This window comes from Vanellus vanellus (assembly GCF_965231255.1).
Source record: "Vanellus vanellus genome assembly, chromosome: 3".
NCBI classification, from domain to species: Eukaryota; Metazoa; Chordata; class Aves; order Charadriiformes; family Charadriidae; genus Vanellus; species Vanellus vanellus.
Genome location: NC_138907.1, coordinates 84,773,309 through 84,917,487, shown reverse-complemented (window position 1 = coordinate 84,917,487; position 144,179 = coordinate 84,773,309). Strand labels below are relative to the sequence as shown.

The following is a 144,179-nucleotide window of genomic DNA, read 5'->3' as shown; positions in this document are numbered from 1 at the left end:
CAGAGAAGAAGGAGGGCAGTTCCTGTGTTAACAGGCAGAAGAGCCAAATATTCTGAGCTCCTGGAACTTTAACCGAGAAGGGAAAAAAGGTCAGTTTGACTTTTTTTGTTTTTAACTGAAACCCCTCTTTTAAAGGAATACAAAAGAAAGTCAAATTTTCAGATGACTATCAATTCTGGGGAAAACCCATGAACTCTGATATTGATAACAAGGGTGTCTTAGCACAGAGTTCTCAACATATTTTCAACCAATGATTTTAAAGTTGTTTCTTCCCAGAAAGAAGAAATTCACTCAGAAATTCAAAGCAATTTAAAAATATGCAAAATAGTAAAAAAATACAATGATATGCAAACATGAGAAGAGATTATTTTAAAAATAATGAGTAAGAAAAAAACTATGTAAAATACCTTGATGGGTTTATTTTAAATATTCAGTGAATTATGCAGCCTGTTTTCTTGTTTTGTTAATGAAGCATCAGGACCTAAAATATATTTAGTGTTTCATGAATATGCAATGAAATGCTAAATATTTGCAATGATGTTTAGCAGCGTGAACTTTCCTGAAAACTTCCCAACCTGAACACTTAAAAATACTTTGAATCCACCAAGAAGTCAAACATAGGTGCTGATCAGCTGCTCTCTCAGCCTCGAGGCAGGATTTTTAGTGGCCTTTGTTCTTTTGGTCAGGCAAGGCAGAAAAGCAGCCACTATGGATAAAAGAGTTCATAACCTCAGTCAAATAATGTCTTGACCAAATAGCAGATAAAGGCGTTCAAAGGTTCCCCAAATAGGCTGATAGGCTGGTAGAACCAAATTGGAGTAATTATTATTATAAAACACAATTGCTTGTGTTGCAGCTGTCACCCAAAACAGAGCCTTTAGTGCGCTCAGTGAGTTTGAAAAAAATTTTCAGCTCTGTTAAACACCAATTTATTTATAAAAGATCAGCCGTAAGTAGAATTAGACTAACTGTGAAACACTGTAAAATGGAAGCAGTTTTGCTAGACAGAAAAAAAAAGGAAAAAAAAAAAAGCAAACTGCTTCATCTTTCTTTACCTGGAAATACGGCCAACCCAAAAAATGTACACAGGAGCTGCTTTTTGCCCCGGTGATCTGGGTCAGCTCAATGCAGCAGTGGCTCCCTCCCACACTGGCTTTCAAGAATGGTCAGAAAATGATCTGGCCTCACCCTCTCTCGCTAGTAAAACCGTAATCAAATCCTCTAGGCAGTAAGTATTTTTAAGTTGTAGCAACTATATTTCAAACTGCTGCTGATGATAGCAGTGTTTTAATTAGGGCTCCGAGTCACATTAGGGCTCTGTGGGGCCCCGCTCCTGGGCCGATGCAGGCATAGCTTCCGCTGCTGCTCAAGTGTGCAGACGCCTCGTTATTCCACACTCCTGTCAATCGCTGGTCACACCAAAATCATAGGCTGCAAATTGCAAGAGCTAAGAGGCAGATATTCCTCCTACTTAGTTACGCTGCTGGAAGGGAGGCACAGCTTTTTAAGGAGAGCCGGAGTGGGGAGACAGTAATCCTGTTATCCGTCCCATCCGAATTCCTCTGGGCACATACATCAGGGCTGGAGATGTGATGCTGTGCAAGACACTGCAATTACTTATGTGACTTGGTTGCAGGTAGAAAGCTGCCGGAAGAAGCTGCTCAAATGGCTTCAGACCATGCACTGCAGCTCCAAGTCCTATGTCCACCAGTAGACAAGCAGTAGTATGCCCTGTTTTTCTTCTTGGTGATGCCAAGCGTTTCATCCGGCTTGGGAAGATCTCAGGGGTTTTCCTCTAGTGGCCAAGTCAAAAAGAGAAAATTTCATAGGTTTTGGCAAATTTCTAATTTTTTTTTTCTCCCTTTCATATTTTTAGATTCTCCAGGTCCTGCTTCGAGGTAAAACAGAATTGATTTTGTGTTCAGTAATTTTACTTTTCAGCTAAGCCTCTTTTAACTAACTGAACTCTGAAATTAACAGAGTATTTTTAAGACTAGTCAGCTCCCAGACCCGATTGTTTATAATTTATGCCCAGGCATGGTACGCGGAGAGGTTCTTGCTTATTCTTATTGCTATAACAGCCAAGGGCGGCTGAATTTGCTGTTTGCCCCATTGGAGGGCCGGAAGCGGAAAAGCGTAGAGGGGTGGCACCTTCGGGGAGAAGCAGACAGAACAGGTGACCCAGAAGTGACCAACGGGGTATTCCATCCCATCTGCCTCATGCTCAGCGTAAAAGCTGAGGGATCAAAGGGCCGCACTGGCCACTGAAATGAACGACATCAGCAAAAATGAAGATATTAAGAGTAAACAAAAAAGATGGAGGCAGTATGTCTAAGCCCCGGTCTGTGAAAGCATACACTTGTAATTGTCACTGCCTTCGTTCAAAATAAAAAAGGACTTACAATGTAAAAAAATAAACCAGCCTGAAGCCACAGTTACCCACTCTGTCACAAACCTAATGTTGCAAACCGAGCACATATTAGAAGTATGGAGACTGCAGCCTGAGATGAATATCAAGCATATCCAAGGGATTAATGCAAAACCTGCTGAGTGTCACAGCTGACGCCTGAACCTGATCTTTGGTAGCCCACCGAGGTTGGTACTGCTAAATTAGGCCAGTTGTTATAGCAAATGGCAAACGGATGCAGAAATGTGACTAGCATTCAGCAAAGATCATTACTAAAATTCAGCATACGGCATCACTGGTAATTATTTAAAACACCAAAAGTTTAGCTTTTTTTATTCTTAAGTGTGCTATGGTAGCTCTAGAGCTCTCAGCCAGGTATTAGGGTACCCTTGTACAAGCAGCCACACAGCCTATAATCAAAGGGTGTACTTTGTGTGTGGAGAAAATCCGCACAACAAGCTGACTGGGTAACAGTGAGAAAATGATGATGGCATTGTAAGACGTGGCTGCAGCTTTTCGCAAATCGTATTACGTTTTATCAGACAAGCATAATTTCTAATAGAGAAAAATGTATAATCTCATCTAAATCTTATTAAAAGAAGATAGTTGAAAAATAGTTAGCTGGTTTCTCTTGCATTCAAGGAGAATTTCAGGTTGTTCCTGTTTGCGTTACTGAAAGTTAGGTTTCTTGACAAATACAAAATCCTGGCAGAAGTCAATATTGAAGGTATTCGAGTGAAACCTTCAGTGCTTTCTCTTTTTGAACAGCCAGGGCAAATGATCCTCTTTGCATTTCTTGAAACCATTTTAATTGAATACAGTGCCAACTCGGGTCTCCCAAATTCAGACTCTGAAGATCCACTGGAGGAGAAAATACCAAACAGCACTTGTAGACTGAATGAGTTATCAGCGAAGAGCCTGATCCCATAAAACGTTCAGTGACTTTGATTCCCGTTTAAATCACAGTAAGCTATGATTGTTCAGTGTAATTGGCCCCAGGTGTCTAAGGCACAAGATTGCGCTTTAGTATGAAATATTCCCATCCTTGTTAGCACTAGTGCAATGCTAGAAAACTGTGCAATTCCATAACATCTTGATTTTATGTACAACGGCAGGAAGAGAATGCTAAATCTTAGAAATGTATAGATTCAAGAATTGTGGAAGTGGCTTTGGAAAGAGTACATTTCAGATTGAAAATAGATGCTTGAAAACATTACCAATCTTCTTTCTTTAGGCCAGTCTACCAGCATAAATGGCCATGTCACTAGATTCACCCAGTTTATAAGCTAGTCACCAAGAGGAAAGTAGGGAAGATTGTGCTTGCTGTCCCCAAAGCTATGAGCAAACAGGAAATAGTAGACCTCTGTTTTTAATAGCATGCTAAAGATTCTTCTTCAAATTCTGAAATGCCTTATTTAACTTTAAAATAATCTCATGTATGAACCCATAAACACTGGAAATATTTCATTTAGCATTCCAAGTGTGAAAACACCATTATTTCCTCTGGTTAAGTGATATTTATTTGCAAGTCTGAGAGTCACTGGTTGATGGACAGAGTATGAAAGGATTTACTTGAAAAATGGCATGCGATTATAACAGATTTCCCTGAATAATAGGAATAAGTACAGCAACTTAACCAAATCACAGAAACAATCCCTTTGCCTTTTCAGATATATCATAAATCTTTCTATGGTACAGAAGCTCATTAATAATAAAAATAATAAAAAAAAAAAAAGCCTCTATAAGCCACTCCACCTTGAATATCTGAGTTCAGATGTGATCAACAGTAAAATGAATAGTCTTTCCTTAGGAAGAATGTTATACTAAAATAAGCAAGAGAACAGCAGGGTGGTATGACGATGCCATGCTTGCAAGATGCTGTTTGTACCAATCACACCTGAGATTTAATTGCTTCCATTTAAAGATATGAGGAATCTCACTGTCACTGAGAATGAAAAACATAGTAATCACTAGCTGACGGCAGATCCTCAGAAGATGTCTGCTGTCATAGAACTGCAGTGCTCATTGGGGCATGCATTCGACTGGAAAATCTTCCCTTTGTTGTTCTATTTCACTATTTCTGATTATGCTCTCCCTTAAACCATGTTTTGGGGTAAAGCTGGTACTAAAAGCAATACAGCTGGGCTAGAATGTGTTCTGCCAGGGGCTCAACAGACCTGAGTCTTGCTCATGCGGACATACAAGTTGGGCCCCATGAGGCAGCTTGTTTTGTGACCAGTTCCCCCATGCACCGGGCTCCACCATGCCATACTGGCAGAGCTTCCCATTACAGCTGAGACGCAATGACTAGGACTGGAGATATGGGACAACAGTTTTGGAAACTACTTCATGCCAAACTCTGATGTGACTTCAGACTCTTTGAACAGCATGATGAATCGCTGCAGTTTTTCCCAGGTTCCTGGTGTATCCTGCTGCTATTTGTCAACTTTCCCTTTGTCCTTTGACAATGGAGTCTATATTTTTCCACTGTAAAGTAAGTTAGCACTTCCACAGTACGCCATCCACACAAAAATGATTTGTCCTTATAGTGTGGTATATCATAGTACTTAATTATATTGTAACATTCAGGGACTATTAGGAAAGACATATGTCCCTCTCATGTCTAATTCAATGCCTTGCTTTCCAAAAGGTGCCAAAAGCTGCTTCGTATAGGGAAATTATAAGAACTATGACCTGCAGGGAAAAAAAAAAAAAAAAAAAAAAAAAAAACACACCAAACAAAAAAAACATGAGTAGAGAAAAAAATGAAGAAATTTAGGGGAAAACAGAAAACTAAGCGAAACATGAAAAGAAAATTATACATTAGCTTTTCCACACAGTCTAAGCAGGGAAAATATACATAATGGATTATTGTGGTTCATTAAAAGCATCTTATAAGAATGGCATGTACCAAAGAAAGCAAGAAAAATGCATACAAACATGCCTAAAAATAAAACTGCTGGTTTGAGTGAATCAGTGAGGAAGAAAAATTCAAAATAATGGGCAAACATGACATTTGGATCTGAAGATGATATACTGTATTTTATCAAGCATAAAGAATACAGCTGAAAGAATGTAAGCTTTCTGTCCAATCAGGAAAAATTGTCTGAGCATGAGCAGGACAGAACTGCATGACATACTTGTAACTATTTAACATTATCAGTCAGCAAAACCAGAGCAATAAAAATGACTGCTTCCCAGCAGGTGGCAGTGAAGCTAATGTACTCTAATTCACCTCGGCATCTTTCTGTAATCTTCATAAAGATTGGTAGATTTTCATATTGGAGGGCTTCCTCCTTCTCCTTCTAGAAGGTCCTTATCCAAGATGTCAAGAAATGATAGAACAAAATAGGAGTCAACAGAAAAATGTCAAGTATCGCAAAATGCTGCCACCTGACGCTGGCTGCCTAAAAAGAAGGAGCTTTTCTCATAAACACAAGGGTAGGAAATCATGCAGCGTTGTAGAAACTTGGCTGTCTCATCATTGCTTCAGGAGTCATACTTCATGTTTTGCTGCCTAAAACTGCTGAGAACTTGAGGGTTTTTTCCCTAGTTAGTCCGTTTAATCTACTTTTCTTGAAAAGCTTTGCAACTCAGACTAATATCCACCTTTTATATTTTCAAAATCATAGGCAAAGTATTTTTAATATGACTGCTGACAAAGCCTCTTTAATATGGTTAGTGTGAGATATATGGTGCAGCCCTGAGAAAGCACAGGGTGATAGATGGATGCTGTGCAGGCTTACCAGTCATCCTGATTTGTATGCAACGATTCTGTCCTCATTCTGAAACTCCTGCATTATGCCAGGGATTATGATTGTTCTGAGACTCCTGATCCCTAGGAGAGGCATGCAGGAAAATATCTAAAAGTGCTACAGTGAGGCAAAGTTGTAAAGGAACAGCTGGAGGGACCAGACATCAACAACAAAACAGAGAAAAAAAACAATCCCACGGGTCTTAGATGGATAATTGAATGACATCCTCTGTCCCTAGTATTCCTGATATTCTTCCATTCTTTCTTTCTTGTCTATTACTGTGTCACAGCAAATAATAACTCTCTCTTTAATAATACAGAAGAGATGTGTACTTGACTGTTATAATGTTTTCTAAATCACTCTACCTTCAGCGTTCGTCTGCTGCATCCTTGAAATTATGCTGGATACTGAAAAATCCTGTTAGCTGACACGATCTCTTGTAAAGAAACCTTGTTTTTTTCCTTTTTATTTCTTTACATTTTAAATTATTTATTTTAAAATGTGATCTGTATGGCTGTCCCATAAAAGAAATTGTTTAAATTTTAAAAGCAATTTACAAATTACTGTTCTGTACTGTATGTATTAGTTCATTAATAAAGGATTTCCATGTGATGCCTCCTTATTGCCTTTTTAATGGAAGAAATTTAGCCAGTTGCTTTTCTAATTGTGACTTGATTACATTCCAGTTTTTACAATAGACTTTCTTATGCTGAAATTAAACACAATTATCGCTTTTCAGTGTCAGATCAGTGTATCTAAGTGGTACAGCAGGACTGCTGCTTGTGCATTCACACAAGAAGCTGAAAGCAGCCCAGCAGAGAAATTATGAATTTGGGAGACTATGTTTATTAGAACGGAATACTGTGGAAAGTAACCAGGCATACTGGCAAAGAATAATATTTCAATCACAAAATAAGTCAGTGAAAAACATCTTTTTTCAAGGTACTTCACTGGGTAAAAAAAATAAATTTAAAAGCACACAGAATTAGTTTAATTCACAGAACAGTCTAAAATTCAGCTGTTTGGAAAAAATAGCTAAGGCTAGCTTCAAAGAGAATGCATATATTCCAACTGAAATCCTCAGCTAAAAAATATTAAAATTGCAAATCAGTGTTTCTCAAAAGCTCGCAAATGACAGAAATAAGGTTTCCTGTGGAAGCCTGTGTATATATTATTATTCAAAGGGTTTTCCTGAAGGACCCTGCCTCATGGGCCTCCGCTTCCTAGGATCAAGCAGGGATTCAGATATGCAGCACGGTGCGCTCTGATGCTCAAATGAAAAGATTAGGCAGTCGCTGCAGAAGGTTTTTCTCTTCTGTATGGGTCACCATGCAGAGAGGGACAGAAACATGCAGTTGGCAGTGTGGCAGCAATTTGTTACATGGCGAAGAAATATCCAGTGGTGTGATCCAAGAACTGCTCAGCACCTGAAGGAGAATAGTTTTGAGCTATTCGCAACTCGTCTTCTCCTTAGCCTATCCTTATCCCCCTCCCCTGTTTCTTCTGTCTCTTCTTTTCTTGCTCTTTTTCTAATCTCCTCCTTTCCCTTTTTATTAATCTCTCCTATTCTTTCCCGTCTTCCCTGTGTCCATTCAGTTAAACCTCTTTTCTACGTTTTTTCCTCATTACTCAGAGCCAATCCTAACATGGGAACTCGGTTACAGAGACTGGAGCCACAGTGCTGCTGAAAAACAGGAGCAAAAGCAGGCACAGGAATATTCTCCTAAACAGCAATATGTTCCTAAACATCTATATCTCCAGGCTTGGACGTTTTGGGTGGCAGGGACAGGGACATAGCTCAGGAGATTATTAAGGAGCAAAGTAAAGCAAGAGCATCTTCAGAAGACAGAAACAATGAGTTCTACCAAGTCACACAATATTAACTTCATAACATGTCAAAAGCTTATTCAAATTTGGATAATTTTTCACAAAATCAGCAGAAAACCCATACAGTTATTACCTCAGAAATCACCCTGCCAAATGTCAAGTCCTTTCTCCGCAGCACAGAGACCTAACTTAATGAGCTACTTTTAAGGACCCACTTAAAATGTGCAAAATAATGTTAGTTGTGTCTTCTGAAATTTTCCAAGCTATTTCAGCTGAAAGTACCCTAAATAAGCGTACAAACCCGCCCACCTGAACACAGATGTTTAAAGTTTGGTGATATTTTCAGCAAGTAGGAGGAATCCTAGCCCAGACATTACTGGGAAGCTTTATTCATTAGCAGGTGTATAAACCTGTCAATAATGCTGAAGGGGGAAACGATCCATTACTAAAATTGACAAATGCAAAAATAATGGCATCTGTAATATCTGCCTGTCTTGCAGGACAATGCCTAACCTACACCTTTACAAGTACAAAATAGCATCTTTTGTTACCTAAGCTGGTTTTGAATATTGATTGAAAAAGACCTTTCTGCTGTTGTAGGTAAATTGTCGATTACAGTCTGATGATTCTCAAGCTTTAAGACAAAAATTTGTGGTAGGGCTTTGTATGTTCAAAATGACTAAAAAAAAGAGTAGAAATGATAAGCTATCAACGTATCTTTAAATTGTGTACAACATTTGCAGACGGCACTCATTTTTTGATAAGTATCAAACGGATGATAGTTTTTTTCTGCAGATTTGCCTCATAACCAGAAAGATATGAATATTACTCAGTATAAGAAAAATACCCTTTGGTTCACCCAAACCACTAGAATACTGCAGCAGAGACTGGTAACACATATGTTATGGTTTTGATTGGCTGTGGTCTCATAGTTCTGATCAATAAACTAATTGAGCTGTGTCAAATTGGTCTTCTGGGCTTTTACTCCTATTAGATACAATTCATACTCAAATTTGGAATAAACACGTAGAGGAAACAGTCAGGGTGATGTCTCCTCTGTGAATAGCCTAGACGTAATATACAGCTTCTCTCTCATCTCCCCTCACAACTCATTCTGGAAGGATAAAGGCAATTTCTTTTCACGGTTTCCACTACCCTGATGTTGTTTAAACTCTTACCTGACAGTAGAGCAACTCTCTTTTTACCCTGCAACAGTTTTACACGTGCTGTCCTGCTCTCCTCACCCATTTTTCTGTGCTGAATCTTTCCTTGCATTCCTGAGGTTTTTCTCTTCAGTGCCACGTTTTTCACTTTCATTTATGAGGCCTTGCAAAACCTCAGTCCTGTGTTGCTTTCACTGCACATTATTGGAGCTATACTGTGCATGCCAAATTCAAATGTGAGGATGAATAGTCCTTGCATTTTTATAAAAAGGACTAGGGGAGATAATCATGTACATGGCTTTTTTTATTTTTATTATTTTCTTTTTCTGGTGTCTTTCAATGGCATTAAGGTATCTCTGAACTGCATTTAGAAGATTTTACAGGAGTCTCTGCTCCAGGACTAATGGGACCTTTTCCTTTCAGCTTCACTGTTGATTTAACTGTGTCTCCAGAGCTTTGTTTCAAAACAAATTCCAGCAGGCATGCACAGATTGTCAGCTTCCAGTAACATTAAAAGTAAATGCAACAATTTTAAATGCGGGTTTCAAGGAAGAAATTCCTACCTACAAGGTCGTACCTTCAGTTAGTTCAGCATCTGTCTAGGTCTTTTTTTCTTCCTCTGTACAGGTCCTGCTCACATTATCACTTCTTATAACCATGCAGAGTAAGTTTCTCTGGAGATATGAAGTCCTGCATGTACCGCTGAGGAGCTCCCTTGAGATTTCTGTTAAGATGCAAGTGTCAGGATCTGGGTTTGTACTTCTCTTTCCTCTGGTCTCCACCTAGTAGTTTCTTGTTTGGGGAGTCTTCTGCTGGTTTGCTTCAGATGCACACAGAGATTTTCATTTCAAAGAACCTATTGCAGTAGTGCAACAAAAGGATACGGGTAGATTCTTCTTAAGTAATCAAAATAATATCAAGATGAAACTAAAGATACGCTGGAGAGAGTCCAGCGTAGGGCAACTAAGATGATTAAGGGAGTGGAGCATCTCCCTTATGAGGAAAGACTGAGGGAGCTGGGTCTCTTTAGTTTGGAGAAGAGGAGACTGAGGGGTGATCTTATTAGCGTTTATAAATATATAAAGGGGGAATGTCATGAGGATGGAGCCAGGCTCTTCTCAGTGGCGACCAGTGATAGGACAAGGGGTAATGGATTCAAGCTGGAACACAAGAGGTTCCACTTAAATTTGAGAAGAAACTTCTTCTCAGTGAGGGTGACAGAGCACTGGAACAGGCTGCCCAGGGAGGTTGTGGAGTCTCCTTCTCTGGAGACATTCAAAACTCGCCTGGACACCTTCCTGTGCAACCTCGTCTAGGTGTTCCTGCTCCGACAGGGGGATTGGACTAGATGATCTTTTGAGGTCCCTTCCAATCCCTACCATACTGTGATACTGTGATACTGTGATAAAGTTTATGAAGTGCTCTATTAGCATTTTTTCTATTAACATCAAGAGGTTTTGTCCTTATCCTTAACTAAAGCTTTAAAAGATGTTAATTTTAATAATTATTCGCAACACTAAATTTTTTATGCTGTCATAATGAAAGGAGATATATATTGTACTGCTGCAAGTTGTGCAAACCTTTGAGTACAATAAGATCATTAACAATTCAGTTGTTAAAGATAGAGGTTTTAAGGAAAGCAACTTTATTTGTTTGCAAGGGTTCCTAGGATTTGCTGGTGGAAAAACGTCTGAAATGCTGTGACTTACCTGGTAGCAAGGACAGTTCTTCAAATTCTAAACTTTCTTTAGAGATGGGACAGCATTTTTCACACTTTGCACACTTAGGTTACAAACTTATTAGAAGTTCCTTTTAAAGTCCTTTTAATGACCACTTTTTTTTTTTTTTTTTTTTCTCAGCTGCGCTTTTCAGGTGAGATAAATACGCCATTTAGCAAATGCCTCATGGCATGTACTACCCTGCCCATGCTTAGTGATTCCTTCACTAAAGGGTTAACTGGGGCTTTTGCCAGTCAGTACTACTACATTTCCTACCAACAAATAATAACCTTAAATCTGCTTTTAGAAGTGATTTAAACCTGCGCTAACTGAAACTCTGACTAGCTAGAAAGACCGTGATGAGAAGGCCCCTGAGTTATGCTCTGACAGAAGCACATTTACCATGAACTGAGGACATGGAAAAAATCAATCAGCTGCCATTACTTCTTGAGAAACATCCCATAATTCTTGCAAAGAACAGATGAGTTGTCCTGTAATTGACCTAATTGATGGGAAAGGGTTCATAGGACATTTAACACAAAAAAACATTGGAATTGACCATTGAGGCATGTAAGCAGAAACAATGAGAACGTGGAAAGAATTTGTGGAGGAAATGTTTAAACTGGTGGTAAACTAAACCAGGTGGGTGCCACTCACCCAGTTTGCTCTGCACAGGAGACAGTCTCGCGGAATGGCTGCCTGAGCTGCACCTTTTAGTATGTAAGCATTTTAGTAAGTGTTTGTGAACACTTATCAGACTTTTCTCTTTGAGCCTCTGGCAGCAGCTGATTAAAATGACTGAAGACCAGCATCTTAAAGTCAAAGTAGCATGTAATTGCCAAATAGGACACAAGATTTAGGAGTATATTAACAGAACAAAGAGGCCCAATGCATCTTTTTCTATATGAGCTCAGAGTGTCTGTCTGTTTCTCTAGTATGGTCCAGCCTGTTTCTTTCCCTGGGTTGGGAGAACTACAGTGCTTGCTGGAGACAGCAGCCGGGTAGGATTCAGTTGTGAATGTTCTGTTATATATTAAACGCTGACATCACTGATAACTAATACATCAAAGAATTTTTTAGTAGTAAAATGTACGTAGACTAATTCTTGAGGGGCAAATAGTTGTGGAAGAATTGAATGACGACATGGCAAAAACATTTAGATTTTTAAATATTTTGTATCCAAAAAATCATGCTATATTTTCCTCAAGAACATGGTGTTTCAACACCGATATAGGTGGTAACTTCTCCCATAAGTTTAGGATTAGGACCGGTCTCCATTCTTGTGCTCAGTAAGTCTGTAATCAAAAGCAGTGTAATGCCCGACATATTAGTCAAGCCATACTTCTATCCCTTCTACACGTGTTCTTTATTAATGCATCAAAACTTTTCCCCGCAAACTGTTAAAAAACCAATAATGAATAAACCTTTCAAACACACCATGCAGCAGACCTCTATGTTAACAATAATAATCAATACCTGAATTTCCCTCAGGAAGAAATTCAGTCTATAAAGTTATTTGCTTTGGGAAGGCTTTGGGCTACAGGCATTCTTGCTGCTTCAAACCGTCGGCAGGGAGCCTGAGGCATACTGTTAACACCCTTTTGAGTAGAAGCGACTACGGTTTCAATCTATTGAAATTCCTGCTGCGTTGCTTTGTATTTAATCACAATCTTTATTGGCATTTATTCATTGTAACTGTACTTTATTCATTTATTCACTTAAATGTTTATACAAAAATGAATATATAAAACTGTGGCAACATCTTTTATGAGCAACAAATAAAAATTAAGCCTGCTTGCATTGCATGTGCATATCTATTCAACAGATGCCCTGTTATTGTTTGATGGATGCCTGTGCCAGAAAAAGAGCTAGAAGCATATTCTGTTTAGTTTAGAAATAATTGGTCCTTAAAAGATTTTCAGTTTTCTATTCATCAGATGCACACACACATGTATATGCATACACCCATTTTATAGTAAACGTGTCATTTGTATTTGCCACTGTCAGAATTCTGATTAAAAGGAAACACGACGGGTCAGAGTCTCCATTGCTAAAAGTCAGTCTATTTTCACTGCTGCCAGTCATAGCAACAGAGCATTGCCAGTATGGGCTGACTGATAATGTGGCCAGTGTTTCTCATAATTCTGTAAAAAAAAAAAAAAAAAAGAATATGTTCTTAACTTTAACTTTTTTTTTGTTTCCTTGTAATATTTTCCGTGTCAGCCTAGGATATAGACTTCCATTTTCTGCCAGGGAATAGAAACAGAAAAGTTTTCAAGTTCACACTCTTCATTATTGTGTTGTACTAAATTCTGCAGTAAAACTCCCAGGATTGGTGTCAGTGAGATGGGAATAAACCACCAAATTCTACTTGATGAGCCAGTGTCTAGTTTCCCATGTGTGTTCTCAAAGAATCAGAGGTCACAGATGTATCTTCCCATTTTGAAAATACGTATATATAAACAGTCAGAATGATATTTATTCTCAAGTCAGAGGGACTCGGCCCACTACTAGCATCACTAAACATTCCCAAAAGGCATGGCTGGCTGCACCAACAGCAGGATACCTTTTGTTCTGCCAGCCAATGTTTTAACGTGGCCACTGGAGAGAGAGAGAGAGAGAGAGAGAGCGCATGTTATATCTCCAATGAAGAGACCCATGAATTGTTTCTCTGAATGGAACTCCAGAGTCTTTTTTCTTACTTCTGTCCTCTGCAAGGGTATGTTTGGGAACTGTTTCTAGCACAATGCCTCTTTGTACATGCAGCACTCTGGCCCCTCATTAGAACAGAGATGGTACAGGTACAGTGTTTATCTCAGGTTTTAAATGCTGAGTTTAAAAGAGAATTTCTGGGGAAAAAGTAATTCAGGAATCAAGAACAGGAGGTTTGGTCAAACAGTGTTTCTTCGGGCATTTAATTTGGAAATTGCCTCATGGGAGTCACTTAAAGACCCTCCCTTTCCCCCCCACCCCAGAAAATCCCCTATGGCACTTAATTACATGATTCTTGGCCACGATGAACAGTTCCATGTCTTTTTTTTGTGCCTAAAACACAGTGGAACACACAAGTACCTTTACTGTTCCTCAGCTGGGGGGTTCTGATCTAGGGCATACACTCTAACCACGCGGAATACACCCACAGGAGGAGATGTCTCTGACTCCTCAAGTAGTCCAAGTGACTAGTCAACACCTGACCTTGCACTGACCTTGAACCAGGGACACTATGCATGAATTAGCAGACCATAAATTTAAGCATTGGCTTGGAGTGATATTTGAAGTATTTATATAAATGACATTATCACCAGACACTAATATTACTATGTCACATCATCCTATAGCTTGATAGCAAAGTTGGAATGGCAAATGGGGGACTGAAACTTCCACCTGCTCTATCAGCGGTTCAGCCCTTGACAAAAAGGTACCTACTTCAGTACCTAAACCCAGGAAAGAGTTAATGAGTGCACAAATGTGTGTCTGTCCAGCTTGGATTTAGGCATCTCTGTCTCACAAAGAAGGGGGCTTTAAGCCAAGTTCTTCACTTCAGCAACTCCTCCGAATTGCCTTAGAAGTTCTGTACACTGGGTTTTGTAATTCGTGTTCTGAGGTATCTTCCCAGTCATTAAAGTATTTCTCCAATTATTGTGTGGAAAAAGTACTTACCTAACTTGTGGCTGGGGATGATGCTAAGTAGAAATGAAGAGGTAGTTTGGCTCACTGCTGCACTGAGCCAAAATTCCCAGTGTGAGTCCAGGCCTCTGAGATTATCATTAAGTGGGGAAAAAAAAATCCTCTTCAAAGTAGTATTTCATGTGGTAATTTCATACTGATGGAACTAATTCTGAGAATTATAAATTACTCAAAGTGGTGGTGATAAGGACTTAAGTGGCAACCAGAAACAAGTTACAGACTCGTATTTTAGAGCCACTAGGGACCACTAAGCTCATCTAGTCTGACCTGCTGCCTAGCGCAGGCCAAAAAATTTCATCTAATAGTTCCTGCAATGAACAGAAATATTCTTCCCTACAGTGCAAGTTAGCATTACTCAGTCCCTTAGCTTGTAGCTGAGCAAGAATGTAGCCCTTAAGAGGACATCCAGTTTTTATTTAAATACCTTAAGTTTGAATAAACCCTTTTCCAAATATACAGAAAAAAAAAAAAAAAAAACGAAGAAAATACAAAGAACACCAGGTCTCTACATTGTTTCTTGTTGGAAGGTAAAGAAACTGTAAGGACAGTGATTCTCTGAATTGCAAAACTGAGTTGCACAAGCAGCTGTATGAGTCCCATGTCAGCCAAAGATATATTTCTTTGTTTATTTTCTTTATTCTTCTATACATCACTGAGGTTGTAAAGTAGGTTAATTCTGGAGACTGAAAGGGTTTTCCTAATGATTCCAGTCAATATAGGTCTGGACACATTCCAAAACCACTGCAACTAATAGAAATCTTTCATTGTCTTAGATGTGTTTTGGAGCCGACTCAATGTCTAAAACATGCTCTAAAATATTGACCCACACAATGGGCTGTAAGAAGAACCCTTTATGACTAATTTTGCACTTACCAATCACTAAGTATTAAAGCTAAGCGGCATCTTGAAACTCAATTTATATCCTACAAAACACAAAGGAGAAACCCATAGTACATAGTACATAGTATCTAACTTTGCAAAAAAGAAGCTTCCTTCTGCTGCCACTTATACTGAAAGAAAGAAGTAAAGAAAAGAAAATACTAAGATAATCAGAGACTGATCATAAAATGGATCATCATATTGCAAATACATATATATGTAATACATATAGTAGCTGAATCAACTAATAATGTAGTGCACTTTATATTAGCACTCCAGTGTCTCTCAGATGATACAGTGGATAGGCCTTTGTCACAAAGAGACATTCCTGAGACTGTTTCAGAGGAGAATTTGATCTACTGAACTGATGTGGTGTGAGGGTACACGTCCAAAGGATCAAAAATAACTGCCAGAGAAAATTGCGGAGGTCATTTGACTCTCTCCTGAAGTTCATTCCAATGAGCTGAGAATAAGTGGAGTATCAAATGCTTGAAGATAGCCTAACAAAATCTAAGTGCATTCAAGAAACTGTTGACCTCTTTTTTACCACCGCTTAAGGCTCAATTCTCAACTGCCATATTGCACCCTTGTGCAACCTCCCTCGTCAATGGTCTGTGGTAGCATAGAGGGAAACTTCTATCGAGTGACTCTATCACTCTAGTTTCAATCTGCATAAATAATCCAATATAGACGTAAAAACAATTAGTATTAGGCACAGGGCCATCTACCCCTGATTACATCCTCCATGGAGTGGTTTAGGAACTAAATTTAAAATGTTTGAGTCTCAAAATAATCTCTGGTCTCCCTGATGAGAAAAAATGCTACCCTCCCCCATCACTGTCCCTGGCTGTTGATATGTCATAATTAGTAATGGTAGCTCAGAAGCTGTCATGGAGTATATTTATGTGTCGTGGTTTAGGCCCTCAAACCAGGACATTATGGTAATTTCAAACCAAGCAAAAAGTCATTTGCACGGCTATATCCTGAGTTGGGAGCCACCCAACCAGCTCGTAGGAAATGCTAAAAAAATGCTTGAAAAAATTTAAGCCTGATGATATTTTGTATCAGAAATGCCTGATGGTTTGACTGTTAAGCAAAGCAGAGCAGACCTAAATTGTTTCAGTGCGGAGCAATGTAGTATTGAGTAAAGCGAACCTTCATTTAGTGCACCATTGTTCTGTGGTAAAATGATGGTCTTCTGTTGAGTAAAGGGATTTGATTGGTAACAGAAAACAGTACAATGAGCAGAAGATCCAGAGGAGAGCTCACAAAGAACAGATAATGTTAGATGAATGTAGATAACAGCCTTCTTTCTTTGACAAAAACACCAGTTTGCATTTTTTAAATGTGCCAGAAAGCATTCTTTCACTATTGTCAGCCAGGAACCTAGGTTATTTTCATTTAGGCTTCATTTGCAGTATGAATATTTTTTTTGTTAAAATATGTTAAATGAAGAGAAGAAAATGTTATTTTTCCATCCTTAAAAAACCCCAAGAAATTCTAAAGATGTGCCTTCAGCCCCTCCTATGAACAGTTTTAAGAGACGTGCGTTGAACGATTGTCTCAGAATTTCAAATATTTTGTACCTGGTTTTGCAACCCATTCCTAAGGAATTAAAATAAAATAATTTCTTAATAATCACTGATTACTTTAAATCATGTTTTATTACTATAATGTATACCAAAATATTATTTTACAGTTGCATGTCTTTAAAGATGGCCTTCTGTTATCCATGTGGAAAGTGTAAATAATAAGTACCTTTTAACATTCCTGTGTGTTCTTTACAATGTCTGTTCATTACTCAGAGCAGCACACGTTACATGAATTGTATGCTGTTACAGCATAAGATGGTTTACAGTCAATGCCATCAGCTTGGAAAGTGTTTGATCCCAGCTCAATGGTTTGCTAGGGATTGTGTGATCCTCAGGGGTTTTGCAGGCTTGCAAGATTTGAAATACATAGACATTTTACAGAGTGCTTTGTGGTGCCTGCTGAGTGGTTTCCCGCAGGTTGCATCAATTCACCACACTAATCAACGGATGGCAATAAACAAGAGTCATTTAATTACTATTAAAGACCACTTTCTGCCTCTGGATATAGATAGGTAACTGCCAGTGACTTTAAAAGGAGGTGCTGACGCTAGCCTGAGCCTAGAATCTAATTCTATGCAGTCTGGTTTTACTCTCTTGCTTAATGGTTTGGCTGGAAGTCCAAAGATCTAGATCAGGTTTTCACGTGTCTTTCTCTGGCTGCAGCAAAAAACTTTATCAAAATGCTCCACCAGCAGCCTCATGGACTTATCTCTCAAATGAAGACATTTTCCAGCACTGGAGTACACTCAGCATACTGGAGGAGAACATCAAAAAAGAAAATGACCCCACTCCACATGCAGCCTGGACAAGACTACACCTGGAAACTTTGGTGATGCAGATCCACCAAATCATGGCTGCAAAGTAGAAACAACACCTCAGAGCACGTGTTGCTTGGTTTCCTTCTTCTAATATTTCACAGTGCTGACAGAGGTCACTATTTCTATTATAAACTGTTACTATTGTCCACATGCAAACATGGAGCCAGCCTACCCACACCACGCCAAACAGGGAACCACCCAGATGTACTGACATGACTTACACTCCCCCCTACAAATCGCCTAGCAAAGACCCTCCTCCTCTCGGCCTCATGGTCCAACCTGCATTTATCTATTAATTTATAGCAGAGCTTAGGCCATCATTTGCCAATCAACTGAGTTATTCCTTTGAGTAGTGAATTGAGATTAAGACTGAAAAAAAAAAAAAAAAATCAGTCTAGTTGGTGAGATATCAATTCCACCTTACAAATTCTACAGTAAGAATTTAAGTCTTGGAAATTCATAGGAAATTATTCAACACTAAAAATGAAAATGTTGGAAAGCACAATATTCCAAACCATATTGAATTTGATGACTGCTACAACCCAAAGAGCTCTGAATCTCTATCTTTACCATGATCAGTACGGCAGGCTGAGGAACACAGTTTTTGCTCCTCACTGCCGGTAGTAGCCTGGTTGTAGCTTGGTCTCCAAAGCCTAGATTCACATCATCTAATTTTAGATTCCCAAATGAGGAAACTAGAGTGTCCCTGTAGCCAAGTAAATGCAGTATCACCATGGCTAATAACACTCTACAAGCTTTTTAATAACTGCAAGGACTCAGGATGGGGTTGTTCAGATTCTCCTTGCCTGGTCTTGCCTTTGTCACTCACCAGGCTTGTTTCAGCCTGCTTAGTTGAAACTGCAATTGTCTAATGACCAGGTGGGCATTACCTAATTTATTTTAGCCTTGCTTAGCTTTGTTTAATTTTGTGCTGCAGCACCTATTGCTGTTGTAATGGTGATGTATTTCCTGTAAGTAATTACAGCTAATCTTTGCAGAAGGAATTATCTATGACTCCAGAATTACAGCATGGTGTAGTGCAATACAAGTGCAGGATGTTAACAGAGGCCACAGAGGCGTAGGCCCAAGCCCAGAGACTTCAGGGCTGTACACAACTTGCCCGTTATCAACTACCGAGCACAAAAGTAACACGGCTTGTGGAGCTGAGTGAAACTGATTTTAGGAGTCACCAAGAAAACCAGGAAACAAGTATCTGACACATGTAATACACACCACATAGAAAAAAAATCAGAAGTAATTTGAAATTGCAGGTCAATGAAGAAAGAGCTAGGTGTAGGTTCTGTTAGAAAGCCAAAATGGCCCCAAATTTACACTCGGTTGAGAAGGAAGAAACCATCAACATCACTCTCCTCCTGGCAAAGGACTTGAGATGCTGAGTATTGAAGTAACCAGACTATTGAAGTAAAGGGGAAAAGTAAAGACTTGTATGCAATGACTGGAGAATAAATGAGTTAATGTGTGAAAGATAAGTAAGAAGAAAGAAATGTTGTAAATATTCAACCCAAGACATATGGGGACTGATTTATAAAAGTGCTGAGTGCTCACATCTGCAAGTGAAGCATACTTAAGCTGTGTTCTGAATATACAAACTGCTATAGCAATCCCAAGTATTCTGAAAATAAAGCTGCCAAGGGCCAAATTTTAAATATATTTTGGCACCAAAAATTGGAAAAAAATCATGCCTAGGAGGATTTTCAAAAGGACCTGAGAAGTTAGGTGCCTAACACCCATGAAAAGGGGTTAGTATCTCCTTAGGCTAATGATCCCCTTGGACTAATTTGCCTACATGTCTGTTTAAGGTTTCCAAAAATCTGCCTCCAAGCATCTGAAAGTTGGCAGCCAGAAAGAATTGATATTTTTGACAGCGTTTGTCTAAGTCACTCTGTGCCTCAGTTCCTTTTTTTTAAAAAGGATAATAACACTATCTTGTGTCACAGGGCTGTCAGGAAGATACACTGAACTAAAGGCTTTGAAGCCTTCAGAAACAAGGGTGAGAAAACTATTGAAACATCTTAGCATTGATCATGTGCAGATTTACCCCACAGTGCAGTGTTTGGATAACATAGGCAAAATAAGGCTTGAGCTACAGCTAGTCAGCAGAATCAGGTCCGTGAAGAGAATTTTGAGGATGGGATCAGTGCTTTTCTCTTTTTCTGTTTGGTTTATTTTTTTTTTCTTTTTTAACGAATGTGTGATTACAATTAAAACAAATTATTAAAAAAAAATATACAGCCATCCTTAAGAAAGTCTTCCAAATGTCACACCGTTGTTTGAGCCAGAGAGACTTCAGCACCTCGAGAGGCTCATCGTGAGGTCTGCTATCCTGATTCACAACCTACTAAGTGTATCAAACAGAAGTTTAAAAGGCAACTTGATCATGGTTCATAAGGAGCTGGAGGAGAAAACTTGTGATACTTGGGGCACTTTAATCTGACAGACAACAGCATAACAAGATTCAGTTTCTGGATAAGCTAGAGACAGAAAAGTAAAAATTAGGAAGAATAAATAAATTTTAGCAAGAAGGGCAATTAATCGTTGGTGCAGCTTACTGAGGAAGTGGCAAACTTACCATAACTAACTCTTTAATTCAACGTTGAATGACTTTCCAAAGGATGGGATGCAAACAATAAATTTTGGTGCTATATAGGAAAAGGGAAGAATAATTCCTACCTGCAGAGGAACATTATCTTTCCTGTGATATGCAGGTATCAAGACTAAGTCAGTGTCATCTCCTCTGGGCTTAAAATGAATGTATCTACTATACTTGGCTGCCTTTTAGGATGAACCAAAGGTGGGCACATACTATAAGATGTACAGCACACAATCACCGAACTAAAAATGCAGCACCTATCTTTGGGGCATGGAGTGTGCCTTTTTTTTTTTTTTCAGGAAAATTAATTACAGGTAATTATTATGTATCATTTTTTTAACATCATCTGCCTGCACTGGTCCTTAATGAATATAAATTAAAACACTGTTCTGGACATCTACTCTATCAGAAATTAAATCATAAACAGATCAAAGAAGAAGGAAAGAGTAAATTGTATTATAGTATGAAAATTGTTTACATTCAGGCATATGCAATGGCATTTCTGGGGCTTTTTTTGCTTTTGTTGTCATTTGCTTTCAATGTCATTATTTCAAAATAAGTGAAGGTTTAGATGTTCCAGAGATTATATTCCTTATCAAGGGTAATACAGATGACAAGAATAGATTTTGTAACTGGTGTTTTTTTTTCAGTATTAAGCATAACTAAATATAAAATAAGTGTATGCCATTAGTTTTGAAGGGGTTGTATCCCTTTTTATCAACCCTGAATTTACATCCTAATTTGTATGTTCCTAAAATTCAATGCACCTTAAAAGATAGTTGGGAAACCTTGAAAGAGGACAAGCTACTTTATATTGGACACTCCATCTGGACCATTTTAGTCAATTAAGAGTGATCATAATTGAGATGGTAGCAACTGAAAAGAGGGGAAGGGAAATTTCTTGTGCTAGCAACTTTGAAACCCTTGCATTTCAAAAATTCACATATCCATTGGTTTTCCCCTGAAAAAACAATCCAGAGGGGAATTTAGAGTTCATATAAATTCAGGCAGTGGCATCTAGACTCTGATTTGTAATAGGTTGTTCAGTTAGGCATTTAGAAAGAACATGATAGGACCTAATCTTGTTGCTTGCTTGTTATTCATACTGCAAATAGTCCTGTTGCAGTCACATGACTCAGATTCATCAGACAAAGTATTTATATATTCAATATTATTCAAATAAAGGGGAGGTAATAAATTGGAGGTAGGATGGCAGTACTGCTTTTCCAAATCCGTCAGCTGGTTTTGCAAGAGAGATTTCCTCTCTCCGCAGACCTTGCCTCTTTTATGTCTCCAGACCATCACAAAATGAGTACGTTTTTATTTTAATATTCTGATTAATCTTCTGGTTTTGAGTTTAGTAATAGCTGCTAGGTTTCTGGAAAGTGTTTCCCCAGAAGAGGGAATTGAAGTGGACTTTGAGAATATTGACATGCAGTGTGATCGATCATGTTCAGAATGCACCAATGGAGTTCTGGAGTTTGTCTGTACTCAAGATATATGAATTACTGTATGGATTTTACTCAAGTGGAACTTTGTGGCAAAAATTGTAACTGCTGTCCAACTAGTTCTTCAATCTTGTGTGCTCACCAAAAATCTGAAACTTTTCTAAATGTACTTTCTTAGAAGTTTCAATCTGTTAGATACAAGTGGATTTTTTGATTATTATTTCTCTAATGATTGATTAAGCATATGAATGATCTTATGTGTTTAGCTTGAACCAGCATAAACAATTCAAAATGTTCTCCTACTTGCTCTGCAAATTTGTAAAGAAGATTTGAGCATTAACTGGAATGAAAACCTTTGACTGTATACATACTTGAGGTGGAAGTTTCCAAAGCACCAAGTGTTTTTTTTTTCACCAGATCATGCAGTTAGCATGAAGGCAGCTTCTCAAATCCCTCTGTGGACTACTAACTTTGGATTGTCTGCATACACAAACTTTTCACGGCTGCTTCCCACTCCGTTGCATATTTTTCTAACATCAAAGGAGATTGAGGCTTTTCACATCTCCCAGCTGTCTAGCCTATGTGAATACAGGATTTGGAGCTGATACATTATCAGTATTACTAGCTGTTATTTGGAACCATACTGGTGGACCATGACTCTGTTGTCCTACATACTGTAAAATGTGAGAACAAAAAGATGGTTTGCGACTCCAAACAGCTTGTGGTCCTTCCAGACAAATGAATGAAGCCAGGAATGCTAGAGAAGACCTCAAAACAAAGAGACAGATCTATAATTAATCATTAACAGTTGTAATGGATGCTGAAGAAAAACACTCAGAGAGAACAGAACTCCCACATGAGTGAAAAGGCTTTTAAAGCTTAATATGTCCCCGCAAAGATACTGTAAAAAGGGTTACTACGGAGTTTATTGCTTTGCTTGTCTCCATTAGCTCAATCTCACATATAAAGAACCATGTTTCAAAGAGAAAACATGTTCATTTTTCTAACTGTATGCTCTGCCCAACCAGACTGAGCCTAACACGAAATGGGTGTATTTCTATTCCCCTCAGTGTCAGCAGTAGAAATTGCCAGATGAGCTGGGACCTTGGATATTTTCTTCCAGTAACGCATTCAACAACATTTCCAATATTCTGCCGCCTGTATCAATGTGAAATTAAGCTATGCCTACATTGTAGATTTCTACTGGCATAGCTTTGTGAGCCACTGACATGAAAACGTCTTCCAGAAGCTCCTGTTATAAGTCCACTTGCATTAAAAAACAAACACAAACCAAAACCAACAACAACAACAACAAAAAAAAACACAACAAAAAACCTCAAGCACAAAAAGGCCAGAGCTTTTAGTTGTTTAACACATTTAGCCGTTTAGCTTGTTTAACTCAGAGGTAATCAGACAAAGTATGCCATATATGGCTTTCACGAGATAAGAAGCATCTGTTGCAGGACAGAGTTGCTGCTATGGTACACTACTGTAGGAATACCTTTAAATCATTGCGAGTGAAGACATGGCCCTCAGTGAACAATTCGGTTGATGATACAGAGCACAGACTAGAGTTGGCGGTGTAGCTGTATCGACTTGGTAGCAGTAGCTAACATTCAAAGAAATTGGTACATTCTTTGTTTTCAAAATTACCAGATTTAATATTGAGTTATTAAAGAAACAGATCTTTTGATGTGTTTATGCTCCTTTTTTCCCGCGTTAAGCTTCATTTTACTACACCACTGCTGGAATATATATATGAAGTATCAATGATATAATACTGGCACACAAGATAGGAGTCAAGGCAGGAGAAATCCATAATTAGATTTTTCTCAGTACATCCATCTTCATTTATCCAAGAGGCCAAAGTCATTATTATTTACTCAAGAATCTCCTTGGAGAGTAGAACTGTAAAGATTTACTGCATATTATGAGAATCTTCAAGTATATTGAAGTTCCCTAGTTCAATTATTTGTCCCTTTTTACATTTGATTAAAATTGGAAGAAAGTTATACCAGTTCCTATATGTTTGGTTTCTGATGATATCTTCCCTCTCCTAAATTGTTCTTGTAATCGAAAAGGGGTAACTGTATTTCATTTCTTCTCTCACACTTTGTTTCTTTTTTCACCAGCTGATATAAGCTTACCTGTAAAGTTCTTCATGTTTGGTATGAGAAGATGATCAAATTTGCTAAGAAATTCATGACAGAAACTCTTACCTAGAGAAGCTGTAGTTTTCACAGCCGTCTGTTTTACTCAGTTTGAGGCTTGGGTGTAGCAAACCACGTCTCTTTAGCGATAGCGGTACCCCAGACTGGTTTGGATTCATGAATGAAGTTCTTACTTTATCTTGGCCTGTTAGAGCAAAACACTTTTTCATATTCAGTCTTATGAACTATAATGCAAAGGCATTTAATTTAAAATTTTAAATCTGATTGTCCTGTATAACGTGAAACTGCTGTTTAGCAAAGAGCCCTACTCAATAAAAATGGTACTACACACACACAAAAACCAAAAGCAAAACCCAAACCACCCTAGTTTCCTATAGGTTACTTAATCTCACTTAATCTTTTTTTTTTCTTGATAAAATGTAAGGAGCAAACAAAATATTCTGTGAATAAATGAAAGCTATAATAAAGCCCACTAGCTACATTTGGACATAGAAGACATTTTAATAAGTGATTTATTTTATTTTCTGTAAAATACAGGCATTAGCAGATGCTATAAATGTGCCTAAGAACGGAGAATTAAACCACTCAGATATCGGAATTAAAAGCGTCTAACCTGACGTTAAGTAAAAACTGAGAACGTGCAGTTCTTTCTCATATTCAAATATTAGCAATATTTTGTGTTATTTTTTATCTTGATCATATCCAAAGTCTCAGCCTGAGCTGAGGTCTCACTGTACAACACAATTCCTGTCCGGATCTAGGATACTACTCCCCATCCCACAAACCAGCAAACTGCAATGGGCCACTGCACTCATCAAGGTCATTAAGGCTGATTGCACAGCACCAGGTACTGGCATTAGTGAATCCAGCTGTAGAATCAGGGCCAAGTTTAAGGCAAGCCATAACTAATGAACGTCAAGAACAGTAAGCCAAAGCATGATAGATTTTTAAATGATGCAGTTAACCCCCAAGCCAACAATCAATTACAAAGAGGAAAATGCACACGGGACTCCCATGAGCATGGGTCCTGGGTCCTCTAAAACGAACGCGGACGAAAAGCAAAGCCCTGGCCCTGACAACACTGGTGGGACTAACTTTATGGAAACAAGGTCAGTGGAAGAGAGCACTTTTCACTATGGCATGTAAGTTTTCAGTAAATGCTTAGATGTTCTTACTTTAAAAACATGCCTCACATAAATGTTGAGACCGTGTTAGGTAAAAAAATAAACCCTCAATTTTTTTACATTATTTTGATAAATATGTGCTTTTGGGGTTGGGGAGCTGTTTGGGGAAGGGATTGTTTCATTTCGGTTTATTTTTGTAATTTTGTTCTGTTTCTTTTGACCTTTACAATACCCTGCTTTAAAAAAAAACAGCCTCTATCTACATTTTTTTACTTTTAAAACATCTATTAATATCCACACGTTTTCCATTATGTGAATGAAACCTTTTATCAAACTGTGCTCTCAGAAAATATTTTGGGACCTTCAGAAAACAACATAAGCATATTTCCAGTCTAAGGTGGAAAGCTCAGCAGCCAGCTTTTGCAAAGGCAATTTATGTGGCAATGGTATAATCACAAAAGCCTTACATTTTCTCTCCAATCAGAAAAAAATGTTTACTGCTCTCACACAAAGGTTTTATAGAAGAGATGCAACCTCATACCTAAGAATAAACCAGTTCACTATGACTCTGAAATGTAAGGGTTAATGTTTGTATTCTTCATAAACAAAATGCTGCTACAATTTAAAAACAGAAAATCTTGGTAGATCCTCGTATATAAACAAATCCTTGTACATATACATAAAGAACATGCAAGAATCTGAAGCGAGTCCTGTCATTTCCTGAGGAACCGACAAATCTTCAACAAAATAATTTTGGTGAAAAAACAAATTCTGTGGGCACATACGTGCTTGCCTTGATGCAGACTAAATTCGTAGTCAAAGCTTGGAGAGAGCTAAAGTCATTCATCTGAGAACAGACAGGACCTCAGCGGTTCATTTCCTATTCTGAATCTCAGAGAAAAAAAAAGTGTTTACACTCCCAGTCTCCCATTTCTCAGGAATCCCTCTAACTACCGGGCTACTATTACACTGGGCTCAGTTGTCCCTGCTGGAGCCGTTCGCTAGCCACTACGGAGCAAGAGAGGAACAAAAAAAACTGACTACATTAACAACTGCTTTAAATACACTAAGCCCCTATGTTTAAAAATATAAGCCAATTTCTGTGCCACTCACGCAAGGTAAATTCTTGCTCAGAGATGTCATTATCTATGCAGAGACCAAATCCTTCCCACTGCCCACTTTCCTTTCCCTTCCCTGACTACTTCCATCCCTCTGAATAGCCTAGAGCCCTCACTGGAGAAGGCAGAAGAGGGCTGCGGGGGGACAACAAGTACAGGGAAAATAACAGAAATCTTCAAGTTAAAGGGGTGCTCAGATGTAATCCCAGGACTGAGACCAGGGAAGAGAAAAACACTGAAAAATTAATTGGTTGAGAATTTCCTTATGAGCAGCAATGGCTCAAAATGAAACACTGAGTCCTGCTCTTACTGGCTTTACAGATGCCCAAAATTGGACCTGATAGTTTTACAATGTCTACTCTTTCCCTCCCCTTGCCCACTGTATTTGGTGGCCTTTCAGAGGCCAGAGGACATCCTCTAGCCAGGCGCTGTGACCTGACTTCTAGTACATATTTTTGCCAACTGCTGCAGGGGAGCAGAAGCAGGTCCCTGACCTTCTCTCAACAATATTATGAAAAAGATGCACATCTTAGTAATGTTTCTGTTTCCCAGTGAGTTCTTACTAGTTCTTACTAGCTCTGATTAGAATGGTGGTACTCAGAAATACCTTCACGCCAACAGTGAGCCCACAGTGGTTTGAACCAATTCCTGCCATGGTTATAGAAATATTCGTATTGTCTTTAGTGAACTTTGGGTCAGGCCTCTCTTTTGGAATAAACCTGTTAGAAGACCAGACCGATTCTCTAAGCAGCTGTAGCCCTTACAGCAAATCAGCAGTTTGAAATGTGGAGCTACGTGGAAATCTACCCAATCTCTCTCTTCCCTGGCTTCACAAGTGGGAGCTGTTGATACCTGCACAGCTCTTGTACAAGGCAGAGCAGAAGAGCATAGTAAGTTAATAATCCACAAACCATTCAGGAACGTCTAGGGCAGAGACACCGACACCAGGGAATCATATGTCTGCGTTGGGCATCTAGTAAATTGTTTCCTTGGAGGGCTGATGAGAAAAGCGCAGATGAGCCTCTGAAACAACCACTTGGCAGGTAAGGCTACTAACCTACTCTAATAAATAGCGCTACCTTCTCATCATCGCTATATCTTTTCCCCAAACGTACTCCCAGCAGTTTATCAACATTATATAATGCGGGGAGTTCAGAGCAAGGATAAAGAGTTGATCGCCAGCTTTTGGTGTGCTTGTTTATTTGACATACTTGATTTACAGGTCTCCTGTTCACACAATGCACTTTGAGCTGTTGTTTCTTTTATTTTTAATGTGAAAATAATTACTCTTCATCCTAAATAAACATCCAGGAACTCCTTTAGCTTTCGGGAGCGGGCTTGAAAGATTGCTTTCAATAACTACTCCAGTGTACGGTTTATTTCTCGGACAGTCAACGATTATCGTACTCTCTCTGTTTTCCTCTTGTTTACCGCCTTTTTACCCTGCCACAGCACGGTTTTGTTTCCTCCTGCCGGGTGGGGGGAAAAAAAAAAAAAAAGGAAGAAAAAAGGAAGACCAGGACGGGCAAGCGCTACCAGAGCTTTTCCCCTCGGGGCTGGAGGGGGAAGCGAGGAAGGGGGCCTGGGGACCTCCTGCCCTTCAGAGGAGCAGGTCGCCCTTCCCGGGGGGAGAGTGGGAGAGTTGCCGCGGGGACGCGCCGGCGGGGCAGCAGCGCGCCCGCGCCCCCCGGCCCTGCCTGCGCGCCCCCCGCGCCCCCGGGAGGGGGCTCCGGGGCCACCCTGCGGCGGAGGACGTGGGGGGGACCGTGGGGAGGACGGCGGCTCCGCGAGGCCGGGGGAGCGGAGGGACGGCGGGATGGATGGATGGATGAGGGGTGGAGGGATAATGGATGGAGGGGTTGAGGGATGGAAAGATGGAGGGGTGAAGGATGGAGGGACGGGAGGACGTGGGATGGAGGGATGAGCAAATGAGGGCTGAAGGGCCGAGGGACGGAGGGCTGCAGGAACGAGCGAGCGCCCGCGCTTCCCAGCTGCTCCCCCTCCGCTGCGCGCCCCCGCTCCGCTCCCCGCCCCCCTCCGCCGCCGCGCGTGCCCGCGCTCGGGGCTGACTCTCCCTCGCATCCTCCTCCGGCGGCGGCGGCGGCAGCGGCAGCGCCGGGGATGGGCAGCGAGAGCGCGCCCAAGGAGCAGCCCGGGCCCCGCCGTTCCCCCCTGCTCCCGCGCCCGCTGCTGCTCCTGCCCCGCCGCCCCCCGCGCCCCGGGGGCAGCGCCGCCGCGCTACCCGCAGCCCCCGCCTCGGACGGGTGAGTCACCGGGCCCTGTCGTGTCCCCCCCCCCCCATCCCAATAAGCACCTGCCGTGCATCCCCCCCTCCCCCGCCTCCTTTCTCCCCCTCCCCCCGCATCCCATCCCGGAGCGGCCCCGGGGATGAGCGCCGGGGGAAGGGGGGGGGGGGGGGGGTCGCGGGGGGAGGCACCGCGCTCACGCCTGCCCCCGTCCCCGGGAGAACCGGGAGTCCCGGCCCGGGCTTGCGCCCTCCCCGCAGGGGCGGGAGGTCCGCGGGGCAGCAGGGGTGTCCCCGGGGCTCCGCGGGGGCGGTGGGGGAAGGGGCTCCCGCCCCGCTGCCCCTCCCGGGCACCGCTGCCCATTCCCACGGGGGTCTCGCACACGCACAGACGCGTACACAGACACCCGGACAGCCCCGTTCCCCAACCGGGGCCAGGAGCCCCTTGACACCCCCCAACAACACCACCCCCCGCAGCCCCCTCCCACCCGGGGCGGCTCGGAGGAGTGGGCAGCGCGTTTAACTTTTTGCAAGGGACCATTCGAAGGTGAGAAAGCGGAGTTGGCTGCTTCCCCGGAGTCGCCCCCCGGGAGGCGGGGGGAGGGTCCCGGTTGCCGGTCCCCCCTCCCGGACCCGCCACCGGACTCGCCGGGTGCAGCCGAGCTCGGTCCTTCCCGCAGGTCCGCGGGGAACGGGGGGCGGTTTCGGGCAGAACTCAGCGCTCAAATGGACTTTCCTGACACCTTCCACCCCCCCGCTACTCCCCAATAATTAATTAAATAAAGCTCGGGGTGGGGGGGTGGTGGAGGAGAAGTCTGTGCTTGTTTTGCATTCGCTGCCCAGAGCCGGGAGTGCGAAAGATGGGATGCTGTGGCTGAAAAGCGTTTTCTGGTTTTTATGTGTCATGATGCACACGGTTGGTTGTAGGTAGTGTAGTAGCTATCCGTATCCCAATAGTTCCCTGTCGAAGGGTTGTTATGGCAGCAGTGCTTCCCCCCTTCTTTTATTTAGCATCTGTGGCTCAGAGTAATGTTGAAGACCTGGAAACTGCCTTTAAAAAAAAAAAGAGCAACCTCTTGCCTCTTTGCCAAATAGCCAACAAGTACGAATATAAGATTCACACTAAATCTTCACTCCCTTCTCCAGAAGCTGGTGCTGTGATAACACTTAAGAGTGAAAGAGGCTGGGGGGAAATGTCTCTTTTTTTTTTTTTTTTTTTTTTTTCTTTTTTCCACAATTCCTGCTTTTTGTTAAATTTTGTTGGAGTTTTTGCTTGGTTTGGCATTGTTTTTTTCATGTGTTTCACTTACACTTTTTTCCTAGCATTCTTTCTCCCTTTCAGTGGACTGCTTAGTCCTGCATTACACTGGGTAAAGGAATTCAAGCGATTCTACGTGCAAGTAACACACCAGATTTGTGGGAAGGGAAAGCTTGCAATTCTGTAAATTTAGCGTTTCTGTACAATTTACAGGATGATGAGTTTTCTTCTTGCAATACAGAGAGGAATCTGTGTGAGGCTCGTCAGAAAGGTTTCATCACATCTTAACTGCCATGGCTGGTGGCAGTCTGAAACAATAAGATGTAAAGGTTATTAAGGAAATAAGTTTCTCTGTCACCTGTAATGGTCAGCCTGTTCTCAGTCAATCCAAAAAGAGTTGTAAGGGAAATGGTCTGATTCTGATTTCAGTTTAGTCAATAGTGTCTTTTGGAAACAGTGGTTAAACCATGGAGCCCTTGATGAGGACGGATGTTAAAACCACATGAAATTGGTAGAGGGCTATATTATTTTGCAGTTTTTACTTTGCACTTGTAAAGGTACCATTTGTTGTTGCCGTCAACTGGAGTTTGCCTGAGTGAGTAGAGGTTGAGCAGTAAACGATAAGGACAGAAGGATTTTGTCCTGGAAGCCCCTGCATTTTTATTTCCGGCAGAATATTTGCAGACTGACATTGATCTCGCAGGATGAAATGTTACTGAATGGTGATATGTTGTTTCCAATTGTACATTTTGAAGTAAGTTTGGCTTATCAGTAGGAAAGCAACACTAGTGTGTAACTGTTCATTTAAGAACGAAAAAATGCTGTCCCAGAATGATCCCTGTGTTGAAACAGACTAGATTCATGTTAAATAGGTGAACTAAAATAATGTAGTGTAAGTGATCCATAACTAATTTTTTGTTGCTTATAGTGAGAACAGGCACTCTTGTCATCTTCGAATTGTAATAGAGATATGTTAGAAGAGAGATGAAGAACAGCGAAATATATATTTTTAATGACAAACTAAACTCTTGAATAAACCTCAGATATCTCTGAGGGAATACGAGTGCGCTTCTTGGTATAACTGTGGTCATGATTCTGATCCCAGCTAAATCAGTATGAGATGCTCCCCAGGCACTGCTGTGAGCAGAATCAAAGGCATCTCTGCTAACCGTTTTTGAGGAACCAGGATGTGAAAAGATCATTTGTATTTTTCCCCATTGCCATAGCTAGAAGGATTTATTTTGTGTCTCGTATGGAATATTCCACGCTTTACCCTTCGGAGCTGTACTCAAGCCTGTAGTTCTTACCTGCCCAGACAGCTCAGCTGAAATAATTCTTGTGAGCAAGAATAATGTATGTATAGCTATGGGCAGTTTTATTGGGCCCAACTAGTTAAATAATAGTCGTGTTTACTGGAAAAAGCGTTTGACTTTGAATGATGTTTTCATATCTGATACCACTAAAATTTCATTTTGGGTGGTGGGATTAGAATGTTTCTTAAAATGGCATTATTTGTTTTATGGTTCTGCTATGAAAGGACTAGCTCGATTTAATCAAGCTGGAGAGCAGATGTTTCCAACTTTAGTGTTTTTAAAAATATCCTGGTGATTTAAAAATAACCTTGAATTGTAATGAAGAAAAGACAAATTTGGTCAATCTGAAAAGGGTTACAGCTGAAGTTCTTTGATATAAATGAATTTGATTTTGATACAAAATTATTTGATACAAATGACTGCGCTTATTTAACATTAGATAGAGGTAAAACGGAACACAAGAAGCTGGCAGAACCCAGTCATCATAGGAAAATACACAGTATAAACCCTGAAAGACTATTCCAAAATTTACCTAAGAGGTTCCAACTTTAAGGGTCTGACTCCATCATGGGAATCAAATGGAAAAAGCCCCACTGACTTCAGTAAGCATCATTAGCTGGAGCTATTAAGAGCTAAGAGAAGGGATGGGTAAAGAAAATTTACTTAAACACCACAAGAATTCTGACATTTAGCTACTAAAACCAGATTGGAAACGTAGGGGTTTTCTTCATTTAGGAGGAAGTCCTGGCTCCACCAAAACGGAATTGGAGTCTTGCCATCGATTTCACTGGGGCCAAAAGGTCATCCAGAGAATTACGTTTCCAGTGACTTTTGAAATACGTTGCGTGTTATTTTTAATCTGGTTTTAATTTGCGTGATATTCTATTAAAATGAGGTTACCTTTGCCAAGCGTGAGTTATTAGTTAGTTATTAGCAATCATTTTCCCTTTCCTTTTACATTTTTTTAAATGTCAGTTTTTCAGAAATGGCAAGAAATACAAAATAGTCTTCCTGTAAGAGCGTACTCATAAGCTGAATAATTCAAAGCCCATCCTGTCACTGTGCAATCAAATTTTTAATATGATGCTGTCAAAGTCATAAAAAAAGAAAATCAAATGTGACATCATAGAAGACAATGTATATAGCTGACATGACATCCGAATGTTTTAATTTCTCCACTTTATATTTAGTGGTTAATGAGGACAGACTGTTATTTCTTTCCTGTGAGGGAGCTCCTAATAAAACATATTAAATGTTCAGAAAAAATGATGTGTATATTTTCTTGAAAAGAGAGGTACCTTTTGTGAAGAATGGTCCCCAACGTAAAGGAAACGAAATCATAAAGAAGACAATTTAAAGCCTTCACTGCAAAACAGAGAACTGAGATAATTTGTAGCTAATGATGAAAACTATTGCTAGATACATTTTCTAGAATACGATATGGTGGGTATGATCTTGACGAAAGACAATTTATTAACTGTTCCTAACTGGGTATGTACCTCTGTGTAAAAAAAAAAAAAAAAAAAAAAAAAAAAAAAAAGACTAATGCACTCTCGCCCTCAAAGAACATAGTCATTTCTGTGGTGTCTTTCTGCTGTTCTTCCTCTTAAATTAAATATCTTTAATGCTAATGAAAAGTACCAGATTGGCAGAAATAGAAAATTAAACTCTGTTTACACCCAGCGTCTGCAGAGCATAGAAAGCAGCAGTGCAATGCGGTGACCCCACACTGAGCTGCCATTTCAGCCCAGGTTGGCCGGGTACTCGACATGGAGAAAATGTTTGCCCACCGAGATCTTCCAGGTGGCTAAGGACATCTTTGCTCCAAGTGGTCAACGTACTGAGGAAATTTGCCTGGAATGGGATTTTATTTGTTAGCCTTGGCCTCTGCCAACCTCAAAGAAACCAGTCACGGTTGTGGCTCTGTGGGGACCTGGCCAGATCCTGCGAGGAGCTCGGTATTCTCAGTGCCGGCGCTTTCAAAAGTGCCGAGTGTGTTTCCAAGATCCTCTAAGAAATGGGGTGAAATAACCAGTTCATTTCACACAAGCCACAAACCAGCTTTCAAATCGTAATGATTTTCCATCACTACTGCATGTTGGCTGGATTTGAATCGGTGAACTAGAGGTGAAAGGCTCCAAAAATGTGATTACGAGTCCCCCAAGACATTTAGTCCTTCAAGGATGTCGTACTGGAAATGCGTGTTTGTATTTCACAAACTGGAGCAGAGAGAAATAAATTAAAAACACACAAATATTTTTCTTTTGTTTCGAAAAAAGCTTTCACACTTTTTTTTTTTTTTTTTTAACTTTGTAGAGAGACTGTTAATTCCATGTTGTCAGATATTTGGTTCTGGAACACATGTATAATCCATGAGCAAACCGCCTTGTACTTGTTCATATTTCATTACTGTATAATGCTCCATTTTTGATGTGACATTAGACAGTGATTTAACCATGTACTCCCATACCTGGCTAAACTAAACCACCCCAATACTAATGTTTGGGGTGTTGCTTTTTCCCCCTAATGTCTGCCACTCAGCAGCAGAAAATGTCAGAAAAAAAATAACAAAAATCTATTATTTATAATGGATTTTTATGTATAATAGCTTGTTTTGTGTAAATTAAGCCTACTACTCTTTTTGGAGAAAAAAAAAAAAAAACTATTTTAAACTATTGCAGTTGTTTTATACTACAGCCTTAATCTACTACATAGCGAAAGCTACCGAACTAAGGGAAGCCACCAACTGAACACTGAAAATGAATATTTAAGTGGTAATCCAGCTGTTCTCTTGTCTTTTCTGCAGATGTCTTCTTCCTTTTAGTTTATCCAGGACCGCAACTACAGCAGTTTCAAACTGAGGAAGTGTGTTAGAACTGAAACTGCAGGAAAGTCTGTTTTCCCATTTCGGTGTCAGAATGGAAGGGAGAAACAGAGATCTATAAGGTCTAAACTTTGAAGGACACAATGACATAAAACAGATACTTCCTTCAAAGTTATTTTTTCATTTAGGAAATGAGTGTGAGTTTTTTAAGTTTGGAAAGTATTCTTAAAATTTTATATTTATCTAGAACCTTTATTATTGTTTCATTTACCTAATAAACCAGTCCTAGAAAATATTTTCTGCACTTTAATTGTATATCAGCTTCCATCCTAAAACATCTAGCTAAGATCAAAATATAAATCATAATTTTTCATATTAAAATGCACAACTTAAAAATATGAACAAGTAACAGATGCAGACTTCTTTGTGATTAACAAAAAGTGGTATCAAATTTTGTATAATGCTTATATTTGACTGTTCATTAGTATGCTTTAATGATTAAAAGTTAGTGATGCTCAAATATTTTCTAAGAAAATAATGAAAAAGCATAAATATAGTCCACGATTAAATAGGATCATTTAATATATGATGACTTACTGATTTGAACTACGAGTCCAATTGCTGATTTAAACTACTTTGATTGAAAACTGCCCGTACTTACGATAAATTAATCACTAAGCATCTTGTTTACATTTTTGTCTTCACATTTCCTCACAGTTGCTCCTGAGGCTTTTTTTCACCTATATTTTCAACCCAGATGGAGACACTGGGTGGGACTTCAAAATATTTTTAAACAGCTTCTAAATAATTAAGCAGCATTAATTCCCCATATATTCAAAGACGTTCTTCAGATGAGTCACCACATCTTAGGAAGTCAGGTACCAACAGCAGTACCCGGAGCAGATTGCTAATCAAGGACAGATGGATGCAGGTGGCAAGTAGACCATGCCAGACACCACGGGGTGAAGCAGGCTCATAAAGCAACGAAACTGGTTTTCTCTACTTATCAGGGTGACATTTCGGAGATTTTTGAGATTACAAATGTCTCCTTTTGAAACGAAAGACAAATTTGGAAGTCCTCCAAAAACCCAAAGTTTCTTCCCCAAATTGTTTTGGATAGACTGAAATGTAAAATGTTGTAATACACGTCCCAACATGTCAGAAACAATTTGAATATTTATTTTTTTGAGGTTTTTCTTTCAAACCAAAACTTCTGCAAAATTAGTTCAATTTTGTGGGCCATTGTGATTTCAGTGGAACTGCATATTCCGAAAGAATAGGATTTCAGTTAAGTTTCTTCAGGGACTTAAACTACAGAAGAAGAAAGACCTTCCTTAAAATTGAGGTTAAGCTGAACGAAGTCACCAATCCTGAAATCATTTATGTAGATGCAGAGCTTTAGGAATGTGTGTATTCCAGTAGATTGGCTGATTGTGTACATTAAGTTAGTCATGTGACAAGTAGTTAAAGACAATAGTAGTTAAAGTAGTTAAAGACAATAAGTAGTAAAAGACACTGCAGTTAAAGACAATAAGAAAAGGTTCTTTGAATATATCAATAGAAAAAGGAAGACTAGGGAAAATGTAGGCCCACTGGTGAATGAGACAGGTGCCCTAGTGGTGGAGGACGCAGAGAAGGCAGAGTTACTGAATGCCTTCTTTTCTTCGGTCTTCACTGCTAAAGCTGTCCCTCATGAATCCCACCCTCTGAAGGCAAAGGGGGAGGTCTGGAGAGTGGAAGATTTTCCCTCAGTTGAGGAGGACCGGGTCAGAGACCACTTGGCCAAGCTGGACATTCACAAGTCCATGGGCCCTGATGGCATGCATCCGCGAGTGCTGAGAGAGCTGGCGGATGTTATTGCTAGACCACTCTCCATCGTCTTTGAACAGTCATGGAGAACAGGAGAGGTGCCTGAGGACTGGAGGAAGGCCGACATCACTCCAATCTTCAAAAAAGGCAAGAAGGAGGACCCAGGGAACTACAGACCGGTTAGTCTAACCTCTGTCCCTGGGAAGGTATTGGAGCGACTCATTCTGGATGTCATCTCCAAACACGTTGAGGAACAGGAAGTTATTGGAAGTGGTCAACATGGATTTACCAAGGGTAAATCGTGCTTGACCAATCTGATAGCTTTCTATGATGTTATAACTGGTTGGCTGGATGAGGGGAAAGTCGTGGATGTCATCTACCTTGACTTTAGCAAGGCTTTTGACACTGTCTCCCATGACATCCTCATTAGGAAGCTGAGGAAGTATAGGCTAGATGAGGTGTCAGTGAGGTAGATTGAGAGTTGGCTGCGGGACAGAACTCAGAGGGTTGTGATCAGCGGCACAGAGTCTAGTTGGAGGCCTGTAACCAGTGGGGTCCCCCAGGGGTCAATACTTGGTCCTATTTTGTTTAATATATTCATTAATGACCTGGATGAGGGGACAGAGTGTATCCTCAGCAAGTTTGCTGATGATACCAAACTGGGTGGGGTGGCTGACACCCCAGAGGGCTGTGCTGCCATCCAGCGTGACCTGGACAGGCTGGAGAGCTGGGCAGAGAAGAACCTAATGAGGTTCAACAAAACCAAGTGCAAGGTCCTGCACCTGGGGAGGAAGAACGCTAGGCACCAGTACAGGTTAGGGGCTGACCTGCTGGGAAGTAGCTTGGAGGAGAAGGATCTGGGGGTTGTGGTAGACAGTAAATTATCCATGGCCCAGCAATGTGCCCTTGTCGCCAAAAAGGCCAATGGAATCCTGGGCTGCATAGGGAAGAGTGTGGCCAGTAGGTCGAGGGAGGTCATTCTCCCCCTCTACTCGGCACTGGTGAGGCCACAACTGGAATACTGTGTCCAGTTTTGGGCTCCCCAGTTCAAGAGGGACAGGGAACTGCTGGAGCGAGTCCAGCGAAGGGCAACTAAGATGATTAAGGGCTTGGAGCATCTCCCTTATGAGGAAAGGCTGCGAGAGCTGGGACTCTTTAGCCTGGAGAAGAGAAGGCTGAGGGGAGACCTTATTATGGCATACAAGTATCTAAAGGGTGGGTTGAAGGAGGATGGAGCCAGGCTCTTTTCATTGGTTCCAAGTGACAGGACGAGGGGCAATGGGCACAAGTTAGAACACAGGAAGTTCCGTTCAAATACACGGAAACAGTTCTTTACGGTGAGGGTGACAGAGCACTGGAACAGGCTGCCCAGGGAGGTTGTGGAGTCCCCTTCCCTGGAGATTTTCAAGACCCGCCTGGATGCAGTCCTGAGTAATGTGCTCTGGGCAATCCTGCTTTAGCAGGGGAGTTGGACTAGATGATCTCTAGAGGTCCCTTCCAACTCTGATAATTCTGTGATTCTGTGATTCTGTGAAGTACTCTGACTTTAGCAGAATTGAGTCCTCGTTATTCTTTGGTAAAGCAGTGAAAGTCTTGGCTTAGAAGGAGAGGGTAGAACTGATGGTAGAACTTGATTTGTAATTCTTCATCAAAAATATTTTTCAAAAGAAATAATTCATGTTTTGAAATTAGAAGTGGCATTATTAGAGGACCAGAAAGATGATCAGAGGGCTGGAGCACCTATCCTAGGAAGACAGGCTGAGAGAGTTGGGGTTGTTCAGCCTGGAGAAGGCTCCAGGGAGACCTTATAGAAGCCTTCCAGTACCTAAAAGGGGCCTACAGGAAAGATGGGGAGGGACTCTTTATCAGGGAATGTAGTTATAGGATGAGGGGTAATGGTTTAAGGCTGAAAGAGAGTAGATTTAGCCTAGATATTGGGAAGAAATTCTTTACTGTGAGAGTGGTGAGACACTGGAACATGTTGCCCAGGGAAGCTGTGGGTGACCTATCCCTGGAGGTGTTCAAGGCCAGGCTGGATGGGGCTTTGAGCAATGTGGTCTGGTGGAAGGTGTCTCTGCCCATGGCGGGGGGGTTGGAACTAGATGATCTTTAAGGTCTGTTCCAATCCAACCCAACCCAACCCATTCTATGATTAATATGGGTCAGTAGTGGAAGATCCCTAATTTAATTTGAAAAATGAAAAATCATGAACTTTTGAAATTAAGAATTTGAAATGGGAAATAGTTGATGGTCACTACTGCTGAATATTGCATTTAAATGGAATGGGAGGACATCCAACTACACTAAGAAAGCAATCAAGTTATTATTATTGCCTATATTGTTATGTTTGGAATAAAATTTCTCAGCTAAACAGCCAAGGCTATCAACCCAGGCTATACCAATTTTACATTTTATTTAAGCTGGCAATACAAGATTTTTCACAAACCAACTGCTTAAGACTATTATTCAGCATTTCTAAATACCCATAGTTTAAAGGCCAATGTTTAAGTAAAATGAAGTAAGCTTGGTCTGACACAAATGCTAATCAGTTTCTTGCAACTACCAGACTTAAAAAAAGAGTTTTTAAGCAACACTATTTAGCTGAATGGAGAAAGAAAATGCAATATCCAACCAATGCCATTTTGGAGCATAACAAACTTGCTAATTCTAGAATTGGAAAAATTAGAAGCATTTTAAGTGAGAATGCTTGCCCCAAACAACATTCGCCTCAAACACCTACACTAAGAGACAACGGATCTCCTATATTAAATACTAGCACTGATACTAAAGGTGAAGGTGAGGAGCTCAGGGAAGGAATCAAAGTCCACTTCCCAGTTGGTCTCCGTGCCTCCCCTACAGCGGCTTGCCCGCCATCCGTGCTGCACAACACATGGGGAGCAAAGGAATGACCAGCTCCTCCCCAGCAAAGCTTCTTGGGGGACACAGCCAAAATCCCCCGTTACTTGACCTCGCTGAGCCGGGATGCTCTGTACCTGCCTTCCTGCACTTTCTTCCCTCCACACCTACTGGGCCTCCAGCACTGGCCCGCGTGCCCCCTCGCAGCAAGCTGATAGTATTTGAGATTCTAACTAAAGAATATTTAAGGGGAAAGCAATACGAAGATTTCAAAATAACATCTAAAATATTCTGGTGGTTAGAACACACGCAGCTAGGTAAAGTGTGTTTCCTTAAGGCCCCCCTGAGATGCAGAGCCTTCTTTCCACAGGTATGTTAGGGCAGGCAAACGCAAGCAGCTGAGAGCATTTGCGTTGTTAAAGTGATCATAACTAACAAAAACGTTAATAACAATAATTACTTCTGGTTTTTAGATCTTTCCAGACAAGAGAAGTTTAAGCCTTGCATGAAAAGTGATACCAATAGCCAATGGGAAGGAATTCCAAACTAATTGCACCTTGGGGAGAAACACAGCAGCAATGCTATGAAACTCGGCACTGGGAATTTTTACCCAGTTGATAATATCCAGCATAAGCCTGGGAGTAACTTAATTTCAGGCAAATCAATGAAATAAATAGGAAAATGGCTGGTATGTGTGTGTACGTATAAAATACAGTATGAATGCGTCAACTTAATTGAGTAAAATCAAATAAGTAGTTGACCCAAACCTGCAAACTACAGCAGTGGGTAACCAAAGAAAGTACCAGCAGTCACCATATTTTCACATTTATAAGATGTGATTACGAAATGTGGAGACAAATGTCAGTCTTAGAAGTACAACTTGAAACTGGGAGGCTACCTGTTATTAAAATAGGTTGCTTCATCCCACATCATCTTGGCACTTTCAAATAGGCCCAAATTTAATTAGCTTTCACATCACGGCGTTCCTCTCAATCTTATTATGAGGCAAAACAGACTAGCTGTGGAGACAACTCACTTTCTCAGATAATGATTTTGTGACCATATTATGCAGTGTTCATCACTGAGGAACAAATTCTGTTTTCCTTAACACCTAAGATACATAGAAAAAAAAATGTTATGAATCTGTTGCATAGTTAGTAATGAAGCACTCAGCCATATGAAAATACCATTTTGTTTATGGGAAATTTTACAGTTTCGCCAGTTTTCTATTCTGAAAAGAACAAAAACATAAGGTTGAACATTTCTACGGATAAAGATATTTTTTTTAGTCAGTAATTCTGCTTGTAGGACCATCTAGTTGTAGATAAATTTAGAAGACTGATTATGATAAAACTAAAATAATTTGTTACCTTGTATGATGAAAAAACCACTGCAATGGAAAGCTATTTCAGAGTAGAAACTGAAAAATATGCCTTTTTTACTTTTTCAAACAATTTTTTTCTTGAAATTTGCACAATTCCAAGAGATATTTTGATGTAAAAACATCAAATTGTCTTTCATTCTCCTCTGAAAAAATGTCAGGCAGCTCTAGATCTACAGGAAAGAATATGATATCTTATTGGGTGTTACCAGGAAAACCTGCAGCTTTCTGTGTTAAGGTATATAAAGACAATAGTCTAATCTGCTGAACAGAAACACTGGGTCTTAAGCACATAATTGTTTAAGTTTGTATATATATACATTTATGTAGGAATATATGTATATAAATACACACACATACATACATATATACTCCTATTCCCCCTGCTCCGCAAGAGCAGCTGAGCTCCTCAGGCACCCTACCTGATTCCCTGATTCAAATCCTGCTCCCTGAGAGTCAGGTTTTTGGTTGGTTTTTTTTTTGTTTTTTCCTCCCTAATAGGGCAATTTCCTGTGGTGGATTTATGAATTTATCTCTTTTCTTGAACTTTGTTGGATTAGCCTAATTTGTAATTCTTTTTGCTCGCGTTACTATGCAGATAATATTTGTTCCTTTCACGGGGTTGTTATAGAGTAAGTCATTTTGATGGTTTTGCCCCATTTTTGTAAGTGCTTAATGCTGTGTAATGGGTATGGATTATCAGTAGTTTTCAGGTAAGTAGAAAAAATGACTCCAGAATTACGCCTCTCTGAAGGTCAGAGATGCAAAGCTAGAAATGGAAGCTGAGGCACTAGGTTCCCAGTCCCCAGCTCCAGCCATGCCTCTTCCTACAGTACAAAATTGTTTTAGCACAGATCTTCCCCAAAACACGGAGAACATTTTTGATGCTATGAAGGGAAGGTGATATGTGTTAATCACAGGCTATTTCAACAGCAGTGAGAAAAGGCTGCTATAGAACTGGGAGAATAATCACTGATCAGTCTAGATAGTAAACTACGCTATCTGCTGATATGTATATTTTTTCAGCTTTCTACAAACTATTACTTCAAAATTGTATTTCCTCCTGCTTCATTACCATCTGTTTACCTGTTTTCCTCTCTAATCTGTTCCCTCTTAGTCATTACTGATCTATCCTTGTGTGACACTTTCTTCCTGCCTTTGTTTCTTCTATTCCTCAGATTAGTTTTATTTCAGTTCTTAATTTCCATCTTTTCCTTTGCATCGTTTCCTAAATTGTCACTTCTTGCTTAATTATTGAAAAGATATTTTATTTGCCCTGGGAAAAAAAAAAAAAAGAAAAAAAAAAGAGAGAATTTGAAGTTTTCACTAACAATTAACTGTGATGATTGAGGGCAAAATCCACACAGAGACATACAGCTAAATACATTAATGGTTTTAGGCAGCAGAAATGTGACTTGGATGTATTTGTCTGTATTAGCAAGTAATTCAGCACAATGGGAGCAGACCGGTAGATCAAAGCAGCTGGTGCCAAGGTCCTTATATTTAAGGTATGTGATCGATGTGTTTTACCATAGGCTAGATTTAGTCTGGTGTCTTGGACCAAATGCTAATACCCTGCATGCAGTCTGAGGCTATTCAAAGGACTAAGTAGTTCCGATCCTTTTGTCCCCACTGCAGGTTATAGTACATTTGGTACATACTGTAAGCAGAGCTTCCAATTTGCTTTGCTTCAAAAGAAGTCTGATTCATGCACACTTTGCAAACCAAACCAATGTATGGTAATTGGGATTCACTGCAAACCCACATTACTTCTCCCAGTCAGGTGGCAGTCTCCTCGGCTCTGAACAGCAAACTCCACCGCCACCTTGCCCTGGAGTTGCCCATTCCTAACTCATTTTGTCGTCTTAAAATTTTTATTTGTGTATGTCCCCAAAAGAAGTTGGGGTTATTCAGGCTGGAGAAGAGAGGGCACCAGGGAGACCCTACTGAGGCCTTTCAGTACTTAAAGGGGGCTTACAAAAAAGATGGGGACAGACTTTTTAGCAGAGCCTGTTGCAATAGGACAAGGGGTAATGGTTTAAAACTAAAATAGGGTAGATTTAGACTAGACAGAAGGAAGAAATTTTTTATGTTTAGGGTGGTGAAACACTGGGACAGGTTGCCCAGAGAGGTGGTAGATGTCCCATCCCTGGAAACATTCAAGGTCAGGTAAGACGGGGCTCTGAACAACCTGATCTGGTTGAAGATGTCCCTGCTCATTGCAGGGAAGTTGGGCTAGATGAGCTTTAAAGGTCCCTTCCAACCCAAACTATTCTATGATGAGAACCTTAAGTTTTCTGAAGACTGAACAAGTTCAAGGAGTGTGTAAATCTTTCATCGTGCCAGCCCATGGACTAAGTTCTGCAACCAGGTACCCATTCCTTGGGCAGGTCCATCAGGCACTAGGCTAAAGAGTCGTTCACCTCTTCTGTGTGGGCAAAGAAATTTTCAAGGTTTCCTACAGCTGTGGCCAGTGTTTTATCTCAGAACGGTCTCTGGGAGTAGCAGGTTGCAGTGCCACAGCTAGAGCAGGGAATCAGCAGAATTGAACTCAGGCTGGCAACGTTTTAGACAGCAAATCTAATCACAGTGTTATTAGGGGAGCACCAGCACATCTCTTTTATTTTTATTTTAAAAGAAAAGCTTTATTTCATTTCTTTTTGTCTTCCTTCAAGTTTCTAAAAAGAAAAAAAAAAAATACATCTACTTTGCTGACAAAATCTGAAGCCTGGACAGACAGACGCACGTCCTTCAAATCCTAAGTAGGGTGCTTAATTTCTGTCTGGGTGAAATTTAAATCAGACTTCGTGATTAGCATTCCCCTCTGTGTCAAACTGCCTGTTCAGTGTCGTGACTTTACATAGCTCTCTGCTCTATGTGCACGTTGCCCTCTACCCAGTCTGTACCACTTAACTTTTTGGGGAATGGTGTCCAGATCACAAACACTTAAATGTGTATGCTTCATCTAATGTGGGGAAAAGACACCAAAAGTGAAGTAATGAATTGTTCTACCTTTGTACCCAAACTTCTTTTTGGATGCAACTGTCAAGCGTTGCAATGTCTAACTGACGGGTAATTTGTTTAGAAAGACTTGTTCTCTACCCTGAGTTAGGTTTCCCCTGCAAAGCACAGATAATCAACGAGTTAGAGTGGGAATCAGAGAAATCAGCAAGCAGAAGGAGGGATAGCTTCAGGGAAATATGGTGGGACAGTAATACATGTACAACGTCCACCTTAAAGACACCTACTTTCAGCACTAGGGGAGTGCCTACTCTCCCCTGAAAGTAAGCGTATAAGCTAGACCTGCCTTTTCTCCAAAATAATTAGAACATGCTGCTAATTGATGCCCAAATATCCAGTAATTAGAGCACTTACCATTTAGGTGGATGACCTTTTCAAAACATACCCACACTTCTAAGTTGGAAAAAAAATTTCACTCACAGGCACTTTCAGGTTAGAAATGTGACCTAACTACTGAATGAATGGTTATTTTGGGATGAAGTAAGTGACTTTCTCCTCTTGAAACTTTGCCAATTTGGATAATTGATTAAATAGCTAATGGAGGAGGAATTTAAACCTGACCCTCTTCCTTCACAGAAGAGTGGACTGACATTGGTCCGCGGAGTCAATTGCTTGCTATTTGGCTGAATAAATATTTAAAAGCAAACTGAACAGTTCCAAGAGGGGAAGATGAAAAAGTTGTCTTGCCGAATAACAAGGACTTTCTGGTTAACGGGAACCTCCTGGGAGGCAGACTGTCTCAAATCTAATACTCTCTATAGATCAGATGCAGTGGGGTTGTCTGTCTCCCAAGACAGAATTTCATTTACTCCAGTTTCAAAAAGTCTTGGGTTTCCTGTGATTTTTATTTTTATTTTTTGCCGCCTTCTTCCCTCCCCCACCCCCCTCCTGCATTAGACATCTGCTCTGGTAAGCACGTTCTCAGAAAAAGTATTGGTGCTCTCTGCGGGGTGAGACTGCTGCGTCTTGCAAGTCACTTTGTGCCCTGAGAACCTTGGCAGGGTCAGGGCTTGAAGGACCGACCAGGCACGTGAGCACCACGAGCTTGGGCATACGGGGCTGCAGTTGCTTGAGGGCTGATATGCGTTACTGGTGTCTGAACGCTCAACTTAGCATTACCCAAAGTGGCAACTGAGTCCCTTGATAGGCTTTATCTTTATACTTCACTTTAAGGCATTAAAAAGCAACACTTAGGAGCCTTTAGAAATACAGAGAGGTACTAATAATAGAAACCTTGAGCGAATTTAATGTTTTTATAAAAAGTGCTTAGCGGGCAGTTTGGGAAACTGAAGATCTCTCTACTTTCACATAATAGATATAGTGCAGTGAACAATAGTATACTTTTCCCACACTGCTTCGCCACTTTGTCTCCATTTGTTTTTTAGAAGGTGTTCAAGTCTGTGGCAAAGGCATAAAATAAGTTAATGGCCAAGGGAGTAAAAGAATGTTTTAGTTCAGGGAATTATGCTTCAGATTAAAGTAGATAGCTGTCACTTTCCCATAGATACTAATTTTCCCATAGATATTCATTTTTGACAGACTGTTTACTCAAAAAGATCTTTATTTTACCAGTTCTTTGTTGCTCTTCCTATTTAAGATTTTTAAGTCTTTGTGGCAGAGACTTTTATCATGTTTGCTCCTGGATCCTTGAAAGCAACAACGTACTAACATGATAACTCAACTTAATCTAATCTAGCTTTTCACACTTTATTTTACAAAGCAAACCCTTACGTAGGTTTCTGTAGCACTAGAAAAGCCTTGCTCAAGTCCTTAAAAATCTGATTTATTCAAGTTGAATTAGGAATTCATACTTCTTAATGCTCCTTGAGCCATTACCAAATCGTATATATGATTTCAGTGAAAGCCCTAATGTTTGTGGTAAGTCTTCTCTGGTATGGATAATGGAAGAGAACAAACCGTTGAAATTTGTGACTCCTTGTTTAGACTGGAACGTCTCTGAAGCAGGAGCAAGTCAACAAGAACATTAATATTTCCCAGATAATTATTTTGTCAATGGCTGCAAATAACTTGGTGGTAGGCAGGAAGTAGGCGTCTTTCCCTGTTAACATTTCACGACCTCCTCCAACCCAAAGAAAAGTGTTTTCATGCAAAAATTTTGTCAAAATTGTAACAAGCTGGAAAAGATACATTTTCTAATTGTAATATGTAGTTTCATAGTTGCACATATAATTCCTTTCGAATTATTAGCCTGCAGTTCTTTGATAGACCAATTTTGACTTGGATGCTTCCTAGACTTGCAGTCCAGTGACTAGAATATATCAATTCCACAATATCTTAATTTTACAAATTATTCTTGGGTTTATGTCTCTCTCTGAGTTCTGGAAAGGCTAGTTTTAATTTCTGAAGCATAGATATGCCTGAATGGTCATTGTTTCTTGTTAGAGGCAAATCCTCAGCTACTGGTCAGTTGCACATTAATACGTCTGGGAAAGCCAACTTTAAATACTTGCATTTTGAAACCCCTGAGTTTTCTTGAAAGGCAGTGCGTGAAGCTAGAGATGTGCCTCTGACTGTGAAGTATTTAACTCATTTAAAAGGTAACCTACCCTTCCATGTGAAGCCACCTAAAGTGTTAGGTTTAAGTACTGATATGGCAATGTATTTTAATTTCTGTATTTTTTATCTTTTTTTTTTTTTTCACTAATTATCTGTACCTTTGCCTCTCACCTTCTGAAAGGCTGAGGGACTTGGGTCTTTTTAGTCTAGAGAAAAGAAGATTGAGGGGGGGGGTCTTATTAATGCTTACAAATACTTAAAGGGAGGGTGTCAGGAAGACAGGAACAGTCTTTTTTTGGTGGTGCCCAGTGGCAGGACAAGAGGTAACAGGCACAAACTTGAACATAGGAAGTTCCATCTTAACGTGAGGAGGAACTTCTTTACTCTGAGGGTGGCAGAGCACTGGAACAGGCCGCCCAGAGAGGTTGTGGAGTCTCCCACTCCAGAGACATTCATAATCCACCTGGACACCTTCCTGTGCAACCTGCTGTAGGTGACCCTGCTCTGGCAGGGGGGTTGGACTAAATGATCTCCAGAGGTCCCTTCCAACCCTGACCATTCTGTGATTCTGTATTTTCTTTAGCCATATTTCATCCCTCAGGGTCATGATCCTACTATAATCGACCCAAAGTTTTGAGCCTGGAGAGGTTCAAAAGGTACTCATGGGTGGCTTTCCTCTCACTGAACTTTAGCCACCAAAATCTATGCTAACCTTCAAGGCTTCCTCTGTAGTTAGGACAGTGAAAGACATCTCCAGAGAACAATTAATTATGCTTTCTGGACATCTCTCTTAGAATGGGATGAATTACACTGTGAAAATACTTGTCCCTCCCTCTATAGAGGAGAGAGCCTACAAAAGAGCTTCAGTGAGTACCATGGAGAGTATGTCTAACCTTTTAAAAAAATGGTATTATTGAAATATTAAATATTTTAAAATATTATTATTTAAGACTATAAATTATTTTTCTATAGAGCTTTCAGTTTCCAATATCATCACCTGTGTTTGACTTGGGTGATGTGTAGAGAGCAGGAAAGGAGCCAGATGAGCTTGCTGAGCCACCACTGCAGCTGGGAAAGCGGAGGAGTACAGTACAGGGCCACCTGAGCCGGCAGCACTGAAGCCATTGTGGGACTAGGAGCAGCACAGCTGTGTTCATCCAACACTACACACTAACTTAAGAAGCCAGCTTAATTCACTGGTATAATACGTGAATTGATACGAAATTTGTTTACAGCAAATGGACCAGTAGAGTAGTCTATATATTTAGCAAGTTTCTTCCAGTTTACCACTTTCTTCCAGTTTCTTACTTGGTTTTGAACAAATCATCACAAAAATTCAGCAAGCTCAGGCACATCTTGTACAAGCCATTTTCTGTTACAGAACGTATGCTCTCCTGAGCAGCAGTACAATCGTTTATTTTGTCCTGCCATTTCTATATGTATGTACATCTATATTAAGGAATATGCCAATCAGGGAAAAGGTGAGAACATCCTGACACTCATTTCTGGAGTAGCAGTAGTAATGCAACTTAATTTAATTACAGAAAAGTCCTTTCATTAATTTCTGTGAATGGATACAAGCTGGATGCTAATAGATGAGTGCATGCATACCATTAATTACTGCTAAAATGAAAGGACGCACAACCTAAATTTGGCAATAAATGCTCACAGCACTATTCCAAAGAAGATTTTCTGAAGCTGTTCATGACATATCAATACTTCTTTTTAGAACTGCAAGGCTATGGAGGATAAAAGTGCAATCTTCTCTGAAAACCTGCAAAGCAAGCCTGACTTTCTGCGCAGTTATTATCATTTTGCCAGCTGAATGGATGTCATTTAAATTAGACCCTGTAATATTAGTGCTACATACTGTTTTGTAGAGAAAGTATTTTGATCGAGTAGAATCAAATTTGTCTTTGCCAAAGGAAATGTCTTTTACATGGGGATGCAGACTGCTCCTTATTTTGGTTTACTACTCCTTTTCATGAGGGGTGCTGTATGTTGTTTCACCTAAAAGTCCTTCCAGTTTGGGAAATTAAAATTTATGTGTAAGGAAATGCTAAACCAACTAAATGTAGGGCTCAATAACTTTATCACTGTTATTCTCAGCAGAGCTGAGTTGGGAGTTGATGTGGCAGGTGGGAATCCCGAGTGCCCCTTCCTGCGAACTGTCAGAACAGCACGAGCATTTGAACTTTTTCGACTTCCCTCACTTGCCTTTGCTCCACGAGAAGAGCATGGAGACAGCAGGTCTGAGATCCAGCTCTGTCTTCTTGGACTAGAAAGTTGACTTCAGTTCTTTCATATATACACAAGTGCCTTACTGGACTTCTGAGTTAAGTGTAACGAGGCACACAAAAAAGGGAACTAATATAGGTTTTATAGCAGCAATATCTTTGCATTCACTTTACTCTTCCAAATTCAGTGTTTAATTTCCCTATGGCTTATGGGCACATGAAAGGGCTGGTGATACCCAATCACATCATTTTATATGTGTTGTGAATTTTTTTCTTTTAATGCTCCAACTTAGAAAATTAGACCATTCCATGAAAATCTCAAATGCCACTAGGCAGAAAAAAAAAAAAAAAAAAGAAAGCTAGGAACATACACAGCACACTTTCTATGCAAAAGGCTTTCCAGCTTCTAAGCCTACGAAATACTATTGTCTTCTCAGTTCTATTAGCAGATACTATTTAAAGTAGTTAGTTTAGACTTGATGTTTTGGCCTGAAAAAAATTATGAGCAAGTTATATGAGTATGTACTAATGTTGAACTTCTGGATCGCAGACATTTCAGCTGCCAGGGTGATGAAGGTAGGAGGAAGTTAATCAAGTTAATCAGATTTGTAACCTGATCTGTAGGTTGTTGTGTTTCCAAATCTCAAGTTTCTAGATTTCATGAGTGTAGATCATAGCTTCAAAATACTTCTCATAACAAAACAAAAGGAAAGTATATTTTAAAAGCATCCATATATCTTTCTTTTTTAATCACACAATTTTTAAGCCCACCTCAAAGTCTCACATGGCTAGAGTTACCATTTTTGAACTCTTTTGGTAGTTCCACAAAACAATCTGTACCACTGGGTCAGTTAAGATGGGGCCTGGAGAGTGACAATGATTCTGAGTGAACCCACTGAAGTCAGATAAATTTGTGCTTCAGAAATGGTTCGGGAGAAAAACTCAACACATACTCTTTATATAATTTGACAAATCTCCAAGTAATTTTTTTTTTTCTCACCCCTTTTGAGAACTATGAAGCTGTGCAGAAATATAGGCATCTTTTCTGGCTTACTGAAGTTTTGGTTCTTGTGATAAAAAAATCCAAGGGCAGTAGAAATAGAACCACTCTACTTCTACATGAAATAATTGTCTTGGGCTAGCTGCTAAAAAATTATCTTTTTTAGATATAACTTGAACTATTTTAACCTTGGTGAATCTTGATCCCAACCTACCTCCCATACTTTGATGATCATATACTTTAGGCAGGTAGTACTATTGACATCAGTGTGACTACTCACCAGAAGGAATATAAATCAGGGTGAGTAATCAGCATGGAAACCTCTAATGCTGTAATTATAATCTTTTGCAAAGCAGTACTCCCCTTGACTCCTCATCTTCTTGTTTCATACCTACAGTTAATCGTTACACTTGAATCTTTGATTAGTCTGCGTGGCTTTCTGTTATGGGATAGAGTATGGGGAGTTGGTGATGCTGACTCATTATGTTTTGATGCCGTGAGCTGCAGCTTTCCCAGAACAGCTGCTTTTTCTGACAAACATAATGGTCTACACTAGGCTTTTGATTTTCTGCATATTTTACTTGCTCATTAGGTCTTGCTCTTTGTATATTACTGCTTCATTCAGTGTACGTGTTCTATTGTATGTTCCCAGATGGTCAAGTATTTTCATCTGTGTTTTCTATTTTGCCTTTGCAGAAGTTGCTGAAAGTTTTGATGAGCATGAGTGGATGCATGTTTAAACTATAATTTAAGAAAATAATGGGGGAAAGGGGCCTGACTCACTGGATGCTCAACTGTAAAAAAAATAACGGCGCAGGGGACAGAATAGTAGAGATACACACTTTTCTGCTGCAGTTTTGAGAGGTAAATCAGTATTATGAAGAGCTAAAGATCTGCACATGAGCACATGCCACTTACTGGAAATTGTTCCTCTGACTATCACTTTCACTTGGAAAATACTCAAGTCCTTGGCAGCGTGATGCCAACATTCATTCTGAGCCCTCCATATGGACAGAGAAGGTATTGTTTAATACCTTGTGTATCTGATGATTTCCCACTTTCACAGGAGAGGTTCTTGTTTGAGTTTTGCCTCAGAAAAAAAGGTAGTACTATTTCTGTCACGCTTCATGTTTACTAAGTAATTTCTTTTATCATCAATCACAGTGGATTGTATCTGAGTTCTAGCTTTATGTGTTTTTTTACTGTTTTCGGAACTTGTCACTCCATAAACATCTGTATATTCTTAATTTATTACCAACAGTGTCCTGTAATGAATTAAATATATTAACTACTTGATATTTTTAGAAATCAATGACATTTTCATATTTTTCCTGTAAAGATACTCACAAACTGTAATCATTTCCATTTTGAATTTTATTGCCATACTACATTCTAGACCATGGTATTCTAAAGACTTATAAAATCAGTGATTTCATGGCAACATGAAATACAGGAATTTTTTTCTTTCTAAAATTTTCAGGAAAACGTTTTTTGTTGTTGTATTTTATCCAGATTATTGGATTTTAGGTTGAACTGTGTTTGATTTTTTTATGGCTTTTGTTACAATCTCAGTATATTGGGCTCTGGTTCACAAGCTCTTTTTTTTTTGGCAAATGGATTTTCAAAGTAGAAAACCTCAATTTGTTTAACGTGGTACCTGACTAGTTTGTTGCCTAAGTCCTCTACATGACTCAAGGATCACTGTGCTCTTGTCCTATTATATCTATTGAAGGATCATCAACTGATTTTATGAAGATAAATATAGATTTTTTTAGATAGATTCACCCTTTTACTTCTGGTACAAGACTGAGAAAGTCCTTGAAGAATCTTGAGCATTGAGTTACCATCCTTTCGTGAGCCGATTCTTCTAAGATGCCACTGGATGAGATTCAGAAGACATATGATGGAGAAGAGACTTCAGAGTAACTGAAGGAATATTCGGTTTCAAAATCTATTTTGAAAGATTTTATCTTCTTGAATCCTAGCTGTAGTTTGCAGTTAACATAATTTTGCTCCAGACATTGGCAAATAGTATCAAAGGAAGCATATTTTGCTTCGTACTCTCCCTGTTATTTCAGTTTAGTACTTTTCCATTTAGGGAGCCTCGCAAACATGTAGAATAAGTGCCGGGCCTCCAAGAAATACCTTCACAGCATCATTCCCATGGCTCTATGTAACCCAATTGCCTTGTGGAATGTTGGACCATCCAGCAAAAGAAACATTTCTTGATGTCCTGAAGATTTGTTACTCCCTGCTGCTTTGAAGCCGGTAATGCAGGGTCACAGCAGCCAGCACAGCTCCTCCAGGGCTTGTCTGCAAACACCCGTCATCTGGGGAACTGTCATGAAGAACTCACCACAGAGATGAAGGGAGAAGTTTTAACCTCACAGTCCTTCACTAACACCGTGCCAGGCTCCCAAAATAGTCTTGGAAGGTCTGGGGTAATAGATCTGCTTCTTCGCAGGGACTGCAGAACCGACCCTGGTGTATATGCCTGTTTTCAAAGGGAGTGAAAAGGCCCCTTTGACACCTGGTCTCCAAGAAATCCTGATCATCTACTGTTCACAACTGTTGAAAAAATTGCTTTCTAAACTATTTTCTAATTAAGGAAACACATTTTTATCTCCAAAACAAAAGAAACCCCATCCCTAAATTCCAAGCCAAAGTATTCCACAATTGGCATTTGTCATCTTTGTTATACACTGTTTTAAGAGGACTTAACTGTTGCATTCAATGTCATTTGGTTTCAGTATATTACAGTTATCAGTTCATCCTCCAGAACTTGCCAAGTCTTGGTAAAAGAGAGAAATTTCAGTCCTTGGAAATTAACATTATTTTTATGACTGTGTCAAGATATGTTCGTTGGATAAAAAAAGTATTTTTTCTTCATATAGATGCGTAGTGAGTGCTAAATGAAACTGAACTATGCTGAATATACATATATTTACTTTAAATAATGTGAAATTCTGCACGCATATAATTAGATCTTTAACATTAATTTTAGAAAATTGCTTGGGTATGGTCAGCATAATCTATTTTTTATCAACAGTTCGGATTTGTTCTGGCTTTGATTCTTACTATCTCTTTACAGCAACAATCATTTTTATTTATTTAAGTAATTAAACTCAGTTCAGCATATATTTTTGGAGGCAGTATAAAAGGCCCTTGCTGTGATACAAGAGACGACTCTTTTCTGGGTGAAATTATTGCACTAGTGATTAAGAATCCATTTTTTAACTCTAACTGTAGAACTCCCTTATTTACACAAATAGCATCATTAAAAAAACCCAACTGTTTCTTACAGAGTTCCTTTTGAATGGAGATACTTTATGCTGCTGTTCACACAGGCTGTTTTCCAAGACCTTTAAACTCCACTGACTGATATAGAAGAAAAGCAAATACAGCTTCAATGATTAAAAGAACAGAAGTTTTCTTACTCTTCATCTGTCCTCAATAGACTGGGGGGGGAGGGGGGACTTTTGCTTATGGGTTTTTTGTTTTGTTTTTGTGTTGTTTGGGTTTTTTTCAAGGAACAGAATTTATAGTGAATAAAGACAGGTTTAATACATGACTTTTCATTTTTCAGATCTCTGTAGTTTAACTTGGACTCCTACAATTTTACTGTAGTTGAATGATTATGAACATGCCTACTCTGCCATTTTCTCAGGGGGGTAGCATTTCCCTGTGAACCCAGCCTGATGAAGGTTTGGTTTGGTTTGGTTTGGTTGTCATCTTTTTAAGAAGATTAAGTGAAACTTGGTTAGTGAATGACAGCTTTGTGTCCAAGAGGATTTGTCTCTTTATGATTAAAGATTTTTATCAGTACAAAATTACAGTGAACTTATCATTCAAAGTGGGTGATTTAATGATGTTTCAATGTTGTGCTAAGATGTGGGGATAAAAAGATTTTTTTACTGACTAGAAATAATGTCAGCAGAGTGAGAATGCTCATCCAGAGAAGGGTCTTAAACAAAAAAATTAAAGATAGAAAAAATTAAATAAAGCAGTTTTATACTTAGCAAAAAGGAATAAGAAATACTGAAGACCGCAACAGCTACTGCAGATAAATTGTTGGAAACACAATGGCTAAGTTATCAAAATAATTTCTAAATGTTTCCAGTTAGAGAAATAGAAATTGCCTTTAAAGTTAGTAAGAATGGAAAGTAGATCTATAAAAAAACTCAGTCTGTTGGAATAAATTCCAAAGGACAAATGATTTATGAAGAGATAGATGCCACATACCTAGCTTATACAGCCTGGTTTCTGAAGTATATGGGTGCAAATGTCCCCCAGATTCCACCTAAAATCTCCTTCTAAGGGTAGACACATATTAAGTACTCAAAAAGACTAAGCTGGACTCTGCTTATTAAAAAAAAAAAAAAAAAAAAAAAAAAAAAAAACAAAAAAAAACACTTATTTCAAATCTTAAACAACAAATGGATGCTGGTTACTTCACTGTATATGCATTGCTCATTTCTCTTTTTCAATGGGAAAAAATGAAATCTGTTTTATGCTTAAAGTAGGGTGTTCTTCTTTAGGACAAGATGAAAGTGGGCACTGTCAGGGGATGGGACCAGATATAATTTCCAGTTAGATGCCTATCTTCCATGTCTGTAGATACGGACCAGCACCAGCTTAAAGTGAAGGCTATTCTCTATGCACGTACAGAGTTTGATGAGCTAAAATTTCCACACCAAACTTCTGTGGGGATCTGCGGTGTATGAAGCCTAGTCATAGGACTAGAAAGACCTCAAAATTCAGGGATCCCATCACAGGACTCAACATATTTCTCTTTCTCTGTTCCAGTAAGTCTAAGAAATCCTGTCTATTCAAATATATTTAAAGAAATCATACATAATAAATCCAAAATTAATTTGGTAAACTTCTGAAAGTAGATAGAGACATCACTTTCTCGAGTAAGGTAATTAGCCAAGTTTTCAGATTCTATGCTAAACTGTTGCTGAAGTATTACATTACATAAAAAACTATAATTTTTGCTTGTTTGTTTCATTTTGATGACATTAACAGCGAGTGGAACTTAAATACCACAGATAAATCTAAGAGGAAGAGACAGTCCTGCCTCTAGAGAATCTACATGATCTGTTAGAATCTGTTTCTGCTCCGATTTAGGGATCATCGTTGTCAGACAGGAGGTAGCTGATACTGAGAGTTGTAATTCTTGTGTCCTGGTCATGAGCACTAGGAAAATGTTAGACTGGCTGAAGAAAGGGGCATGGGAGGAAAATCTCCAAACAAAAATTGTGTTTGACCCTGTGAGATTTTGTTGTTTAGCTCCTTGCAACAGCATCTAACTCTATAGGGCTAAAGGCAGCCAAACAGTTTAATGAATAATAAAAATAATTTCCACTAGTTCTATTTAGAGCCAAGTATAGCAGGTGGAGAATTGATTCTTTTTAATCCTAAATTAGCTTGAGGCAGGGGCTGTGTTTGGATACCGAATCAGGCAAAATGATAATTTCTAAGTCTTGACTTATTAGCAAAGACACATACATCTTTTCATCCCAATTTGAGTCTTGCTGATGTTCTTACTAGCAGGGAACAATCTGTTTAATGTCTCTTCTGCAGTTATGACATTTTCAGTCTTCCTTTTTCTGTGCCTTTTTTAATGATCATAGCATTAAAAGCTAAGAAGAGGAAATATCACATCATCTAGCCTGACCCACCTTCCTTTATTGTTTGATATTCAGCTTCATTAGCTCCTACCTTTAAAGAGTGAATGCTGGAGCCTGTAACCGATCACTCTTGCTTTCAGATTGGGAAATCTGAGACGCTGTTACTGCATTCAGTTTTGTTCTGTTGTGCTGCCCTTAGTTGTCACTAGGTAAAGCTTCTCACATTCCCAAGAAACGAAGTTCCTCCTGTGAATAGTTCCCTTATACAAGCTCCCTTTGTCTGAGGTCTTCTCACTCAGCGGAATCAGCAGTATAATAAAAATGCCAGTTTAATTTTTAGTAGGAAACGCTTGACTTTTTTAACAAGAGAGGAGCACTCAATGTTGAAGCGGTCACGAAAGAAAAACTCTTTTCATGACCACTGGAATTAGCGGATGGGGACAGTGAGGGAGAGAGCAAAGGGTGGGAAACTGGCTTTCTTCCAAAACAAGAAAAAGCTACGTTTAAGGATATAATTGAATGCTTTGGCATTACTTTGAAGAATTAATGCAGCATAACCTTTTTAAATGAATAAAACCTAAGTGTATAATAATCCCATGTGAAAATACATGTGAATGTTTGAAGTATTAATGGATGAATTTACAAATATTTTAAGCTGGGAAAACAAGCGACAACACAATTGCCATCTGGGTTGAAAACTACAAACACATGCATAAAAGGCCAATTATCTACAGTGAAGTAGCATTAGAAAAAAGGAATGAGAAAACTTTAAAAAAAATTAACATCTTGTCAGCACACTGTCTTCACTGCCTGCTTAATAGAAAAGGGTGTTATCAGTTTCATTTCCTTTGAGGACAGGGAAGAAGCTATTATAGTGCAGAATCCCTTGTGCCTATGAGAAAAGAGCTGAAAATAGATTGAAAAATGTGTGGGAAAAGCAGGCATAATCAAAACTAGTTACTCTACAGAAACATTTCATTTTTTTTATATCCCAGCTAATGATACATTTTACACATTTTTCTGTTTACCTAAAGAAGCTGCTAATAGTATTTTATGTAAGCACAGAAAGGAGAGAAACTGAATTATGGCTAGTTGGCAGAGAACTAAAATTCAGTAATTGCTACATAAAGCATGCTTAAGCAAAGATATTCAAACCAAATAAAAAGGGGCATTCCTATAAATACTAACAGTGTCTAATTAACAGGGAGTCATAGCTGAATCTATGACATACCCCGAAGGTTAAATATTTTTTTGTGTGCCTAGAAACAGGCATGGGCGGCAAAAAATATGAGCTATTCATCATCGAGGCATGGTGCAACTTGTCAATAACAACCTTGCAAAGGCCACAACTTTCATCATCTTTATAACAGATGACTGCGTAACATAAGATGATTAATGTAAAGCATGTCTCCTGGGAACGGAGGTTTTTAGTTAGGATAGGCAGAAGTGACTATCAAGTGACTGGCAATATTTGTCTCATTCTAAGACACGATTTTTCCCTTTTCACGGGCAGTCCTGGCATAGCTGTGTGCTCCCAAATATTGAAAGCCTGTGCGTTGCTCAGACTGCAGAAGGACAAGGTCAAAACACATTTCAAGAGGTGGTCAGCACCAAAAGGGGCATTTGAGAATATATCACCAGGGAGACAGAGATTTCACTGCTTGTGATTAGGGATTTTTACAGCAAGAATAAGACTGGAGTGTTGAAGTGGTATTTAGCAGGGAATGATATGGGGAAGGATTTGGGACGTTACGGAAAGGCACACGTACCGACGATGCCGAACTCACCGTTCCCAGCTAGGCCTTCTCACTTCTTATTCCTCCATAGCTTTCTACATGAGGAAGTCAAACAGAACAGCTGGCGTTATCTTGATTTGTTGTGTTATTGCCTGGGCTGCTTCCTTTGGGTGCTTTCTCCTTTTCTTTGATTGTAATGTATTTTCACTGCAAATTTCCTGATACAACAGGAAACACAGCACAGAAGAATGTATGACATGGAAAAGTGGTTGAAGAGCTGTTGGCAATGAAGAAGGGAACAAGTCAAACTAGCACTGGGAAGAAAATAAGCAGGGAAAATGATCCAGACAGCTGATATCTGTCTTATTTACTGCTACCGAATAAATATCTTGTTTTGGTTGGAAGTGGGCAGGAAACCGACACAATCCCTCAGAGAAGTCCCACTTTGGTTGCTCTTTTCCAAAGAACAAAGACAAACTATGAAAATACCACAAATTATTTCTACTTCTTAGCTTTTATTATTGCTTTTCAAGTGCTCATAATATGTTGTATTTGTTTTTCAAGTTAATGTAGTGGCTTTTTGCTTTAGCCTGTTGTAGTAGTATTGCAGTACGCTCCCCTTGCTACCAAGTACAATATAAGCTGAATACAGCATCTTTGACCCAAATTACAATTGCTCTGATTATCTGAACAGATGGAAACACAGTTGCATATCATCTTTTTGTGAAGAGAAGCTCTTCAAATAAACCAGTATAATTGCAAAGTTAATCTAATAAACGTAAAAAGACCAGATAAACTGTTTTCTTTAACAAACTTCCATCCTCTCCAAAATGCCCTGAATTTTTCCTTTTCCATACTTCATAGAAGTCATCCCAAATTCACTGGAAATGGACGCAATCACATGTTATACCAAATGTTATAAGATATATTCCCATTCATAAATATCTCTGTGCTATATTGCCAAACCTTTTGGTGATTAGCATCTATTTTTAAGTTTATAAATGATAGTCCTGTTTGATTATATATATAAAGATCAACAAAAGCTAACACAAAAAAATGACATCTTCATTCCTCAGTTTTCGGTGTCTTCTCCAACAGAATGTTGCCAAAGGTTCTGCTTTGCTGCTGAAGAGACAGGGAGCGAGTGGTGTAGCTCCCATGGATTTCAATGAATTAAGATTTTATTTTTAGAAGAACCTGAATTCCATGGCAGATACGTGACGTAGGAGAGGATATGTACTCTTCAAAACCTGCAGAGCCGATTGTCTGATATTGAACGTAAAAAGCCTACCACTCCCCAACAATCTTTTTCTCCTTCTAAGTTTTGCAAGATGAATTTTCTGACAGATACATCTGTACGGCTTGCCTAATAATAGCAATTGTCTGTGTAATTGGGAGCATGAAAAGAGGTGGGTAAGCCTTTGAGGAAAGCCACCTAAGCATGCAAACACTGCTTGTAATTGGTACATAAATTTAGGTGATCTAGTTGCATATGTATTTCCTGCTTAATGGTGATATTTAGAAGCTCGATACTTGCTCTGCTTCCCAACTTTCCGGGGTCTAAGCAGTGATCCTTCAATGCATTTGACTTTACATAGCTTTTGCGAGGCCCTACACACAAAAATGACTGTTTTAAATGAAATGTTGCTTCATCCATCTGCCTTTTTCCAAAAAAAAATAATAATAAAAAAGCAGGACAATATGGAACAGTAATTTGTAGATAATTCACAGTTTTCTCTTATGTTGTTTCAAATTTAGGTTTAAGCTCCACAGATCAAGCTTTGTCTGGGCTGTCTTCTGCATAAATTGGTTTTGAGGACAGACTTCAGTTGATTGCTCATATAGAACAGATTTCTTCACTTCTTCAAAATTCAAGGTCATTTCCTCCCATAATTTTCCTTCGTCCCCAACACAAAGCAAGCTTAAGTGGTTCGTATTCTCTGATTTCATTTTTTTTCAGGATTCTGTTTTCATCAATTAAATATATTTCATCAGTCCCTGCTGAATGAATCAACAACTTCTTTCAACTACAGCTCATTTTTATTCTAATGCTAACTTTACTTAGTTCTAATTTTTCTGGAATTCTTCTTCTCCTTCCATCCCATTTTTCCATTAAATTAAATAATTAATTCTGCTCTGTCCTTCTTATCTGTCAGTTCTTCCTCTCTCTGCTTCACATCATGTAGCTTCCACGCTCTTTCACATTTCTTCCAATCCCTTAAATCATGGTCGTATAGACTACCTACTTCAGTCCTTACTGTTTCCAGCTTATCTATGTCATCGAATTCCGGTAAATCCCCAAAATAGAAATTATACTGTCTCCTGGTCCACTGATGACTGGTCACATCCTCACAAAGGTTAATAATGGTAACATGATTTCTGAGGCAGTGACCGCAGGTCTGGTTCCATTTCTGGGCTGCAGGGGGAAATCACTTGCTGTAGCACTTTGAAGCACATGCAAGGAACAGCAATGCTTTGATGAAGCTGAACCCAAAAAAGACATGGCTGGTTGTTAGCCAGCAATCTAAAATTGTGTTCACACCCTTTCTTATTGAAACTGAAGCCCATACACACCGAAGGAAATTTGCAGAGCAAATACTAAATTAGGATGCAGTTAACATATACGGTGACAGTGCTGATAACCGCTTTTTATTACTATTTTTTTACAGGTAGCAGCAGTTACGGATTTAGTCCCCATCCTTATAACTCTTGACAGTAATTGTCCCATTTAGTTTGTGTGCAAGTTTTAAATTGAGACATTATCGGTTGATGAATAAATGTTCCACTAACATCTCAATTATATCAATTGTCACTGCATGCAATTATGAATATCATCGTATGTATGAATAGTTGCATTGTCATTAAAATGTATGAAAACTGTATAACTTAGAAAAATAACTGAATGCCTATTTTTTTATTTTACTACTTTTCACACCTAACGTCATTCTAGGAGTTTGCCCAGTGCAAGGGTTCGCAGGAGTTTGTTGTTTGTAGAGTATCATGGCTGTACCATTCTATATGGTTTCCATTTGATTTGAAAAATACCTTCATAATACTTGATTGTGGCATACATTTTAACTTTCTGATTGAATAACTTATATCCATAGCCTCTTTCAGAAAGATAGAATCTCATTTGAATGTTGAAAAATGTGTAGGAGAAAGGAAAAAGGCACATATGCAGGAATAACAATACAACTTTTTATTCATAAGCTTAATAACAAAATAAAACACAGAATATGTTATAGTTAATAGTATTTGACTGAGTCCTTGCAAGACCTTTTTACAGCAAGAGGTCATGACTCAGGTCCAAAGTTACAGCCCAATTCCCAGCTGAACTGAGAAGCTTGGAACATCAGTTAAGAGAAAAGTAGAAGTTTTCCTGTTTGGACCAAGGATATGATAGGTACTTAGTGGAATTCCTTAAATAAATTATCAATATTTCTATCATCCATCAGTTTAAGTATTTCTTTCATCTCCCATTTTTAATCTGATATATTTATAAAAAGTACCCACAAGCCCTCTCACTCTCATCTTTGTTAGGCCACTTAACTTTTCCTAAAGAACAACCAGCCCTCTTCAGATCATCACAGGAATGCTTTTCGCATCCTTTTCCTGACTGAATAAATTTTGCCGAAATGAGAGAGATCAAAATGTCTACCAGATTTCAAAATGTATGTGGGGGGAACTTTACCAGGGAGACTTTCATTTACTGAGATACAAATATCGCCTGACGTAAACAGGAAAAAAAATACCATTAATATGCATGAAGGGAATGCATTTTTTTCTGTAATAGAGTATGGTAGACAAAAGGTTTAGTTTTATATTCTTTCAGAAGAACAAGTATTTCAGATACAGCTTTGACAAACTATAGTTAATAACCATTAAAACCAGTTTTTCAAACTGGGAGAAATATGATGGCAGGTTTCCCCTGCAAAGGATCAAACCCAAAGACGACTGATAGACAAATAAACACAGGAGGTTTAGGCGATCTTCAATTCCAGTTCTTCTAGTCCCTAGAAAGGGAAAATAAAGCGGTGTCAGATGCTATGGAGATGTTACAAAAGCTGCTATTAGAAGGAAGCTTCTGAAGATGCATGTTATAAAACGGACCCCAGTACAGACAGATTTTTTCCTCTGAGACTGATGTTGCTATGACTGATAAGAATCAGCTAAGAAATAGCAGAAAACCGAAAGAAACTTATTTTCATTCATCCAGCTAGGAAAGCAGTTAAGTATAAGGGAATTCAGTGAAGAGGATAGTCAGGTAAGGAAAAGAACAGCAGTAGATTTCCAGATTTCCAGTAGATTTCTTTTTTAAAGACAGAGTACAAAATAATTTTGACTTTTTCTCCTAAAGTTTTTCCAAAGTACTCATCTTTGCAATTTGCAAATTCTGTAGCACTGAAGTTGCAATGAACTCTTTTTGACACTTCCATTCAATCTTACAGCCCCCAGCAACATTATTTAAACCACGGACCCCTCTGCACTCATGTAGTTAATGACAGGTCACTGTCACCAATGGAATCAGGGTCTGATTTCTTATCCTTGTTTGATTTATTTATAACTAGTGAGATCACAAAAAACCAATTTCTTAGAGAGATAGCTACATTTTCCAACATCAAATTCTCTTGCACGGTGTAAGAGAATGTGAAAAAGAATCTTAATCTGCCTACATATATCCCATTGATGTTATGTTTTTAAACACAGGACGTAAAAAGGGAATGCATTTTTTTCTGTAATAGAGTATGGTAGACAAAAGGTTTATTTTTATATTCTTTCAGAAGAGCAGGTATTTCAGATACAGTTTTGACAAACTATAATTAATAACCATTAAAACATAAAGGGAGTACAGAGAAGAAAAAAAAATGTTAATCTCTTAGAGCAGTCATCACTTTTTTCCCCTGGAAAATACTTGTAAAAATAGGTTTGATCCATTACTCTCTTTTGCATTTTAAAGATTATTGGAAATTGCAAAGAAAAAAAAAAGAGAAGCTGTTTGCCATATGAAAAGGAAGACAAATAAGTGACACGTATTAACAAAGAAACACTGATGCACTTATTGCTACAAGCAGGTAGCTTTTTTTTTCTGAATTTTCTAACATCTCCTCAAACCCTTTTGTATTCACTTTCACCAATATGTAAATTCTGAGCCTCGTGGCTGTTCCAGATGTTGTAGTCTGGGCACACGGTCTTGATTGCTGCAAAGCTGGTCTCCAGAAGTTATGCCACACCTTCAGGGGTCTTTATGATACTGCCTGTTACAAGGAAAAACATTACTAATGCTCTCAGAAATACTGTATTCTCTGAAATATAAAATATACAGTAATGACAGTAATACAACTAAAGTATAAAAATATCATAAAGCATGAAGTAAGAATTTTATGACAAAATTCTACTGTTTATAGAGTATGTGCAAAATAAAGATAAAACTGAAATCAGTATCTTTTTTATACTTTTTTTTTTTTTACAAAATTGTCTGCAGCTCACTACAGAATTAGCAGAGCAAAGGTTTAAAATCAGAATCTGGTGGCTTATGGTTTATTACATTAATCATCAATTATTAAATAATTCTACATTGTATTGAAAAATTAGCGAAAAAGATCATTTAGGAAACATATACTGTCTTTCAAAGATTTTCTACTCTAACAATACATCAAAACAAACAGGACCACAAATCCTTTCTTTCCTTCCCAGCTATTATTTTCTCCGGGAATCTGTTTTCCTATGGGGGTTTAGATTTTGCCAATCCTTATATTTTTCATATTCAGAAGCTTCTTGCACAAATAAGCATTACTCCCAAGGCATATGCCATCAGAAACCCACTTTTGATAAAAATCATTCCTTGTTGCAGTGCTTTTGCAGGTCACGGCAACATTGTGTGGCAAGGGGAACAGGCTTTCTGGCAGGAAAACGGTGAGCTGGGGGGAATTTTGAACTCTTCCAGCTGCCAAGCAGCTACTGTGGTTTACAGAGTGTTATTTCCAGTCTCATCAGCTGCTCAATTGGACTCAAAGTTACACTGTTTTTCTGAGTCTTTTTGTGGCCGGGGCCCAGGGTATCTAAACTGAAGTCCCAGAATGAAAAGAGTGATTGACGATTTCGTTCTACTGGCAAAGGGAAACCTTTGCAAAGATGGTAAATCTTATTAAATAGCAAGCAGTGCTTTTGCTGGGGCCATTCGGAGACCGAGAAATTGACTTCTCCAGGAGGCAAGGAGCAGCACAAGTTTGAGTGCCATCTTCCTTTCCAAGTGCAAATTGGATTTTCTTAACCTTTCCTTCTGTAACGTAAACATTGAGACAAACAGTCAGACAAGCATTATATGTTGTAAAACAAAACATTGCACAGTAGACACATCTTCCCCTGGGGAGAGGAATGAAAGAATAAACATGTAACAAGCATTAGTCACATTGCTTAATGCGCTACTGGAAGACACTCAGATATTCATTGCGAGTATGCTATAAAGAGATATATAAAGTATAATAAATGTACTATATAACTTGTCAGATAATCTACTGCATTCTGAATCAGCCTGAGTTAGAGTGAATTGTAAAAGTAATTCCATGTACAGTTGAGGAAGGCAGCAAAAATCTTGTCAGAAAGACAATTTTGCATTTGTCTTACTAAGTGCAGGTGCAAAAAGCATTGCTGACCTTTTTTTTAATAGAATTCCTTAGCAGCACCTGGAATTGGCACATCGTCAAAGGCAATCTTGATTGACAAACAGTAGAGAAACATGCTGAAGAAGAGAGGCCAGGGTACTGTCCTCCTCACCACCATCATCTGGCTGTTTCCTAGCAACCTTTTAGTACCAGCTCAGTTTTATTTCCATTTCCATAGGGACTGAGGCAAGAGCAGTTAACAACTGCAGCGCGTAGACACAGTCTGCCTAGGAACGGAGAGCAGGCAGTGGAAGCTGAACTGAAGGAAGTCAGAAGTTACTTCTGCGCTCGGCAGAAAGTTCTGGGAAATATTTGCCGCTACACAGGTGAAGCTTCCACCTCTGGTTGAAAGTTCATATCTACAGTCAATCACTTGAAGTCTGTAGTTTGTAAGTACTGCTTGCTCATGATACTTAGTTATTCTTTAGATGCAGCCACAAATAAAACATCTACTCTTTTCAGCTGGCCTAGGGAGTACCCTCCCAACCTTGTACACAGTGGGTGCCAGCCCATTACACAAGTGTTTCATGCCTCATTTTAATTAGACAGTGCAATAGGTATGGTGAGCATCAGTCTTTCAGAAACAGAGATTAGTTCTTCAGCCATATGAACTGGGAGAGTAAATAAACCCCTCACCTTCCTGAGTTCCTATGTCACACCAAGGCAAATTGATGGGCATAGTAGTCAAAATTAGGATACACAGTAGTCAAAAAAACTAGGATGCCTAATAGTCAAAACTTGGATATTGAAAAGTCAGCAGTGGTTACAGGTAGACACTGCGGTCTGTGACTGTGCTCTGCTATCAGAATTAAATTTTCTGACATAATGGTGAAGTTTATTTGTGCTGAAAACAGCAGTTTTGCAGTAACTAGGTTCTACAATAGAGACATTTTTTCTAAATGTTTTTATTTTGTATGTTTCTTCATTTTTTTGTTTATTTATTTTACTTACATGGCATATTTCTCTGTTTCTCACCACTCCTTACCCCATGGCATGGGTTTATCAAAATGCTTTAAATGGAATTCAGCTCTGTCACAGCTCCTTCTTTAGACCAGTCAGTGGTGAAAGGTGAAGCACATCACACATTGCCAAGAGTGAATCCAATCTGTCACCATTTTCTCCTTTTCCTAACACTTGCTCACATGGTGTCATCTTTAATAGAATTTAGCTTCCGATGTGGGTTCCACTACAGTCACTGGAAGTTATTCAGTATCTTATTGTCATAATGTGTAGGGACAAACGGAGACCAGGAGCTGTCTGCAGAACTGGACACAAGGGCTGTGTCGAGAAGTCTGCAGCATGCAGCCGGGCATGTTCCTCTAAGCATTCCTGCACACTCTGCAGCATGCTGGAGACACAGACCTCATTTTTTGACTGCGCATTTTGGGGGCCCACCTGTGTTTCATAGATCAGAATTTCAGATTTTTATGTGGGGTCTCCAACGCCCATTTGATTCTGCTCATTTGACTTTGTTGAGTGGTTGCTTTGTTGGCAGAGTTGTTCCCATGGTATGAGGAAGAATCCAGAAGAAGGCAGATGTATCGTGCAGCTGCAGTGCCTCATTTCAGTGCTGATTTCTATAGGCTGTGTGTTCAGTAAATTACTCAGTATTGTGGTGCTAACAGTGCTATAGTGGTGACACAGGAGTTTGTACAGACTGGGCCAGAGCTTTCCTGGGGCTATGGAAAAGACAGAGTAGATCAGCAAGTGTACTTTCCATCAGGGACGATGCACATGCTAGTAAGATAACTTAAAAATGGAGGGGAATGAGAGGAACAAATTCATTAAAATATTTACAGGTGCACTACAGGAATTTCAACATATATGTGCAATGACTCTTACTAGACAGTAAATTATGCAAAATCTCTGCCAGTCAGTGGCAGATCTTACATAGACTTCATATGGTTCCAGGATTTTATCAAGTCGTCTCAAGCACCACAGAATTAATGCTACTTTTTGAAAAGCAGTAATTCAAGCTTTGAGTAGGTAAAATGTTATACCTCTCACTTGTAATGCATGAAGCGAGTCACAAATTTTAGGCTTAAGTTTACCTTTCAATTAATGTTATATCACTTTTTAATCATATACATGATTTATATCAAAGGTGCAAATTCTGAGAGTGAGGTTTTGTAGAAAACTGTAGGCCAAGGTAAAGATCTTTGGATTTCTCTTGCTCCTTTGCCAGTTCTGGTCTTATTACTCTCTTTGGCTTTGTAGCACACCTTTGAATTGCCTCTCATACAGAATCACTGAATCATTTAGATTGGAAGGGACCGCTCGAGAACACCTAGTCCAACTCCCCTGGAGTTATACCTTCTCTGAGCATTGCAAGCACATCACCTGTGCCCATCTCTTCCGAGCCTTCTTCCATTGTAAGGATTTGTGGCACAGTCACAGGCAGCCAGTGGCTCCACACAGGAGGTAACTCAGTTTCGGGCCTTTCCTGAGAGTCAGGAGTGAATGGTGCTGAGGGGCTGATACCTGTTGTCTCCTGGGTAAAGCAGGGAGTATTAGGGGACTAAGAAATCCCCATACTGTTGCTCAGTCAGAGTGGAAGTGTTGGGGGTGATGTTGTCTGGGTGCAGAGTTGTGAGTCTGGAGGACAGCAGGGTCTATGGGACCAGCATGGGGGCCAGTCTCCATGGTGCCCAGCTCAGGGCTCCAGGAGGTCTGAGCTCACTGCCAAGGTGCTGTGCAGGCCAGCAGCTTCCTCAGGACCAGGTGCTGGGGGCTGAGGGCAGCCATGGGGCAGGGGGGCAGTGCCCACACTGACGAGGTGCAGCCCCACAGTGCCCGAGCCAGCCGAGCTAAGCAGGCTGGTGATGGCAACAAGCCCTGCTGACAGGCTGATGAAAGTCAGCCAAAACCAAGGTAACAATCCAGGCCCAATGACAAGCCAGGAAACCCAAATAACTAGTCAGGAGCAGGGCTGGAGACCCTGCAGCATCTCTGGAAGGTGCTAAAACAGGGTCCTGGGTTGTGGACAGGGTGGGGGTAGACCTGGCAAGGCTGGGCAGGTACAGTCAGGTCCAGCAGTGCTCTCACAACCCTGACAAGGACTGGTTTTGGCACCCAGCCCACTTCAGGATGTGTTATGAGTAAGTAATGATAATTGGTTGGTAGAAAGTAAAAGAGCATTCACTCAAGCTGAGGAAAATTGAGCAATACCATTTCATTTTTGTTAACCAAAATAAACAGTTGAGAAAAAATAAATTACAAGAGAATGGCTTTTTCTGGAAAAATGAATAAGTGATGTCAATGTAACTGCAAGGTGGTCTCATTAACAGCATGATTTTGTACAAGCTTTACACAATAATTGTTGAAAGACTTCCAATATTATTTAGAAAGTTCAAACGTACGTCTCTTAAAGTCCACTGGATTTTGGTTTAATAGTTTATTCCCTAGGGAGCTGAATTATTTATTGATTTGTTAAGGAGAACAATGATCTAAATGCAAGAACTGGAGTGTATGTAATTGAGACCCAATTGGAGGGATATTAACCTACTCACTAAATTTAAGTGCAGACACTTGAATTGGCCCCAAGCTTAAAAGAAATTCTTTTTCAGTTAGATTCTTTCACTCCCAGAAAGCACATTTTAAGAATGAAAGGGCATAACTTTTTCCTTTTTTTTATATCTCATTCTAAATTGGACAAAAGTGGCAGAGAGACAGAATGTATTTTTTAAATGACCCAATAGTTGCTTACTTAAGACTATAAACCCAGACTGTACTGTAAGTGCTGCTATAGCTAATATGATTCACTAATGTGGCTTTCCCAGCATGTCACATTAGAGCAGAAGTTCTAGGAGAGTAAAGTGATGAAGGAATTTTGAGACCTGGGAAAAAAATTAAGAATCAGAATGCCTTTTAGTCTGAGCATTGGGAGAGTTCAGCACATTTTGCTACACTAAAGGAAAGAAATTTATGGTAAATGATATGCCGTTAACCTTTAAAAGTAACTTTCCTTTAGCAGGAGTGGTGTTCTACCAGCATCTTATTATGCTATCAGTTCCTCTGAGTAATTGAAGCTGTTAAAGTACCTCTTAAAAATTAATTTCTCTCGCTGATAATGCGAGCATCACTGGTCCCTGAAAGAATAAACTATACTTGAATTGACTCAGCCTGGAAGTAGTGCCTTCTGCCAGTGCTGCGTTTTGTGAGTAAACAGTAAAAAAGTATTTAAGCTTTTTAAATAAAGAGTGTTCTCATCTGTTTGGCTTCCACAAGATATAACTACCTGAATTCCAAATTTGGCAGTTTGAGCAGTCTCCTTTCTTCAAATTAAACACTGTCAGTAGGTTGGTATCCCTCTAAATAGCTTCTGAGCCCTACGATGATGCTTGCTTTGATGTTGCTTCCAAAGCTGCTAGAATGCATGCGAAATGGTACAGTGAATGATTAGTTTGGGTTTACATGTTGTGCGTGGTCATTTATCTGGAACTATATGACTTTGCACTGGTAAGTGATAGGCTCATATGAATGTCTTCTTCAGCCCCACTGACAGAAAAGTCACTCCATGGAAGACACTAAGTGTGGTCTTCGATATGCTGTGCCAAGCTTAATTCTTCTCTGTATTTTCATCTGCAATTCCATATATACTCAAGATAGAATCTGACATCAATTTGGTTTACACGGTGCCCTATATATTTATTGGATTGTGCAAATTATAATAAAATTTCCTTGAAAAAATAGAATGATTCTTCCCCGTGTGAGGTCATACTTTTAAATCACTTATGAGCAAAAAGAAAGAACAAATTCAAGCTCAGGGAATAGTGATATTAAAAGTTTCCCTGATTCTAACATGTATTCATTCTCCTTCTCCCATCTCCCTCCTTTCTCTCTTTCCCTCTCCAGTTCTGTCCCTTACTTCCTTTGTGCTCTTTAGGTCCTCCTTTTTTTTCTTTCCTCTCCATATGTTTTCTCCGTCCTTTGTCTTTGTTCATTTTCTTTGTCTCTCTCCAGACTACCTAGTGTGAACATTTATTAGCAGTGTAATTTGGACCTACTCAGCTAATTTTGCCTTAAGGTTGCCAGAGATACATGGAAATGCTCTTGAACATGATCACAGAAATGGTCCTATTTTGTTGTTGTGGTGCTAGCTGTTTTTTTTTAAATAATTGATCTCCTGTTTGTTTGAGGCAAGCAAAATGAGAGTTAATTAGAAGCTTGGGATTCTCATAGTCCAGACCCAAATTTAAAGTACCCTTTTGTGTGGTGCGTTGTAGTTAACATATAGATTTATTTCTATTTTGTCTTCCCTTTATGACGGATTGGTTATAGGGCTTCACCTTGTATTTAGTAAAGGACAAAGCAACTTTATATTCCACAGGTTAGAGCTTTGTTTCACCTGTCAAAAACCATAAGTGCAAAAACTCCTACAGTCTTAAATCTGGTTATAGAACTTGCCTGAGAAGATTTTTAGTGAATGCTGAGACAGATGCTATCACCACCATTCTTCATAATTGGATATTTCTTTTGACTGATTTGATTTATGTTTGCTTTGAGACCCAAACCAAGATGTTATGCAGAAGTAAAAAAAAAAAAAAATTTTAAGTAAGTAGGAAAAAAATCCAAACCAATATATTTGTAGATGTTTTCACTGGTAAATGACTAGGTATGTGATAATTGCTTTATTTTTGACTCTTTAACACACTCCCCTCAAGCTGAATTTTAAAAACACTTAGATTACAAGGCTGTAGTCCTGTGTTGGATAATGACATTCTTAATTTTAAAAACCAGAGGTGAAGGGGTAATTAAAGCAAAAATGGCATGACTTTGCATGTCCAGCATACGGTACAGTATTTTCAGTTTTGAGTGAGCATGGAATTCAGCCTCAGGAACAGCCCTAAAACTTGTTAGCTGCTGCACTTTGACCTTAGAAATATCTACACTTACTGTAAAGATGGTATCAGAGCCTAGGACCAGAACTGCAATCAGTGTATCCATGCGTGGAAGATATATGCTTTCCTTCAAACAGTAAACTCTGTTAGTTACTTGATTTGATCAACTTTCAAAAAGTGACCCCCCTTCTGTTTTGCTTTCGTCCATTTTCTGCACTGCTTCTGTACCGTTTCAGTGCAGTAACAGAAAAAAAAAAAAAAGCCCAAGTCAGTACTGACTCTTCTATAGAGCAGTTCACTAATACTGACTGTCATATTCATTTTCATATGGATAACAGGAAACATTTGGATTTTGCCCTAAAATAAAAATATGAAGAATACAAAACTGCAAAGCACATAAGTGAACTGAGAATTTTTGTCATTTTTTACTTTAATTTTATCTCACTTACCAAGATTATAGATTCAAACACCCACGGCAGGGAATCGGGATTCAGTGATAAGAATTATAATTTATTAGGAATATCTGAAGAAACATGACTTCCTACAAAGATTTGAAAACTATAGACTAGCTCTAATGAAAATGTATCTTACTTCTTTCCAGCTTAGTTTGCAAGCTGCTAGCTTTTCCTTGTCATTCTCCTTTCTAGAAGAACCACTCCTAATAATATTAATTCTTCTGGCCAAACCTATGGAACATAGAATAGTTTCAGAAGGAAAAATTCAAATGGCTGTGATTAATGAAGTCTCCTGATTCCTGGTGACATATTTTAAGAAATTACCATCCTTATTTATTTGCTCCAGATTTTTTCTCCCTTAGTAGCAGAAGTAAATGTATAGTATCTTCTTGGTCATGACCCCCTGTGGCTTAGCATATCATCCTAAAATGAAATGAATGGCTTTTATGTTACTGTCATGGGTTGTGAACTGTGGTAACTCAGAAGACAATGCACTTTCACTTTTGTTAGCAATAACAGCCAGCAATAGCTCAATACGTATAGGAAGACAATAACATCTTAAAAAAACGCTGTTAATCGGTTAAAGCCTTGACTCCATACTGACACGATGAAATTAAAATAAGGCTCAAGCACCTGTTGCAATGGCTAATTATTAACACAGAGAAGTCAGCATGAGCAGGAGAGCAGTAAAAGACACATCCCATGAAGAATATTTTCATTAAGCAGAAGACATTGGGACCAAAATTGCCTGGAGAAGAAGTAGAGGTGGGGATCTCACATGCACAAAACCAAAACAAGAGAAAACTTGAGAAGGAGGAGAACCATATTGCAGTCCATCCAGCAGTATGACAGCTCATGAACTATGTTACATGTCAAGAACGTCAAAAATGAGAGAGAGATGTGGGGAAAGAAGCAGGTTTCAGACAGGCATCTTTTGTCACCAGTGGGTTTCCTGAAATCCTGGAGCATCTCAGCTAAACTGCTATTTTAGAGGGTACTGTTGTCAACTGCTTCCATGAGCTATCATAGCACATATGTATATTAATTGCCAAAGGTGTAAAATAAATCCTTCTGCATCTTGGCTTTCTTACACATGACAGCCTACACAGAATGTGTTTTTACTTTGTTATAGGCTGCTATACTTCAAGTGAAATAATATACTGGGTTTGTGCCACTGACTTACACCCTGTGCATCCTACTTATGCCAGTAGATTTATGCATTACTGTCAGCAGGCACGGACCATAATCATATATTTCCCCCTTTCATTTTAGTGGAGTAAAATTAATGTGTCTGATTAAAATATCTTCACAGACTGACAGGGACAGCAGCATCACTACAAGGGAGGTTCTCCTCATGTTTGAAAATTACCTGAGGGGTTTCAGATGGTCTTTTAATTAATTTATAATAACTTCTGAGTATAAATGACAATACAAAATCAAGTTATTGAGACAAAATGCCTGCATGCCATTTGAATTTTATTCAGTAATGCGACAGGCCTACTGAATTGGGATTGCCTCAGCATATGGCAAAGATTCAAGAAATTTCCAGCAATGAATAGATGGCTGAGGTGGAGTTTTACACATTACGCTTCTTGAGACATTAATCTATTGAAACATATGTATTACTACAGGCCTGATTTTAAACAATGTGTGTTTGCCCTTGTTTCATCATTACCTGCCAGAATTTACCTGTATGAATACATTTACAGGCAGATCTTTACACCCATTTTGAACATACTGAAGGTGCCTGCACGGTGGTGCAAGTGTAATTATACAAGCAAAGCAAATAGTGAAATGTTACATGTGCAAATTTATTTTAAAATTAGATTTCTGGCAAGTACATGAGAAAGGATTGAGAGTATGTTAGAATATCTGAAAATAATTGCCACTAAATTTAATCAGTTATGTGGAATGTGAAGAAGTCAACCCAAGGTCAGCTTAAAAAGGAAATGAAGAATTTAAGCAGCCATTGCACAGGACCAGATGGCATGACTGGGAGGTTAAAAACAAGAAAGGACAGAGTTCTTCAAACTTGTATTAATTTGTTAATGTGTGTATACTAGAATCATGTAAATGAAATGTTCACTGATTATTTACAAATTAAATCTACTAATTTCCTAATTGCTGAAGGGAATGAATAGAGATAAGAGATTCAGGACACATAACGTTTTTCCTGTTCCTATGAACAAAAAGTCCATATATTTTCTTCAAAACTTTCATATTGCTCATCAACGTCTCCAGCTTTTCAGGCTCCCCTTACTCATTTCAGAGCGCAAAGAAGAACAGGCAGGCTGCGTGGCTGCTCCTGCCATTTCCTACTAGCCTCTTTACAGAGATCCTCAAGGCTATCTCCATCTTATATCTATTTATCCGACATATTAATAGAGATAGGAAAATACTCATCTAAAAATTAAACATGCATAATTTATCCTTGCCTTTCAGGTTTCCGTTCAGACTATCAGTTCACCTTGTTGTGTTCATCTCATCATCTTACATCTGTACTCCAGGCAAGAACTTTCTGTATATTCCTTGAAACTATTCTTGACTTTGCTGTCACTTAAGACATTTGTCTTTCTTGACACCAAAGGACTCTGCATTTGTAATTTAACTACTCTTTTATTAATGAATTAATAGCTCATAGTTGTAAGGGGCTAAAAGCCAAATGCTAATCAGTGCCATCTGTAAGAGCATTGGACCTGAACATTGGACCTGAAGCCCGGTCCTGCTTTGGAAGCTAGCGTGTAAGATAGGGGAGAAATAGGCAGTGTTTGAAGAAAGCATGACCAGCAGCACCTTGGTCCTTGACTTTTTCATCTAATTAGACCGTTATGTAGGAAGAAAATTTTCAAGGAAGACCGTCTGATAAAGATGAATAATAGTCTAGTGTCTATAGAAGTAGCCTAGAAAGCAAAGTCCTTTTGGGTCTCATGTCCACATCTATAAACAGGGAGTTATAGTAACCTCCTGCTCACTGAAGTAAGTAAAATAGGCATAAACACAGTTCAGAAACTAGGGGGAAGTGCTGATACCGCTGCTGCATTGTTAGTGTATGTGTGAATGTGTGGGTGAAGGAGGAAGATATATAAATAACTATGATGATAGGAATTACAGAAAATGGATTCTCCAAGGGAAAAGACTTTGGTCACTATTATGAGGGTGAGCTTGGACAAGTGGCTTGTCATTTAAGAGTCCTTTTCTATGATTAGTGTTATCACTCAGTTCGTTAGCTGTGTTTGCATTCCCTAATAGGATGACATTGCTCTTTAACATCAGCACCTTAAAAATCAGGCATCTTATCCCCAGCAAGGATCTATTCCATAGCAGTTTAGGCTCCTTGTGAGGGCAATTAGCTCTTACAAAGAGTTAAAATCATGGGATAATTGAGGATGGAAGGGGCCTCAGAACACCTCCAGTCCAACCTACTGTTTCTCAGGGCTTTATCCACCTGGGCCTGGAAAAACTCCAAGGATGGAGACATCACAACCTCTCCAGGCAACCCATTCCACTGTCTACTGTCCTCAGCAGAAAATATTTCTCCTTATATCTGGTCTGAACCTCTCTTGTTTCAACCTATGCCCATTGTCCATCATCCTTCCACTGTTCATCACTGTGAAAAGACTAGCTTCACCTTCTCAGTGACTTCCCCATAGCTACTACTGGGCTGTTCAGTCCCCCAAAAGCTGCCTCTTCTCCAGCTGAGCTCCCTTAACCTCTCCTCATAGGGCAAGTGGTCCAGCTCCCTGAGCATCGTGGTGGCCTCTGCTGGGCTCTTTCCAGGTTATTATCATAGAATCATAGAATGGTTTAGGTTGGAAGGGACCTTGAAGATCATCGAGTTCCAACCCCCCCACTAGTGGTGGGGTTCCAACACCTCCCACTAGACCAGGTTGCCGAAGGCCACATCCAGCCTGGTCTTAAACAACTCCAGGGATGGGGCCTCAACAACTTCTCTGGGAAACCTGTTCCAGTGCCTTACCACCTGGACTGGAGGTGTGGGGGATGAGGGGAAGAGAAGGAAGAGCCTCAAAAATGGAGACTGTATCTAGATGTTGTCTATTAAATATCGAGTAAAGGAGAGTAATCAAATCCCTTGATCTCCTGTAAATACAGTGCTGTTGGCCTTTGCTGCCAGGGCACACTGCTGTCTCACGTTGAGCTTGCTGTCTTCCAGGATTCTCAGGTCCTTTTCCACAAACTACTGGCCAGCCCATCAGTCTCCAGCCTGTATCATCATAAGCAACTCTTCCTTCCCAGATGCAGGATTTAACATTTTCATTGAACTTCAAAAGTTCCTGCTGTCCCATTCCTCCAGCCTGTCTAGGTCCCTCTGGATGGCTGCCCTGCTGTCAAGTGTCCTCAGCATGGTGCCATCTGCAAATTCAACTAGAGTGCACCCCATCGCCTCCTCCGGGTCACAGATAAAAATGTTAAAGAGGACAGGTCCTCATTTACACCCCTGTGATGCTTTTTAAACTGTCTTTCAAATAGAGTATGATCTATTAAATGCCATCCTCTGAGTCTAACCCTCCAGCCATCTTTCTATCCGTACAGTTTTCCACACAAACAGACCATAATGTCCTAACTTAGGTAAAATAACACTGAGAGACAGTCAAAAGCCTTGCTAAAACCATGGTAATGACATCCACTGTTCCCTTGTCCACAAATCTATTCACTTTACTATAGAAGGCAGCAATCAGGTCAGTCACACATGATTTACCATCTCCCTCCATTGACTCTAGAAATTTATATGGGTTGCTGCTTAGATTAGATGCTTTTATAGTGCTAAAATAAGATTAAACAAATCCTAAAATTGGTCTTTCATAGTTCTAAAAATTTTTATTCATGTTGTCCTTTGCAAACACAGGACTGTCTTCCTCACCAAGTGTTCGAACACTGTCTATCAGCTCTTACAGCAAATGAAAAAAAAAGGTTTCATGTGACAAAAGTGTGGCATTGCTTTCAAAAAAGAAGGGCTTCTGACAGACTGGATGGTAATTGCAGCATCAGGTATCCTGCCAGTTCTATGTTGGCGCCTCAATACAACTCAGCTTGGCAGAGCTACCACAGACACAAAAGCTGATTAGTTATGGTTAGAATTTTTTTCAATTTTGCCATTTTATCTTTCATTAGAACAATTGATAAAGCTCCCATTGCCTTTTGTGGAAACTAGGTTATGCCATTAGAACAATTCAGAAAAGCCAGCCTGTCTCATTTGGTTTTGAGGTGCTTGAGAAGAGTGGCTTAAACGGGATTCTGAAAGAATAGAGACAGAAAAAGGCTGTTCAAAATCCAGAAACTAATTTCCAAATCTAGAATAGAGGATTTATTGGCCCTTGTGAAATAGGACCTCTATAATACATTTGAAGAGGGTGTAAGGACAGAAAATTAGCCAGTGCATTTATCTGAGGAGTTGCTAAGAACGTTTGAAGCTTAGACCTAATTTCTAACACTTGATAAGTGGTTTGGGCACCTCAATACAAGAGAGATATCGAGGTGCTGGAGCGAGTGCAGAGGAGGGCAACGAAGCCGGTGAAGGGCCTAGCAAACAAATCATATGAAGAGCAGTTGAAGGAGCTGGGACTGTTTAGTTTGAGGAGAAGGAGGCTGAGAGGAGACCTCATCACTCTCTACAATTATTTGAAAGGACACTGTAGAGAGGTTGGTGCTGGTCTCTTCTCACAGGTAATTAATGACAGAACAAGAGGGAATGGCTTCAAGCTCCAACAGGGTAGATTTAGACTGAACATTAGGAAAGAATTTTTCACAGAAAGAGTGGTCGGGCATTGGAATAGACTGCCCAGGGAGGTGGTTGAGTCACCATCCCTGGATGTGTTTAAGAGACGTTTAGATGTGGTGTTGGGGGATATGGTGTAGGGGAGAACTTTGTAGAGTAGGGTAGATGTTTGGACTCGATGATCCCAAGGGCCTCTTCCAACCTAGACAATTCTATGATTCTGTAATATAAAAACCACCAGATTTTTAAATTTTATACTAAATAAAAAAGATATATTTCGCATTTCTAACAATGTTACATACAGATGCTTATGTAAGCTGCCATCAGAATGATGTTGCCAGTGCCAATGCAGTAGGTATTACGGTCCAGAAAATATTACATGTTTTGGATTCTCTAACCTTTACCATCCTGGGAATCTCTGTTTCTGTAGCCTGTTGGATAAGTCAGACTGGTAAGGAAACTATATAACTTTAATGTTGTTTGTTTTCTTCATACTCAGCAATCTGTGAATTCTATCCCATTTGCCAGTCTGCAGGTGCTATTTCCCTATTAAGACAAACAGTCATCTTCATAAGATCATTAAAACAGATATTGGGTTAAATTATTAGTGTATATACAGCTAAGTACCAAAAAAGACATGAAACCTTATATTGTCTCTACACATCAAAGATCTCTAGTTCACAGTTCCAAGGAGTAGGCTGAAAACCCAACTTCTAGCTCTGTTACTCAAAAGAATGAATCACAGGGCTCAAAGCCTCCCTCACAAAGAAATATTTGAGGAAGTAATCTATCTATGTATCAGGGGGAAAGTAAAGAGGCTGACCTATAACATAATAATAAAATAGGAGTATGCAATAGGAGAGGTCTAATGGATGCCATGTTATTTATAAATCCAACAAAAACCCCTGGCTACAGTTTACAGATAGGCACATTCAAAGTGGAAATATGAGACACTTTTCTGTCAGTGAGAGAAAATAACCATTGGGTCAATTTATGAAGGAAAGTAGTAGATTTTCTGTCCATCATACAACATTTTAAAATCAATATTGGTTTCTTTCTAAAAGGTGTACTGTACTCAACCACAAATTATTGGACTTCATGTAGATGTTATTGGGTGAGGTCTTACCGCCTGTGTCACATTACAGGTCAGACTAAATGACTGCACTGTTCTCTTCTGCCCTTAAAATCTATGAAGTGATCAATGACTGTTACAGGATGGCAGCCGTGGAAAAAAGTAATGATTACTTATGGTTGAAAGGAAAAGGAGACACCATGAGCTCTGATAGGCGTATTCAGTCAATACCAGTCTATGGAGTCTTCCAATACTCATAAGGCAAAAAGTGACCATATCTACGCACCCTGTGCTTTCTGCTTTTTGATCCAAATTTGGTATTTTATCATGGTCACTCTCCTGCATAGAATGTAATGAGTTCAGTTAAGATGTCATTTTATTTAATGGAAATAGACACAAGTACTCTGGCATTTCAATATCTATAAACAAAGGGTGCTTTTCCTTCCTGTAGTTTGTGATCACCGCTCTATTTTACCAGTTTTCCGACCTGTCCCTTTCCCTCTGAATACAGTTTCTCATTTTTTCTCACCCCCTCCTCCTCCTCCAACCTTTGGACTAATACATCAACAGCAACTTTGCATTTATTTATGATTTAAGGAAAAGATGGCTGAAAAAGTAGAAAAAATGTTTTATGATTGAAGGATGGGAATCAGCACCTCCCACAGTCATGGGTTCAGTATGATCTCTTTTGCACTCTACACAATACCAACAGTTTCTCCAAGAAACAAATGAATTCATTTTTTATTATTTTGTTTTGAGGTTTGTGTTGAAGTGCTTTTGAGATTCATTAGTCTTTGCTTTCCTAAATCTTTTGCATGTCTTAGGACACAGAGAAGTACTATTTTATTTAAAGAATAAAATTAAGAATTATTGTCTTGTTCAGATAGAAAAACTCTGGAAAGACCACAGTCTGACCTTGTATATTGTGTGCTATCTTAATTAATTTAGCTGTAAATTAGCCTTCAGGATTTCTGTGCAGTCTGTCTAAAAGGTCACTAGAATACTAATAAATTCTCTTGTCTTCTTTAGCTATTCTACATACTGTAGGCTGTGTAGTGAGAAGTGACTGAACTTCCTCTGAGACATTTACTCCAAAACAATTTTTCTCATCAGAACTATGTAGTACATGGAGTTTAAGGAAAGTACATGTTTTAAAAAATATTAATAAGTTCTGAATGCTACCTTGATTTTGGTTTTGTGATAATATCATTTTTTCCTATTGAGTGTAGAGCACTGTGACAAAGTGCTAGTGGAAGATGGATTTTATTTTTATTTTTTTTTAATATATGTAGTTCCAGGATCCTCAGGGGAAAGGAGAAAGGAGGACGGAAGGAATATCTCATCTCTCTCTGTGACATGTTGCTGGATGGGGAAGACTGTTCCTGGCCCAATCTCATTCAAAAACTCTGTTTCAAGAACTAAGTACATGGGCTACCCCTCGGAGTTGATATCTTTTCATGTTTTGTACTTCACAAAAAAAAATCTCAAGCAGTTGTATAAAAGGATCTTGTACATGCTTGAGAATTACTTTAAATTACATTCTTATCATGATGTACAGTTATATCACATCAAAATCCTGTCAGTCTTAAAAGAGCTTACAATTCAGACATGATTTCTAGAAGTGTAGGTAAAATACTACAATCTTATTCTGTGACCTTGTATCAGTGATGTGTAGATTAAATGATTCTTAATAATATGCTTTGCTATAGTACAAGATGACAGGTCTTCTTCTAAGGATTACGAAGTATTGTATGCATCTATGCTGTTAATATCTACATAGAGTGACATGCCACTAAACTGTCAAAGTAAGATGTAGCTTCTCTGCCCGGTCTCACACCAAATTAATTCACAGAACTCCATGAAAATTTGGGCAAAATTGTTTTGTCTTCATTTATCCTTAAAACCTTTTTCTTTCCACAACATATATATCAAACAAAAAAAGGTAAGAGGGATGAAAAAGCTGTATAAAACTGTTGTCTTTGTCCTGGTAGATTATGAACACATAGAGTTCAAATTCTGAAGGACTAAATTAAAAAAATAAGCAAAAGTCCATCAATTAATGAATTATCAAATATTTCCTACAAGTTTTGTTGGTAATTGTAACTTTACGTAGCATCTGTAATAACAATTTGGAAAAAGAGATATTAATGGCTGTTGCTATCAACAGTATCAAGAGAGAACTTTAAAACCTGGACCTTGTGAAAGCTGATAAATGTGTAAAAAAGGTCATCATAAATTCATCTTGGAAGAAAAAAATGATCTAAGAAAACATCATCCCTTAGTAGAAAGGAAATACTTAAAAAGTTGTGCAATCAGTATAATATGACACCCATTTTTAAAAAGCAGCTTCATATTGGTCATACGTCTAAAAGTAGTACCTAAAAGACCAATGAGAACACATTGTCTCACTATAAACATGAGCAGTAGCATCAGCTTAAACCATACTATAGTGCTTTCAGTCCTGAGTGTTCGGTTACGAAGATACTGGTACTCAAAGGAGAAAACAACATATGCATCCTTATACACCATATAGCGCTGTAGGGTCGCCATCTGTGTCACAGTGCTATTTCAACCAACACTAGGAAGGGTATGCCGGCAGCTCACTGCTGCTTCACAGAGAGGTTCCCAGCTCCAACAGGCAAGCTACGCAACAGGAAGCATCAGAGCAACAGCATCAGTTTAGCCAAGTGCCTGAGTAACTAGCACTGTAAATCAGAAGGGTAAAACCACCTAGGGATATTCTCTGCTATTGAAAGCATCATACTAAGACCACTAAATAAAAGAGAGAGGTGAGTCATATGGATGTGTGATGACTTGCCACAGATTTCTTTATAACAGCTGTCAAAAACTAGGCTAAGGCCTTTCTCAGTACTGACCTTACTTTGGTCAAAATGAACACCGCCATTCCTTTTCGCTTCTGCTTCATACGCTTTGTTGCCAGTGCCTTTGTACTCAGGGATTCAGAAGTGACTGCACTGAAGTGTCTTGAGCTGATCTTCTCATGCCCTTTTCTATTGAGAGGGAATATTTACATTTCACTGAGATTCTAAAAATAACAACCCTAAAAATGAAGGGAAGACTGGAATGCAGGACACTAAGGCTACATCAGCGCTAGTAAAAGAAGTCACTAGCATCATCTCGCACTGCTCAGTTTTTAGCAAGTTCCCTGGCTTGATTTTCTCTGGTGCTAAGAAATGCAGAAACATAGTTCAGGGTCTGGCAAAACACACAGAATCAGTTCAGCTGGCTGTATTGGTAAATCTCTCCCATTTCAGGAGACGTAGGTTTGTGCATAGCCATGGCGGTATAAGCCATCTTCAGGCTGTGGCTTGGTTTTTGTTCCATACGTGTGACTTTAGATTCATTGCCATCAGCTGTCTTTCTTGAATCAGATACTTGAACTGGGTCTTCAATATCTGACCTTAATCTTCCTGTCCTGGGTTAAAGATCATTTAGACAGGTGGAATCTGATCATGCTCATGGTTTTGACTGGAGCTTTCATTCCAGATTGCAGAGCACTTCTCTAAAAAGCATTTAATTGAATGTGTTGTTTCCCAAAATAGTTTTGGTTCTGACAACTCATGATTTTCTTATAGAAAAATATTGAAACCAAACCTGCTTCAAAGAGCTTCTTGTTTTGTTCCAAGAGCAAAACTTTACTTACCTTTGAATTATAGGTTCTTCTTCTGCTCTGTCCACATTTACTCGTTTTATTGTGCGCAGGAAGCAAAAAAGTATTTTACACTATGTGTCTATTGTTGAACCATGCACTTCACACTTATTTCTAAGTATTATTGATCAGACAAAACTCATCATTTTGAAAAAAGAAATCAAATACATAATGTCTTCACTAATGCCATTTTATGATTGAGCATTTACACACACCCAACAGTTAGAAGCTGGCTTTCAAAGTCGTTGCAACACTACCATATCCTAATTTAAGATGGTTTCGTGAAGCCATAGGTATATGCTTACATGTGCACTGACTAATATGATTCTAATGTAAGAAATATGGAAAATAGTAGTCCAGTCCATCAGCTACTTCCAATTATCCGCTATATTAAAGTCAGAACTTATTCCTCTACACATCCCTATTACTGAGTCAACCTCATAGGACAACATGCTTATCTACCAGCATTAACAACACACGGCATCCAAAACTAGAGTAGCACATGCATTCTCTTCTACTGTCTCTTTTTTTCCTGGTGATCCGGTATTTCCTACCTCCTCCAGCAGTTCTTTTTCTTACCCTTCCATCTCTTTTATCTACTAGTTATTTCCTCATGCCCTACCAGACTTACTAGACTCTACTATTCATGGCAAGTCTTGTTAAAAATAGTTTGGACATCACAAAAACTATGCTAGGTTGTTTCTAAATCAAGTTCTACCCTTTGTAGTGAAGTCATTTTACAGTTTAGATCTAGATCTAGAGCACATCTACAGTGGATCTGAAAGATCTACAGTCTACATCTAGTTCCACTGTAGATGCCTCAGAACTGGACATAAACTCCATAGGTTGCCAGCCAACATTGATTGTAATGTTGGTTCTTAAGGAGCACCTCTCCTCCTCCACTTCAGGAAATTCTCCTCATCCCTTGCCTAAATTTCCATGAGATTTTAAAAAAACCCTTTTGTTGGTTCCATTTGTAGAAGTTTTTCTCTATGGATCATGTCTACCAAGTAAATGGTACTACCACCTTGGAGCAGTTCTTCCTTCATTCTCCTCATTCTGTCTCATTCTGTCCAAGCTGAAATCTTTGAAGCCTCTTTATAGATAAAAGTAGTGTATTTAGGAGTCCTGGTAAATAGATGCGGTTTGTCAAGAGTAGCATAGCATAGCGTAGCATAGAAACAGAACCATATGAATGTTCCTATCTTCATCAGCTTTAGCTCTGATACTTCCCAATCCAAAGATCATGGAATTTATATTCACACAGGCTCAAGGCTTCAGAAAATAGCCAGAAATAGAGAACTACGGACACATCCTAGTATCTCACATTTAAACTCCAATCCCATCTTCATATTCAAATAATACACTTACCAGTACACATACCTGGGTTTCACACGCATGTGTTTTATCAGTACACACAGCTACAGAGTATATATCTTAACCATAAAAGAGATCAGTTCAGAAATTGGTTATCTTAAACAAAGTTATTATTTTATGACTGCTAGAATTTAGCCTGCACTACTGAAGCAAATGAAGTTTTGCCTTAGACTCTCCTGTGAGCGATTCTGTAGGCTGTGTCAGTTAGTAATTGGGGGAAAATGAGGAGAATTTGAGTTACATATCAGAACAGGCCAAAGATTTCAATGAGACTGGGATGAAATAATAAATAATTCATTTTAGCACATCAGTCACGGCAGTAATTTAATTCACATCATATTCATACAACTGGAGTATTCCACAGCCTCAGAAGTATTGATCTCAAAGTTTTACAGAAATAGAGCTTATATTATATTTAGTTAGAGCTTAAATTATATGTATTTCTCAGGCAGCCAGTTTATTTGATATTTACTGCTAATATTCCAGGAGAAAGTTGTGATTGATAATTATCTGTCGATATGGTTTATTTGAATAAAAACTATATTTGTCAAAATATATGCTATGAAATATGGTGTAAATTAATCCAGATCAGTTGCACTAATAACTGTTGGCTCTGGACTGGAAGAGAACCTCAAGAACAGCAAAAAGAACAGCCCTGGATATAGAATACACAGCGCACACAGTGAGATTTAAATTTAAAGGGTGAGTGGTTTCTTTCTCTGTTGGTTACCCTTCGGCATGTTCAACTAATGCACTTCCCTCTCTGCCCGCCCCTTTCACTGTTCAAGACTTTTTCTCCTGATGCAGAATGAAAATTGCAAGGCTTTTTGAATAGTAAAGTGATTCTATTTGACAACAAGTCTAAAATAATTTCCAATAATCCACATTATAAAGAAATCTCATTTCTATCAAGTTAGAAAAATATATTTTGTATCGTAAGCAAAATGGAATTGGTTTCTGAAGTTTTATCCAAGAAAGAGCATTTGGAAGGCATTTAGCTTTCTGGATCTTAGCCACTTAGGTTATTCAGATCATAACTTACAGGAATTCAGTTATGATCCAAAATTAAACTCTGTCTACACCGGGGAAGTCTGATTCTCTGTCTTCTCTCCCCCCTCACCTTTATTAGTGCACACGTTTACCAGTGCAAATTCTAGAACAGACACAGACCGGGACAGTTCTGATGTTGTAGGTTTTTACACCAGCTTAGCAGAGTTTTGAGCGGTTACATGAGATGTAATGCAGTGAGAACAATCCTGAGATGACCATGTTTGCTTTATATCTTTTGTCATTCGATATAAAGGGTATAAAACCCAAGACCTGCCATAATTACCACCATTACTACTTACAACCGTTAGGAAAACTCCTGAGGCTTCATGTTTTGAGGCTTAAACACGTCTCTAGCTGTGAGATATGGAGAAAAGACCTAACTGAAGAAAGCACATATTTAGAAAAAAACAATGGGGGTTTCTAAAATCTTTCTCTCAGTGCTATAGCACTGGTTATAAAAAGAGGCAACAGATTGCAGTAGAGCGCCTAGGAATCTGCTATAGAATAGTAATTCCTGTTTCATCTGAAAGTGCTTTAGAGTTGTGAAGGTCTTTTTTGCAAACTATTACTCTTGTGACTGGATAGCCCAGATAAGTAAAGAATATAGATGTGCATCGAATAAAGAGTATAGATGTGAATGGAAGATGAAGGGTCAGCCCTTTATTTAATGAACACGGAGTTAATTGAAGCTACAGGGAAAAAAAAAGCAGCTTGGAGTTAAAATACAACATCAGATCAATGGCACATAGCAACAAAATAGAGAAGATCAAAGGTGTAAAAGGAAGCATATCTTTTCCAGTTAAAATTGCAAAAGCAATATAGGCAGGTATTACCCACCTGCAAATTGGCTAAGGCACTGACATTAATTTCATAAAACTCAGCCTGTGTTGAAACTCTTTCTGGTTATTCCTTTGCTTGTTTTTGCTAAACTCATTAGCTAGGCACTTGAGAAAATTTGCACTCAATAATTAAGTGCTCAGTAAATTGCTCAGTCCCTGTGACGTGTTATGGCCCAGAACCAGAGTTACAGAGGAAATAGGCTTTTGGAGCCTTTGAACAAATGAAAATGCGTTCTTGAATTCTTTACCAGTGTTGTTTCAATTAATAGGACTTAGTTACTGGAACCAACGTTTTTAAGCAGGTGCCCAAGTCAGACTTAACCTTCATACCTCCACACTCCCAACTCAGAAGGACTGGGACAGGGACCAGGCGTTGGCTCCGCACCTGGGATTCACTGAGCAGGCGAATGACTTCATTCCCATTGGCAGCAAAGCAAAGGTGATCGCAGAATCCTGACGGGTATGAAGTCTGCATGAACAAGATCAGGCTCTTGACCTGCATGACCGCAGGTCTGCGCCCCTTTGCTCTTTATTTTTTCAGGAAATATCACAGCCCGAGATAAACTCCCTTCTTTGGATACTTGTTAAATTACCGTTGTCTGGTAAACTAACATAGAAAATGAAACAAAACTATTTGAAATTAAATATTACGGTTGTAAAGATTCCATAGGCTGCAACTACTCGTACATGCCAGAATTATTGCATTACAAGACTTGTGTATCCTTGTAAGGCTTTGCATTTAGATAACATTGCTCAAATCAAACATTATCTCGGGCACTATTTCCTTTTTATCCTGTAGGCCTGTTCTTGGAGAACTGTATTTTATTCTCTGCCTAGGAAACCATTTATGTAAAAAACCTCAATAATCAGTCTGTGAGCGAACCACAGCTCCAAGTCACCATAACACAATACCCATATGACAGCACATTTTAACTACAGAGAGCAACGCATTTAGAAATAAATTGCAACTGTATCTTCTCCAGGAGCTACTTTCCTTTATACAACTTCCTCCCTAGAACCTGAAAATTAAATCATGTTGTGTCTTTGCACTGTTTATTTCTGTTTCTGGTTTTGTCACACAGATTAAAAATCTACAAGCGTTTGTCACTGCCTTTATTTATTGTGACCCCTTCAGTTCTAATTCATCTTAGCCATTAGCAAGTTTTGTACTCTTTTTCACTGTCAATAGGATTATACATACGTGTACACTCCCTCCTCTTTACTACCCAAACCTGGTGCACAATTTAGTGATAATTCTGTCTGCGTGCTCTGCAGGTACCTCAACTTTTCCAACGTGGGTATCTCAGCCTCAGCTCCTTGTTCTCCTTTCTCCCGTGCCCCTTTCTTTCCTCTATGTTCTGCCTATACATCATTCTAGAAATATCTACAGATCTAACCTTTCCTTTAAATTCCCTTCCGAATAGCCTATTCTTCCGTGATGCCCACAAGAACCTCATCATTCGTTTATCTACTTAAATATGCTTTATCCATTTATGCAGATAGCATAATAAATAATCCTGACTTGGATTGATCCTGCTGAACATTAGCCAAGTTGTGACAAGGGTCTGACCCTGGTATGAAGGGAACTCCCCTACTTCTATTGTTCTCTCTTTTGCCCTCATTCCTTACCCTCATATTCATTATGTTACATGCAGAATAATTTGGCATATATTCTTTGGGTAAGGATCCTTGTGTTTCAGCACAAATATTTGATCATTATTGAGCATCATTAAATTACAATATTAATTAGTTTTTTTCAACTGGAAACACAAACATATGTCAATGTGCAAAGACAAAAAAGTGCGTTTTTCCCTATATTTGTATTCCTCTAATTATAAATATGGTACTAATTATATAGCTTTAAATACTTTCATTCACTAAATAGTTTAATAATATTTTTAAGACATATTCAGTACTTGGGGAAAGTTAGTATCTACTGTTTTCAGTCTAGAGAACAGACAGCAAAAAAACACAAAACAATTATAGTCAGGTTTTGAGCTGCACAAAAAAGAGTTACGGAATAGTATATGATAGTTTACAGGTCAGGTAGGGATTAACCGCAAATGAGAAAGATTTTCTGCTAATGATGTAATAAATGTACACAGTGACAATTGCTAAAACACATGCATCAGAACGAAGGGAAGATCACCTAAAGTGTGATCAATGTAAATTGAAAAATGTGGTTCAATATAAAATGTATTTCAAATTATGGAACGTAGCACTAGCCTAAAAACTGAAAGAAAATTAAAAAAAAAAAAAAGGGAACTAAAAAATAAATTACATAATTACAAGATCATCAGTTCAAGGCTGGAGATATAATAGCATTTTGTCTGGGAAATGGCATGTGTTCCTACAAATGAAGACACCTATCGTGGCACTTCAGAGAACACGGTGGGAATGTTAGCATCTAACTCCAAGAACCTGATTCAAAATGTAAAAGTGCTTTTGAAGCACTGCTTCATCTCATGGAGGTCTTTCCCATTTGGGATCACAAAATCCTAATTAAAAAGTCTGTGCCAACACATACTCCAAAATGTGTTGGGAATACAATTTTAAGAGGTAATTTTCCTTTTAGTAAAGTGTGTGTTGAGTCACACAACAAATGTGTCTTTTCTTCCTCTTTGCCAGCTTTTTGTCAGCGTGGACTACCGGTGGGGTAGCTCTTGCAGAATCTCTCATAGTCAGCAGGGCAGGACCTGTCCTTTCCTCCCCTGCATTGTCAAAAGTCTGTGTTATTCCTACTGACTATGAGGGAAGAAACACATGGAAAGAAAGGGAAACTGAGGTATTTTGGACTGCCACGTAAGCGGTAGCTCTTGGCAGAATATCAAAGCCCCGTGCACGAGCACTGAAAGCAAAGAAGCAGTTGGGAGTCGGGGATAATTTGTGTATGATGGCACACATTGATGTCTCGTCTTCCTCCTCTATAAAGATGTTCATAGAATATTAATGAATGAAAAAAGATGGCTATTAGGGATCTTAAAAACAAGAGCCCGACAGCATATTTGATTAAGGTCTACTGTGCAGGGCAGTTTGCAAACGTCTCTGTGGAATTATGTTGTGTTTCTCTATTCTGAGCTGCAACTTCCTCATTATTCTGAGCATTTCATGCTTAAAAAGCTTTCTGTTCATGGTATGTTATCCCACACCCACTCATTTCATTCATTTTTAAAACCAAATTACATTCCTGTTGTGAAATTGGCTTACACAGTGTACCTGTAATGGGCAGTATTTCTTTCTTTCAGGTATGTGCCTGCCAGATTATTCTAATTTTATTGAAGCCTGATCCCAAATTCTCTTGGGAAGTCTGGCTAATACAACCCATCAGACCTAGGGGTTTGTGTTATACCCATGGTGGTAGGGTATGACCACCTATTCTGTTAAACTGGCAAAAATAAGGATTCTAATCTTTGTGCCTTAATATCAAACTTGGAAGAAGACACTCCATGTTTTCAAATCACAGCAGCTTACTATATTTAAAACCATCAGTTTGAGACAGAAATCACACACAGTGACTGATGGAGACCAATACAACCTGTTCTCCTCTAACTTGGGTTTTTTCAATACTTTCATCAGAAAGCATGCAATAATTCTGTAATTTAAAATAATTCTGTAATCTAAAATTCTTTATGACGCATAAGTACTTCAAGTCATCTTAAAAAGTATCTTTTTCTTTTCACCCCCAGTAAAAATCAGTTCTTCTGGTCCCAAATAAATCTTAGTAAATATTTATATTTTCCGGTCAAAATATCCTCATTATTTGTGATGATGACTCATGTTATCTTTAATTGATTGATGGATTTTTGAAAAAATCCTAATGTATATAGTTTGGAAACTACCCAACTTTAAAAAAAAAAAAGATGTCACCATCTTTAATGTGCTATGAAATTAATTTCAATTTAACAAAAGTGATACTTTTTGCCACTTTACAATGCAAGTGTTTTCATATAATAACTGTTTCATCAGAAGACTGAAATACCGTATCTCTTCTGATAAAAAGTATATACCCTTGTATTTGAATATAATTTCAGAAGCTTGTTTCTAATATAACTTATGAACATAGCTGTAATAAATAGTTTCATATCTGCATTTTTGTTTATAACTTGTACGTAATTACAATCTTGTTCTTAGAATGAAAGTTAAGCAGTGCTCTGACTTGTTTACTTTTATGTTTTCATATTCCACGGGGATGAAATCCATAATTAGAATTTTTAACATCTTCCACAGACAATTTAATTTGCACATTACTCATTATTTTAGGATAGTCACAATAGTCTCTTAATTATGCAGCCTGTGGTGAAAGCACGCAGTTGATAACTGAAACATAGTGTTTAAAAAGAGATCAATTCTGGTATCAAAATATACAGAAAAGAATATTAGAGATTTCTTAGCTCTGAAACCAGAAACACAAAGAAAGGAAATCTAATAGCAATGATGGTGCATATATATACATGTGCAACTTTTTTGTTATATTATGGTGTTGCCTTCCTCCTATTTGTCTTGAACAAGGCCATCATAACAGCCACTCCCTGCTGATGCTTCATCACACAGATGTTCCATCTACCAGCCTTAGACCCCTGATATCTAAGGGACAGTGACGACTGCCTGCACATTCTCTTCTCAGTTCAGCCACCCTCCCATACCGAATTTTTCTCCATTCCTCTTTTCAATAGGTTGCGTGTTTCTCCTGCTCCATGCTATTATCTCGCATGAGATATTACAGATTCCATGACATCTGCTCCTGAGAGTAACAAATGTCAAGTCATGGTTTGGAATAAAAGGGAGATGAATCCATACAGAAGAAGGGAAAGCAAGGAGGGAGTTAGAGAATAAGTAGAAAAGAAAAGTGTGGTTCAAATATGGAGATAACTTGGATAACTTCCGGATGGTAGAAGGAGGAAAAGAGAAAAGACACTGTCGTGGTTTAACCCCAGCTGGCAACTAGGACCACACAGCCATTCACCCACTCCGCTTCCCCTCACCCCTCCCTAGTAGGGTAGGGAAAAGAGGGAGAAAAAGGAGGAAAAAAAATCCTCCTGGGCTGAAATAAAGGCGTTTTAGCAAAACAGTAACAGAAGATGATGATTATAATAATAATAATTATTATTGTTGTTGTTGTTATTGTAAAATAATATAAAAAATAAAGTGATGCAATACAATTGCTCTCACCACCTGATGATCGGTTGCACAGCCTGACTCGAGCAGTGATTGCAGATTCCTGCCCCCTGGCCAACCCTCATTTATATACTGAGCCTGACGTCTATGGTATAGAATGTTCCTTTGGCCAGCTTGTCCTTTCTATCCTCCCTCTCAGCTTCTATGGGAAGATGAAAAATTCCTTGACTTAATATAAACATTACTTAGCAACAACTAAACCAGTATGTGTTATCAACATTATTTTCATACTAAATCGAAAACACAGCAGCTATTAGGAAGAAAATTAACTCTATCCCAGCTGAAACCAGGACAAAAACATAAAAAAGGAAGCATTCAGAAGGTAAAAGGACAGTGAAATGCACAAAAAGATAATTTTAAACCATATTTATTATTTGTACAGAGATTCTTAACCCAGCATAGCAAACGTAAATGAAAATCTGCATCCAATCTTACAAGTTAATCCAATTCATAACAAATTCACTTTTATTTTACCTTTGTTATTGTAATACTATATATTAATATATAGTATTTTATTATATACTAATATATAATAAAATATATTATTTTAAGATATAATTATATATTAAAAATATACTAATACTATATACTATATATATAATGTATGTTAATATAGGTAGTGTGTAGAGATTGAAAATGTAGATTTTTCAGGTGTACCATGAGTGCCTTTCATTTCAAATATAATATCTTCAGCAGTGGAGAAGATAACAAGGAAAATAAATTAGCAGCTTTTTGTTGGCTAAGCCTAGTTATAAAATTGGTAACCTTGACAAAGGTAATTACAGGATAAAATTGATGTCCTTCTCTTTAAAATAATTTTGTGGATGGCAAACCAAGCAAAAAAGTTAAATTTTTTAGTTTCTGAAGTATATACACTTTCTTCCCCTCCACATCTTTACTTAAACTAGAAAAGACTACCTTGCCTGCTGCATTTCTATGCTTGTTGGATTAAATAAATTAGATTAAAAATGAAGACTGGGGAAAGTGCTGCTGTATTGTCAGTCATTTGAGCATGATTAACTTCCTTTTTAAAATGGCTTGGTAGCATAACAAGAGTTCTGTATTGCTTGATTAAATAATACATAGAATTAATGGCATGAATCCTGTTCTGGGGTGCAATCTGTTAAAAAGTACACTTTTTTTTCTTGCTGCTTAGACTTTTGTTTGGTTGGTTTTTAGAGATTTTATAAATCATGCAGGTAAACCAAAAAAGAATAAGATCAATTCCATGTGCAGCACCTTTTCCCTTGATTGTACACTGAATCGTCATTTTTTAGTTGTTACTGATATGGGATATCAGTGAACGTACTTCTCTTTGCATATTAAAAAATGTGGAAAATCAATCACTTAAATCAGTGTAACTGTGAGCAGAAATTAGCTTACTCTGTTTTGTTTTGTTTTGTTTTTTTCTTGTTATTGTGGGGGTTTTTGTTTTAAATACAGTGAAACTGAAGTCCTGCTGAAATTATTTCAGAAGTCTGTGGTACATTTCAGCAGATTTGGGTATTAAATATATTGCCCTAGTAATATCGTTAGCTACAGTCCTCTCTGATTTCAGTTCAATGCAGTACTCTCATTTAAATCCTTCAGTGGATTCCAGTTGTCTAGCACATGCAGGATGACCCAACAGAACTGGCAGTTTTACCAGAATGAAGACCACAAGAGTCAGCCCACAGACTATTTTCCGGTTTTACCATAAATATTCTCACGTAATCCTTACTGCGCTTCATATACTTCCTCAATATTTATTGAGTAAGAACCCTAGGGTAATTCAGGTAGAAATGGACCTCACAACATTGGCAGTCCTATCTCCTGCTCAAAGCATTCTCAGATCTGAGGTCAGGCCAGGTTGCTCAGGGTTGTGTCCAGTTGAGTCTTGAAAACCTCCAAGGATAGAGACTGCACAACATCTCTGAGCAGCTTGCTCCATTGCTTGGCTGTCTTCAGGATGAAAAAGTTTCTCTTTACATCGTTTGAACCTCTCTTTTCAGTTTATGCCTATTGTCTCTTGTTCTCGCACCACGTACCACCAGAGAGGATTATGGCTTAGTCTTCTTAATGACCTCCTCATAGGTCTGGGGGGATGCTAAGTGACCCCAAAGCCACCTCTTCTCCAGGCTCGAAAAGCACCTGTCCCTCGGCTTCTCGTCACAGGGCAAGTGATTCAGCCCTCTTGGACCTTGGTGGTGCTTCACTGAACTGACTCCAGTTCATCAGTCTGTCTTGTACTGGGAGACCCAAAACCTAGCCACAGAAACTAGGCGTCATCTGAGTGCTTGAATAGTGGGGATAATCACTTCTCTTGGTCTACTGGCTATTCTCCCATGCAGCCCCAGATGCTGCTAACCTTCTTTCCTGCCAGGGCACATTGATGGCTCATGTTGAGCTTGCTGTCTGCCAAGGTCCTCAGGTCCTTTTTGTCAGATCTGTTCCCTAACCAGATAGTCCCCAGCCTATAACATTGCAAGCAGTCTTCTTCCCAGGTGCAGGACTTGGCATTTGTTGTTGAATTTTGAAAACTTCCTGCTGGCCCACTCCTTCAGCCTGTTTAGGTCCCTCTGAATTGAAGCCCTGCCCATTAGCAAGCAGTTACTCGTTCCTCAAGGTAAAAAAAAAAAAAATCTTAGCCAAACACCCCTCACCAAGAAACACCTAAGTCATCCAAAAACAGAAGTCTCTGAAAGTTTTTCCAGTTGAAGAAATGACAAGAGCGTATCTTCTCATATGAAATTTGGTCAAGTGTCTGGCTTTTCTGACACCCAGCTCATACAGATTCTGTGTGCTAAATGTGAAAATGTTCAGCACTGAAAGGACTTTAGCTTATGGTCTGGGGCACAAATATGTTTTTATGGCTTTACAGGCACAAGAGACTCCTGGAGAAGGAGCCGTGTCCTGTGTGAAATACAGCAGCCTCATAGCTGGTGTAACTGGTGCAGGTGGGTAATGGTCATTCATGAGTCAACTTAGCAGTCAGAACCAGAGAGCTCATGACGGCTAAGCTATTCTTACTCCACACTAACATCAATTTTTATTGAAAAGGCCATTTTGGTGCCCTCACATGACCTTCACTCCTGATTTAGTGCAACTTTGGGGTTTGCTTTGCTTCTGAATAAGGCTGCTTCAGAAGAACACAAGATCTGAACCACCTTTGTTGAAAGCAGTATCAAGTTTGTTTGAATCTTCAGATAATACTTTTTCTCTCTTTCCTGATACCCTAGATCCCACTCATTGGTTTGTCCATGCCAGAAATCTTGGAGCCAGGCTTGTCATTGGCAGGCAGGTCCATTCATATGTATGCTGTGTTTTTCTCTCACTAGAGTATCCAGGGAATTTCATCTCATCCAAAAGAGGAAAAAAGTTAATACCTTCCTCCTGGCTCTTTTCCCCTACAGGTGTACCTGCCAAACTGTAATTCATGTGATAAACTCAAGAGTGCCCTTTTGGAGGCTGGCATCAAGACCACACACCATGAACTCATGCACCAGAAAAGCCCTTCAGTATTTCATTTCAGGTCAACAAAATGTTTTGATTTTTTTTTTCCAAGTGGATGGCAGTATGTCTGTGGTCACTTGAGTGAGAGGTGATTCATTTGTTCTCATACAATGGCTGATTACAGCAGATGAATTCAGAGTCAGACACTACTTACAGTGAGCAAGGTTCAATTCTTTCCACAGCACTGAATTTAGGCTTTTTGTATCTTTCCTGACTCACAAGCAACTTGGCATCACAGGTATACATGATCCTTACGTTTTCCTTGCCCACTGTGATAGAGGTGATCACTGAAAAAAACCAAATGATGTAGGCTGAGGCCAGTCACTATAGCAGCCAGCACCACCAATTCTTTCTCCCAGGTCCAGTTTAACATTAATATGCTACCAAATATGAAATTTCAAATGTAGTCCTGTTGTCTCTGTCATCTGTATCCAATCACCACCTTTTTTTCCTCCCATTGTTTTTCTAATGTTAGTCAGCCTACTGAGCTCTTCTACCAGCTCATCTTGGAATGAGTTCACAGGGCTACCATTCCCCAAAACCCCCATATTATTGCAGTAACATTTCCCTGCATGGCTATAAAGCTTGCCAACTTCTATTGCTCTCTTTTATCATTAGTCACTGCCTAGCTATAGATTTGGTTTACCTTTTTGATCTTTCTCATGAATCAATTCCTCCAGGACTCTTTATCGCTTTGCTTCCATTTCATGGTCCACTCTGTTTTCGTCAATATCCTCTGAACCCTTCATGTCCAGGACTGTGTCCTCCCTTGAGTGCTGCAGAGAGGTATTTTATCTTTTTTCTTCTTTCTTATGATGCATCTTCAAAAGCAGCCCTTTGTTAAGTATTATTTTATTGGAATATATTTATGAATATCTTAACATGAAAAGAGGCTTTAACTACAAAAACAAAAACATCTAAAGAAATCCTGAACTGGAGCATATTTTCTTAGTTCTCTGGTAGCCCTGAAAACTATGGCAGCTTGTATTGTCTTCAGAATGGTCTACAGCCTTGTTCTTTTCTTTTCAACGTAAACACTTTGTTTGTTGGCTGGTCAAACATGTTAATAGCAATTCAGGAGAATACTGCTAAAGTAAGTGTAGTTATACTGATGGAGAACTGAGACAGCAGTGTTGACTTTGCATGATCATTCTAACTTGGATCTTGCATTAGCTCTATTCCAGATTTTGGAATTTGTAACCAAATGTCTAATGTCAGCTCACAAAACTCAAGCAAACTAAAAAAGAAACCTGAGACTTTTTTCCATTCAGGTTTTGAGGAGTAGCTGGTATTTTCAAATTTCTGTCTTGTGTTTTTATAGAGTTCCAATTAAGATTTTGAGGAAATAAAAAAAAAAAAATCAAGAAAACAAACAAAAATGCCAAATGAAAAAGATTCCAAGGGGGTCTGGCACATTTCTGGCACACTACCCAGGCTTGTGTAATTCCTCTCCATGATCAAAGAGGAAGCGTGTGTTGAAACTCTGAATAGAAAACAGAACAGCTAGTTCTCTATTTTGTTCAACACACCACTTCTCTTAATCTGAGTCTACTGGCTAGAACAATGGCTTTAAAAGTCTACTTGCACCTGGTTCTTTTTTTTTATTTCTAGAAGACATTTTATTGGAAAGTCTGAAATTGTTCCTGCTGCATCTTTGAACAGATGACAGTAAGAGCACCCATTAGTTCATAGTGAGGACTGGACAACCTCAGATAGAAATCAGTAAAACTAAAATTTATACAGAGTCTCACAAAAGGAGATAGAAATATTGTGTGTTAACCAGTTGTCAATTCTTCTTCCAAACCTAATGATTTTACAATAATTTCTTCCTAGTTTAAATTGTCATCCATGTATTCATTCCATTTCCTTTTTTAGAGCTGTTTGCTGCCATCCATTTTACACATGATGTCGACACATTGTCATCTTTGTCACAAGCTCCAAACCTCACAGTTGTCTGAGCTTCTCTCAGGCAGTGCAGTTTCACCTAAAGCCACCAGGGACCTCTGTGCTGTTGATCAGGAGTTCACCAACAGCACATTTTCTAGCTTTTAAGTGTTTGAAATCACAACCTTAACATTGTCTTTTTCTAAGCACAGAATTATTAATTTTCAGTGAAAATGGAAAAAAATGTCAAATATCCTTTATCTCTATTAACATTTTTTTTCTTCTGCTTGGTGCTCTATTTTTATTTTCTCCTTTGTGTTTTCTTGCTGCTTCATGTCTTATAGCACATCAGGCACAATAATGGTCCTATGCCTCATACATGATTATTTCTATGCTCAAATTTGCTGGAACATTTGCTGGAAAGTTTCCAGGATTACAAGGGCAACAAATAATCTTCATAAAACAGAACAGATGGCAGACACCTTTGTCTTTATTATGGCATTGTTGCTTTAGAAATCTACAGGTCCACATGCTAAGAAAAGGATGGACCTTTGTTAACTGAGACCAATATCTGCTGCTTGTTTCATACTGTCTTAAAATTATGGTAAATATGTCATATTTTTGCAACCCAGTAGCTTGGGTTCATATGTGCAATTGCCTACGTGCTTTTATTTTCTCACTTAATTTTAATAAGACAATTGCAGACTGAAAGTAATTTCAGAATAGTAGCCGTCAAAAAATCCCATCCTGTGGTCACAGCTAATGAACACATGTTCAGTTAATTATCCATCAAGCTGCTGGAATGAGAGATGAGAACTGAGCAAGGGCTTCTTATCAGAAAAGATCTCAGTTCCCTCAAGGCAGGATAGACCTGGAACTGAAAAAGAAATGGGAGATTGTATGACTCTTAGGATCTAGCTTCCACAGATATTTTAGGAGTATATTTTTACCTCAAAATGCAGCCAATTGCACCAAACAGGCTCTCATCTACCAAAAATTAGCACAGCTGAGTAACTGCGTATGAGAATCCCTCCAAAGTTGCTATTGCCCTGTCTTTAAACACGAAAGTCCAAATACTGATCTACTGTGGACTAATTTGGAAATTCATTCAAGTCACTTCTTTAACGTGCAAGCTGAATATATAGATAGCCATAGATAAACATACCTGGGAGGAACATAAATAATTACATGCTATGATGAAGACCAGAAGAGTTGCCTCAGAGGCAGAAAAAGATATAAAGTAACATGATGATGTCAAGTCAATGCATTTTGAGAGCAAAGTAGAAAAAGTTTCTTAGTCTACGTGGTGCACAGTTAAATCACTTTCTTTGTGAACTTGTGCAATATTTGAATGTAGTTCAGACTATTCCTTTCTTTATTTGAATCACACTTCTTACAAATGTTCACTCACATAAATCAATTCTTCACCCACAAAAAATAGATCAAAGAATGTTACTCAGGCTGGAAAGCCAAAACACTGTGGCTAGGTAATTCCAGAATCAAGGATGTTTGTCAGTCTTCAGTCTACCCTTGTGTACATGTGCATTTTTAATCTTTAATTACATGATCACAAACTATTTTTCCCAAAGGACCTCTGACTCATTTAGCACAAAAGTTGGAAAGTGCTCAGTGAAGGAGGAAAATAAAGGATCAGCTATTCAAAAGGCACTATTATCTTGAAAGAAAGCTAAAGACTTTTTGACTGATGTTACAAAACTAATACAAGAGAAATTGATTTTCATTCGGCAAAGGTGAAGTGGGAGAATACTTAGGTATCTAAGGTGTCTAAATACTGATAAACATGGAAGTTGATTGGAAGTATCTAATTTTTAGAATATTTAAGCACTTAAAATCCAGAAAACTTTAAAAGTATCAAGCTGTGTGACTTCTATTAATGTCAATAGTAGTCGCACAACTAAATTCCTCTGCACCACCACAGATCTGTCTCCACACTGTATTTGATAATAAAGATTATCATGCACTGCTTGAAACAAATGATAAGACAGCCCAGTTAGACAAATTATAAAGTAAGTAATTGTCTTTAGTTGTATTTAATTGCTAGTCAGTAGAGCAGCTGGAGAAACAAAAGTTCTGCTAATTTCAGTGCTAAGAAGACAGAGCATGGCAGCAGTAGGATAAGCATATTGTGGATGATCAGGTAGTTCCAGTATATGGAGCATAGCTGGAAGATCATTAGACACAGGAAACCACACTGTTCCCATTCAGCCTCAGACTGCAGTATTTTCTCTGATTATGATTTATTGTCTTACCTTATGAAGATTATTCACCATCTGGAAGAGTCCATAGATCACCAAAACCAGGAGACAGGATCTGAGAAAGAATGCCAAGTATATAGCTCACTTACTCTAGAAGAAATCTTGGATAAATCAAAAGCAACCTATGCCACCACGCAGAATTTTTGACGTCTTCTGAAGGAAAAAAAAAAAAAAAAAAAAAAAAAAAAGAGGTGAAGCAGTGGCCTAAAGTTAGCTTCCAATCTCTCACCGCCTTGTTGTTTATGACAGGCAGAGCTAATACTTGATATATTCAGGCAAAAGCTTCTTTTTTTGGTTCCTTGCCACTTTGAAAAATTTCGATCATTTGAACTGCATTTTTGTCTGTTAGGTGTTTCAGTTCATACACACTCAATAGCGTAGCTACTCATGTCTCTGAAAAAAACTAGTTAAACTGAGAATGTGACATGCCAGACCTGTACAGACTGAAAAGGACTTTCCCTACAGTTTTTTCTCCCAGATGCTACAGGTTACTCTGTTCCCTGACACCAGGGACCAAGAACGCAACGACCATCTCTTTTGTGTGTGATATTCTCTGAGCTAATAATCGAGTTGAAGGCCAATCGGAATAAAAAAGAGGCAAAATTCATCCACCTTAGTTTCTAAACTATTAGATGCTATGCCCGCCAATAGAGCTCACGTCTAGCTATAACTAATAGGCATAGACAGGTCAAATTGGTGTATGACTGCCTGACATAAAGTCTCACTACTGTCCTTTGTATCTACAAAGCAAGGCTCCCAAATCAGAAAGTCCGTTTTAAAGACTTTGACTTTTCCACCTAGCAAAAAAGTATGGTTTGAATGCACAAAGTAGGTCTAAATGAAAGGGAGAAAAATCTTTTGAGGTGAGACAGTCATCGGGTAAGGTTCCTGCAAATGATTTAAAATACAGAGCACATAAGTCTCATTGAGTTGCCTGCACTTTCAGACTCTGTTAGAGGAAAACAAGGAAACTTTTAAACTGTGCATTATTTTATGTCCAGTTATGGAACTATTTCAGGCTTTGAAAAATAGCTATGTTATGCCCCAAGTTGAAATAGCTGGGCAATCTTTTCATTGTGCAATTCGTAGGCACTTAATCTGGGGGAAAACAATTTTGTTCCTGTCTATCCAATTTCATTCTAAGATTTCTTATGTGCGTGTCTTTAAATAAATCTCAAGTTTTCTGTATTGCTACCTGACCTGTTGGTTTGGTTTTATTTTGCCTGCAAAAATTTTGACCTGCTTTGGTCATTTTGTGTTTTTCTGTCAAAACCAGTTATCCAGCATAGCGAACTTCAGTTTTATTTTAACAAATCATTAGATAAGTGCAAGTCTGAACTACAACTTTAATTATGCGAGGTAAGACAAAGAACAGAGTACTTAACAAAAACAACTGCAGAAACAGATTGTTGAAATAGAAGTTTGACCTAGGCATGTCATTATTGTTTGAAAACTGAAGCAGCTAAGCTTTGATCTTGCAGAGGCATACTCAGAGGCTTAACTTAACTCCCTAAAATCAATGGGGCTCTTTGCAATGCAAAATGGCAAGCAGGTGCAGACACCTTTCTACTACTGTAGCCTAAATGTGCCTATAATCAAAACTTCACGCAAAAGGCCACGGTGTCACTGTTTAACAGTTTGTAGAGAAAGGAATGGAAATCACATGTTAATCTGCACTCCATGTTGTTCTCAGCTCATTTTATTTGTTAAAGATTAAAAAAGGCAAAGTTTGAAGGCAAAAAAAAGGAATATGGTATTTAAGAGACTGTCACCCTTCATGATGTACTTCCATCCAAGAATTGTTCACCAAAACATAGCTTGTGATTTTTTTCAGTCATTAATTGTCGTTCCATAGAAATTCATGCAAAACTAATTTAAGCCAGGCAAACCATTTATTCCTGTGGGCTTTGGATCACTGAGAAAAATAAACAGCTCTGGCTTTCAAGAAAAGGACTCTTCTTTACTTTGGTGAAAATAAGGCAACGGTTGTCACAGCGTTGATTCTGACCATGCTTAGTCTCTGTAGTTATCTGCTTCCATCCGATCAGTTCTCAGTAGCTTAAAGGTAGCAGATAGGAAGGGTTTAGTAGCCAAGCCAAACGATTTTCTCACTCAAGTCTGTGGGAAAATGCACACTGGTTCTAGTGAAATTAGACTTTAGGTTTTGGTTTTGCGTTTGACTTTTTCTTAACTTCTGACAGAAGTCTTAAGTTATAATCTTGGTTTACGAAGATAATAAGACTTGAGTGGTATGACTACAAAGAGGTCCAAACCATCATTTCATACAACCACCGAACACTTTGGATTATTAATTTGCAGCTTAGTAGTGTATCATGAGTACTGGTGAGTTTAAATCTACCAAAAGATGATCTATAAACTAACAGGATTTTAAAAAATTTATATCATTCTTTTATTTAAACTAAGCATCCCCTCTCTGAAAGTGTTGGCAGATACAGAGCAGTCCTGTTTATAGGTGGAATTGCAAAGCTGAATCAGACATCTTTACTATTAGTTCTTGTAGCTGATGTCTTTGTTATTTTGCAATTCTAGAAGCGAATTGACAATTTTTCAAAACAATATTTTTTTTAACTTAAATATGAATTGGTTTATGTCTTTATTTATTCTCCCTCACTATTCCCCTTCCCATCCTCTGCTGCCAGATTATAATGAAAGACCAATTTATGTCCTTCCCCAAAAGATTAAGGAACACTTTGATTTCTTTTTTAATTATGGAAAATCTCCCTTACTCATTCCATTCATGTATTTGAATCTGGATTCTTCTATAAGGTCATAGTGTTTTTTCTGGTGGTGCAATAGTGTCAGGTAGGAATAAGATTCTTTGTCAGTTTTCATAGTGGTGGAATACTCTAATTCCTATGCAGAAAAATATCCTTTTTGCAATGCAACTATTTTGTTTGGGTAAGTGTTAAAGACTGCACTAGCTATATCATTCTTTTGGTGGCATAAATCACTTCTATGTGAAGGACACACTAACAAAAGGACAAACATGACCTGGTTGGAACTGCCCATTTGCAATATTAAGAGCATTTCACTTCACAAAAAAGTTCCATACAAGTGGATTTAATCATTTTATGATTCCCTGCAAGACATGTCTTCTGCATGTAAAATCTATGCTACATCACTTAATCTTCTTAGGTGGATGAGAAAGAAATGCAGCAAAAAGTCCCTTATCTTATGCTGGTTCTCATAGTGCCAACTCATGTGTGTCACGTGTCCCTGTTTTAAGGAAGAATAACAGGAAACATTGGGCAGGGAATAGCTTTGAGGTACATAATTTGCGCTAATGCACACAGACAAAAATTCTTGGGCCGACACAGGTCAGGCTTGTAGTGTGTAGCACTGCAGAAATATAGCAGAAATATAATGTTGCTATATATCCCCGAGACACCAGTTCTCAAATTCTACAATAATATTTTCCATAAATCTCAGCCTGTCTTCACTGTTTGCACAGAGTATTCTTTCCCTCTAAGGTCCTGTAGCCTTGGATAGCTGCCAGCCTGCTAGTAAATAACCAGATCATGCAATCCTTATTCAAACAAATCTGTTGTTGATTTTTATTAAGCCTGTTCTGCTATCTATCATATTTACCTACACGTGGCTGCAGTGTCTTCAAAGGACACAGGATACACAGAATCACAGAATCACAGAATTTTCAGAGTTGGAAGGGACCTCTAGAGATCATCTAGTCCAACTCCCCTGCTAAAGCAGGATTGCCCAGAGCACATTACTCAGGACTGCATCCAGGCGGGTCTTGAAAATCTCCAGGGAAGGGGACTCCACAACCTCCCTGGGCAGCCTGTGCCAGTGCTCTGTCACCCTCACCGTAAAGAAGTGTTTCCGTGTATTTGAACGGAACTTCCTATGTTCTAACTTGTGCCCATTACCCCTCGTCCTGTCACTTGGAACCATTGAAAAGAACCTGGCTCCATCCTCCTTCAACCCACCCTTTAGATACTTGTACGCCATAATAAGGTCTCCCCTCAGCCTTCTCTTCTCCAGGCTAAAGAGTCCCAGCTCTCTCAGCCTTTCCTCATAAGGCAGATGCTCCAAGCCCTTAATCATCTTCGTTGCCCTTCGCTGGACTCGCTCCAGCAGTTCCCTGTCCCTCTTGAACTGGGGAGCCCAAAACTGGACACAGTATTCCAGTTGTGGCCTCACCAGTGCAGAGCAGAGGGGGAGAATGACCTCCCTCGACCTACTGGCCACACTCTTCCACACTCTAAATATCTACACAAAGATTATTATTATTATCTTAAAATTATTCCTGTGAAATGCTTTTGCATGTGCTTAACTTTACATGTGAGTAACTGTTTAGTAGAATTACCAACAGGCATTAACATAAATGAATGTTACAGATCTTTTAGAAAATTAGTACATTAAGGAATACTAATATTTTTATAGTATTTTGAGTTGTGGAGAAACACCAAGTGATTCTAGTTGTTCATTTATACAAAATTTTTGGTTTATATTGCAAACTAGATTAAAATCTAGTTTATGTCTTGAAGTGAGTCAATTAAGAAAGTATTGTTAAACTGGCTTTTTTGTGAGCTGAGTAGGTATATAAACCCATAATTAAATAAAAGCATGTGAAAGAGCATAAGAAAATATATATTACAGACTAAGAGAAACAGCAAAAAAGATCAGTTCTAGGTAAAAATAAAACCACAACAGCAGGATCCGAATAAATTGGGACAACGGAAGAGAAGCAGAAAGCTGATCAAAAAAAAGTCAAATTAAGATAACCAGTGGATAACGAATACAAAAAAAAAATAATTCTTAGATATGGTGAATGCCATTTCAGATAGAAAGGTAAAGGAAGTTATTTGATCTTCTAAAAGTAACAGAGAAAAACTCGTGGTGGAAAAATCTCTCAGCTTTTCTGATGAACAATGTGGGTTGCTGTCAATCACCTTATGGATACTGAAAGAGAAACTACCTGAGGCTGAAGCAGCAGATTTGTTTTATAAAAAGACTAGATATTCACTTTAACCATAAATTTCTTTTTTTTTAAAAATGATCTAATTTTATATGCCTGTTGAACTTATAGGCAGCAAAAGGAGATAAAATGTTATGCAGTTGTGAAGTATTTTAGTTTTTAATAAAGACAATTATGTAGTGTAGTGTAAGTTTTTGTAATGGAACACTTGTAAGTCTTAATCAGCTTTTGAGTAATATTTAGAACCTTACTGGAATTTACAGGGATGCTCATTGGTGCTTTTGTGCTTATGTGACCCAACAAAGAAATGATCAACAACCAGCACTTTGTTGTAGAAAAGCTTTCAGGTCTCAAGAGACTAGTCACATTCTAGAAAGTATCACGCAGCCTGATTCCCTTCAAGAGGACTTACATAGTGTCAAGATCAAAACCAAATAGGTTTTCTTGGATGAAGCTGGAGAAAGTTTAAAAAGGGATACAAGACTTGCAGAGATCTTTCCTGAAGAGAAGGTCTTTCCCAGCAGACCAGAAGCAGCTAGGGACCTTGTCATTTGGAGCTAAAGTAGCCATGCCAGCTGTATATATGTGTTAGAAGGTAAGGGAGACAAGTCTATACTATCTGGATGGGTGTTTTGGAAAATCACATGTCTGTTACCGAGCACCTAGACACCATCATATATCTGACTTTGTGTCCATGGCTATCCAAATACTGTGCATGCACTCAGTGCTAAGTTCATGAGTAGTTCTGCTGACTTTAAGTGTGGACACTCAGAAAGTTCAAATGGAAAAAAAACATTTCCAAGTACATTCAAGGTACCATCCAAGCTTCACAGAAGGTTCCTTCTGTTTTGAAGATAAATATTTTAAGGCAACATAACTATGCTGGCTTCATGCCTCCTCAACACAAGGAGAATTTACTTCTTATCTTTTCAATTATCTCCAGGTCAGACACTACATTTACTGAGTAACTACAATTAAGCACATTGGCAAGAGACCTCCAGCAGACTTTTTCTCAGGTGAATGTTGTAAACAAAGCTCTGTGCTCCCAAGATATGCAAGATGCAAGCCTTTCAGGCTTTGGCCTTGAACTTCACATTCTTGTCTGACAAGCTGTAACAGGGACAAAAAGAAAAGTTATCTCACCAACATCTTTCCACAATGACTTACTGTTTGTTGGTTTGTACACTCTTCTGAGACTACCCACTGCAACTGAGTCATTTGTCCTTCCCATCATAGGAAGTGAAGATCAGTCAACACCCAATTTGTTAGCCAAGTTCAGGAGCTGGGCTTGAGGGTCTATATTCTAGTTTAAGAGACATGACTACCTACCACCTTAAGATGCATACTTGTAACAGAAAAGGAGCTGTAGATTCACCCTCCTCAAGACTGGTTTAAGCAACAAAGTGTTAAACCAAACTTGCTGACAGGTGCAAATCCCTGTTGTAGGCTTCCAGACGTCCCATTTATTCAGGGGAACACGGACACTGGACTTTATATGGCAAACTCCACTCCAGGTGCTCCGCTTCTCAGTAGCACAGTGCACTTTTCAGTGCAAGCATTAGACTTGCTCCAAGTGTGTAAGTTTTAGGCATTGCATCATTAAACTATAGTTGCCTGAACCCTTTTCTAGTTCTTAAGACAAGTGACACTGAGCACTGTATTGTCCCGTTCTCCAGCTTTCTCTTTTGCTAGAAAAAATGGTCCTGAAAATCGCCATGAGAGTTGGATTATAATCAATTTACTACAGAAGGAAAAAGCATAATTCTACTAAGAAAAGCTAGAAAAAAAGCGGCCACTCTGCTGCCTGCAGAAATGCGTAGAAAATGTATATGAGCTCAGAGCAGAGGAAATTACACTTAACTCCAGTGCAGGATTTATTTCAAAAAGTGCTTAAGATGATTTCACCTCAGAGATTAATGTTTAAAGTGAAGATAAGTCAGTAGTTGCAGGATGGAAAGCTGATTTGTGAAATGTGATCTGGGATGGAAACTTTCAGTTTGGGGAAGGATTGTAGTGTGCTAGGGTAATTTTAGGGCTATTTTGCATTTAGATAATGTACCTGTGATTTGATGGAGAAAACTGATGGAAAAATGGGTAAGGAAATGATTTAACTCAGGAGCAATGCAATTATTGAGACATAATTCATACAAGCAGCATCACTGGGATTGGCAATACCTGCCTTTTAACTTCTACTTGTAAAGTACAAATGTGTTTTACAAAGCTCCCTCCTCACCTGTGCTCAAAGAGGACATAACCTGTAGAGAAAGTCCCTTCATTAAAAGGGTCAAGGTGAGAGAACCTTCATTGTGGTGGCCACACTGTGGAAGGGAAAAGAAGAGAAGCTGCCCTGTGGCAGCCAAGATGGTATCCTCACAAGTTCTAAGACCTCAGAGTCTATGTGCAAAGTTAGTTGTCTACTCAGAAAGCACTAAGCTAATAAATAATGCAATTAGATTTCAAGAATTTGGATCATTCAAGAGATTCAGCAAGCACTGAGCAAATAGAAATCAGCCTGGAGAGACCTAAGACGATGCTGGGAAATATTTGCTAAATAGAACAATTGTAAAGTACACTGGAAAGAAAGGGAATAAACTGAGAAGCAGTAGTGAGAACATTGATTTAGCGTGTGGGCATAGGGATATTCTGTTTCTCTTACCCAGACGGCCCATCCCTTCTCACCGTTAGACTGGATTGCCATAAGGCAGTACTTGCAGAGTGATCAGACATTCCAAATGGTATAAAAAAACAGCAACCCCTTAACTTGCTAGGCAAATTTCAGTTCCTCCTTTTCCATTGCCTTTGTTGCCATGATAAGGCCATCTATGGCCACTTATTCCTCCAAAGGTATTTAAATTGTGTTTTCCTGCTATCGCTGTTGAAGCCCTCATCTGCTCCCTTGGGTTTTTAAGCAGTGTCCTCACTGCACGCTTCTGCTCACGTAAAACACAGCTGCCAAAATAGTCATGTCAGTTATTACGGCAGGCTTGCCTCTGCTCTGAAGCTTTGCCTCCTTGCCTTGTTTCCTACCACATCAGAATGAGCCTTTGTGTTTCTGCCGTTGGGACATGTCCATCTTTATTCACTTTGCTGCTATGGTGGCAAACATCTTTCAAGTTCCTTCTAGGCAGCCCCTCAATACTACAATAGATCACTAAAGTTAGTCTTCCTCTTAACACCTAAGGACACACTCTTTGGAAAGAAAACTAAAAAAAAAATAAAGGTAACCAAAAAAGTAAAAAAAAAAAAAGAGTACTCTGATATGAATTCACCAGCAAACATGATTACTGATATAGATGTATTTTAAGCTTGCTAAAGCAATCTGGACATGCACACTTAAACGAATGATATTACTGCTGCTATCCTTGGCTTTCTTCTTACCTTTTGCTGCAGTCATTTATTGTATCTTGTCTCAGGCAAAATACTCCTTGTGGCAAATTTTCCACCGGCATATGAATGTTCCTAATGCAAATACAATGAAATTTCTGTTCTGATGGGGTCCTCCAGGAACTTGCCAAAGGGTATGTTATTTCTATACTATTTTAGAAACTATAACTAAGTGGTACATCAGCCAGCCAAACCCATACACCTGTACAAAGGAGAGGGTTTTGTGCTCATGTGCGTTTTGCAAAATATTAGAGAAGTTTGAGCCACCCTCATGACCCAAATCAACTATGTTATGGTGTAAGCTCTGTCCATCATCTATTACATAAGGAAGACATCACTCTTAACAGAAAAGTGCAAGGTAAATTCCACTGAACTAATGGCATTCATAATAAAATATATTGTATACAAAACAGTATTTCGGATTTCCAGATGATCTAAATCTTCTCTGTGTGGTATTAGGGAAAAAAAAAGAAAAAAATAACTTACCGTTTTCCTGGTGATACATAACAGCATAGATTAGAGCCATCAGGAAATGACAACTTCCATTTGCAGTCTTCGCTTTACTCTTTCCCCACATGTTTTATAGTATAGCCACTATTTACACGTATTTCCGTATTTCTCAGATAATGTAATGCCCTCTAACATTATGTCTTTTCTATACGTATTAGCTAACATTAAAAAAAAAAGAAATTAAGTATTTAAAACAACAACAAAAAATCTTAAAAGCTCAGTTTTGCAGTTGCAGCTAAAGAAACTTACCTTTAATTATTCCATTTACGATCTCTGAGAGCATCGAGCTTGCCAACCCAGTCCCTAAGCTCACGTTTGCAGGAAGAAAGTCAAAACCACCTGAACAAATGAATATGTTAAGCAACCTGACCTTGACTCTGTACTACATACATTATACTGGTGATGTCTTTGTAAACTGTTGTCTCAGCTGAGTTAATGAGTACGACTCCTAGACGAGACCAGACTGAGAGCTAATGCGATATGAGACGGAGCAAAAGAGAACAAAGGCACGCACTCACTTTTCATTTCCCTGAGGGGGTAAACACAGACACTGAGAGTAAAGTCTTTTGGAGGAGAGGGAGTGGAAAAAAACGCCGTTGGTAAGTGTAGAGAGTTGAAGAGGTCTTGTGCTGCTATGTATTTTCAGTGTTTTCTGTAAGAAACTGCTCAGTGTATCCAGGAGAGTCCCTCAATTGGAAATCTCACTGTAGCAAGTAGCTGTTAATTCCTTTTTAAGTTAGTATGTTTTCCTGCAGCATAATTTTGGCCTTATAAGTACATAGCTGATAAATGCTCTAACCCAAGAGTTCTTCAACTGCTTGAAGGTAAGGGTGTGCAACGTGATGGTTATCTCCTGGAGCTGTGCTCCAAAGCCTGCTGTGTACTTGGCACAGGCCTAGGTGTATCCTTAGCAGACCAAACAGACAGTTTTAACGCAAGCTACAACACTCAGTTTTAATCCTTGCCCTACACAGCAGCAAGCTGGGAATATTCAAAAGGCTTTGACCTCGGGGCTGAAGGAGAATGTGGCATAATCCAGAGAAAACCAGAAGCTAATCAAGAGCAGCACTGAGGTATTTACTGAGATAGTCAATGACCATGAATTAAGCGAAATGTTTTAGTGTGTATGAAGCATACAAAAATCAACTTTTTTTTTTTTTCACATTTATAACCTTTACAGAAGAAGAAACTCTTCTGTTGAAGTTTGAAAAGACCTAAGCTACAAATGAAATATTTAATGGGTTCAAACTGGCTAGGAAAGGGGGAAAAAAGGCTATAAGTCTACCAAATAAGACACCTCATGTTTTACATGTTTGGTTGTGTTTCCTGGAGTTCGGACCAGAGACATGTGATAAACACATGGGAAAGTTGGATAGAATGGCATGCAAAAAAGGGCTAAACATGTTGTGCCTTTTTTGTATTCTAATTGCATTGCTTCCTTCTGTTGCTTCAAATCACATCTGACACTTACTTACTTAGATTAATCTCATAGATTGCAAATGTGTATCCAGGGCTGTAAATGTAATTGACATGTTAAAAATATGATCATATTGGTCTGAAGTATCTTCATCTTGTCCTCCTAAGGGCATTCTCGATTTTTTGACCTGTAAGTCAGAAATAGTGGGGTTTTCTTCTTCGTATTCTTAGTTTACCCAACAATTTTTTTTATTTTATTTATTACATGGTTCAGATTTGTCATTTTCAGTTGTCATGGCTAGTGGCTGTGATGACCATAGCTGTCATTCAGTAATATACAATTCTACTTGTTTCCTCCCTATATCATTTTTTGTGAATTTAAGAATGTTCACATTGACAAATATTTAGTTCTCTTTGAGATTAATAGAAGATATTATGATTCTTTCCCTAAAACGCATTGGTTTTCTTCATCACTGTATAACTTTTAGGTTTGCACCTTACTAATACCACTTTAAATTAAAAAGATTAAATTCTCATTTTAAGCAAGTAAGTAAACGGTAATCTTTGTTTACTACTTTCTTTATTATTTTATTCCGATGTTTTCTTTGCCACAACATGTTTACACTTTTATAAACTATGTTTGGATCTATGCTTATTGTGGACAGATTTTCTGGTTTGTTTGGGTTTTGTTTTTTTTTTTTTCATTTTATGTTTGCACTGGCCTATTTGGATGGTGGAATTTAGAACCTGGGTTGGTGTTGGCAGGTGACCAATAAAGAGCTCCTCACAGTCTGCAATGTCCTTAAATCCTTATTGTGAAAGAAGGTAAAGAAGACACATACAGACAAGAGATGTATATACACTGCCCTACACCCTGTTTATACCAGTTCAGATTATACACACCAACTGAAGTCTACAGATGAGGTGTAGAATGTTTCTGATGTCATTGCATTTCATACTTACTGCTCATGACAATGCATCTATGCAAATTCCACAGAGCAGAGGTTAAACATAGATAGGAAAATGTCCTAATCCACTGGTTTTATTTTTTGTTACATATTCTGTGTGATAGCATTACATTTTTCTTTACGCTAAAAAAACTGCTTTTTATAATGATATTCGGCTGTTCTGCATGAACACATGGATTCCTTTTTCTCTTTATGGACAAAAAGACCTTAGCCCTAGGATGACTTTTTCCCATTGGAGATCATCACATCTGGGATCTTGTTCTCAAGAAGCAAAGAGCAGGCAGGATTTACCTGAGAGTTTTTGATCCTCAGAATTCTCTGCCTTTCATCAGGTTATAGTAAGATTTTGTAAAGTGATTGACTGGGACCGACAGCTTGATCAGAAAACTTGGTTTTATCATTTAAGATAATCGTTTGGAGGTGGGGCTACTTTTATTTTGGATTGGCAGATCAGGCTTTTCTTGCTGTTATGAGTTGGAATAAGGCTCTGTAGGGGGTTTAGCTGCCCTCAAAACATTTATTTCTGTTATATGTGAGAAAAATGTGGTGACATTTTATGTTAATTTTTCTGGCTGCCTAATGTATGGTTCTGTCCCTGAGCAGCAGTCATACAAGAAGCGAGCTGCTTCAGAGCTACTTCTGCTTTTACTCTTTTTCATGTTGTGGAACTAGCAGGACTTTCATTTGCTCATCAAGACCAGGAGACACAAGCTTCCCCAGGCAGCTGGGGGTGATAGTGCTTGTTTATAGCAAGGCAGGATCTAGGGTTACTCAGAAATTAAGTTTCCAACTCCAGAGTTGATACAGATATATAAAGTATCAGGAGAGATGCAAGCCACAGGTGAAAGATCTATCTTATATATCATTTATTTAGCTTAGGGTAATTGAAATTATGTGTGTTTATACTGCCACATTCAGAAACGGAGTTCACAAAAAATGAGGAAATAAGAAAAGTCATTTAGACAGTTTATCCAAGCTTCCAGAACCCTTACAGACTGCTTCTTTTACATTGTGTAATCTTTGCTTCTAGTGTCATTGCAAGATCATAGGCTAATTCATGACTACTACCCCTGGGTTAAAAACCACAGTGGATGGTCTCCCAAGGCTCATGCAATTAATCTTCCTTTCACAGGGGACCTCTTTGTTCACGAAGACATGAATCAAATGAGTTTGTAAAAATTTCATATTAAGCTATGAGGTTGATATACTCCCCTTTCAGCGGCATCATCCTCAGATATAAAAATAGCGTAGATAAAATCATTGCATTTCTCTCTTGTCAATTCTAAATCTCCTGGGAGCCTTGCTAGGAAAGAATGGAGTTCCACTCTGTCATTTTTTTTTTTTTCTCCAAAATATTTGCATGAGCTCTTTGTTCTTCAAACTGGGCCTCCGCTCTACAATTAAATTCACTTTTCCTTGCACAGATGTAGGGAGAGACCACAGCTGGGCTGTGAGCTCACTCGGGCTTTGCTGTGTGCCCTTCCAGTGACCAAGAGCAGATGTTGGTATGCAGGACTCATCTCAGGGTACTGTCACAGGGATAGTAATCACCTACTCAACGCCTCGTTCCCTTTAATACCAGAAAGGATACATGCCACCTTCTTCTAGTTTGTGTTGACAAATAATTCAGATGGGAAGTTCAACTTGCTCAGCTGCATCAGATATTTAAAGAAGTTGAAGACCTTTGTCAGCGCTTCCCAATTCAAAGTAATAATTCATGAAGTACAGCCAGTAACAGCAATAAAGTGTTTGAATTAAAAAGACCGTTTATCACTGTATATCAAATACAACTACACAGGAAATTTTTAAAGATATTTGTTGGTAATTACTCGTTGATTCAAAATGGCAGTACTTGTGCATCATGACTATTACTTTGTAATTTCCCTGATAAATTCATCAGCATCAATTAGATTGTATCTGGCACACCTCTGGGGCATATATGCAACATTTTTTTTCTCTTAACTACTTCTTGAGAGGTTTCCTTATTATGCTATCTGAGGTAGCCAGATTCAGCAGCTGTGTGGGCCCAATCTGTGCTTCAGGAGCCCATCACCTTTAAAACAAATCTTGTCTGTTGCCCATGATCGTACTCTCCAGCTCTGACCAGAAGCAGAAAGTATTATTATTTTTTTTCGGTCTCCAGGAACTGCATGCTAAACCTGCAGTCAGTGCTCTGTTTTGATTTGGGGATTTTTAAAAACTATTAGATTGTCATAAATATACTATATCTGGAGGGTGCCCTTTACTCATCCTTCTGTGGGAATGGCAGGTGCGAGCAACAAAGGTAGACTGGCACATTATTGTTCTCCGCCACTTCTGAGAGTAATTTGGGCATGAATTAGATGTAAGAGACAAGACAATGAATTTACATTTGTTGCTCAGTACATTTCAGGCAGGGTAGTTGTCAGTTGCAGGTCTATAAACAGTGAAGATTTTCCTACAATAAAATAGCCAGGCTATAATCTCAGAGCTTGATAATAGCAAAATAATGTTAATCATTCATCATACTCTGCATTTCTATCTCTATTCTATCTGAAGATATAAATATTAAATAATTAATCCCCTCAACCTCTTAGCAAGTTGATTGTCATTATTTCCGTTTTATAGATAAACTGAGGAGCAGAATAATTAAATACTTTGGTTAAGGTCCCACAGTATGTCTGCTGAAGATGTGAAAATGAAATTAAACTCTGCTGATTTCCGCTTTGGTTCTATAGGCACAGAACAGTGTTTTTCTGCAACATCTCTCTCACCCATGATACATCTCATGCACAGTCTAAATTAGAAGCATCATTAAGAAGTGAATTACCTTCTCTCCTTTAAAAACTATTTGCTGATTTTAATATTAAGGCCATTCAAGCAGTTTTCTCATGCAATTATAATGGCAGAAAATCTAAACACAAATCTGAAAATAATCATGCTGGTTTTCTGCATTTTCATGGTATAAACAGCCAGTAACACCCACAGTAACTTTATTAAGACAAAGATTAGCAAATATGGGGGTTTAATTTGATTCCGTTTTCAAACATAGCAAAGCCCTAGAAGACTATCATTTACATTCTCATTCTTCTTTATTTCTTCTCCATGACATTTTAAGCAAACTTGTTGTTATGAAAATTAAGGCACTGTTTGAACCAACAAAACCTCTGTATTTTTCTAGAGAAATGGGAGGGTAGTTTTTAAAGGCACCTTATACAACAATTTCTAAAATCTCATTTTCAAAAGCAAGTACAAGGTATGGAGAGGGCAGAATGTGAAGGTATGAATGTTAATCACTGAACAGTACCCAGAAACTTTAGAAAATTCCCCTGGCACATTAGCTGAATTTTTAGGCTCTGACATAAAAGGAAAACATTTGACCTATAAGCACTTCTGGAAATTTGTCATATAGAACCTAAAGAATCGAAGTGTCATTGAAAATGCATGATTTTAAACCTAAAACAATATGGGACTTGGGCATCTACTTCAAGTTCTTAAATGCAAACTTTTAGGCACCTGTGAGACACTACACCCTCTCAGCTGCCTTGTAGGCTTCCCGTGTCTGGAGACTTCCACATCCAAGTTTTTGTCAGCGAGGTCTTCAGCACGAAAGTCCACTATCTCCCGAGTTCTGAGGAAACCACGCAACTTTCTACCATGCCTGAGCTGTCCAAAGCCCAGGGGTATCCTATTAGGATATTTAGGATTATTACCCTATTAGGATCCTCAAATCAAAATGTGTTCTCCCTGTGCTACCTGCATACTTGGACACCATTGCCATTTTTGGAGCATGCCTGAACTTCACATGAGTCAGTGTGGAGAGAGGGGAAGGATATCTATTTGACATGTAGGTGAAAGTACTCACTGACGATGCCACAAGGTGTGGTTAAAATGTATTTTGTTTGAAGTTTTGAAGCAGGGATTTACACCTTCTGCAGGCTCTCATGTGAAGCTGCTGTATTCTCGGATGCATCACAGATGGAGGATGTTTGTCTCCACAACCACAGTGCTTTGGCCAGGTTCACGTTCTGCTACAGCAGTCAAGTATTTAAATTTCACCCTGGGATGCACAAAAAGGCCCTTATTTCTGAATACCCCCTGACAGCTTAGTTGTTAGGCCTCTTTCCTAGACGACAGGAAACCAGATCAAACACAGAAGGGATTTGGATTTGATTCTCTTGTTTTCCAGAACAGTGTTATAGGCAGATAGCTGCTCCTTACATCCCCACCTGCCAGCCCAGAAAGGACTGACCTTGCTTTATCCACCTGACTCCAAAAGACGATTAATGACTCTACATCCCAAGGGGAAGTAAGAAATAAATATCTACTCTCCCTCCCAGACATTTATCTTATGATGAGCTGAATTATTCACTGGGATGTCTATCTCTCTCTTTTAATATGAGAAGTAGATTATATAACCAGCTTAGAACAGACATCGAACTTTTAGGACATCAAAGTCCAAATTAAGATGCATAGGTTTGTTTTGAAAATGGTGATGGATTTCTAAAGCATAATGATGATAGGTGCTGTTGAAAAGTGTGCCCTTAGCACTTCTGCCTAAACCACGACAGAGCCTAATGCATTTCACTGAGCTCACTTTTTTAACTTGGGACTTTGCAGAATTGTGCAACATATTCTGCAAGCTAAATTTGGTATTTCCATTTTTCAAGGAAGAATTCTATGAGAAAATGAAGATGCATAGCCATAGCATAAATTATACCTGTTTTCAAAACCATTAGGATGTATTAAATGATGAATTTTAATGTGGCCATCATTATGAAACCCAAAGTGTAAGAGTTAACAATTTTTTTCTATGTAGAGGAGTTCCATTAAAATTCATTACATTTATTTAATTTCCAGCCTAAAATTCAGTGATTTGCTTATACTCTGAGTAAAACCATTGTAAAATACTATGTAAAACACAGTTGTAAAATACTATATAAGAAGCTTTAAAAAGCTAATTTTATGTGTAAGTCTCTGCAGAGAGGAACGGAAACACTTGCTGACCCCTAATATTTAATCTTCTGGTTGTCAAAACATTGGGGGTTTTTTTCTCAGCTCTTCCTTTTTTGAGCTCCAACATAGAAGGGATTCTGGAAGAAAATAGAAATAAAGGGCTTCATCCATCTTTATTGTCATTATGACTGTTTATAAAACAATATTATGAGTTTGCAAAGAGCATGTTCTTACAGATTTGCATTGGATGATTTCAAAGTTATTATACAGAAAAAGGGGTTACCTGTGATCACAGCTGTAATTCGTATGTCATAAGAAAATAGCTCTGAATTGGAAATCATGAAAATCATGGATGGAAATCATGGAAAAAAATCTGAAGTATCTGAGATAAGAGAACAGAGGAAGGGAGGAAGGAAGGATAAATTTTATCTGGCGGGTAGTAGAGTCTATCACAAGTGAAACTTTATAATCCTTTCCAAAATATTTCTTTGTTACTGTGTCTTAATTGCAACATGTCACAATGGCATAATACAACAGTAACGTGCAGTAAGGAGTTGATATGGGACAGAGCTCCATAAATACATGGGGTTTTTTAATCATGCATAACTGTCACAGTCTCTTTTTTTGTTTGTTAGTTTCTTTTTTTTAGATTCATATGATGAACAGAGACTGCTGATACTACCTACTCCTCTATTTCAGAAAATGGAATGAAAGATTGGGCCATTTTCCTGTGATGAATATATCTTTACTTAACATTTGCTTTTTTATAGCAAATTGATTGTCTTTTCACAAAGTCTCTAAACATACGATATATGTAAAAATTGGAGTATATTTACCTGCTCTGCACTTCCTCTTTATCCATCAATTCCATCCATCCCTTCTTTATACCATCTCAAGACTAAGTACTACTTCTTCCAGGTAGTCAAGTCATGCCAGAGTAGAGGTTGGTTTTTACCAACCTAAAAACTTGGTGTCCATCAAAGAAAGTATGCAACAATCTTTCAGATGGCAAAGCCTTTACACACAGGTGCTGTGCAGTGTATTATTATTACCCCTATGTGCCTTCTCTGAGCAAAATTCTGACCTCATTGTCCTTTCACGCAAGTTAATAGAAGTGCTAAGGAACTACGGTTCCTAAGGACTGTCACAGTGCATGTGCTGTGTAAGATCCATGCTGTGTAACTGCTCTGGCCATTCTCGAGAAGCGAAGCAGCTCTGCTCTGGGCTGTGTCGGGGGACACCAGTGCAGCCAGCCCTCCTGAAGCATGCTGAAAGGTTGGGTACGTTAGCTCAGCTAGATTACGGCTTGTGCTTACATGATATCTGAACTAAAATGGCTTACTTTGGTCTTATTTGGAGGGCAAACACACTGAGGCTATAATCTGATGATATGGATTTACCAGTGGTGCAAATCAGAGTTTCTTCTGCAATCAGTACAACCTACTTCATGCACTTGACATGACAGTGATATTAGGAAGTAATCTGATAGATCACATTTCATTTTTTATTTTTTCAGTCTGCTGGATCTCATCTGTGCTGATTTGCAAGCCCAAAGCCGTGACAGATCCTAATTACTCACTTAACAGAGGATTCAGTCAGTACAAGGGAACCAGTCTTAGTTACACGATAATTTCTGTACGTACTTTCAGAATACTGTACAAAGAAGGTAACTCTCTTTAACTGCATTTTATGTTTGCGGAAACTAAATCAGACATAAGATCTGATTTGCCATTGTCACTGTCACCTGTCCCACCACTCAGGCAAACCAGGTACACTGTCATCCACCCTGAAACTCTGAGTATCCTCCTAATATGTTGCTCTCATTTCCAATCTCTGTCAAAATTACCGTTATAGCTTCTCTTTTATGGTAGTCTAAAGTGTGCTTGTCTATGTAAAGAGATTAAATGATATTTTAATTGTGTAGATGAGTTTACACTGAGATTAACCTCTCCCTGTTGGTCTGGAGGGAGATTTTATTTATACAAGATAAACTTTTCATTCATAGCAAAATTTAATACCAGCCCAGTCATTATGCTTTCCACAGTTGTTCTGAAAAAAACAAAAGGCTTCTTGACAGGCAACAGCTCTGGCTAACTATGCCTTAGAGATACTGTCATTTCCAAACCTATGCTGTAACAGTCTGCAACCCTGTGGGAGCAATGTTAAAAACTGATACCTTGGTTAAGCTTTAAGATTAAGAATCAGAGGAAAATCTGTGGAAGAGACTAGAATGTGAATGGGGAGTACATGGGCATTTTGGAAGACTGGTTGCAGATCAGCGTCCTATTCTGAACAGACAGTTCTGACGGTTGAGGATGAGTTTCTTGCCCAAGAACAGATCCCAGATCTGAGAGCACTGTAAGCATCCTGACTTCTCTTTTTGAACGAAATAAGAGACACTTTTAGCTATTTATAGCATAGGTAGCTCTGAAATTCTTTTTTCATTTCAGCATATCTTTCTTCAGCAGAACAGAAGTTCCATGTGCTTCTTCACTACCACAAAATAAACCTGTTCTGCTGCACCTTTCTTTATGTTTTAGCAGTGGGGACAGTGATTTTAGAGTTGCCAGGAAACCACAGGCGTTGCTTTCTTTAGCAAATGGCAATCCTGTGCAGGCAGGAGTGGTATGCCACTCTTAGGGAAGAGACAAGCCTAAGCAGGAGTCTTTGTTTTACCAGTGTCTTGGTCCTGGAGTACTCAACAGAGGATGGCATCATTTCAGGAGAAAACAAAAAAACAACTCAAAACTGTGCAGAAAACACTACACATCACATGCTAACTAGCAAAGCCCTAACATGCAGTAAAACAGCACGGGAGCATTTAATCAATGGCAAATTTCTCTAAACTATACCAGTCATCCTGTGACAGTAATAGAGCTAAAGCAGTTCAGACCATATTCATTCCACATCTCTGGTGAGTTCCAAAATACAGAGAATATCACCCAAACATTTTTCTGCTCTGGGCCTACTCAATTGCTAAACCAATAAACTAGTTCCTAATGAAGCATTGCAGCCAAGTGTATTCAGCATAATTTTGCTGCAGACACAAAGTAGTCCGCAGTGATGGTTCGGATCTGTGTGGCACCAAAAGAAAAAAAAAGAAAGTAAAAAAAGGGCATTTGTTTGAGACTATTTCAAACCTTCCACATTAAAAGTCCTCTGCCTTGAGAGAACAAGAAGTGAGTTATGTAAACTGTATTGGAAGTACCAAACCATGAGACTCAGAAGCTGCTTTCCCATAGCCCCATAATAGGATTTCTTGAAATCAGTACTGTATTTTTTTCATCTTATTTTTTGGGGTGCACCAAAATACTTTTTCAAGCTTTGCTCTACACCTGTGATTCCTAGAAATGTGTTTCCTAGGGAAAGTAGAAACTCTGTGCATTCACAGTGCTGCAGTATGCAGGAACCTAAAGATTCCTGGGTTTAGGCTTACCACGCAACTAAATAAAAAACAACTGGTGAAAACATTTCTAATATGTCTATGGTGTGAGAAATTCTTTTGTATGAATTCATATGCACGTATGCAAGCATACAGGGAACAAACTAACAAAACAAAATATACTGTTTTGCTGTTTCTTTACCATCATAAATGTTATGGGGTTCCAGGGGTGGGGTGCATTGATATCTGCATCCGTATTTAATTGCTCCTCAATAGCTATCTAAGCCAGAGCTGTTCACAGTGATGTGTACTTTCCTGCCATGTTTAGCTGCTCAGATCTGTGTTGTACAGTGCAGTCGGGATGTTGAACAAGCTAGGATTATTTAGAGATGTTGTTCTGCTGCTTGATTGCCATAATGCTACTTCCCTCATCAGAGACATTTTGATTGGAAATCTGCAGTATGAGTCACAAAGGACAATGTTGATGTAATTAGGTTGCTAAAATGACAGTGACAGAGTGTTAGTCGAGCCGTGGGAATGACATTCAAATACTGGGTTTCATACTCTGTATTTACAATGGAAATATACCTTCAGACTTCTGATGCACAGTAGCAAACATCTGCCACCGTTATTACAGAGAAAATGGGACTTACTATTCAGGGGGTAATAACAGCTTTCAAAGCTGCAAAGCAAAAGGCAAAGTGATGATGACTGAGGACCAGGAAAACCCACATTTGTGGGGTATGTGCCAGTATCCTTTTGCCCTTAGAAGAAAGTCCTTCTGTTACCCCTCCTCAACCCTCCATTTGGAATTATTTTGCTTAGGAGGCTTTTCCATTAAAGTCAAAAGACAGAGGGCTAAGAATTGCCTTCACTGGATCATTTATTTACCAAGCCTCTCTTGCTTTGCTTTATCTAAGTGATTTTTCTCCTCGACAGCTACGGTAGGAATTACTTTAATGTGCTGTATTCGTTTGGTATTAGTCTCTGTATCACTCTATATCATTCTTTGGCTTTGTTTACTATGCTGCTTTTTATGGCATTATAGCCTGCCCAGTTTGGACGTCTTGACAGCTTAGTGGTCGTATTTATACTGCGGCCAACAATTAGGGAAACTTCAAGAAAGGTGATTCCCAATTGGTAAGGGAACAACACATTAAAAGCGAGGCCCAGCATGGAGCCCCACTAAACATCAGAGCAGGACCTGTGTTGGTTGGATGCTGGGCCAGAGCAGGGCTCTGGAAGAGGCATACCGAGGAACATGGGAAAAAGTGACTTGGTGGTTCAGAGCAGCGTCATTTGGTGGCAGCATTGTCACCTGCATCCAGTCTTCCAGAAGACCTGAGAAGCAGGGCAGGGAGGGAACTGGGGTTAGAAGCAGACAGAGCTGAACACAGTTGGAAGAACATAATGCCTCTAATTTAAATGGGATATTTACATAGTAATCTACACGAAGCCTGCAATCATAGGTCCAGAAAATATATGCAAAACACCAGTGTTATAACCAAATTCATGGGATTTTAATTCATGCTCATTAATCGGACAAAGGTTTCACCTGGAAGCATCAGTGATCTGGATCTTGCAGACATTTTTAATTCGGAGTGTCTGCTACTGGGTGAAAAACGAATAACTTCAGTAATGAATAATAAGCAGAGTAAGCCTGGTATGAAATGCGTGAAAGATTAAGAAAGAAGTCTTGAGGAAATGTCAGGGATGTAATAAATGCTGTACCATGTCTCCATGAAGGTAACTGTAGCACCCTTAGTCAAGTATATGTTTATAGGCATGGAAATTCATTCTGTATAGTAAATAACACAGTAAAGCCATGGTTCTTCAAGTCCGAACCCATTTTAAATAACACAGTAGGACATGTATATAATATAAAATGTCTTTAACAAACAAATAACACTATCAGGAAACTGCCTCTATTCTGCAACCTTTACTCTGGGCAAGTCTGGAGGTCTTGTCTTTCCTGAAGGCATTTGAAGTCCTAAGGCTTCCAGTTCCTTATCTACCATTAGTTGTCCGAGCACTGATAATCTTTCCAGTCTCTCAGAGGAACAGAGTACTAGAAAAAAAAAAAAAAATGCACTGCTTCCAGTTGCTTTTTTTCCCAATCTTCTCATGGGCCTTCATTCCAGCTATTTCCATTTATGTAATAACTCTTGTTGGATTAACATGCTGGGCCCTATCAAGAACACTCAAAGTTCTGTTGGTTTGCCTTAAAATAGACAAATGCATAGAAAAGAGCAGTCTCTAAATGAGGAAGAAGGACAGGAAAAGCAACATTGGCAATATTATTTGTTTAGTTCAATAAGCTGTTAAGATGTTGCTGGAGCTGCCGTATTTCCCTAACTGTTATTAATTCTGAGAAATGGAAAGGGTGTGATGTTGTCCCAAAAAAGAACAAAGTAAAGATGGAAACAGGGTGAGAGGATGAAGAAAAGGGAACAGTAGAAGTAGAAGAGGGGAAAAAAAGGATGCACTTAAGAGTGGGTTGAGGCTGTTCTCAGGAGGAATCATGATGTCTGAGGCTGAGACCATGAAGCTTTCACCATGGTCATGCTGTGAGTACAGGTGACTAGTATAGGACCAGTGAGGAGACTGAACTTTTCATAGGTATCACAGAAGCATTGTACATGTGCACATTACAAGTGCAAGCTCTTTCAGACAGATCCTTTGAGGTACTCTTTCCTAAAAGCTTAGGGGCAACTGGGAAGCGTGGCACTCCTCTGGGTGCTTGCTACTAAAGCAACAGTTGCTGGATTGTCTCCTGACAGAAAGTACAAATCACTCAGGCTATAGAATCATAGAATCATAGAATCATAGAATTGTCTAGTTTGGAAGGGACCTTTAAGATCATCTAGTCCAATCATCAACCTCATGCTGGCAAAAACACCACTAAACCATGTCCCTAAGCATCATGTCTACCTGTCTTTTAAATACTTCCAGGGATGGCAATTCCACCACTTCCCTGGGCAGCCTGTTCCAATGCTTGACAACCCTTTCGGTGAAGAAATTTCTCCTAATATCCAATCTAAACCTCCCCTGGTGCAACTTGAGTCCATTTCCTCTTGTCCTATCACTTGTTACTTGGGAGAAGAGATCAACCCCCTCCTTGTTACAATCTCCTTTAAGGTAGTTGTAGAGAGCAATAAGGTCTCCCCTGAGCCTCCTTTTCTCCAGGCTAAACAACCCCAGTTCTCTCAGCCACTGCTCATAAGACCTGTGCTCTAGACCCCTCACCAGCTTTGTTGCCCTCCTCTGGACACGCTCCAGCACCTCAATGTCTTTCTTGTAGTGAGGGGCCCAAAACTGAACACAGTATTTGAGGTGAGGCCTACGTCTGTATGGAGGAGACATGTATTTCTTCTACCCTTACTTTCCTTTACAAGGTAATCCAGTTGTACAGCTCAGGAGAAAGATGTGATGCTGTTGTCATATCACATCCTGACAGTATGTGACAGTGTGTACCTGTCCTCCGGGCTTGACAGAGGATGAGAAATCTTCCAGCCATTAAGGATATCATAAATTGATAGCTGGAATGATTTCTTGTCCTCTGCAAATTTTTGTGATGTTGAAAATGTCCTTATTTTTATCAGGGCAAAATTGAAATCTTTTGAACCATTCCCTCCCTAATGAGGTCCACTGGTATTAAAGCAGCTATAGGCTTCACTGAAAATTTGTTCAAAATCTGACAAAAAATACCCCTGAGAAAAAGTTAACAAACCCAACACTCTCAAGATAAGTTTTTGTTTTGTCAAACTGATAATGGACAACAATATACATATATATATTAAACATTTCGTGATCAAGTGTCCTTGGACTTTCGTAGATCAAAACATAGTTTTATGCCCAATACATCAGAATCCAAAATAATTTGAGAACCAATGTATGGAGAGAGAATAGGAAACAAAGGCCACTTAATTCCATTTGTCCAATGAAAACAAGAAAGTCATTTCCCCCATAAATTATAGTTAGCGTCCAGTAAATCTGAGTTTATTCTCCACTAGCAGTGAACAACAACTTATACACTGCAGGAATTTTTAAAAGAAATGAAAATTCTTTCCTCTGCATTTCAAACAATAATAGCAGTGGAAACATTTCTATTGTTCTTAGGTTTTATAAATCAAGGTATTCCAAACCTAAATTCTGTGCCACATTTTTCCTGAACACTATCCCTTTTATGTAATTTCCCTTATATGTGACAGTTAAATAAAACAGCAATGTAAAATCCCAATGGAAAAATAAATCTAGCTAGAGCAATCATACCATCAACACATCAGCTCTGCAAAACTCTGTCTTGCTTCCTTGCACAAAATGACAATTTAAAGTATCTTTCCAGAAGTCTCCTGGGAGATTATCATATTTTATTCTCTATTTAGAAAAAAAAAAAAAGTGAAAATCTTTGAGAACCTATTAGAAGTCTCCGAGTGAAATACTTACAGTTTAGTTCAGCATTATACGCCAGTTTCAGAGAAGCTGAAATCTAATTTATTTCATTTTACTTTCATCAGCAAGTAAAGGTCATCCATCCAAAACCAGCTTTTCCGGATGCACACATTTCATTTGTTATCATCTTAAGTAACACAGAAGTGCAGTCAAATTCCAATATCTGTCAATCGCACACGAGTTCTGTTAAGTAATCTTTTACTTTCTGTATAAGTGCTTACATCATGGACATTGAATAAATGCTCGCTTGGCATTCAAACAAACAGCTTAAAGCAGGAATACTTCCTTTAAACTATAAGGAGTTTTCTAAATATTTCATGAGTACCTGAAAAACTATATTTTCCAGTTAATATTACACTATTTGGAATCTAGAAAAAGTATTCTGCATGTAGTTACACCTCCAAAAATCAAAGTAACTCAATTTTTAAAAGTGCACCTTCTCTGATCTTTAAACACAGTCTTTCTACTCATCTATTGTATCAATTGCTAATAACAGGTATCTTTGGGAGCTCACTAGGAACTCCAAACAAGCACAGAAATAACTCGCAGATACACTAACTATGCTAATATACCAGTAGGCATATGCCTAATATGTCAGGTTATTTCTGGCAAACATACCAGGTCTTGGCATATTTTACTGTTGAGACTGAAAAAGCAGCATCAAGCAGGGTTAATTATTCTTGTGGCTTTGTTGCTGTGGTCGTCATCTGCATTAGTGATCTGCTTTGGACCCATTATGCAATTCTGAAATAGATCCCCACATTGCTTCCCCTTACTGTCTGTTGGTTCAGTTCTTAAAGAGATTTTGGTGTGCACAAACTATTTTCCTTTCCAAGAAGTAATCAGAGGCTTTGTTTCAAAACTGCTCCAGAGTTTTATGAGGATATTCAGCTCCAAACCAAGGTGAGGGCTGGACCACCCTGGGGCGCTGCGGCATGAACCCTACCTGCGTTCAGCAACAGGGCTTCCAAAACAGCCAGAGCTCTTACAGCAGTCTGAAATGGTTCTCACGCTTTATAAAGGGCCATCCGCTTTATAACATGCTATGTATGTTTTCCTCTTCACTGCCAGCTGCCACCCAGCAACTACATGTTCTCTTTTCCACTCCTTCAACATCCAAGGAATAAAATCAGGAATTCACTTCAAATACCTACTTGAACAGATTGACATAAGGTAGAAATGACTCACAGCTAGGTTATCAACCTTTGATTTCTTATGAATATTTCTAGCTTCTAACAATTTGGAACAATTTTTTTGTTCTAGTCATTTAAAGGAAGCAAAATACATGCAGTTAATATGCATATTACGTATGGTGTATTTATCTATTACGTAAGCACACATTAGCTGCCACCTGCTGATTATCCCATAATGCAGCCGAAAGACTGAGTTACAAAATCTCCTCCCATCTTCATACATTTTCATACAATGCCTGCCTTGTTCTGACTTGGGCCAAACTTTTCTCTTGTGGTAAATCAGTCTGCAGGATGAATGAAGCTCCACAAGAGAAAACCTCTCTATTGCTGCAAGTCCCGCAAGAAGAGTGGGTCAGTAAGAGACTGATCCTACACAGAAGCTGAGTTCTGCTGAAGATACATTTTCCCAGCCAGGCAGCCAGTCTCAGCAGTATTAAGGAAGCAAATTGGATGTGTGCACTCAGGTCATCTTCCTCTCATTCTCTCATGCAGAATGGAGTAAAAAAAACAACACCCTTATGAGTACAGAATAGTTTAAATAGAATAAAATCCCACATATTCTACTTACATTTTAATCTTCCTTTTTGGCATTGCAGAGCACACTTTCAGAACGCTAAATAACAAAAACAGATGCTAAGGTGTCAGGCATGACATAGGAACCTGAACAGAATAACTCAGAAAATAGACAGAAGATATATGGAAAGAACCTTTGAAAGTTTATTCTAAAATGTTAGATGTTTTGTTGGGTTTATTTTAAACACACAAACATAAATCTTAGACCTTTGTATTGGCAGTTAAAATTAATCCACTAGAAATAGCTGGTTGAAAACAATTATCATATTTGTCATATTCATGACTCAAAACCTAAAAGCACAGAAAACTTAAAAGAAACTGACTGGTAATAAAAATGAAGCTTATAATTATTGCTGACACTGAAAACACAAAAAGGGACAGAATATGAACGAAAACTAAATTGGATTTTAAGAATCCTTTGTCTTTAAAGCTTTCTATTCATATCAACTATGTCAATAAACATGCTTGCTGGCTTATTAAGAAAGATTCTTGAGTAAATCCACCCCATTTCCCCATGACGTATTTCGTCAGCATCCGAGTGTGAGCAACCACCTTCTCTTCCCTGCCAGAGTTTTTCCAGAAGTTTAAACAGCGATTTCCCATCTCCAGATATGTATACAGAGGTGTCCTGCATCTGATGCTGTAAATAATCTTCAGGGTTGCAGGATTCAGCCTGCTGCTGCGCTTCTTGCTGAAGGAACAGTTTGAGAGCAATGCTTTCTTTCATGTCCTCTCTGATAAAAGGGTTAAGGTATAGAAGAAAGAAAAAGGGTTTTTTGCTCATATAATAATAATGCCTGTCTCCACTTTCCGCATCCTCTTCCCATCCACCCCTCCCCAGCTTAGTGCCTCAGTGAATTCAATGGTCTGTTTCTCTCCCTCCTATTTGCCACTACGGCAGTAGCAGTCGCTCCATTGCCTTCTGCACCTGCTGGCTGGCACATCGCAAAGCAGTAACACTTCTCATTAGGAGCACTGTTTCTGCCCATGTCCAGCATGTTGGGCAGTAGTTTCCTATATATCCATAAGCATACGTGTGTATGTATGTGTATATACTTAGATACATATAGATATACGTAAGGTTATGGATACAAAGAAATATAAAGCAGACCTGAGAAGACACATTTCAGGGAATCTAAGAAATGAACTGTGTTACAAATACCACATCAATAATGTGTATTTATATGTGTGTGAATATGAATTTGTAAGTATATATTTATAAAATGTTGGAGGTGTGAAAAATTTCAATAGGTGATTAAATCTTTCCTAAGGTTACAGATTGTGTGTGTTTGTGTATATATGTGTATATAGGAGAGTGTTTATTATTTGTAACTTGTTCCAACATTTAGATTCCCTGAGCTCTGATTTACATGTCTTGCTGTCTCCTGAGTTGCCTTAGGTTTTTCATTTCTAAGTTAACTTTAATCACAAAGGAATAGCTTTTGAGCTCTTTGCCTCACTTCTTACATGTTGCTGCAATCAACTGAAAGAACAAAACCCTAACCATACTGAAATTAATAGAAGGGTTTCCAGTGTTTCTGCGAGCAAGATTTCATGTCTGATACTTGTCTTTCAGCAAATCCAGCTTTGCTGACAGAGTTTTGACTATAGTTCTGAAAAAGGGTTGTGGTTTTTCTTGTTGTACAGGTCAAGGTGTCATTGACTTAAATCTGGTTAAATCTTCTATTTACCTTTACTAACTTACTACAACCATGAAGACCAGGATGGGTTTTCAGAAATTTGAAACAAAGATACATCCCAGAGATAACTGATCTGAATGAAGGACATGGACGTGTTGGAGTGGGTCCAGAGAAGGGCCATGAAGAAGATCAGAGGGCTGGAGCACCTTTCCTATGAGGAGAGGCTGAGAGAGTTGGGGTTGTTCAGCCTGGAGAAAAGAAGACTCCGGGGAGATCTTGTTGCAGCCTTCCAGTATCTGAAAGGGGCCTATGAGAAAGCTGGAGAGGGGCTTTTTACAAGGGCATGTAGTGATAGGACAGGGGGGAATGGCTTCAAACTGGAAGAGGGTAGATTTGGATTAGATATTAGGAAGAAATTTTTCACTATGAGGGTGGTGAGACACTGGAACTCGTTGCCCAGAGAAGTTGTAGATGCCCCATCCCTGGAAGCGCTCAAGACCAGGTTGGATGGCTCTTTGATCAACTTGGTCTAGTGGGAGGTGTCCCTGATCATGGAACTAGATGCTCTTTAAGGTCCTTTCCAACCCAAACCATTCTATGATTCTATGAATAAGTATGATATGACTAGTTTCTGGTGACATTTGTTTGAAAGAAAATATTCTATCCCACACACGCAACTGTTTTGATGTAAATTGAAGTCATCATCGTCAAATATCTGTTAAAATCTTTATGATATTGTGGAAATCACTTTACCATTCTCGGTCTTCATTTCCACCCCTCCTTTACTTCCCATAAAGCGTTTTCAGTAATAATTTTCTGACTGTGCTGTGATAAAAACTTCATTAATGCTTGTAAAAGTCCAAACGATTCTTTAAGGGAAGGCATTGCAGAAGCAGAAGTATTGTTATTACTAAAGTACTTGTACGGTACTTTTAGTTTGCAGATTTTAAAGTATTTTATTAAAGGAAAAATGTCAGTATTCTAATGCTAGAATTATTCTAATTCTAAAGGTGTTGAAAATGAAATAGAATGTGATTAACACTTAAATTAAGCCAAATTAAATTCAACTCAACTAAACCCAAGTTAAGCTGGTTGAACAGCCAGGAAGTCCTACCACTTTGTTCTCTGCCCTATATATGGCTTGTCAGGCACCAGCAGGCTCGAATTGCCCTGGCAAAACTGTGCTGTCCTTCATCAGACCACGATGCTGGTCAGTAAGATCCAGATTTCCTATTGTTGTTGTTATTGTTGTTGTTGTTGTTATTATTGCTTTTGCTTACACTCCCTTTATGAGAACTTATCTATTCTGGCAGAAACCTCATTTAATTTGGCTGGGCAGGGGGCTTTGTGGTATTTTCAATTTTGCTTTCTGTGACATCTGACTACAGCTGATCATGAAGACCAAAGGCTGCACTCAAAAAACAGCTTGTGCACTGAGCGTTAGCATGGCTGACTGTTAGCCCAAAAGCCTCGTTAGGGTGCCTAGACCACCTACCTCATGCTGGAACTTAGGTACCTAAGGGTGGAGGCACACAGCACAAGCAGTTGAAGAAGCTGCCCAGAAAAGAACTGGAATGTGTCTTCCTCCATCCCTCACCAAGGCACATCCAGCGCTCTGAAGGAGTGGGTCATTCTTGGGATTCAGAGCTGGGAATCCTCCCTCGAGCTCAGGGAGCTAGCCTTTGCTTTTATGAAGAAATTAAGGAATTACACCTTTTGGAACACAGCCAGAGGAGGATTCACCCAGAATACAGATCGAGGTTTGTGATCTTTCCAACAAAGGAGATTCAAACCCCTTCTGCCACCTTCCCTTTACAAGGTTGTAAACTGCACAGAGAAGGAAGCTGACTACACCCTCTACTGCTGCAGATGTGCCCTTGGGCATAAATCATTAGGGAGTCAATAGGCAAGAGACAGAAGGAGGTCAAGGGAAAATAGTAGTGTCTCGATTAGCAGCTAGGACACCAATCACGAGGAAAGGATTCGTTTCCTCTAATCCTAAAGCTCTTCACACATTTTAAAATCGACAGCCATTGCCACCTAGGAGCGAGGAAATCTTTAAGGAAAGTGAGATATCTAGGTCTGAATCACTTCAGGCTGAAGTAGGATTCATATGTAATAGGTCCCAGCTTCAATTGCTGCATAAAGGGACTTCATCCTATGCCCGTTTCTTTAAAATCAGACAAACGAAAAGCAGCTGCTACCACTGCATTTAAGATGGAGTCCGCTCTTGTAGGCACATCTGCATCCCCAGGGCTGAGAGCTGGGGGAACAGCTAGTTTATCGATTTTGAATGGCCCTTCCCTGTGAAGAATGAGCCCCTTCTGGGGATGTGCTGGCACCAGGCTGCTAAGTGCACAGGAGCCTGAAAGGCAGAGAGACAGAGAAAGCTTAAGCATGACCAGCATTAAGAGACAAATGAGCAGAGGTTTTTCAGGGCTGCAGTTTCGGAGACAGACAGCAGCATTTCCCTTGATCTCTACTAGTAGTGCCTGTTTCTGGTTTGGGGCTCCTTAGGACTTGGGGTAGCCTAATCAATTGGGGGGTTACGTCCCTCTTATCGTTCTTGTCATCGCATTTACTAGGCTGTATTAACTGCAAGGATTCACAGACTGTTTGCAAAGGCAACTGCCTGCCATCATTTTTCTTTACACCGATGCCCTTAAAGCAGAGGAATACAGAATTAAATAGAGTGCTACTGACCTCATATCTAGCTCTTTTTTTTACCCTTTTCCAATTTATTTCCCTTGCTCTCTCTCTTTCTCTTTGTATTTCTTCCTAGCTATCTCTGCTGACTTTCTTTAGAAAGTTACTTTCTGAGTAGGATAGCTATATAAAGTCTTCCTTATGTAGTAGGAACAAATGAAAATTCCTTCTTTACCCTGTTTAAATACCTGTTTTTAACATATTCAGTAGCATTGTACCAGAGAAAGACTATGGGCTGCAAACCTTAAGTGGGAAAAAGACTGCTTGGCTAATTATGTTTCCAAGATATAGTAAATAATTTTGCATTAAATTGTTAATATAATGGTAAAAATTTTATTAATTCATTATGGAATTTTTGGTCTATTAAGAGTAGAATAATGTATAACAGTAAAATCCAGTAGTTAAACATCAGAATTAACTGCTTTAACATACTCTGCAAATATTTAACTTCTCTTTTTAACAAGCATAAAAGGAAGACAATACACTAAGAAATAATAAATAATGCGAGTCTTTCAAAATGAAGTATGATCTCTGCACTAGCTACTGATCTGCTTTGCACAATGTACGGTCAACAGCCTGTGCAGAATATTCTTCATTCCCGTACTCAAACCTTGAGAGTTGCTCTCAGAGGCATCGGTGCATATGTTAGCCCGGACAGTAAGTAGTAACAAGGAAACATCATCTTAAAACATGTAGGTGGTTGTAACTATTGGAGGATTTTTTCAGACTACCTTTCCTTCAACCCATTCCCCTCATGTATTTGCTATTTCTTGACTGAAGGATTTATTTTTTTTCTTTTCTACAGAACAAGTCTTTTCAGAGACTTTTTGTTCAGCTTTGTATTTCTCAGCTTGTTATACTAGTAGTTCCAGCTCTCTGCTCTTCCTTTTGTTATGTACACAAAGAGACACTCCAAGAAATTAACCACTGGTTTCTCTCAACTGCGAGTTCGTTTTCTCGGAGGAAGTGTGCAGTTTGAGAGGTTTAGGGATTGTTATTTTTGCTGGTTTTACAATATATACTATCTAAAATATATATTCTTTTTAAAATATGCTCTCATTCTTGCTATTTAATGTTTTAGGTTTCGGGGGATTAAGTTTTTGTTTCTGTTTGTGTGTGTGCATATCTTTAAAGTTCTTATAATATTATGAGGATTGATTCTGAATTTACTGTGTAAGGATCTTGCTCTTTCTTTCTGTGCATGAGCAAGAATCCACTTAGATTGGACTCTTAAAAGTCTTCTGTTCTGTTTTCAGTGTCCAAACTTGGCTAATCTTTATGGTGACTTACTAATTTGTTTGCTCCAGCAAGAAAAAGCACTTCATTTAAGAGTCTTGTTTTAGAATCACCTTCTACCTTACACCTACCAACCTCTTTCTTTAAAATGGTTATCACTACCAACACAAGTCACCTTGAAAACATAGCTGTTGGTGCACAATGAGAAAATGATTCATGCTGTTTTTACATTTTGCCAATTGTCCATTAATTTAGTGCTCATGTCCATGAATTTAGTGCTCATGTCCTTAAACTTACAAGTGCTCTACATGACATCACTTACTTGAATTGCACTTTTCCCAGATGGAAGACAAGCGACCATCATTTTGGCACTAAGTATCTCATGATATGAAGGATCTGTAGTCTCTATACACAGACTATAACCTGAAGCTTTGAGTCACTGATGCTCTTTCATGAAAGATAGAGCAGTGAGGAGCTCTGCTCAAGTCATTTAGACAACAACTAGCAGAACCTGGATAAGGACTCTTGGCCATCATGAGTCCCGTTGAACAACACTTGGTTACTTCTTTGTTCAGAATAGTCAAGAAATCCAATTCATTTGGCTGGATTTCTAAAATAAATGTCCCTCCTTCCACCCTGTGAGGGGAAGAACAAAAAATAAAGTCTTATTTGCAAAGAATATGGACATATTTAAAAAAAAAAACAGGCCTTTAAATCATCACCTCTCTTGTCCACTTTCCTTCTGATTGTATTAGGAAATGCCACCCTCGCTTTCAGCCACAGAGCAGATTGCACTTCAGTTGCTTGCTTTTCTCTCTAGGGCAGTTGTTGTCTCTCTGGCAACTAGTATCCATAGCACATAAGACTTCGCAAATTGAAGCAAGAACATTGACCTGCATCCTAAAAAAATACCAACTACATCAGTACAGATCCCAAACCCAGAGGTATAATGAGTTGCTTAAGGAAAAGGTGCTAGGCAGGCAGAGAAGTGAAATGTTAAGTAGAGATCAGATTATGAGGATTTTATGGTATTTTTTAGAGGCCTCTCAGGCTTTCTTTCTAGGCTACAGAGCTGTCTCAGGAGTTATGCTGCCACTGGCAGAATCCTCCAGATCTATGCAGTTGTATCTGCAAAAAAAGCAACATTCAATCCCAATTAAAATTTTCGAGCTTGCCTATGCAGCAAGATTCAGCAGTGTAACTACTGCACACAGCCTCTAATCATACCTACACAAACAGCTGGTGCTTAGAGCTCCAAAAGTCTTGCTTGCTACAGAAGTAAAGTCCCCTACAGTAAGTGTTCACTATTATAAGCGGGCATCCTCTGCTCTTTCCTGATTCCGATTTGTCTGTTTTGCATGGGGAGGTATTTTTCCATTGTACTGGGGAACTATATACTAGGAAACCAGCCAGAAGCAACTGTGGTTCTGGGATGTGGAGTTTAGCACACAGGCAAAGCAAAGCCTATGATTCTTCTTCTGTCACTTCATGGTCCATCTCTGTTTGGCTTAGCTCGCACTATTTTCCCAGCTACGGTGAGTTAACTAGGGCTTTCTGGTGGGCTGGTGGCCATCACAAATACATAGCTTGTGCAGGTATGTTATTCGTATTTCAGCTGGCTAGTTACTGTTTTACGAGCCAGCCACAAAGCTGCTGAAGAGCTCTTTCTGCAGTTCTGGCAGAATCAGAGAGAACAGCAGTTTGCTGTCCCCAAACCACATGGAAAGAAGGGAGAAAGAGACCATTTGCTTCTGGAGCAGCTTTTCTTTCATCTGCTTCATTTGGTGCAGAGCCTTTTCAGGGCTTTCGAAAGAACTGTGGACTGGCTTGTGCTGCATAGCTAGGATGAGCTTTATCTTCAGGAAGAGAAAAAGCACTTTCCTGGCAAGGCAGATAAAGTTTGCTACTAAGCTACAGTGGTGAAGAATGCCGTTTTCTGTAACTAGGAGAGTATGGAAAGCCACCACCCCTTTCACAGAACGCTATCCGCCATAAACAAACTGTGATGTGGACAAGCCAATGTGGAAGTTAAGGTAAAAATGTCATGTCTCTGCATGTTACCAAGGCTGGCAAAGCTGCTGAGGTTTCTGATAGCTTCGTATGCATGCAGTTGTGCCAAGGAGGGAATGGAGAGTACTTGTGTTCCCTCCAAGACAAACCTAAAAGCTCATAATTAGAAAGCAACACAGCCGCAGTGTGGAGTGGGGTGTCCTGACAGTAGTGCCAGATTGTCTGGAAAAGTTCCTTACAGGTAGAATTTTTGGGTAATGCCACTTCTCTCTTTTTTTTTTTTTTCTTTTACATATGTGGCAGTGGGGGTGGAGATAGGGACACTCCAGTATGAACAGCAGTGCTGTAGCCATTTCCCTCTGCCATTCTGAGAGGGAATCTGAGAGACTCTGCGTCCCTGGCTAATGCCTTTTGCTGTACAGTTGGATTGCAGAAAGGAACCACTGAGCTGTTGCCTAAGCAGCTGGAGAGTGACAGTGTGTGACTGCCTTGGGGAGAAGGAGAGGATAGATGACAATCACAGGGGAAGGCTGGGGGCTGCTGAGCCATAGCAGCACGCTGTGTGCTGCACAGCAATTGAGAGAAGGGAGCCGAGAATAGGGTTTCCCTCAGCGAGGCCTGAGGGGACAAAATTCAGCGATTCTCAAAAAAGCAGCAGTACCCCAGCTAGCAATTGACAGGAAGCTTTACGTTTTGCCTTCGAAAATAGGGACTTTTTGGTTGTTGTTGTACCTGCAATTTTTCAGTTTCCTTCATATTTTCACTGTGTACAGTATGGGTATTTCATAGTTTGTAAGACAAACTTCAAGATGGGGGATTTTTTTACCCATTTATTCAGCAGTCCTTTGGAGTTTTAGACTACCAGCTTGTGTTTTTATTAGGTGCATTTTACAAGAATCTGTGTTTAATATTATCACCGAGCACAAAGCTGGAAGGAATCAAGTGAGGTCATCTAGCCCAGCCCCAGGACCTGGGGGCACAATCTGATCTCTCATTGCTTCGTGGTGGTTGTCTAACCTGTTCTTAACAGTACCCAGTGATAGGTTCAGCACCATCCCTAAGCAATCTATCTTGATAGGCTACCTGTCCTCAGGGTGTTCTTAGATCATTTTTCTAAAACTGCTTAAAAAAAAAAAAAAAGCCGTTGTTGAATAAAATACTTCTATACTGTTCTTAAAGCACAAATACACAAAACTGGAATCTGAGGAATTGAACAAATAACCCGAAAACAAAGGAGGTGGAGAGGGGAGGAAAAAGAATGTTGCAAACAATAGAATAAAAATATGCAGTCTGAGATTAGCAGCTCATTCAGCTTTCAGCCTTTAGCTGTATGCAGCTCTGTTGAGCCTTTTCATACTAGGCTGCTTTCAGAAATCTGTGGGACAGGCATGGAAAGGCGTGGAAGCAAGCCCATGTTTGGATAGTGGGGGAAAAAATATCCACCATTCTGGTTGCGACAGAAGAGGCATAACTGGGAGCGATGAGAGTTAATTCCAACAAAAAGGGCATTCTTTAGTCTCGGAGAGCTAAAGCAAGAGCAGTTTGGGGCATGTCCACACAGCAGTGACTTGGAGATAAGAAGTCACACTCGGGCTATCCTGAGGCAATCAGTTTTCTTCTAATACTGCAGGTGAAAAAGCTCCAGCTAATTGGAAGCCTGATCTAAGAAAACACAGCTCTTAGCATAAATGCAGATATGCCATGGCCAGAGGCTGGTGAAATGTGCCAGAGGACAGAGAGAGCAATTTCAAATAAGCCTTCTTTCTAACAATAACAATTGTTTGCTTGTGATTCCTATCAGTTCCCACTGTGTTTGACCTTCCTTTTAATAGTCCCAGAATATCTACCTAGCAAGTTGTCTGCTTCTAAATGGGCCTACCTTTGACACCTCTGCTTCCTTCTGCTTTTGTTCCTCAGTCTTGAAAGTCCTCTGTGCCAGAAATGCCCCATTTGATCCCAGGAGTGATCCTCAGAGACTGTCTTGAGGTTGTTAAGTATTTCTTCTTGAGTTATCCTGAGATTGAGTGATGATGAAGATAAGACTTAGCCCCAAACACTTAAGAATTCTAAGATGAGAAAAGTGTCTTTTTTTATTCATTATTCAGTGTCTATGATTTCAAAAATCTTTGCTCCAGCTTAATTTTATAATACTGTCCTTTTCCTTCAGAAAATCTCAGTAATGAAAGTTATACCTCTGCAAGTAGTGATATATTTTGGGCTACTGGCAAAACCTTGAGGACATAGCAGAGAAACTGGTGTAAAAATATACCAGGGAAACAGGCACTGATATTACTGACCAAAAAGGTTACATTTTCTCCCACCTGCAGTGATTGAGAAGTCATTGTTGTAATAAAGTAATGATAGAACTGTTCACATAAAATTCCATTTTATTTCTTAGTGAACATGACATATATTTTTGCAAGCCTTGCCTGGTGTACTTGGGGTTAACATTGCTAGTACCCTGTTACTATCTCCCTGTTTGTGCTGCTACTAAATGGAGTTGCTTGCTGATGGAATACCAAGTTTTGCACTTAAAAAGCAGCCTTGCTAAGTTTTGTACCGAGAAAAATAGTCTTGTACTGATGAAATACTACACTTTCATCTGAGAAAAAAAGCAACTAGAAAATACTTGCTATGCCACAACACTCTGAAATGTACTTTATAACAAAACTAACAAAAGTACCGAATTCTTCCAGTTGGTGAAAGTCTCAGTAAACACATTTCTTTGACAAACTTTTCTTTTCAGAGCCTGGCATGCCAGAGGTTGATGGGGGAGGGGATCTGAAAAAAGGAAATTTGTGCTTCTGTGGTGGAAGGAAAACCGTGAAAGAGGAAGGGTGAACTAAGGTTACTTGGCTGGGTGTCTTGTAACAAATGTCTCCTTTGCATCACCTTTATAGTGAGAATCACAACAGGAGATTGATGGTTATCTTGGGCATAAAAGGGAAAAAGGAAATAAGTAAATATGGAAAAGAGTCCATACTTTGGAGAATATCGTGGGAAAACAAATCCATGAATTCTAGTGGACAAACAAAAAAAATACAACCTATACTTCTAAGCAGTACAGACAAGCTACTTCTCAAGAAAATAGTATTTGTCAACAGGTGCTTACCACATTCCTTCACTGTGCTGCTGCCTGACTCTGTACAGGACACAGTCCCAAAAGCCATGAAGGCAGAGTTTGCTGGTCCATTCCATAGGTTCCTCAGTCTTCTTTGTGGAGCACAGAAGTTAGTGCTTCTGAGGTTAGCACTTCATCCTGAAAAATTACTGCTATTCCTAGTGCACATCTTAATAATTATTACCGGAGTTACCACAAAATGGAATAGAAAGACAGGATTCTATGGCAAAATCCTGTCCAGTCCCTCAGGGTATGTGTAAGTGGTATTTTTAGAAGTCTGCTCAGGTCTTCTGCTCCTTTGCAAGCCTCTTATTCCAGGTTTTAATGGGTCTTGCCTTTACAACCCTTTTCCACCATCCCATTAGCAATAGGTTCAAAGTGAAGCACGCTAGTGATGCCTATACATCTCCTAATGGATGTATGAGTCTGTGTAATGAACAGTTAGTCCTCTGAATCCACAGGATGGAAAACTAAAAAGAACTATCCTGGCTGTAGGCTAGTGTTTTGGTGAAAGGCAAAATCTGATATCGATGATCCCAGAGCAGTAGGGGGCACATGAGTTCACAGGGCAGCAAACCAAAGCAAGGAAACAGATGTGGAAGGGATAAAATAGGTAAACTCACCTTCTTAGCATTGTGAGATGTTAATATTGGTACTCTGGTTTGCACAAACAGCAAGTGTTTTTCCTCACTTTGGCATTACTATTCAAAAGCTTCCTACACAAATACAATGCCGTGGACACACTAGAATTTCAAGCAGAGAACAGAACACATAATATCTGGTCATTTCCTATGTAGCAAGAATCGCCATGTGATGATGCAGGGTTTTTTATTAATTAGCAGAAAAGCTTAGTGTAAAATAATCCCTTTCAGAGAGGCTTCTGTCAGAGGGCTTTTAACCGGAGGGCGGCTAAGTTACAAGGCACAACGTTATGGTCCTTTTCTGATTTCCCATCCATTTCAATCCCTAGAAAATGAACAGTCTCTGTGAATAGACACCTTTCCCAACCTATTGTTCAAACTCAACTCATGTTATCTGTTCAGTGAAAAAGTTATACCTATTCTGCCTGTTGGTTTCAGTAGCACAGAAATGAAGAAGTGAGTCACATGAAGGTCAACTCAGCCTCTTGTTTTTTCCTTGAGTTTCATGTCCTGGAGCTGCTCAACCTTCTTCCTCAGAGACCCCAGTCTGACTTTCACTGCAGTGAGGCAGGGGAGAGCCGTCTGCTTTCATGGGTCATAAACTCCCCTCTAGACGTATTTCCAGTAAAAATCAACGTAGGCTGAAAAAAAAAAAAAACAGTGCAATGTTGCTGTAAAACCACAAATTTATTTCATGGGAATATTAACTGATGAGGATAAGTGGAAAAGCCGTGGACACAGCAGTTCCTCCCCTTTACTCCCTTCGGGATCACTTTGCTGAAAGCAGAGAGGACCTGCTAAACTATGTCCAAAAGAAAGGGGCCAACACAAAAGAGTCAGACTCAAGATAACGCTATATTTTGTATAACTGCATTGGGTGTCTGTGCCCAGGCACTGGCACCAGGCTCTGTGAGGAGAGGCCGGGGCTGCCCCACGCCAGAAGCAGCTGGTTCCAGCTGGCTCCCGCCGGCTCCAACCAACCCGCCGCAGCGCAGGGCTGGGCCCCGCAGCCAAGATGGTGGCCCCGCTGGGAAAGCGCATTTAGGAAAGGGACAGGCAGTGAGGAACAAAGGAATAAAAATGTGAGAAACAAGCCTGTGAGCACCAAGGTCAATGAAGGAGGAGGTGGTCCGGGCACTGAAGTGGAGATTCCCGTACAGCCCACGGAGGACCACGGTGGAGTAGATAGCCTGGGCAGGGCCCCGCGCCGGAGCAGGGGGATATGGCCTGAAGGAACTGCAGCCCATGGACAGCCCACGCAGGAGCAGAGTTTTTTTTCCTGAAGGGACTGTACCCCATGGGAAGGGCCCACGTTGGAGCAGGGGAAAAGCGTGAAGAGGAAGGAGTGGCAGAGAGGAACCATTGTGAGCTGATCACAAACCCCCATTGCCCATCCCTCTGCATTGCTCAGGGACAGGGAAGAGGTAGAGTCATCGGGAATGAAGCAGAAAGTTGAGCCTGGGAAGAAGTTGGGGGGAAGTATTCATTTAACTTTCGTCTTACATTAATTTTCACCAAGGTGAGTCTGTTTTGCCTGTGACAGTAGTTGGTGAGTGATCTCCCTGTCCTTACCTCAGCCCACGAGGTTTTCATCTTGTTTTCTCCCCCTGTCCCGTTGAGGAGGGGAAGTGAAAGAGCGGCTGGGTGAATATCTGACAACGAGCCCTGGTTAACCCACCACAATAACTAAAACCAAATTTAAGATTATCTGCCTTCCCAAAAACAAGGGAGATATTGTGTCAAATTCCCTTTTCCTCAAGTTATAGAGTAAAGATAAGCAGGACCTTCCTTCCTTTTTCCTTTCCTCAATAGTGAACGTGAAAACATTTTTGTTGTAACTGTAGTGCTACCCTCACGCATCAGTTTTTACACTCACAAAGCAGCAAAGTTATGTTGCATTAATGGACCTCTGAATCGCATTATACCATGTCTTCATTCTGAATTTAACTACTTATTTCACAGGTTAGAGGAGATGAGCTACAAAACTGGCTTAAAAGGCCTGAAATTCTCTTTCTGTGACTTTGAATATTTTATTTTTTTATTTATTTATATTATATATTTTATGTATGTATATAGGGGTGGGATTTTTATAAAAAATTTTGTGGAGTTAGCTAGTAAACATAAAAAAAACCCAAACAAATAATTAAAAAATATGCAGAAAAAGAAAGCCAGAGAAATTTTATAATCATTGAAATGCACCGCAGACTTACCTTTCTACAGTAGGGCAGTGTATTCAGACCACTTCTTTTGGCAACTAACTTCCACTCCTTTTTCCCTGTATGTCATATTGCTCTTTACATGGTTAACTGTTTTTATTTTTAGAACTCCTCTGAGTTTCAGGGCTACGTTCAGGAGCAAAGGTTAGCAATAAGCAACCCCTAACTTTTCTAGGTTTCACAAGAACTGTATGGAAGAGAACTTCTGGCAAGAGATTTATCACTTCCTTCAGGAAGAGACAACCAGAAAGAGGCCAAAGAAGGCCTTTCTCCCCATGGAAAAAATGGTACCTCACAAAGATAAAAGAATCAGAATAGTTTGGGTTGGAAGGGACCTTTAAAGGTCATCTAGTCCAACCTCACTGCAATAATCAGGGACATCTTCAACTAGATCAGGTTGCTCAGAGGCCCATCCTACCTGACTTTAGATGTTTCCAGGGATGGGGCATTTACCACCTCTATGGGCAACCTGTTCCAGTGTTTTACCACCCTCGTTTTTAAAAATTTCTTCTTTCTATCTAATCTAAATCTTCCTTCTTTAAGTTTAAAGCCATTACCCCTTGTCCTATCACAACAGACTGTGCTAAAAACTTTGTCCTCATCTTTCTTATAAGCCCCCTTGAAGTACTGAAAATCTGCAATAAGGTGTCCCTGGAGCCTTTTCTTCTAAGGGCTGTGGCATGAAAACATAATAAAATCTTTAAGGACATCTTTTTACTCATTTTTCTTTATGGGGAAACTATGTGAGGCTGCATATGGAAGAGCTGAGAACCTCTATTGCTGCTTTTCTTCCCTAGGTATTTTAGGAGTCTTCTGGCGAAGACGTGAATGTTCATCCCCACGTAGCCATCAGGCATGAACTAGTTTTCTAACAGTCTTATTGATTACAGAATTAAGTTTCAGCACCTTCCTTTTTCATTCCTTTAAACTTATATCCTCCATGCATATATACACACAAATATGAATGGACCAAATCTGCAGCAGTTATCCCTTAAACAGACAAAAGAACAGAATCAAAGGGTAAATTTGTCTGTCTTGGGTGTCTCTTAAACTCTTGGCCTAGGTTCTAAGCAAAAGGACTTTTCGAGGTATATACTGATTTCTATCAAGCACAAGATGCATTAAAATCCTGCTTTTAATTTATGTTAATTAGCTTTTAATGTGAAGAAGAGAAATCACGGAATCACGGAATCACAGAGTTTCAGAGTTGGAAGGGACCTCTAGAGATCATCTAGTCCAACTCCCCTGCTAAAGCAGGATTGCCTAGAGCACATTACTCAGGACTGCATCCAGGCGGGTCTTGAAAATCTCCAGGGAAGGGGACTCCACAACCTCCCTGGGCAGCCTGTGCCAGTGCTCTGTCACCCTCACCGTAAAGAAGTGTTTCCCTGTATTTGAATGGAACTTCCTGTGTTCTAACTTGTGCCTATTGCCCCTCGTCCTGTTACTTGGAACCATTGAAAAGAGCCTGGCTCCATCCTCCTTCAACCCACCCTTTAGATACTTGTATGCCATAATAAGGTCTCCCCTCAGCCTTCTCTTCTCCAGGCTAAAGAGTCCCAGCTCTCTCAGCCTTTCCTCATAAGGCAGATGCTCCAAGCCCTTAATCATCTTAGTTGCCCTTCGCTGGACTCGCTCCAGCAGTTCCCTGTCTCTCTTGAACTGGGGAGCCCAAAACTGGACACAGTATTCCAGTTGTGGCCTCACCAGTGCAGAGTAGAGGGGGAGAATGACCTCCCTCGACCTACTGGCCACATTCTTCCCTATGCAGCCCAGGATTCCATTGGCCTTTTTTGTGACAAGGGCACATTGCTGGGCCATGGATAATTTACTGTCTACCACAACCCCCAGATCCTTCTCCTCAGAGCTACTTCCCAGCAGGTCCACCCCTAACCTATACTGGTGCCTAGCATTCTTCCTCCCCAGGTGCAGGACCTTGCACTTGCTTTTGTTGAACCTCATTAGGTTCTTCTCTGCCCAGCTCTCCAGCCTGTCCAGGTCACACTGGATGGCAGCACAGCCCTCTGGGGTGTCAGCCACCCCACCCAGTTTGGTATCATCAGCAAACTTGCTGAGGATACACTCTGTCCCCTCATCCAGGTCATTAATGAATATATTGAACAAAATTGGACCAAGTATTGACCCCTGGGGGACACCACTGGTTACAGGCCTCCAACTAGACTATACATCATTATCCAATATTTTGTCATGAATAGCATGCAAAAACCCATACCCTCTCCACTCAAAGGAAATTTCTGAGGTTAAAGCTCAGTGATATTGAAGTTCTATCTATTTTCAGGTCTGTTGTCTGCTTGCTTTAACAGGATATGTATATGTAATTTAATACCTGATGTTATTTTCTCTCTTTCTCTTCCTCTCTCTTTTCTCAGAACAAATTATGACATCAACATCTAAAGGAATTTTCCGGCCATTCTTTATTATCTTCATTGTCCTTGGTTGTTTCATGGCATTTATACTAATTTATATCAAACCAACAAATAGCTGGATCTCTGGTCCTATAGAATCAGCCAGCTCAGTTTTGAAAATGAAGAGCTTCTTTTCTTCCAAAACAGATAATGTTAATGAGACTACTGTTTTGATCTGGGTTTGGCCATTTGGTCAGACATTCGATCTAACATCCTGCCAAACAATGTTCAATATCCACGGGTGCCATCTGACTATTGACCGCTCACTATATAACAAGTCCCATGCTGTTCTCATTCATCACAGGGACATTAGCTGGGATCTGACTAATTTACCTCAGCAAGCCAGGCCACCATTCCAGAAATGGATTTGGATGAACTTGGAGTCTCCAACTCATACTCCACAAAAGAGTGGCATTGAACACCTCTTTAACCTGACCCTGACTTATCGGCGTGATTCAGATATTCAGGTGCCTTATGGCTTCATGATGGTTGGTACAAGTTCCTTTACATTTGAAGTGCCAAGCAAGGAAAACTTAGTCTGTTGGGTTGTAAGCAACTGGAACCCTGAGCACGCTCGAGTCAAGTATTACAATGAGCTTAGCAAATACATTGAAATCCATACCTACGGACAAGCCTTTGGGGACTACGTCAATGATAAAAACTTGATTCCAACTATCTCCACCTGCAAATTCTACCTTTCTTTTGAAAATTCAATCCACAAAGATTACATTACTGAAAAACTTTACAACGCTCTTCTGGCCGGATCAGTACCAGTTGTACTGGGTCCTTCCAGAGAAAACTATGAGAATTACATTCCAGCAGACTCTTTCATACACGTGGAAGATTTTCTCTCCCCAAGAGAGCTGGCAGAATATCTTCTGATGCTTGACAAAAATAACAAGATGTACCTTAGTTATTTCAACTGGAAGAAGGATTTCTCAGTGCATCTTCCAAGGTTCTGGGAATCACACGCATGTCTTGCTTGTGATCATGTGAAAAGACACCAGGAATACAAGTCCATTGGAAATTTAGAAACATGGTTTTGGAATTAATTTGTGTGTGTGTGTGTGCGCGCGCGAGCGTGTGTGTGCACTTTTTTGAAGAAGCCAGAAGAAACTTCAGTCCAAGTGGAGAGGAAAGGAAAAGACAAAAAAAAAAAAAGAAGGAAAAGGGAACCTTGTGTCATGATTTAGCAGCTATCCTCTTTTGGCTCTCCTATTTATATTTTGTTTGTAAGAGATTTTAAAAGATCAGCAGCAGCAGTCATCAATACTCAGTTTTAAATTATAATGCACATACTAATGATGTGCACTGAAAAATATTTGATTGTTTACTATAATTTTTAAACAAGATTTTCCACATTTTCTGTGAAATACATCCCTGTTGTACACTTAGTCATTTTTAACACTTCTTTTTTTATTTTTAACATTACATTTGCTGTTTAACCTATTTGGAAAACGAGGACACGACTTTTAAATGCCAGAGAGAATTTTAAGAACATAATTTGCTGTTCCAGTCTGAAATGTATGTAATATTTAAAAGACAGTAAAGTTTTTTTATGATTCATCTTACATTTCAAGAACACAGTAAAGTTCAATACCTACATTTATTCCAATGTGTTCAGTTGGACCCTTTTTAAGGGTGAGGAACCTAGAAATACAGTTTTTAAAAGGTGTTACAATAGTAGACAGTCTTTTTTTCTAAACATGTTTCCTAACAAATAGCTCTATTAAGTTAATTTAGGAATATATGTTTTCTTACCCTCAGAAGACTAAAGAAGTCAGACATAGAGAAGATGAACAACTGTAGCGACCAAAGCCCAGATTCATCCAATTTTTAGTGTATTTAAATGTAGCATGTCCTTATGTCTCATTGTGTCTCAAGTATTGTTTACCTGAACCAGGGTTGTAAGTGGTGTTATACTGATAAAGAGATAAACAGATTTTAACATAAGCATTTGATTACATCAGCTTCCTGCACTGAATTGAGCTGGTAATAATGGGTTTTTATAAATAGCTTGTTGAGAAATTTTAGCAATTTCTATCATATAATTTCTTGAATAGTTGTGAATTTGTCCTCAATTCTGTGAAGATCTGTTGAACTTTAATTGTAGCTGGACAACTTGTTATGGCTCACAAAAGTGGAAAAAATGACCAAACGATTTATTTTCTGAAAGAAATATGCTGAAATTCAATAAATAAGTTATCAGGCTAACATATTAAACCATTCAACTTATTAAGCTAATGAGCTTCGGTTTTTGAAAATATTTTATGACAGGTATAAACGAATGCACTCTTGCACTCTTAAGAGCAGCAGTTGCTATCAAAATTTGAATATATAAATAGGTTCTTAAGTATTAAATTTGCTTTGATAGCAAATACGAAAATGTGATGATTGTCAAGATTGTTTAAAATGTTTGCTTTTAACATGTGTCTTGATTTTATTACTTTTTTCTTTCAGCTAAGACAAATATTTGATTACTATATATGTTCATATGTACACAAGGTTGGTTTAATGACATAAATGTATGGATAAGTTTTGGTATCAAGTGAAAGCAAATCAGCTTGTTTTTTTCTGGTCAAAAATGTTACAAATCACACTTTCAACTGACAAAAAAATTAAATGAAAAAACTTCAGCTTATGTGATGTATAAGACCTCGGTCAAGCAAAGTAGTTGATCAAGTACCTAAGATTAAACTTGCAGACAACAACATTGCTGAAGTAATGGAATAAGGGATAAACAATAGTAAACATTTAGGAAAAGATAAGTTGATTTGTCAGATACTTTTTTTACCGCAGGCTGGAATAGAAACGCAAAAGGCTGTAAGAGTAATGTAGTTACATTTCTAAAACAGGAAACTCCAAGGAAAGGTTACAGAAACACTTGTTCTCTCCCTATGGCTTCAAAAGCTGTTTTCTGATCCAGATATTTATTTATACTGCTTATTGCTGTCTTTAAAAGCCAGTTTTCTATATACTGTGAATCTCCTAAACTCACCAGCATTCCAGTATGAAACAAGATGAGCTTACCTTGCAAATTAATGGAATATAATGAAACCCAGTCTCCTGAAAACAAAGTCCTGCCATAGATGAAATATGGGTAGTATTTGTATCATTTTGAAGGCAAGTGGCTATCACCTATAGTCTGTCCTGTAGGACATCATAGCTTTTGTTTTCAGGACGACTGAAATTCTCAGTCACTGAATATAATCTGATTGCCTTGATGCTGGAATCTGGAAGTTCTTTGCATTGATCTCAGTGGAAGTGCATTCACCTCTTTGTGAATATCCCCACTCCCTTATTTCAGTCCTCATTTCAGATAGTGGGAGTTGAGCTTTGTGTTACAAGGCCTTATGTCAAATCAGACTGGTTTCTTGGCGTCAAGATTCAGCCGATAATTTCTTATATTAATAGAAAGTAAGCACAATAATAAGATATATGACTTGTTACTATAAATGTCAATCTGTGTATACACAGGAAAGTTCTGAAATATATGCTAAATTTTAAGCCTGTAAGTAATGTCATTACCTCTGTGAGCACTGGATACAGTCAGCATGGCTAATCTTGTGCAGAATTTTAAGAAATGTGAAAGTCTTTTGCTGGAACTGGAAAGACAGAAAGCCGCTCTCTTCACAGAAGAGGCTTCTATACTTTGCATTCAGAATGCATTGCTAAAATTGTGTCAAAGATTAATAAAACAGGAGAGAAATCTAATCCAGATTGAAATGGCGAAGAATCATGACCCAATCCTAAACAAGAGACATGACCCTAATGCCTCACTGAAATTCATGAAGTGTGTGGGCTGGAACGTAAGTGAACCATCCATTTTATGAAGATTTTAAGGTGATTTACAGGTATCAAGCCTTAAGCAGTTCTGGATATAAAGAGCTTTGCTGACAGAAGATGAAGCATCTTCACGCATATCCAGCCTAGGTGGTAAATGATATGAAACAATGGATGTAAAACATCTGGACTGCAGGCAGTCTACCTAGACTGTCACATCTAACTCGCAGAAGATTGATCCCAGTGTATATATAACATTAAGCATTGTGTCGTCTGTGCTCCTTCAGTGGGCTACCCTACATGAACAGCTAGCATAAATAGAGTCAAATAGTAAATCGCTGTGGAGGATAATGGGCAAAACCAATGAATTATGGAAGAGTAAATGAAATAGAATTAGTTAAAATAGAGAACAATGTATTGTTTATGCCTTGGTACCACTGGTAAAACAAGATAATTGTACAAGAAAAGAGAAATGAAAGATGAGAAATCACACCAATTCTTAACTATTTTCTCAACAATTGTATTTCAGGCGTTCAGTTTATTTTATTTGCCAGCCCACAATAATCTTGCATATGCACTTGTCACAAGTTGACTTGGCAGTCACTGAAGACAGAGAGTAATAATTATTTCTTTTGCAATGGCTTCTTTTGGATATTTTTAGGCTCTCTGTCATGCATGGAGCTATCAGCATTACTGCCTTTCTCAGTGTGAAAAATACGACCCAAAACAGATGAAATACAAACCGCAGGTGCATTGCTGCCCCACTGAATGTGAACGCACATCAGGCGAAACTGGCAGCAGATCCTTCTAAAGCAGAGTTTTCCTTTCATTTCACAACGCTCAATGACCACAGCAGCTTTTGCTCGGTATGAGATCTCCATTCCTTAGCAAATCCTGGTTGCCAGTTTCTTTGAACACCTCTTGCCACCCGAGATGGCTGTACTCACAGTGAACAAGCAGCCTGAGCAAGGCCCACAGAATGTGCACAGCACAGCTGCCAGCAACATATTTCAGAAACAGATCAAATAAAGTGAAATTTGGACTGAGAGACCATAAATGTGGGGACTTGTAGAGTTCATTATGCAGACTGAGCAAAATATGGGAAATTGGCACTACTGAGCACAGTAAACAGCTACTTACTGTTTCTAGCTACTCATGTTTGTTTCTCAAACTGGGCTTAAAGAAACCCCCAAACACATAATTTTCTCCCATCTCTAATCAAGCAAGCTTCAGTTAAATCACCAATAACTGTTGCTGGTTATTCAAACATGGGACTCCTGTTGGCTTTGTTTTTTCTGTTTTATTAGCTAAAAAATAAGAGTGAAGTCTGTCAGTAAGCTATTCATATTTCTTACCTGACCAAGAATTCTTATTCTTATTTTCTTTTCTTTTTTGATTTTGAAGTAAATCATGTCCTCGTGCAACAATACTTTCTGGAGTTGATTCAAGAAAGGCCTTTAGCACATGCACATGACCATGAGACTCAAGCACACGCTTAAATTTAAGAGCATCTTAAATGCTTTAATGCATTGGGGCTTTAAACGGTATGTTTATATTGCCTTTGGGGATTGTGCCAGGGAGCACAGTTTGTAGCCAACAGAGGCCAATTTATGTGGCCTGTTTTGCATCACGTGTGACTGGTTACTCCACACTGAAAACTGTTTGGGCTAATTCTGGCTTAGCATCTGTCCAATATACTATGGCCCCACTCTTCTGCTTCAGCACACTATATGTGCCACTGTTGCCTCAAGCTATCCACGCAGCACGGCACTCCACCTTACAGCCTCCCTGTGTTGTGCAGCGTGAGTGAACTTGCATGTGATATCAGCAGATGAGAGGAGCTGAGGCTTGCTGAGATAGCTTTTCGAGGACCGTCCGAGGAAGAAAGCCTAAAACCCAGTCATGTGTGCATCCTTTTAATCGGGACTGAGTGCACCCTAGAGAGGGTCACTCTCAGCCATACCTGATTCCTCTTGGAGGAAAATATTTGCTTCAGTCTAGATGAGACTCTGTGAGTCAACAACTGTGTGTGCAAAGTGGGAACAAGAGCCGTGTCTGTGCAGGCTGACAAGGAGGCTTCTGACCTATTTAAACCTAATGGTGGAAGCTAATCAAATACTCAAATGTTTCCTTGGTCAAAACTAATACATTATTCAGAAGAGAGTCCAGGGGAATTATTTGTTTATCTACTAGTTGTCGGGCTTTTTCATTAATATTGGCTGACAGTTCTGTTTTGTTTGGTTGGTTTTAATATAAGCGATTTTTAAATGTTAGAAATCAATCAATATGATTCCTACAAAATAGTTATTTCAGCTTCATCTTTCACTCCCTGCATGGGCAAATCTTCCATCGGAGTCAACAGGTGATTTGGGAGATTCCCATACCAGTAGTACAGGAATGAGCCAAGAGTGGAATGGCTGGGGTAAAAAACAACCTTCTTATTCATGGGTGTTTCTCTTCTAATATTTGAATAGCTAGTTCTAGTGCTATAGCCAATTCTACCTTCAGAGAATCAATTTCAAATTCATACCGGTTAGTTATGTTCATAAAAGGTACAGAAATGCCAAGAAATTGATTAAATAAACTATGCAGTAGTAATTTTAATTCATGGCACAAATGCCACAGAGTGATACAGATGATAAAACCATAAACTCATGAGAAATAATTAGGCCTAGAGACATCACCCTGCAGTTTTCATATTGGAAAAAGTCACTTCATTACTCTATTGGAAGGGTAATTAATTGGGAATCTTTTATGTCGCCGTATTCTCTACGCAATTAACTGAAACCGAGAGTCTCTGCACAGTGAATAGTTCAGAGATTTGCTCATGTGGCAGAGAGCCTTTCACCTGCAGGTTAATAGCCTGAATTATGAGTAGGTTGGTACACACTGCTGTTGGCAACCTCTAGTAGATGACTTGGTGATCTCAGTCGGGTTTGTCACTCTTGCTTTCAGC

The 144,179-nt window shown here is 39.1% G+C and overlaps 1 protein-coding gene across 1 annotated transcript; it reads left to right on the top strand.

Moving 5' to 3' along the window:
- Positions 1-28,439: 28,439 nt before the first annotated feature.
- FUT9 (fucosyltransferase 9) lies at positions 28,440-138,492 on the top strand (the record flags this gene model as incomplete). The annotated part of the gene is made up of 2 exons (XM_082480575.1): positions 28,440-28,582; positions 137,405-138,492. Exon 2 carries the CDS (start codon positions 137,413-137,415, stop codon positions 138,490-138,492), a length of 1,080 nt encoding a protein of 359 aa, XP_082336701.1. The 5' UTR covers positions 28,440-28,582; positions 137,405-137,412.
- Between the last annotated feature and the right edge of the window lie 5,687 nt (positions 138,493-144,179).